The 144,179-nt window shown below is 41.4% G+C and overlaps 2 protein-coding genes across 2 annotated transcripts; one reads left to right on the top strand and one right to left on the bottom strand.

The window, feature by feature from the left end:
- Positions 1 to 40,078: 40,078 nt before the first annotated feature.
- On the top strand, positions 40,079 to 109,186 carry LOC140200376 (matrin-3-like). Its single transcript, XM_072263613.1, has 15 exons — positions 40,079 to 40,152; positions 47,208 to 48,411; positions 70,595 to 70,656; positions 70,976 to 71,014; positions 82,815 to 82,930; positions 86,135 to 86,208; positions 89,231 to 89,368; positions 90,463 to 90,594; positions 92,904 to 93,044; positions 95,081 to 95,212; positions 95,659 to 95,711; positions 97,686 to 98,100; positions 99,734 to 100,064; positions 101,692 to 101,813; positions 106,083 to 109,186. The coding sequence occupies exons 2-15, from the start codon at positions 47,371 to 47,373 to the stop codon at positions 106,146 to 106,148; spliced, it is 2,862 nt and encodes a 953-aa protein (XP_072119714.1). The 5' UTR covers positions 40,079 to 40,152; positions 47,208 to 47,370; the 3' UTR covers positions 106,149 to 109,186.
- Positions 109,187 to 109,647: 461 nt separating this feature from the next.
- On the bottom strand, positions 109,648 to 136,583 carry LOC140200375 (cytochrome P450 26B1-like). The gene is made up of 9 exons (XM_072263612.1): positions 136,346 to 136,583; positions 134,311 to 134,435; positions 133,819 to 133,946; positions 130,839 to 131,063; positions 119,760 to 120,035; positions 117,834 to 117,989; positions 117,412 to 117,681; positions 112,830 to 112,926; positions 109,648 to 112,492 (listed from the first exon to the last, which is right to left on the bottom strand). Exons 1-9 carry the CDS (start codon positions 136,369 to 136,371, stop codon positions 112,479 to 112,481), a joined length of 1,317 nt encoding a protein of 438 aa, XP_072119713.1. The 5' UTR covers positions 136,372 to 136,583; the 3' UTR covers positions 109,648 to 112,478.
- Between the last annotated feature and the right edge of the window lie 7,596 nt (positions 136,584 to 144,179).

The raw sequence follows: 144,179 nt of genomic DNA, 5'->3' as shown, positions 1-144,179 counted from the left end.
ATCAATGTGGGATTCAGTATTTAAACTAACCCAGCTCTCTCACTGTATTTTTTACATTGTCTGCTCTAGAGAAACCCGCACAGTAGGATTGTGGTACTTGGCAATCTGCCTTCATCTGGTTTTTCAGATTTCCATACTGTGAGACTTGGTTCTACTTTTGGAAAAGTACTCAAGTACCTAAAAGTTGGAGAAAAGGTAATATAATAGACTTTTTATATTTTTAAACTAGTTCAAAGAAAGAATTCTGACTGTATTGTGTGACTTGACGTTAGGTAACTGTCAAATTAGATTTGTCCTGACGAAGGGTCTCGGCCCGAAATGTCGACTGTACCGCTTCCTAGAGATGCTGCCTGGCCTGCTGCGTTCACCAGCAACTTTTATGTGTGTTGTCAAATTAGATTATTGACCAATGGAGTACAGATGTGGTTATCTGTCTTGGAACAACAAAATCTAAGGGAAAATGTATGAGAACTGTTTGGATAGAAGAAAAAAATGTTTTAGTAGTTGAAGAGTTTTTAATTAAATAAAATCAATTTTAGGCAATTGCAAAATAGTTGTAATGAAATGAAGGGTTGAAAATGCATTACTTGAGGATATAGGATAAAGGATATCATTTCATTAGGAGCCTTCCAACAAAAAAAAGGGTAAATTCTTGAAAGGTGAAAGGATTGCCAAGATATGGTGAAAGGGCAGATAAGCATGACTAGTTTGGTCTTCAGTATAAGTGGTACAGTCTAGATGTGTTGATTCGTACTTTCCATGCAGTACACATTCTCCAAATGCTTCTAAACTTTTTGTGGCTTGAATTACTGTGTCAGAAGATCCTATTACTTTCTCTTTATTTGCTACTTTATTTGTTCTATCTCCATGCTGTTTCCACGGTGTGCTTGTTGTAGCTCATTTGAATGATCTTTTCTTAATTCCCACCTTCAGCTTCACAAGCTATTGGTCATTTTTTCACTGTTTATATTGCTGTACTGGAAATGTATCTTTTGGATGCCAGCTATCATACAAAGAGGATGATAAAAGTTTTAGCCTCTAATTCATTGACTAAAATTGCAGATTAGTTGTGAGTCTCTATCATCTCCAGCCTCTCCTCTGGTGGGAATTATCAGTTAGCTTAGTGTCAATTGTGTAGAAAACCAGGAGTTTGTTTTTGACATTAGAGGAACACAAATCCTCTTGTGGACCAGCAGGCATGAGAGAAAAGATAATAACCTTGCTAAACCCAGCTTGCACAATAGCAGCTCACTAAATACTGGGCACGCTCTATGATGTAATGTGTATGGTGCTACCGTATTGTAAAATTGATTAAGCTTCCATAAGTATTGGGTCATTGTTCCTAACATTTAGCTATGTGGTGTGAAAAGTATACTTGGTAAACTCGGAGTTTGATATGAAACATACCTTCTAATGTCTTGCTGTTTGTGATAAATATTTGCAGTTCACTTGTGATTGTTTTGTTGCTATAAATTTACAGGCTTTCTTGAAAATGGATTCAGAGATGGCCTGCAATAACGTAATCGAACACTTCAAGAAGAAACCTTTGTTCTACGGTAGATTACTGACTGTAGATATATCCTCTTCTCAAATTCAACCGCTGTTAAAGGTGTGTATCTATGACTGTATCCATGTCTAATTTTCTGAATGTTCTAATATCATATTTTCATTGCATTTTGTTAATTGAAAGAGACAAGATATTGGAAAGTACTCCTCACTGAGTCAATAGAGAAACAGGCCTTTTGGCCCATCACATTCGTGCCTATCTTTATGCCAACTACAATAATCCCTTTCGCCTGCGTTGGGTCCATATTGTTCCATGCCTTATCTATTCAAGTGCCTGTCTAAATAGCATGGCAGCCAGAACTAAATACAATATTCTATCTGAGACCTAACCAGTGCTTGTAAAGTTGCATCTCAACTTTTATATTCTTTGTTCCAAACTATGAAGGCCTTCTTCACTACCCTATCTGCCTGTATTGCACTACAGTGAACTTTGGATTGAGCCCCAAGATCTCTCTGTTCATCAATATTCTTTAGCACCTTGTCATTTACTGTATACATCCTACCCCTATTTGACTTCCTAAAAAGCATGACCTCGTACTTGTTGGGATTATATTCCAGCTGCCAATGTTCCACCCGATTTTTTTTTAATATCAGATCTATCTCCTGCTGTAGTCTTAGATAACCTTCCTCACCATTCACAACACCACAAACCTTTGTATCATCCATGGATTTACTGATCACACATTAAAATAGTTAATATACATCATTAACAGTAAGGGTTCCAGCACCAATCTCTGCAGAACATCACTGGGCACAGACTTGCAATTGGAAAAGCACCCTTCCACCACAACCCCTGCCCTCTTAACACCCAGCCAGTTTTGCCTTGGAAATGTATAACTTTAAGATGAAAAATAGATGGATTTCAAAATTTTCTATGTACATCATAAACTTCACGGCTGACGCTTTTTTTCCAGAAACCATCTGCAAAGATTGAAGAACTGTTGAATAAAGTAAATCAGGCAGAGATGAGGTAAATATAATGGTTCTGTGTTTTGTAGCCTGGGGAAAAGTACGCGCTCAGGACAACAAAGGCTTTTTTGGGTTTTAATTCCTTTATCTGTTTTAGATGTTTAAGTGCCAGAAGAGGGTCGCAAAACAAAACGAACGAATTTACAACCAGTTCTTGCTGTTACAATCTCAGTTTAATTTTCGATTCACACCCTTGTGTATGGACAGAATTGCGTATGCAGTGTAAAAATACCAGAACTAATACAGTACTAATACGGTACAAATATGGTAGTGGCAATCCTACTTGGATGGTGAAGAACTTGGTATAAGCCACGCTACCCAGCGTTGATTTCTTCACTCGTGGAAATCTTTCCTCACCATGCCCAGCCTCAGGAGGAACCAAATCCCAACACCTTACCACATCTTCAGCAGAAAGTAAAATGGTCTCCCCACTATCCCGCGCGTGCACAATGACGTCACTGTCTCCCTTAAAGGCACAGACAATTATTCTAGCATTACCCGGATGGCTGCCTAAGCACACTTTTAACGATACTGAATAAGATCCGATGGTCACACGGTTACATGTATTTATTCAGACTTACATTATGTATTTGCTGGGACATAACTAAAAGAATTGTAAGTAATTGCCATTGAACTAATATAGTAAATACAAAGTTAATTTTTTTTTCAGTAAGGTGTACAGTACTGCAAATTTTTCACTTCCTTCCTTTGCCTGATTAAGCATAACATGCAGGTAATCCAAGCCTAACCATTAATCTTAACCATTAACTGTTATCCAGATCCTAATGTGGTGTGGTTATTACCTGAACAGCCTGCGCATACACATTGTACAAAGGACAAAACATGACTTGAGAGAATTAGTGAAGGACAGTGTGTACTCTTAAACACCAAAAATTAATTTACATAAAAAATAATGGGCTGGATCATGTTCAGTTCAGTCCTGTCTATGGATCTCACTAGCTCGCACGTGGTCACGTTTCTGGCTTCCATATCTGATAACTGTGAGGTTAGACACAACAAGGTCTCAACACTGTGGTCCTGAGGTATTGTTCCCAGAAATCGTTGACGTGAGGCAAAGTTAGGGCAAAGATTTCTCTTGATTCAAAACCCGCGTTGCTTGCTTTAGTTTTTAAATGCTTCTTGATTTAGAAACAACTTAATGTTATGTTCAAATTATTTACATCACTTCTAATAAGTTGAAAAAGATAAAGCTCATTAATAAGAATCTTGCTGATCAATAGCAACAAAAATATTGAACTAAAGAGAAACGCATATCTTTGCCATTCAAAACTGAGAATTCCCCTTGAAATGAATAGCGTTTCTAATCTTGGTGCAGGATCGGAAAAACTGATTCCTGAGTGAAATGCTGGAAAAGTCCACCAAGAATGGCACCCACTGAATGAGAAATATGCTGGCTTCTATCATTCAGTAATTGCAGGACTTAGAGAGTTTGTATAAGTCTGTGGTTTACTTGTTTGGGAGCAGCTGAATGGCTGCACACTATGGAAATGTCAGTCACAGTTTGCATGGCTTAGCCTGTAAGTTCTTCATGCAAAGATGGAGCAAACAATTGTGAAAGCAAATCTTTTATTGTTCTCTCTTGAGTCAAATGTGAAGTTGCACTGACTAATTGGGTGTATTTGGGAAATGATGACAAAAGTGTTTCTTTGGATAGGCAATTGATAACAAATAAAAATCTAAAAACCACGGTGCTACTTTGGGAGCAAAAGTTTTGTTTTCACTTTCAGTACGAAAGAATGTTTCCTTGGCCCTATCTTGAAGGATAAACCTGATAATTTGAAGAAGCATCTGATGTCTGAAAGAGAGATTAAGAGCTCTGAAAGTAGTGAGAGGGAAGAGTCCCACAGCTCTGATGAAACCAGTGAAGCAACAGATTGGAAAAGCACAAGGGCAGAGGAGATAATGCAGCAAAGAAACCGTGAAAGTCATGGGCTAAGTCATGAAATAATGGAGCACCAAAGTCACACGAGAAGATTGCAGAGTGGTGATCCTGCAAGAGTGATGTGGAGGGATGATATTGCAAGAAGTGAGTGGTGGGAGGGTTATGAGAGAGAGTGCAGAACTAGCAATGGAAGAGCACAGCAAAGAGGTAATGTTGAGAGAGATGAATGGAGAAGCAGTAGTGAAAAAGGAGACTGGGAGGACAGTGGTGAGATTTGGGAATGGAGAGCCAGTATTGAGAGTGACAGTAGAGTTCATGGAGGCAGCAGTGAGAGAGCCATGAGGGGACTTAGCAAGAGAGTAGAGGATGCATGGGGAGTTAACAGTGAGAGGGAGGCATGGGGAGTTAGCAGTGAGAGGGAGGCATGGGGAGTTAGCGAGAGAGTAGAGGATGCATGGGGAGTTAACAGTGAGCGGGGGGCATGGGGAGTTAACAGTGAGAGGGGGGATGGGGAGTTAGCAGTGAGAGGGGGGATGGGGAGTTAGCAGTGAGGGGGGGGATGGGGAGTTAGCAGTGAGGGGGGGCATGGGGAGTTAACAGTGAGAGGGGGGATGGGGAGTTAACAGTGAGGGGGGGATGGGGAGTTAACAGTGAGAGGGGGGATGGGGAGTTAGCAGTGAGAGGGGGGCATGGGGAGTTAACAGTGAGAGGGGGGATGGGGAGTTAACAGTGAGAGGGGGGATGGGGAGTTAGCAGTGAGAGGGGGGCATGGGGAGTTAACAGTGAGAGGGGGGATGGGGAGTTAACAGTGAGAGGGGGGATGGGGAGTTAGCAGTGAGGGGGGGATGGGGAGTTAACAGTGAGCGGGGGGCATGGGGAGTTAGCGAGAGAGTAGAGGATGCATGGGGAGTTAACAGTGAGCGGGGTGCATGGGGAGTTAACAGTGAGGGGGGGCATGGGGAGTTAACAGTGAGGGGGGGCATGGGGAGTTAACAGTGAGGGGGTGCATGGGGAGTTAACAGTGAGGGGGTGCATGGGGAGTTAACAGTGAGAGGGGGGATGGGGAGTTAGCAGTGAGCGGGGGGATGGGGAGTTAACAGTGAGAGGGGGGATGGGGAGTTAACAGTGAGTGGGGGGCATGGGGAGTTAGCAGTGAGAGGGGGGATGGGGAGTTAACAGTGAGAGGGGGGATGGGGAGTTAGCAGTGAGGGGGGGATGGGGAGTTAACAGTGAGGGGGGGATGGGGAGTTAGCAGTGAGAGGGGGGATGGGGAGTTAACAGTGAGAGGGGGCATGGAAAGTTAGCAGTGAGAGGGGGGCATGGGGAGTTAGCAGTGAGCGGGGGGATGGGGAGTTAACAGTGAGAGGGGGGATGGGGAGTTAACAGTGAGTGGGGGGCATGGGGAGTTAGCAGTGAGAGGGGGGATGGGGAGTTAACAGTGAGAGGGGGGATGGGGAGTTAGCAGTGAGGGGGGGGATGGGGAGTTAACAGTGAGGGGGGGATGGGGAGTTAGCAGTGAGAGGGGGGATGGGGAGTTAACAGTGAGAGGGGGCATGGAAAGTTAGCAGTGAGAGGGGGGCATGGGGAGTTAACAGTGAGAGGGGGGATGGGGAGAGCAGTGAGAGGGGGGCATGGGGAATTAACAGTGAGAGGGGGGCATGGGGAGTAAACAGTGAGGGTGCATGGGGAGTTAACAGTGAGAGGGGGGGATGGGGAGTTAGCAGTGAGGGGGGGATGGGGAGTTAGCAGTGAGAGGGGGGCATGGGGAGTTAACAGTGAGAGGGGGATGGGGAGTTAGCAGTGAGGGGGGGGATGGGGAGTTAGCAGTGAGAGGGGGGGATGGGGAGTTAACAGTGAGGGGGGCATGGGGAGTTAACAGTGAGAGGGGGGATGGGGAGTTAGCAGTGAGAGGGAGGCATGGGGAGTTAGCAGTGAGGGGGGGATGGGGAGTTAGCAGTGAGAGGGGGGATGGGGAGTTAGCAGTGAGAGGGAGGCATGGGGAGTTAGCAGTGAGGGGGGGATGGGGAGTTAGCAGTGAGAGGGGGGGATGGGGAGTTAACAGTCAGCTGGGGGCATGGGGAGTTAACAGTGAGAGGGGGGATGGGGAGTTAACAGTGAGGGGGGGATGGGGAGTTAACAGTGAGAGGGGGCATGGGGAGTTAACAGTGAGCGGGGGGCATGGGGAGTTAACAGTGAGAGGGGGGATGGGGAGTAAACAGTGAGGGGGGGATGGGGAGTTAACAGTGAGGGGGGGCATGGGGAGTTAACAGTGAGGGGGGGATGGGGAGTTAACAGTGAGGGGGGGCATGGGGAGTTAACAGTGAGGGGGGGCATGAGGAGTTAACAGTGAGAAGGGGGGATGGGGAGTTAGCAGTGAGGGGGGGATGGGGAGTTAGCAGTGAGGGGGGGGATGGGGAGTTAACAGTGAGAGGGGGGGATGGGGAGTTAGCAGTGAGGGGGGGATGGGGAGTTAGCAGTGAGAGGGGGGATGGGGAGTTAACAGTGAGAGGGAGGCATGGGGAGTTAGCGAGAGAGTAGAGGGTGCATGGGGAGTTAACAGTGAGCGGGGGGCATGGGGAGTTAGCAGTGGGGGGGGATGGGGAGTTAGCAGTGAGAGGGGGGGATGGGGAGTTAACAGTGAGAGGGGTGGATGGGGAGTTAGCAGTGAGGGGGGGGATGGGGAGTTAGCAGTGAGAGGGGGGGATGGGGAGTTAACAGTGAGAGGGGGGGATGGGGAGTTAGCAGTGAGAGTGGGGCGTGGGGAGTTAGCAGTGAGAGGGGGGCGTGGGGAGTTAGCAGTGAGAGGGGGGGATGGGGAGTTAACAGTGAGAGGGGGGGATGGGGAGTTAGCAGTGAGAATGGGGCATGGGAAGTCAGCACAGAGAGAGAGGAGTGGAGAGGGAGCAGTGAGACAAGAGAGTGGAGTGGTGGCAGTGAGAGGGGTGAGTGGAGAAGTGGGGTTGAGAGGGGTGAATGGGGGAACAACAGTGATAGAAGGGAGTGGGTAAGCACTAGTGAGAGGGGTGAATGGGGAGGCAGCAGTAAGAGAAGGGAGTGGAGAAGTGGCATTGAGAAGGGGGATGGAGAAGGATCTGAGATCAGAGAATGGGAAACTGATGATACTATAGAGAGTGCAGAATGGGAAAACTACAAACGCTATATCTCCAAGGACATAAAGGATGCTGAACTGAAGAGTGATGGAGAAAAGAAATCAGAGAAGGTTCAAGAGGAAACTCCTATTCCATTTTTGGAGAGTGACTTGGAATTGGAAGATCTAATGGAAAAGTATGAATCAGATGATGGTGAGGCTGAATTAGAGGATACGCAGTATGAAGCCAAGCGTGCAACAAAAGGAACTGAAAATCAAACTGTTGCAGAAATGGATCTACAGCAGCCAATATCTTTGAAGGTAGTAGACGCTGGCTTATTTTCTTACTCACTTTTTGGGCTTCATAAAACAATGCAACTGGATTTAATATTTTACTGTAGTTCTACATGGTTATTACTGTATTGTTGGAAATGAAAGATTGAATAGAATGTACTCTATCGTTGAAAACTAGGTGTTTAGATATCTGTCTATAAGTCATCAGAATTAGCCTAAAAAGCGTGTGTCATCATGACCAGAAAATACAAGATCACATGGTCCCATTCACTATTTCATCTGAGGAGATTTTGGAGAGTTAACATCAGAAATAATGATTTGAACGTTCACCAGAATAAAACTAGTTTCAAATCTGCTCCTGGAGAATTATCCATAAGCAGAGTGTACATACTATAACTGAATGCTGCATGTTAACAAGGGACATAACTGTTCAATGTGTAAAACTGCTGATCAGAAGATACTGAAGAGTAGAAATTTCTATAGAATCTCTCCAATGATATTGTGAACAGGGAAGTGTTGATTCTATAGAATCAATAGAATTCTATCAGTAGATTCTATATAATCTATCCAATGATATTGTGAACAGGGAAGTGTTGCATTCAAAGTTCAAAGTACATTTTATCAGCATATGTATATGTCACCTTGAGATTCATTTTCCTGTGGGCATATTCAGCAAATCTATAGAATAGTAATTACAACAGGGTCAATGAAAGATCAACCAGAGTACAGAAGACAAAGAACTGTGTAAATGCAAATATAAATATATAACAATAAAGAACAAGAACAGAATTAACAAGATAAAGAGTCCTTAAAGTGAGATAATTGGTTGTGGGATCATCTCAATAGAAAGGCAAGCGAGTGTAGTTATCCCCTTTTGTTAAGAGCCTAATAGTTGAGGGGTAGTAAATAAAAGACCATAAGACATAGGAGCAGAATTAGGCCATTTGGCCTGTCAACTCAGCTCCGCCATTCAATTATGGCTTATCCTTTTCTTTCCCTCCATAGCCCCACTCTCCGGCCTTCTCCTTGTAACCTTTGATGCCATGGCCAATCAAGAACCTATCCAACTCTGCTTTAAATACAACCAGTGACCTGGCCTCCAGAGCTGTCTGTGGTAATAAATTCCACAAATTCTAAAGACTAAAGAAATTTCTCCACATCTCTGTTTTAAATGGACGCCCCTCTATCCTGAGGCTTTGCCCTCTTGTGGTAGACTCCCCCACCATGGAGAGCATCCTTTCCACATCTACTCTGTCTTGGCCTTTCAACATTCAAAAGGTTTCAATGAGATCCACCCTCATCCTTCTAAATTCCAGGGAGTACAGACCCAGAGCTATCAAACATTCCTTGTATGATAACCCTTTCATTCCCGAAATCATCCTTGTGAACCTCCTCTGAACCCTCTCCAATGCTAGCACATCTTTTCTTAGATGAGGAGACCAAAATTGTTCACAACACTCAAGGTGAGGCCTCACCAGTGCCTTATAAAGCCTCAGCACCACATCCCTGCTCTTAAGTACTAGACCTTTTGAAATGAATGCCAATATTGCACTTGCATTCCTCACCACTGACTCTGCCTGCAAGATAACCTATAGGTTGTTCTGCACAAGGATTCCCAAGCCTCTTTGCATCTCAGATTTTTAGATTTCTCCTTGTTTAGAAAATAGTCTGCACATGTATTTCTACTAACAAAGTGCATGACTCTGCATTTTCCAACATTGTATTTCATTTGCCACTCTCTTGCCCATTCTCTTAATCTGTGTAAGTCCTTCTGCAGCCTTCTTGTTTCCTCGAACACTTTCTGCCCCCCACCAATCTTTGTATCATCTGCAAACTTGGCGACAAAGCCATCTGTTCCATCATCTAAATCATTGATATACAGCATAAAAAGAAGGCGTCCCAGCACCGACCCCTGTGGAATACCACTACTCAGTGGCAGCCACCAGAAAAGGATCCTTTTATTCCCACTCACTGCCTCCTACCAGTCAGTCAATGTTCTAACATGCCAGCAACCCTCCTTTAATACCATGGGCTCTTAACTTGGTAAGCAGCCTCATGTGTGGCACCTTGTCAAAGGCCTTCTGAAAGTCCAGATATGCAACATCCACTGCATCCCCTTTATCCATCCTACATATAATCTCCTCAAAGAATTCTAACGGGTTCGTCAGGCAAGATTTTCCCTGAAGGATACCATGCTGACTTTATTCTATCTTGTCCTGTGTCTCCAATACTTTATAACCTCATCCTTAGCAATTGACTCCAGCATCTTTCCAACCACTGAGGTCAGGCAATTGGTCTATAATTTCCTTTCTGCTACCTTCTTCCTTTCTTAAAGAGAGGAGTGACATCTGCAATCTTCCAGTCCTCTGGCGCCATGGCAGAGTCCAATGATATTTGAAAGATCATTACTAATGCCTCCACAATCTCCACCATTACCTCTTTCAGAACCCTAGGGTGCAGTTCATCTGGTCCGGGTGACTTATGTACCCTTAGGTCTTTCAGCTTTTTGAGCACCTTCTCCCTTGTAATCGTAACTGCACTCACTTCTCTTCTGTCACAGCCTTCAACATCTGGCGCACTGCTGGTATATTCCACAGTAAGGACTGATGCAAAGTACACATTTAGTTCATCTGCCATCTGCTTGGTCCTCATTATTATTGCTCTGGCCTCATTTTCTAGTGGTCCTATATCTACTTACATCTCTTATTTTTTTACATACTTGAAAAAGATTTTGCTATTCATTTTGATATTGTTTGCTAGCTTGCTTTCATATTTCATCTTTACCCAATCCTCTGTCTTCCCATTAATTTTTGCTTTGTTGTATCCCTTTTTTTTAACTTTTACATTAGCTTTGACTTCACTTGTCAGCCACGGTTGTACTATTTTGCTATTTGTGTATTTCTTTATTTTTGGAATACATCTATCCTGTACCTTCCTCATTTTTCCCAGAAACTCATGCCATTGCTGCTCTGCTGTCATCCCTGCCAGCATCTCCTTCCAATTTACTTTGGCCAACTCCTCTCTCATCCCACTTTAATTTCCTTTACTACACTGAAATACTGCTATGTCAGACTTTACTTTCTCTCTATCACATTTCAAGTTGAACTCAATCATGTTGTGATCACTGCCTCCCAAGGGTTCTTTTACCTTAAGCTCCCTAATCACGTCTGGTTCATTACATAACACCCAATCCGGTATAGCTAATCCCCAGTAGACTCAATGACAAACTGCTCTAAAATGCTATCTCATAGGCATTCAACAAGTTCACTCTCTTGAGATCCATTTCCAACCTGATTTTCCCCATCGACCTGTATGTTGAAATCTTCCATGGCTATCATAACATTGTCCTTTTGAGGGACCTTTTCTATTTCCTGTTGTAATCTGTGATCTACATCTCAGCTACTGTTGGGAGGCCTGTAACTGCCGTCAGGGTCCCTTTACCCTTGCAGTTTCTTAAACCAACCCACAAGAATTTAATGTCTTCTGGTTCTATGTCACATCTTTCTAACAATTTGATGCCATTCTTTACCAGCAGAGCCACACCACCTTCTCTGCCTACCTTCCTATCCCTCGGACAGGTAACCTTGAACATTTATCTCTCAACTGCAACCATCCTCCAGCCACAATTCAGTGGTGCCCATAACATCACACCTGACAATCTATTAGTGCAACAAGATCATCCACCTTATTTCTTATACTCTGTGCATTGAGATATAACAGTGCTGTATTTGCTACCTTTCTTGATCTGCATCCCTAATGCACTGATACTCACCCTGCTGGCTACAATTTTGTCCTATCATCTGCCTGCCCTTCCTGACAGTCTGACTGCATGCTATCTGTGATTTTTTACCATCTGTCCTGTCCTGAGTCCCTTGACTCCAGTTCCCGTCCCCCTACCAAATTAGTTTATAACCTACCCTACAGCTCTAACAAACCTGTCCGCAAGAATATTTGTCCCCCTCGGGTTCAGGTGCAACCTTTCACTTTTGAACAGATCATACCTCCCGCAGGAGAGATCCCAATGATTGAAGAATCTGAAGCACTCATCCTGTTTCTACCCTCACTGGCACATGGCACAGGCAGCAAACCAGAAATTACTACCTGGGAGGTCCTACTTCTCAGCTTTCTACCTAGCTCTGTAAATTCTCTCTTCAGGACCTCTTTGCTTTTCCTTCCTATGTCATTGGTACCAATATGTACCACGATATCTGGCTGCTCTTCCTCCCTCTCCAAAATGTTGCGGATGCGATCCAAGACATCCTGACCCTGGCACCTAGGAGGCAACATACCATCTGGGTGTCCCATTCACGTCCACAAAATCTGCTGTCTGTTCCCCTGACTATTGCGTCCCCTATCACTACTGCTCCCCTCTTCTCCCTCTGCACCACGGACCTGGTCTTGAACCTTGTGGTGTGAGTCCTGAGGCTCTTGTGCCTTCTACCTGATGGCAGCGGCAAAAACTGAGCATGACCTGGGTGGTGAGGATTTTGATGCGGTTTTCCTATGGCAGCTATACTTGTGGTTAACCCCTCCTGATGGTTGAGAGGTAGTAACTGTTCTTGAACCTGATAATGTGAGTCCTGAGGCTCTTATACCTTCTACCTGATAGCTGCAGTGAGAAGAGAGCATGACCTGGGTGGTGGGGATCTCCGAAGATGGATGCTGCTCTCCTACGACAGCATTTCATATAGATGTGCTCAATGGTTGGGAGGGCTTTACCCGTTTTGTACAGGGCAGAATCCACTACCTTTTGTACGATTTTCTGTTGGAAGGCATTGGTGTTCTCATACCCGGCTGTGATGCAGCCAGTCAATACACTCTTCACTACACACCTGTAGAAGTTTGTCAAAGTTTTTGATGTCATGTTGAATCTCTGCAGACCCCTAAGGAAGTAGAGGGCTGTCATGCTTTCTTTGCAATTACATTTGATCACATTTTGATAACACCAAAATACAATTACTGTGGAGTATGAAAAACCTTAATTCAAATACATTGTATGTGCTAATCAAACCATATTAGCCTCAAATCCTGAACCTTGAACTTTTAAATATTTTGTTAATTTTATTTTCACAAATGTACAATAGCACGATTGCCAGAACATGCAACACCTCTGCTGTTTTCCTGCTGCATATCAGTATCTGTTGCATGTAAGTTGCTTGGAACAGGGCCATGATTAATTTTGGAATAGTGCAACTAAAACTACAGAAGAGTGCCCTCTACTGAATATGCACGTGAAAGAACCTGAACAGTTTTTAAAACAGGCAAAGCAGAAATTGGAACATAATTCTGTCTATTCTAATATGCTTTCTTGATCTTTCTATTAAGAAACAGAAGGAGAATTGGATATTACTTGACAACCAGTCTCCTAGAGATTTGAATGATGCTACTGTTGAAAAATTTGATACTAAATTTGGGCATTGTATGGGGCCGAGGCATGTGAATCAAGTATAGTAAAAATGATTATTCCTCAGTTGATGAGTAACAGGGCGAGGTTGCAATACTGTAGTTCCACAAGGGAAACATTATGAGTGATCCTTCGATAAGATATTGGTGGCATCTGCTGCCTCCCCCAGGAACAAAAGACACAAATGATATGAATAATATTGCTCTCTGTTTAAATTCTATATTCAATTAAATGTATGACAACTAGAATTATACACAGTGCTCCAAATGTAGCTTAAGCAATGTTCTGAATAACTTTAATGTGATATTCTGAAGCCCTCCCTGCTGCACCAGCTGTTTAGTCATGCATTCATCTGTCTTCCTTTTCTTATACTTGCTAGTTCAATGTGAATGACAGAACAGGCCTAAGAGACAGAATGGCCTGTCCCAATGTTTCTCTGCATCAAGTTATTATGTGAGATGGACATAACTTACATCATTTGGCCTGATATAAATTACAGTGAATTCCAGTTTATTAGGACACATTGGGACCAGTATACTTTGGCTTAACTAAGTGGCTGTCCCAATTAGCCAAAGTTTTATGGAAATAGTTAAAGAGCATGACAAAGACAAACTACCATTTAACTGAATAACAAATTGAAATGAAATACAGAACAAATAGGAAAACTGCTAATACTACTACAGTATTGTGAAACTGTATATTAGTTCTTAATAGATATCGACAGAGGAATTAATCCAGTGTATGCTGTCATGTTCTTTTGATAGACTGTAAATGAACAAAATCATTTGAATGTATATGTGAATCTAATTTGTTTACTTTGTGTTCCTGTCTATAGCAGTTGTTATGATATTGGAATTTTGCACATTAACTTCAGTGGAGAGTTAGAAGAAGGGGTCTTGGATGGACTCTTTTTGGCCGAGTAGTAGACTTGATTAAACATTCTGCATTTTCAAATTAGACCTACTTTATATCATCTTGACTTTCATCTTTGTACGTTGAGCTACAGAATACTCTTAGCTTTTGGAATTACCTAATTGAATTGTATTGTTTATCATAATATGATGTGATAAAATATTATGGCTATAACATCATTATTCAGCCAATGGTTTCCTGAACTATTTAACAGTATTTCCCTCTAAACAGGGAAATTAATTGTTTAAAAGATAACTAGCTTTTAATGCAAAGTATGTACAGGTGGCGGGTATTCTCTGCAGACTGCCTTAGTTGAGAATTCATGGCCTCTGAAGTGAAGTGTGCATTTGTGTTAATGCAAGGCAGTTGCTATTCATTTTGCTGGGTCAAGACATCAAAAATCGTCATTAAGATATATCTTATTTTGTCAAATGTACTCACGATACAATCCACATTGATGTGTATGGGAGAATGAATGAAATCACTGACATACTTAGATCTTTAGCACACTGTCACCCGCCCCCTCCCACCCTATTAGTCACCTGTGGAACTTTATCATGTTTTCAATAATACAAGAAATATTTTATGATAGTATCAATGTTTCTGTTGCTGCAAGTATAATACAATAATGTGAAAAAGGCACAAAAGTGACAACATAAGTCCTCACATTATATATTTGTTAAAAAAAACAAATTTCCTTTCGATAAATGTGATCCATTATTTATGTGCCTAGTGAACTATTAAAAATAACATTTTATAAGTTCCCCTAACTGTATGTCTCAGCACCTGTAAAGTAGTGGACAGGATTGGGATGGGCGGGTGGTAAAATGCATGGTTAACTGCAAAGATGTTATATACTGGTAAGATTCAAGCATAAAGTCGTTAACTGAAAATTTCTGAGATGGTATTTAAGTATAAAAAGTATCAATGAATGCTAATTTTTAAAGTATATTGTCCTTACGTAATGCAGTGTGGACTGAACTATAGAACTGACCTTTAATGCAGTGTGAGTACTGTACTGTATGTGGTGAATATTGCACAGATTCAGTAGAGCATGCATTATTACAAGTATCATTCTGACTGAGCATTTGTTTTGCTCCCAGGATAAAACTGGAGAACCTGGATGTGTGGTCTATGTTGGTGACTTGGTACCAGGCCGATGTACGAATGGTGATTTAATACATCTAGCTAAACTCTTTGGGAAGATCAGTAATATTTTGCTAATCAAAGGAAAGGGTGAGGTAAGCACAAGGCTTGACTAAACTGGAATTAAATCCCTATTGTATCACTGCATAAAAGCACAGTGTCCATTTTTTCAGTGTACACTCCTGAAACTAAGGTTTTGTTTACAGCGAAACATAGTGCAGAAATGCAGTTTAGAAATTTAGATAGAATAGTAAGCTGGAAGTTTACCATCTGATATCTAGCTAATTGAAGATACATGAGTCAAAAAAATCAACCGTTGTAGATTTACATTGTAAATTATGTAACTTATGTAACTTGGTTGATTTAAATCAAGCTTTACGATTGTGGTTTAGACTATTAAGTGCTAATGAATTTTATTTCAAATAGTTTCACTGTAACAAAGGCTACAACAGACTTGCTATAATGTCTGGAATGCTCTCCTAAACTTAGAAAAGGGGAAACTCTGCATCAAGTGTCATCTATTGCATACGGTTACACTGTGGTATATTGCTGAATGTTACAGAGAGGCTTGCACAATCAGTCAGGGAAATAAGATCAAATCTACCCTTAGCAGCTGGGTAATTAGGTTTGCTTAATTTAATGTGGAATTGCAAGTGGTGGTGGCTGTGAAACAACAAGATTGCTGTAAAAACTGTTCGAGTTTACTGATGACCTTTTGGGAAGGAAATCTGCCACTGTTACTCAGTCTGTTTGACATTCACTTCCAGACCACCACAATATGCTGCATCTCTGAAGTGGTCCAGCAAGCCACTCAGTTTAAGGGATAACTCAGTACAGGTTTCCCCTGCCATCCGAAGGTAGAGCGTTCTTATGAAACAGTTTGTAAGCGGAAATGTTGTAAAGCGAAGAAGCAATTACCATTTATTTATACGGAAAATTTTGTGAGCGTTCGCAGACCCAAAAATAACCTACCAAATCTTGCCAAATAACACATAAAACCTAAAATAACAGTAACATATAGTAAAAGCAGGAATGATATGATAAATACACAGCCTATATAAAGTAGAAATACTTCTTTACAACGATTGCCTGCACAAATCTCCGGAAAATCTCACGCAAGCGCTCTTGGCAGAAAATCTCACACAAGCGCTGTTGGCATAAACGCGCTCTCCAGTAACCTTTAAACTATGAAGCTGCCAAATCTACCAAATAACACGTAAAAATACACAGCCTATATGAAGTAGAAATAATGTATGTACAGTGTAGTATCACTTAGCGGAATTGGGAAAACAGTGCTGAGCACACTGATGATGGTGTGTTAGACTGAGTCGTCGCAGGCTGTGTAGTGCAGTGGCCCCCACCCTCTGGCCTGCTGACCTGATACATTGCCGCGAAAAACGCAGTGGTAGCCAGGAGGCACCCAGCACATCTTTAAGAAAAAAACCGAAATAAACATGCTAATTAATTAGGTGCTGCCCGGCACGTAAATGTCGGTGCAGATCAGAGGCAATTGCCGATTGCATCGCCTCTGATCTGGGCCGACAATTACGTGCTCGGCGGCACCTAATTAATTAGCATGTTTATTTCGGCTTTTTTCTTAAAGATGTGCTGTGTGCCTCCCGGCTACCGCTGCGTTCTTCGCGAATCGGTACAGTATCTGTCCGGGGCCCGGGTGTTGGGGTGGTGGGACATGGGGGTGTCATCTCATCGTCGATCAGGGCAAGCAGCTCATCTTCTCCTATGACTGCCCGCCTCGATGTCGAAGGTCGAGGTTCATCGTCTGCTGTGGCTGATGTGGAAGACTTGCTTGACTGCTGAGCCTCGCGCATTTTTCTATCATACAATTGTTTGTAAGCACTCAAACCATCCTGCAAATATCCCCAAAACCTACGTACCCTTTCAAAATTAAAGTCGTACTTTATCATTGCAGCGAAAATCTCACGCAGTTGCTTCACTTTCTGCATTCGGTTTCGATTGTTATCCTTTCCTCTTCCAATTGCATCAGCTCTTCATCTATCAGTTCTTGGTCATGGGATGCCAAAACCTCTTCAACATCATCTTCGTCAACTTCCACAAGCCAAACTCACTTTGTCCTTGCTTCGTTCACCACGATCGAAGCGCTTAATTATGTCTAGTTTTACGCTAAGTGTAACACCCTTACTCTTTCAGGTTTTTCCGACACCCTAGAACTCACCTTGCTAACGGCTGCTCAATGCAACGTGTTAAAGCAATGCCGTTCCGAATCCGGGGGAGAGCGGCTGCTCGGGGCGCGCGCTGCCTTTCTTCGTAACAATGAAAACACCTTCTGAAAGCGAAAACAGGGTACTAATGTAGGTCTTTCGCAACAGTGAGGTTTCGTAAAGCGAACGTTCGAAAAGCGGGGGACACCTGTATGTGCAGTAAGTGTTGGCCTTGTGGTGACAAGAAATTATTTTCAAAATTAAGGCACAACAATGGCATTCTGCAGTACCCCCTATGTCTCCCTCTCACTCTTGCATAGTTATAGAAGGATTAGTAAATTAGTGAAAGTTTATCACAGATTTGTGTTCAAACTCATTTAAAGGTTTGTTGAAGGACAAAGACCAGCACACATCCACAAGAAAAGATGACTTTTAGGTTTAGCAGCTGAAATAATCTAATGCTGTGATTATGCAAATCCTTTTCATTGCCTACAATTTGTCCACATGTGCCTAGAAGAGAGCAGCTCCATTGTAATAACAGCATCCAGGATAAAGCAGCCTGGCCAACCTGTGCATTCTACATCCACCAGTCCCTCCTGACTGCATTGTGCACCAACTATAAATAGCAAAGGAAAAGTGAGTTCCATAGTACCTCCAATGTGTGTGAGAGTAGCAAGGTAATCAGCAGTAAATTCTCCATAGGTTATACTTCTTTCTGACTTGAAAATGTATAACTGTATCTTCTTTATCACAGAGACTAAATCCTGCAACTCTCCACTCAGTAACACTCCATCACAAGAACTGCATTCCTTCAAGAAGGCAGCATATCACATTCTAAAGATAGGGAATAAATGTAGATTTGCTTGTGGTGTGCCCATCACATGAGTAAATAAAAAAGAGATAATTGTGGCAAGACATTTTGACTCTAATCCAGAATGGCTGTGAATCCAATAGAATAAATTGAGCACAAAATTTTGCTTAAATAATTAAATTTTATTTGTCATTATAAACATTATATATAAATATTTCTAGCTTGAACCAAGTTGTGTCATCCTAAAGCTATCTGTTTTAGGAAATAGATTAATCTTCATACTTGTATTGGAGCTTACTTTGATCATATTACCTTAATTTGGTGCTTCAATTTTTGGTAAGGGAGATGTGGCTTTGCTTAATGATGGCAACATCTTGACATCTTGAGCAGGTGACTAAAGGAGAAAATAATTCATTGACACTGTAATGTTACACATTGAAAACTATCATAAAAGAAGTGAAAGTAATGATAATCAAAATCGTGTCCTATGACAATGACTCTTGAAATGAACCTGTCTAAGTATCATTTATTTCCCCATCGTGTTATTAAACCACTCAGTCGGAGTATCTCACATTGTGATTTTTGCACCCTACAGAGTTTATTTTTCTGAAGAAATGTGATATGATCACTAAATGATATTACAGTTGCCTCCTTGGTCCTTGACAGCCATTTCTTTTCGTGTCACCTGTTAGTTTTCAATTGCAATATGTCTGGAGGGCCATCTGATGTACAGCCACCTTGATATACCATTGTGATAATGTCCTCCGCTCTGAACTTCAAAGAAAATTGTCGATTTGGACTGTGTTGTTTTTTTAAAAGTTTAGTTCTTGCTCCTTCATCAGATGGTAACATTCCAACAAAAGAAATAGACATCTTGAAATTTTGGAGGTGGCCTTTTCTGCCTTGAGTCTGCTAGTTTTGGAAATGGCTGTAGGCTCCAGTGTTGATTCAATCCGAAGTAATAAGTTAGCATGGTTTAGAATTTCCACACTGGTCATTTGGTTTAGAAGCTTGAAATAAATTGGCCATGCAAATGTAACATACTTCTTCCATCATCATCATTTGGTGTCAATGCCACGGCTCATAAGCCTACTGTCTAAAAGTAGTCAGTCATACAGCATGGTGTGACATTCATTACTTGAGTTACATTTGTTATTGTTGCTTGTATTTGGAGATGTAAAATGATAAAAAAAAACTCAGATATTATCTCCATATCAAACATTTTCCTGATATTTACCTGAGTGTATTGTGCATCTGCTTTAAGGGATTTGTGGAGATGTACAACAGTGCAGACGCTCAAGCCATGGTGAGGTGTTATAAAGCAAAACCACCTGTTATTCAAGGCAACATCATCAAAGTGGAATTGAGCCAGAAATATAAGAAGCTGCATTTGAAGGTATTTTAAACACAAACTGTACCATTGAGTCTGTGATAATTATACCATAAGACATAGGAGCAGAATTAGTCTATTTGGCCCATCGAGTCTGCTCTGCCATTTAATCATGGCTGATCCCTTTCTCCCATCCTCAGCCCCACTGCCCAGCCTTTGCACAGTAACCTTTGATGCCGTGGCCAATCAAGAACCTATCAATCTCTGCCTTAAATACACCCAACGACCTGGCCTCCAGAGCTGCCTGTGGTAACTAAGTTCCACAAGTTCACCACCCTCTGGCTAAAGAAATTTCTCTGTATCTCTGTTTTAAGTGGACGCCCCTCTATCCTGAGGCTGTGCCCTCTTGTCCTAGATTCCCTTATCTTGGAAAAATCTTTTCCACATCCATTCTGTCTAAGCCTTTCAACATTCATGAGATCCCACCCCCATCCTTCTCAATTCCTTTGAGTACAGGCCCAGAGCCATCAAATGTTCCTCATATGATAACTCTTTCATTCCGGGAATCATCCTTGTGAACCTCCTCTGAACCCTCTCTGAAGCCAGCACACCTTTTCTTAGATGAGGAGCCCAAAACTGTTCACAATACTCAAGGCGAGACCTCACCAGTGCCTTATAAAGCCTCAGCATCACATCCCTGCTCTTATATACTAGACCTCTTGAAATGAATGCTAATATTGCATTTGCATTCCTCACCATGGACTCCAGCTGCAAGTTAACCTTTAGGTTATTCTGCACAAGGGCTCCCAAGCCTCTTTGCACCTTAGATTTTCTCCTTGTTTAGAAAATAGTCTGCACATTTATTTCTACTAACAAAGTGCATGACCATGCATTTTCCAACAATCTATTTCATTTGCCACTTTCTTGCCAATTCTCCTAATCTGTCTAAGTCCTTCTACAGCCTTCCTGTTTCCTCAACACTACCTGCCCCTCCACCAATCATCATATCACCTGCAAACTTGGCAACAAAGCCATCTATTCCATCATCTAAATCATTGATATACACCATAAAAAGAAGCGGTGCCAAACAACGACCTTTGCGGAACACCACTAGTCACTGGCTACTAACCAGAAAAGGATCCTTTTATTCCCACTCGCTGCCTCCTACCAATCGGCTAATACTCTAACCATGCCAGCAACTTTCCTGTAATACCATGCAGCCTCTGTGGCACCTTGTCAAAGGCTTTCTGAAAGTTCAAATATGTACCATCCACTGCATCCCCTTTACCTATCCTACCTGTAATCACCTCAAAGAATTCCAACAGGTTCGTCAGGCAAGATTTTCCCTCAAGGAAACCATACTGACTTTGTCTTATCTTGTCCCATGTCAACAAGTTCTCCATAACCTCATCCTTAATAATTGACTCCAACATCTTCCCAACCACTAAGGTCAGGCTAACTAATCTGTAATTTCCTTTCTGCTGCCTCCCTCCTTGCACTACACTGACATACTGCTACATCAGACTTTACTTTCTCCCTATCAAATTTCAAGTTGAACTCAATCATATTGTTATCATTGTCTCCCAAGGGTTCCTTTACCTTAAGCTCCCTAATCACCTCCAGTTCATTACATAACACCCAATTCAGTATAGCTGATCCCTTAGTAGGCTCAACGACAAACTGCTCTAAAAAGCCATCTTGTTGGCATTCAACAAGTGCACTCTCTTGAAATCCATTATCACCCTGATTTTCCCAATCTACCTATATGTTAAAATCTCTCACGATTATCATAACATTGCCCTTTTGACACTTCTTTCCTATTTCCTGTTGTATTGTGTAGTCCACATGCCAACTAATATTTAGAGGCCTCTGTGTGTGTGTGTGTGTGTGATGATTTGATGCCACTCTTTACCAACAGAGCCATGCCACCCCCTCTGCCTACCTTCCTATCCCTCCGATACAATGTGTTACCTTGGACGTTCAGCTCCCAACTTCAACCATGCTTCAACCACATTTCAGTGATGGCCACAACATCATACCTGACAATCTGTAAAAGTGCAACAAGATCATCCACCTTATTTCTTATACTCTGTGCATTGAGAAAACACTGAGTACTATATTTGCTACCCTCCTTGATTCTGCATCCCTAATACATTGATATTCACCCTGCTGGCTGCGATTTTGTCCTATCATCTGCCTGCCTTCCTGGCAGTCTGACTGCATGCTATCTTTGCTTTTTTACCATCCGTCCTATCCTGAGTCCCTTCATTCCAGTTCCCATCCCCCTGCCAAATTAGTTTATAGCCTCCTCAACAGCTCTAACAAACCTGCCTGTGAGAATATTGTTAGTCCTGACGAAGGGTCTCGGCCTGAAATGTCGACTGCACCTCTTCCTAGAGATGCTGCCTGGCCTGCTGCGTTCACCAGCAACTTTTATGTGTGTTGCTTGAATTTCCAGCATCTGCAGAATTCCTGTTGTTTGTGAGAATATTGGTTCCCCTTGGGTTTAGGTGCAACCAGTCACTTTTGTGTAGTCATACCTCCCCAATGATCCAAGAGCCTGAAGCCCTGCCCCTTGCACCAGCTTCTCAGCCACGCATTTATCTTTCAAATCATCCTGTTTCTACCCTCACTGGCGTGTGGCACAGGTATCAATCCAGAAATTACTATCTAGAAGTTCCTGCTTCTCAGCTTTCTGCCTGGCTCTTTATCTCTTCAGGACCTCTTTGATTTTCCTGCCTGTGTCATTGGTACCAATATGTAACAAGACCTCTGGCTGCTCCCTCTCCCCCTCCCCCTCCAAAATGCTGTGGACGTGATCTGAGACATCCCTGACCCTGGCACATGGGAGGCAACGTACCATGCTGGCGTCCTGTTTATGTCCACAGAATCTCCTGTCTGTTCCTCTGACTATTGAACCCCCTATCACTACCGCTCCCCTCTTTCCCTTCTGCGCCACAGACCCCTGCTCAGTGCCAGTAACTTGGTCTCCGTGGCATTCCCCGGGAGGTCATCCCCCACAACAGTATCCAAAACAGTATACTTACTATTGAGGGGAGTGGCCACAGGGGTGCTCTGCACTAACTGCCTATTCACTGTCCCATTCCTTCAGCTGACAGTCACCCAGCTACCCACCCCCTGCAAATTAGGGGTGGCTACTTCCCTGTAACTCCATCATTGATTTTCTCACTCTCCCATAAAAGCTGAAGATCATCCAGCTGCTACTCCAGATCCCTAACACGGTCTTCAAGGAGCTGCAGCCGGATGCACTTCATGCAGATGTAGTTCTCTGGGAGATTCTGGGTCTCCCAGGACTCCAGCATTTGGCATGAAGAACAGACAACAGCCATTTAAACCACACTAAGTATCCCTGACACAGTAAGAAAAAAGGGAAACTTAGCAGAAACTTACCCAGAGACAATGCCTCTTCTGAGCCGAAGCTTCCTTTGAGCCAAAGCCTGATGGGCCTTCTCTCAGCTCTGGCCAACTCCTAACAAAGGCCACTCTGCTTGACCCTTCTGTACTTTATTTACTCCTCTCTGCTCTGCTCCTGCCATTGATTGGGCACCTGAATGACACGGAGCGTCTGCAAAGCTCTCCTTTTAACCGAGCACTGCCGACCTGCGAGAAGCCTCCTCTTTGTGTTGCCCCCGCTGCTGATTGGGATGCCAGACTGACACTCTTAGTGTCACAGGCAACAGGGACTGTTGCGAAATATCCAGAATAGCCCTTTATACCCAAAATCAATGTTATGCGATTGTTAAAAGCAAGAGAATGCAATGCTCATTTCTGATGTTCTGCATGTCTTGTAATGGATATGTTCACAACAACCATGTGAAAGTCTGGGGTGGGGTTAATATGTTACAAAATCAATCCACTGTTATGCATTGGGCATTCACAATTGATACTACCAGTGAGGCCTGCTTCAAAGGAGAAGCCAGCCAAAATAAAGGCAAAGGTAACTTGAAAAAACTACCTTGCAACCAGGAGAAGCAAAGTGCATCTCCATACATCACAAAGAAACTACAAGTTTTCCTCCTCTAATTTCCGTCATTCTTGGAATTTAATTCCCAATCCCAGGAATTAACCTGTTGAAATTCTGTCTGCAAGATTTATGTAATTGGTTGACATTTCCATTATTTAAGTAATGAGGAGAGAGAGACTAAGGTTCTTTTTTTATCAAAGGCATAATGAATCATGCCTTTAGCATTGCCTTTTTCAGACAGAACAATGGAATTTTAGCTGTCTGGTGGTGTAATGGTATACACACCGGACTTCGAGATCGAGTGGTCGCAGGTTCGAATCTGGACAGCTCCCTGCACACTTTCCATTAGTGCTGGGTTGAACATTGAGTTAGCTAATCGATCTTGTAAAAAACCAGACAAAAATGCTAAAGAAAGGGCAAGGTTGCAGCCTGATGCACCACAATGCACGGGAAGGAGCAGCAATGGACTTTTGGCATGCACCTTGTAGCAGAAGCTTGAACATTACTACAATCCTACAGAATGTTTTGGTTGACAAAGAATTTAACAAGGTGGGGATTTGATGTGCTGTTGAAACAACCATTCCTTGTTATGTTTGGAAGTATGAGAAATCAAATGAAAAGACAGTGCATCACAGTGAACGATTGATGATCATTTTTTATATTCATTTTCTTTTGCAGTTTCCTGGGACAAAACCAACTGGTGGTTTTACGTCTTCCTTTGGAGCATCTCAGCAAAAGCATTTTGGTGCCCCTCAAGGTAAACCTGGGCCTGAAGAAGAAAGACATCTTAGCACCAACAAGCACAGCAACTTTAGCTGAGCTCAGAGCTAAATATTCAACACAACTTCTGAGGTGGGCCAATGTACCAATTGAGGGGAACATGCCGACTAAAGATAAGAGGTGGAATCCACAGACTTATGAAGGGAAAGAACTGGGCTGCTTCAGATTCTTACCATATGCTTTCAAAATCCCAATGTTAGAAACTCATGAACAATATCTACGAAGTTTTACTGGGACTCCTGATATGTTTGAGCTAGACACACCAAAGATAGATGAAGCATTTCTTCAACTCCTGATGGGTAAGAAAGTTGTAAGTTCACGTGAGCATCTGGAGTTACTGCTCGGTGAACCAGAGAGAGTGTTATGTAAGGCACAGTCAAAAGTAGCAGAAATTGTAGGCCCACTTATGTTTGCCATACAGAAACATGAATTAGATGATTTGTCTGGAGAATTAGATACTTTAACTTCTGAACAATTAATAGAGAGACTGCAGTCAACAATAATTTCGTGTCATCAGTCGATTGTATGTGCTGGACAGACTCACTGCTGGTTGACTGGCCTTCAGACTGAGAATTTGTTGCAGTTATTCAAATTTGGCAAGAATTCTGTACAACCACAAGACTATCCAAATATGACATCATCTGACCTACTGGGTGCTGAACTTGTGGAATAAGTACAAAAGAAAGCTGAAGTTTTGAAGCGTGTGACTACCCTACCACCAGTGACAAAAATACCACCCATCAACGTATAAAAGAAGAAGAAAGTTTTCCAGAAACAGCAGAGGTGGCAACAACCCTATTATCGTAATTCGAAATCATTCAGAGGCCGTGGTAAGTCAATTTTGTTTACAGAAGGTCAAAAAGGAGGAAATCAACTAGTGGGGAATACAGACATCCCACCCGGCAAAAACTCATTTCAGGGAGGTAGCACCATCAATTTCTGGGAGAGGTGGGATGTCTGCAATAGAGTAGCTCCTGAGCAGCTAGCCAGCTAGTTTAAATAACGTTAGCTATGCTAATGAACGAATGACACCTGTTAAACTCACCTCAACATGTCTTTTACAGTCTTAACCCACCATGGGCAATAGAAAAGTCACTGTTGCAAACAGTGCAGTGAGCAACACTGTCATTATTTTTGACCCCTATTAGGCAGGGGTACACTTTAGTGTAGTCTGGGGTGACGTACGTTTTATATTTTCTTTTTTTGGAACACTCTGCCATGGCGCGCTCTCGTTCTCTTTCTCGCGCGTGCTTTCTCTCTCTCCCGCACTCGCTCTCTCTCTCCCATGCTCTCTCTTTCTCTCTGTCTCATGGTCGCTCTCCCTCTCTCTCTCTTGCTCTCTTTCGCACTCACTCGCTCTCTCTTTCTCTCTCACTCTCGCGCTCTCTCTCGCACTCTCTCCCGCGCTCTCTCTTTCTCTCCCTATTGCGTGCACGCTTTCTCTCACGCTCGCTGTCTCTCGTGGTTGCTCTCTCTCTCTCTTGCTCTCTCTCACGCTCACTCGCTCTCTCTTTCTCTCACGCGCGCTCTCACTTGCACTCTCTCTCTCGTGGTCGCTCTCTCTCTCTCTCCCTCCTTCCCTCCCTCTCGTTCGCTCTCAAAGAAATTGATTTCCGGGATATTGTACATAATTTGCGGGCATAAGGGAGCCACTATTAATATGCGGGAGAATCCCGGAACTTCCGGGAGAGGTGGGATGTCTGGGAATAAAAGCATTTTCAGACTGCAAATCAGTGTGGATTCATGCAGTAACCTGATCAGCCAGCCTGCATATCTATTGGAGTTGATAGATATGTAGACTGGCTCCAATGGCAGTACAGCATCCCAATTTCTAATTGTTGCAACTTTTGTGACTGAGTCCCATAGTATTCAGTCTTCTCCCTGACCTTACCCAAGAATGCACTAAATCTTTTCAGAGCTCCAATTTCCAAAGAAGGAAATCGATCCAATGCTGTCATTTGTAATTGCACACATGGTGTGAATATAATAGATTAAACAGTTTTTACTCAAGGAGCTTTTTATCTGGAGGTTAAAAGTGTCTTATATACTTGATAGTAGAAACACTATAGATGAGATGCATCAGCCATTGGTTTTAGTAATGAAAGCTGATTATTTAAGGCATCAGCTGAAAATTCAGCTCCTTTAACAGTGTAGTTTACATGTTATAGGATAATTTAAAACAAGTATTTTGGATAAGTGATTTTTAATTGTTGAACTGTGAAGAAAATTACAAGATCATAGTTAAATCATTAAAGATTATTGAAAAATATTAAGTATAAATATGCAGTATATTTACATTTAAAAAGTATTGTATTTTTATATAAAATTAGGTGTAAATATTACCATTTTGGAGTTGTGGAAGTATAGATTTTTAGTTAATATAATTTATTACAATTTAGTGATTTTTGAACACAGGGTTAAAATTAACCCTTAGCTATAACAGAAATGCAAGCTGGCATATCAGATTACTGCATGAACAGCACTGATCTGCTGCCAGCACTGCAGTTTCAATCACCTCATTCTAGCCTGTCTTGACTTTATATTACTGTAGATGGAAGGAGCAGCACCCAAGGACTCCTCATGAGATGATTTTAAAGGATTATTAATGACTTGCAAATTCTTTCTTGGGTAATTTATACTGGTTACAAGTCTAGAGTGAATGGTGTTGAAACTGCTGACTGTAAGGCTTCACACTGACAAGTTCTTCCCAGATACTCAGTAAATTCCTTTAGGAATCAAGCATATGCACTGCAAGGCGAACTCTAAGTAGAAGAGAGAATAGAAATGTAAAGAAACAGTACACTGTTAATAGCAAGACCCTTAATAGTGTCGATGAGCGGAGGGACGTTGGGGTCCAAGTTTATATCTCCTTGTAAGTGGTTACACAGGTTGTTAGAGTGGTAAAGAAGGCTTATGGCATGCTTGTCTTTATTAGTCAAGGAAATAAGTTCAAGATTTGGAAGTCATGCTGCAGCTTTATAAAACTCTATTTCAACCACATCTGGAGTATTGCATTCAGTTCTGGTGGTGCCATAGTAGGAAGCATGTAGAAGCTTTGGAAAGGGTGCAGAACAGGTTTGCCAGGATGTGCAAAAAGTAGAGCTTGGATAAACTGGGGGTGTTTTTTTTTGTCTAAAGTGATGGAAGCTGATTAAGAGAGGTACAGATAGGATAGACAACCAGTATTTTTTTTCCGTGGTTGAAATGTCTAATACCAAAGGGCATACACTTAAAATGAGAAGGGGGTAAGTTCAGGGGAGATGTTCAGGGCGTTGTGTATGCAGACCGGTGAGTGCCTGGGGTGGCGGTAGAAGTAAACACGACAGGGGAATTCAAAATGCTCTTAGACAAGCACGTGAATGTGCATGACCATAAGACCATAACACATAGGAGCTGAATTAGGCCATTCAGTTTATCAAGTCTGTTTCACCACTGGATCATGGCTGATTTATTTTCTCTCTCAACTCCATTCCCCTGCCTTTTTCCCGTAACCATTGACACCCTTATTAATCAAGAACTTATCAGAATGGGTTTTAAGTATATCCAATGACCTGGCCTCCAAAATCATCTGTAGCAATTAATTCCACAGATTCACCACCCTCTGGCTAACAAAATTCATCCTCTTCTCTGCTTTAAAGGGACATACTTCTTTTCTGAAGCTGTGTCCTTTAGTCTTACCCTCCCAATATTGGAAACATCCTCTCCATGTTCATCTACGCAGGCTTTTCAATATTCAGTAGGTTTCAGTGAGATTCCGTTCTTCAGTGAGCACAAGCCCAGGGTCATCAAATGCTCCTTATATGCTAACTATTTCATTCCCAGGATCTCTCTTGTAAACCTGCTCTGGACCTTCTAATGCCAGCATATCCTTCCTTAGATATGGGGACCAAAACTGCTTACAATACTCCAAATGTTGTCAGACCAATGTCATATCAAGTCTTAGCATTACATTCTTGCTTTGATATTCTGGTCCTCTTGAAGTGAATGCTAACTTTGCATTTGCCTTCCTTACTACTAACTCAACCTGCAAGTTAACCTTCAGGGAATCCTACACCAGGACTCCCAAGTCTCTTTGCACCTCCAATTTCCCCAGTTTCTGAATTCACTCCCGTTTAGAAATTTGTCTATGTCTTTGTATCTTCTACCAAAAAGCATGACCATATAGTTGCCTGCACTGTATTCCATCTACCACTTCTTAACACATTCTCCTAATCTGCCCAAATCCTCCTGCAGACTCCTTGTTTGCTCAACATTTCCTGCCCCTCTACTTATTTTTGTTTCAACTACAAACTTGGCCACAAAGCCATAAATTCCACCATTCAGATCATTAACATATAACATGTAAAGCAGCGGACCAAACACCATCCCCTGAATAACATGATTAGTCACCAGCAGCCAACTAGAAAAGGCCCTGTTTATTCCCATTCTTTGCCCCTGCCTGTCAGCCAAACTTCTAAACATGTTAGCATCTTTTTTGTAATACCATGGGCTTTTGTTTAATAACCTCATGTGCTGGATATTGTCAAAGGCCTTCTGAGTATCCAAATGAACAACATCTACTGACTCTCCTTCATCTATCATGTCTCTTACTTTCTCAAAAAAATTCCAACAGATTTGTCAGGTGAAATTTCCCCTTTAGAAAACCATGATGATTTTATCATGTATCTCCAAGTACTCCGAAGCCTTATCCTTAATGCTGGATTCCAACATCTTACCAACCACTGAGGTCAGTAATTCTTTTGCCTCCTTCCCTCCCTTGTTAAAGAGTGGAGTGACATTTGTGATTTTTTTGGGCCTCCTGAACCATTCCAGAATCTAGTGATTCTAGAAGGATATGAAAAAACTAATGCCTTCAGAAGCTCTTCAGCTACTTCTTTCAGATCCCTCAGGTGTAGCTCATCTGGTCGAGGTGACATCAGACCTTTCAGCCCCCCAAGCACCTTCTTAGTAATAGCCACTACACTCCTTGAGTTTCCCACTAACTTTTGCTATACTGTATGCCCCCTCTTTTCAAAGTTCGAAAAGTTTTAAGTTAAATTTATTGTCAGAGTACATACAATCATCACATACAACCCTGAAATTCTTTTTCTGCAGGCATTTTCATCAAATCTATAGAACAGTAACTTTAAACAATGGACAACAAACTGCAAATGCAGATATAAATAAATAGCAATAAATAATGAGCATGAAATAACAAGATAGGGGTCCTTAATGAGTGTAGTTATCCCCTTTTGTTCAAGAGCCTAATGGTTGAGGAGTAGTAATTGTTCTTGAACCTGGTGGTGCGAGTCCTGAGGCTCCTGTACCTTCTACCTGATGGTAGCAGCTAGAAAAAGCATGGCCTGGGTGGTGGGGAACCCTGATGATGGATGCTACTTTTCTACGGCAATGTTTCATGTAGACGCGCCCAATGGTTGGGACGGTTTTACTCATGATTTACTGGGCAGAATCTACTACCTTTTGTAGAATTTTCAACTCAAAGGCATTGGTGTTCCCATAGCAGGCTGCAATGCAGCCAGTCAGCATACTTTCTACCACACATCTGTAGACGTTTGCCAAGGTTTTTTATGACATGCCGAAGTTCCGCCATCTCTTGAAGTAGAGGTGCTGTCGTGCGATTCTTTGCGATTATATTCATATGATGAGTCCAGGACAGGTCCTCTAGGTGGTGGCACCCTAGAATTTAAAGTTACTGACACTCTTCAGTTCTGATCCTCTGATGATTACTGGCTCATGGACCTCTGGTTTCCCTCTCCTGAAGTCTACTATCAATTCCTTGGTCTTATTGACATTGAGTGAGAGGTTCTTGTTATTACACCACTCAGCCAAATTTTCAAACTCCCTCCCGTATGCTGATTCATCACCACCTTTGATACAGCCCACTACAGTGGTTTAATTAGCAAACTTATGTATGGTGTTGGAGCTGTACGTAGCCGCACAGTCATAGGTCTAAAGCGAGTAGAGCGGGGGGCTGTGTACACATCCCTGCGGTGCTGCTGTGCTGGTGGAGATTGTGGAGGAGACGTTTTTGCCAATCTGAACTGACTGGGGTCTATAAGTGAAGAAATCTAGGATCCAATTGCACAAGAGGGTCTTGAGGCCCAGGTCTTGGAGTTTACTGATGAGTTTAGAGGGGATGATAGTGTTAACTGCCAAGTTATAATTGATAAAAAGCATTCTGATGTATGCATCTTTGTTGTCCAGATGTTCCAGGGTTGTACGAAGCACCAATGAGATGGCATCTGCTGTAGATCTGTTGCTTCATTGGGCGAATTGGAACAGATCCAAATCACCATTCAGACAGGAGCTGATATGCTTCAACACCATCCACAGAAAACATTTCATCACTGAGGGTGTAAGTGCCACTGGGTGATAGTCATTTAGACAGGTAACCACACTCTTCTTGGGTACCAGTATGATTGGAGCCTGCTTGAAGCAGGTGGGTACCACACACTGCTGGAGCAAGAGGTTGAAGATATCCGTGAACACACCAGCCAGTTGGTCAGCACAGGTCTTCAGCACTCAGCCAGGTACTCCGTCTGGACCAGATGCTTTCCTTGGATTCACTCTCTTGAAGACGGCTCTCACGTTAGCTACAGATACCAAGACCAAAGGATCATCGGGAGAGGGTGTGTGATGGTTCCTCCCTGTTCTGGTGATCAAAACATGCATAGAACGTATTGAGCTCATCTGGAAATGAAGCTCTGCTGTCTCCAATGTTGCAAGATTTAACTTTGTAGGAGGTTATGGCATTGGACAGGCTAGATGCAGGAAGATTGTTCCCGATGTTGGGGAAGTCCAGAACGAGGGGTCACAGTTTGAGGATAAGGGGGAAGCCTTTTAGGACTGAGATTAGGAAAAACTTCTTCACACAGAGAGTGGTGAATCTGTGGAATTCTCTACCACGGGAAACAGTTGAGGCCAGTTCATTGGCTATATTTAAGAGAGAGTTAGATATGGCCCTTGTGGCTACGGGGATCGGGGGTATGGAGGGAAGGCTGGGGCAGGGTTCTGAGTTGGATGATCAGCCATGATCATAATAAATGGCAGTGTGGGCTCGAAGGGCCGAATGGCCTACTCCTGCACCTATTTTCTATGTTTCTATGTTTCTATGTTTCAAACCCTGCCACAGCTGTTGAGCATCCCTCGTTGATTCCAGTCTACTCTGGAATCTTCATTACGCCTGAGAGATGTCTCAGGCCTACTGTTGCCTCGTCTTTCCTTTAGAATCTTCTACTTTGATATGAATTAATCCATCATCTTCCGAATTACTCTCAGAAACTCCAGCCATTGCTGATGTACTGTCCTCCCTCCTTCCAAACAACTTTGGCCAGTTCCTCTCTCATGCCTCTTTAGTTACATTTACTCAACTGTGATATCGATACATCTGAGTTTAGCTTCTCCCTCTGAAACTCCAGGATTTTTTCCTATCACATTATGATCACTGCCTCCTTTATCTTAAGCTCAGTAATAAAATCCGGTTCATGGCCACAAACTCTTCTAAAAACCCATCATATAGGCATTTTTTACAAATTTCTTCTGCTGAGATCAAATCCCTCCATGACCATCGTAACATTGCCCTTTTTACGTGCCTGTTCTATCTCCATTTCCATAAAATGGAAGGATATGGACATTGTGTAGGTAGAAGGGGTTATTTATTTATTTATACAATGCAGAGTAGGCTTATCAAGCCTAGCTGCCCCAGCATCCCCACAACCCCTATTAACCCTAACCTAATCACGGGACAATGACCAATTAACCTTCTTGGTACATCTTTGGACCGTGGGGGGAAATTGGAGCACCCAGGGAAAACTCTCGCATTCAATGGTGTTATAAGGATTGCTCCTTAGTGATAATGATCAGTTAGTCACAGAGAATTTGTATTCACTGACAACTACCTTTATTGGCTCAGTTCATAAGCACATGAATTTACACAACCAAGTACCTGTGTGCACACCTAGTAAGTTTCCCTGATCTCCCATGAACAGTCAAAGAATAGAAAAAAGTAATAGCTGGGAAAGGAGTCTACACAAGCCAGGTACTCCTCGTGCTCCCGATGTAATCTCCACATGTCCGACATGAAGGTCCTCCACGTCTGTGATGGTTGGTTTCCGGAGGGTTGTCACTCCCTTGCATTTGAAGTCCTTACTTTTAAAAACTTCTTATCAGTTCAAATGTTGCATTTCCATCTTATTGGCTGTGGTCCAGAGCTACAACCAATATTGTTTTATGGCCTTTGCCCTCAGCCTCGTGCCTTTTGTTCTTTTCAATTCTGACTGGCTTAAACCAAACAAACCAGGTGACTCCGACACTGAGTCTCCTCCTGCAAGCCTGCCACCTTACATAATAAATAGCTACTTGTCTCAGAATGTTCTCAGGTTTGGCAAGTCACATTCCATTGCTTTGATTAAATTATTCAAAAGCGAGAAATTAGTTCAAACGGTTCACAAAATGGGGGCTGCAAGGACAGTCTCACAAAATGGCCGCCTCCATTCCTGTTCACTGATTGTCATTCTTCCTGGCCAACAACAGCGAGGATGCACAGAGACACCTTATATAACAGTATCCAAATTGAATTCCGGAACGCCCTGAGCTGTAATAGTGTTGTGCTAATCGCTATGCTACAGTGGCACCCTTTAGTGGGCATTTGATTATTAATTTCATTAGTTCGGTACTAATATTGCGGACCGAAGATCTTGTTGCTATGCTGTACTCTCCCATGTTCTAGAAGAGGGGGGAATTGGCAGAAGAACCTTGGAAATTGTTCTTACGTATTCAGGGTATTCAAGTAACAACCGTTCTATGTGAAGCACTGTAGTGAGGTAATTCCAGGTTATCTAAGTTGTCAAACTGCTTGAGATCTTTGTCACAGACTTTGAAATATGGTCAGAGACTGTTTTAATCATGTAATTAATAATAATTAAAATTATAATTTTTATTAAATTAAAGAAGTGAAAAAACCAAAAAGAACTTAAACATATGAGGGTGCTCTGCTATTCAGGGAGAATAATTAAATCTAGTACCTTGTCTGCCCTCCTGTCAAATCCCCATATCCCATAATTCTCCCGTTACTAGCAACCTATTGGTCTCAGCCTTGACTACATGTACTGACTCAGCACCCACAATCTAGGCTATTGAATTTACAAAGATTTACAAACTCACTGAACAAAGAAATTTCTCCACATTTCTGTCCTAAGTACCCGGAGGCTTTAGACCCCGCCCCCCCCCCCCCCGCCACTCTAAACTTTCCTGATGGCGAGTGTACGGTCTCTGGAAAATAAAATTGTAGATCTCAGAGCAAGAATGCAGTTCCAGATGGACATCATGGACTGCTGTGTGCTTTAATTCACAGAAATGAGACTAACCTCCACCATTTTGAACACAGTGCTGCTGCCCAATGGCTTCACCATTCTCCACAAAGACAGGACAGCTCAGTCTTTCAAAGGTAGAGGAGGTAAAATATGCTTTCTGATTAACTCATTGTGGTGCAGAGACATGGAGATTCTGTCTCAATCCTGCTCACCCGACCTGTCAAATGTCGCCCATGTTATATACCAAGGGAGTTTTCTGCCATCATCCTACTAGCAGTGTACATTCCACCTCAGGCCAACGTCAAGCAGGCACTGGAAGAACTGAGTACTGTAATCAGCAGTCACAAGACAGCGCACCCTGTGCCTTTCCTATCAACGTGGGGGATTTCAACCAGGCCAGCTTGAAGAAGCCTCTGAAAAACTACCACCAACATATCACCTGTGGAACGAGAGGAGCCAACACACTTCACCACTGTTATACCACCATCAAAAATTCTTACCGTACCATCTGACACTTTGAAAAATCCGATCATCTAGCTATACTTCTATTCCAGCATATAGGCAGAGACTAAAGACCGCAGCACCAGTGGTGGGGACCAAGAAGGTATGGTCAAGGGAGGCAGAGAAGTGCTTACAGGACTGCTTTGAATCAGTGGAGTGGATATTGTTCAGGGACTCATCTTTGAATCTAAATGAATATGATTTATTGTCACCGACTTCATCAGGACCTGTGAGGATGAATGTGTGCCTTTGAGAACATACCGGACATAGCCAAACCAAAAGGTGAACCAGGAGATTTGTAGTCTGCTGAGGGATAGCTCTTCTAAGAGTGTAAAAACAATTCCGATTGAAGTTGGAGATGGAATCGGATGTATGTCAGCTCTGGCAGGGTTTGCAGCCCATTAGTTCCCACAAAACGAAACCTAATGTCATGAATTGCTCTGATGCTTCACTCCCAATGCCTTTTATGCATGCTTTGAAAGGGAGAATAAACTACATTACCTGTGTGAATCCCTGTAGCATCTGGTGACCTTGTGATCTCAGTCTCAGAGGCCGACGTCAGAACATCTTTCAAGAGGGTGAACCCTTGCAAGGTGTCAGGCCCTGATGGTGTACCTGATAAGGCACTAAAAACCTGTGCCAACCAACTGGCAGGAGTGTTCAGACACCTTTATCTCTCACTGCTGCAGTCGGAGATTCCCACCTGTTTCAAAAGAGCAACAATCATACCAGTGCCCAGAAGAGTAGGATGAGCTGCTTCAATGTCTTTTGTCCAGTTGCACTCACATCTTTGTACTTTATACTTTATTGTCGCCAAACAATTGATACTAGAACGTACAATCATCACAGTGATATTTGATTTTGCGCTTCCCACTCCCTGGATTACAAATATTAAATATTAAAAATAGTAAAAATTGGTAAATATAAAAATTTAAATTATAGATCATGAATACAAAATAGAGAAACGGAAAATAAGGTAGTGCAAAAAAACCGAGAGGCAGATCCGGATATTTGGAGGGTACAGCCCAGATCCGGGTCAGGATCTGTTCAGCAGTCTTATCACAATTGGAAAGAAGCTGTTCCCAAATCTGGCCATATGAGTCTTCAAGCTCCTGAGCCTTCTCCTGGAGGGAAGAGGGACGAAAAGTGTGTTGGCTGGGTGGGTCGTGTCCTTGATTATCCTGGCAGCACTGCTCCGACAGCGTGCGGTGTAAAGTGAGTCCAAGGACGGAAGATTGGTTTGTGATGAAGTGCTTTGAGAGGTTGGTCTTGGCCTGAATCAACTCCTGTCTAAGCAAGGACATGGACCTGTTGCAATTTGCCTATTGCCATAGTAGGTCTACAGTGGATGTATTGTCACTGGTCCTCCACTCTGCCTTAGATCACCTTCACAATGGCAATACTGACATCACGCTGCTGTTTGTTGATTACAGCTCAGTGTTCAACACCATCATACCCTCAGCTCTAATCAACAAGCTCCAAAACCTGGGCCTGTGTACCTCCCTCTGCAATTGGATTCTTGAATTTCCAGTCTGTGCAGATCAGAAATAACACTTCCTCCTCATGACAATCAGGGATGCATGCTTAGCCCACTGCTCTGCTCTGCTCTGTCTACACCCACAGCTGTGCGGCTCGGCACAGCTCGAACACCATCTATAAATATGCCGATGACATATCTGTTGTTGGCAGAATTTCAGATGTTGATGAGGAAACGTACAGGAGTGAGATAGATCAGCTGGATTGAGTGTTGTTGCAATACTCAATGTCAGTAAGACCAAGGAATTGATTGTGGATTTTGGGAAGGGGAAGTTGAGGGAATACACACATCCTTATCTGGGGAATCAGCAGTAGTTTCCAGTTCTTGGGTGTCAACATCTCTGAATACTTATCGTTGGCCCAACATATTGACGCAATGACAAAGATGGCACAACAACAGCTATATTTCATTCGGAGTTTGGGGAGGCTTGGAATGCTACCAAACACTCTTGCAAATTTCTACAGATGTACCATGGAGAGCATTCTAACTGGTATGGAAGGGTCACCGCACAGGATTGGAAAAAGCTGAAGAACGTTGTAAACTCAGCCAACACCATCATGGGCGCAGCCTCCTCAGCAATGAGGCGTCCAGCATTAAGGACCCGATCATCCAGGACACGCCCTGTTCTCATTGCTTCCATCAAGGAGAAGGTACAGGAGCCTGAAGACACTTACAACATTTCAGAAATAACTTTTCCCCTGCCATCAGATTTCTGAATAGACAATGAACTTATGAACACTACCTCCCCAAATTTTTGCTTTCTTTTTGCATTACTTATTTAATTTATTTTTAATACTTACTGTATTTTATAGTTTTTTTTACTGTTGTAAAACAACATATAGTAGAGATATTAAACCTGACTGTGATTCGAACAACATTGCCAACGGCTCCTCCGTCTTTTCCCTCGCTTCCCATATTAACCTGGTGGGGGGGGGGCATCCTGTCTAGCCCTGAGGACTTATCTATATTAATGTTGTTCAAGAGTTGCAATATTGCTCCTTTCTTAATCTCGACATGTTCTAGCACATCAGCCTCTTCTATGCTAACCTTGTATTTGTCAAGGTCTCTCTCACTGCTGATTTCTGAAGGATAGTATTCATTATGGACCACCTCTTACCCCAGGCACCTTTTCCCTCTTTTATCACTGATTGGTTGTACCCTCACTTTAGTCATCATCCTCTTCTTTACATATGTATAGAGCACTTTAGCGTTTTCCCTGATGGTAATTAGTCCTCCCCCAGTTAAGTACTTTTCTATGCCATCTGTTCCTATCCTCGTCCTAGACTATGCTGAGAGTCAGGGAGTTGTAGTCACTTTCTCCAAAATATTCATCCACGCAGAGATCTGTAACCTGACCGGGTGTATTGTCTAGTATTCGATGTAGTATAGCCTTTCCTCTAGTTCGCTTGCCCACATACTGTACTCTGGACATATATAACAATTTCTGCCCTATCAAAACCTCTTGTACTATTATGGTGCCAGTCGATATTAAGGAAGTAGAAGTCACCCATGACAATAACCCTGTTATTTTTGCACCTTCCAAAACCTACTTAATGATCTGCTTCTCGGTGTCCCTGTTGTTATAGAAGTGGGGGTAGGGGGATGACGGCTCCCAATAGAGTGATTGTTCCCTTCTTGTTTCTGATTTACACCCACACTAACTCAGTAGATGTCCTCCCTTTCTGCGTCTGTGATATTATCCCTGATTAGTAACACCACTCCCCCACTCTTTTACCTTCTTATATGTGCCTTTTGAAACATCTATCCATCCCTGCTGTTGTGTCAGCCATGTCGCTGTATTGGCCATAACATTGTAGTTCCAAGTACTGTTCCATACTCTTTAAGTTCATCACCCTTGCTCCTGATTTTTCTCACAATAAACACATTTCAACTCACCCAGTTGACTGCATTTCTTTGCTACCCACTGCATTATCCTTCATGATTTGTTCCATTATTTGACCTATCTGTTTGGTTCCCATCCCCATCTAGCCTAACTGAAACCCTTTCCACAGCTGCATCAAACTTGCTCACAATGACGTTGGTCCTTCTCAAGTTCAGGTGTACCCCATCCCTTTTGTACAGGTCATACCTTTCCAGAAGAGATCCCAATGATCTATAAACCTGAAACCCTGTACCAATTCTTAAGGCATTCATCTGCCATATCATCTTTGTCTTAGCCTGACTGGTAGTAATCCTGAGATTACTACCTTTGAGTTCATGTTTTTTTAGCTTCCTTCCTATTTCTCTGTTCAAGACCTCATCTCTTTTTCTAGCTATGTTGTTGGTACCAATATGTACTGATACATACCATGACTTCTGGCTGCTCTCCCTCCCCTTTCAGAATGCTGCAGGCTCGATCCGAGACATCCCTGTCCCTGGAATCTGGGAGGCAACGTACCATTTGGGAGTCCCTTTCACTGCACAGAATCTTCTGCCTGTTCTCCTAGCTACTGAATCCCCTATCACCACCGCTCCCCTCTTCTCTCCTTTCCCACCTGAGACACAGAGCCAGAGACCTGGTGGCTTTGGCTTTCCCCTGGTAAGTTATGGTGAGAGCTGGTATTCTTTGGTAAAATAATGTAAGTTCTTATGATGCCAAACAACTCCACACCTTCTGCCCTCCTCACGTATAAAGGGTAACCAGGTGAATCTGTATTGATCCTCATGTGGATGAAAGCTTTAACCAACTAACCTGAGACATCTTTCTACCCGTGATACAAACATTACAGGGAGGCTACATTGCTAGAAAATGGTATTCATTGCAGCTTTTTGTAAAGTGAAGCTGCATCATCTGTGCATGCATCAAGGAAAATAGGTTGAAAACAAATTTACTGTTTTCATATAAATATCATATGATTTGTGAATGCTTTCAGAATGAATTTCCATAAACAGCTGTTGCCTGTGTATAATTGTATTGAAGCACAACTTTGGCCAAGTATTAAAATTGTTTTGGCTTAAGTATGTTTATAATAGCTTTAATTGTTTCATTGCAGGAAGATCTTTTAGTGGACATTTTCGAGGACACACTACCTTTTAGGACAGATACAGTACATTTCTTAAAAAAAAGAACTAGATGAAATCCAGTGCTTTATAGCAAAAGCATATCGCCCCCTTCTGTGAGTGTTTTCAGTCAGTTTTGTCAGATGAATAAACTTCAAAATAAATAAAAGTTTTTTCTTGTATTTGTTGTTCAGAAGTAAGGATTTCAAATTTACCATTCTTACATTGTTCTTCATTCAAGTTGATGTTAGTTCAGTGCATGTATTTTGTTTGAGATAATTTGTGGCTTCTGTTCTCTGAAGCAAATTTAAAATCTTCAAGAGTAATTTTTCTTGGCTCTTGGGAACTCCTCCCAGCGACGTGAGTGAGATCGTTTACTTTGACCCTGATATTTAAGACTCTGTCTTATCAGTGAGACCCAACTCAATGATGTTTCCGTACTGAATTTTGTTTCTCACCATTGTGTTGTGATGTGATCAAAATAAATGCTCAATGTGATGAACTTAAACACGTCTGTAATGAGGAGAGGGGAAGGGGAGCTGGTGAGTGAAGGGGCTGGGGTAAAGGGGAGGGAGATAGAGAGGGGGAAGGGAAAATAGAAAGGGGGAGGGGAGGATAAGGTGGGGAGGGGAGGATAAGGTGGGGAGAGGAGGGTAAGGTAAGGTGGGGTGGGGTGGGGAGGAAGGGGAAAGGGGGAGGGGAAGGGAAAAGGGGAGGGGAAGGGGAAGGGGGAGGGGGAAGGGGAAAGGGGGAGGGGGAGGGGAAGGGGAAAGGGGGAGGGGAACGGAGTGAGGGGTAGGGAAGGTGGGGGAGGGAGGGAAAGGGAAGGTGGGGTGGGGAGGGAGGGAAAGGGAAGGTGTGGTGGGGAGGGAGGGGAAGGGAAGGTGGGGAGGGAGGGAAAGGGAAGGTGGGGAGGGAGGGAAAGGGAAGGTGGGGTGGGGAGGGAGGGAAAGGGAAGGTGTGGTGGGGAGGGAGGGGAAGGGAAGGTGGGGTGGGGAGGGAGGGAAAGGGAAGGTGTGGTGGGGAGGGAGGGGAAGGGAAGGTGGGGAGGGAGGGAAAGGGAAGGTGGGGTGGGGAGGGAGGGAAAGGGAAGGTGGGGTGGGGAGGGAAAGGGAAGGTGGGTTGGGGAGGGAGGGAAAGGGAAGGTGTGGTAGGGAGGGGAAGGGAAGGTGGGGCGGTGAGGGGAAGGTGTGGGTAGGGAGGGGAAGGTGTGGGTAGGGAGGGGAAGGGGGGGTGGGGTGGGGTGGGGAGGGGAAGGTGGGGTAGGGAGGGAGGGGAAGGGAATAGGGGAGGTGAAGGAGAGCTGCTGCTCGCGGGGTACTGTGGGAGTCCTGGCATAGTCGCGCGGCGCACCACGGGATTCCTGGTTGGCCGGGGCGCAGAGCATGGTGGGAGTTTGTGAGGCCCTTTCTACTCGCTGGAGCGGCGGCTGGAGGTAAGAAAGCGTTCCTAAGGGGAGGTGGGGGGACGAAGAGATGAAAACCTTTCCTTGTTCAGTATTATACTTCGAGTGGAGTACGATGAAAAAGAGGACGAGGCTGTGTGTGCGTTTGGGAAGCCCGATCTTTATCAGGGAACGAGGCAGTGTGTCGTTGGTAATGGCCGTTTGTCGTTGGGGGCAGAAGCTGCCGCCATTTTGTATCAAAGGGAAAACCGCAGCAGAAGCGCAGGGAAAGACTGAGGTGTAGTGAACAGCGTCGGGAAACAGTTGTAGGGAACAGTGGTGGGTCTGTGGGAGGGCAGGGACACATTGAGGCGTAGGGTGCAGTCGTGGGATTTACTGGGAAGGCAGTGAATCGGTGAAGTGTAGGCAGGAGTGCGTCTGTGTGAGGTAGGGGCAATACTTCCAAAGGGCGAACTGAACCTTCAGGACCAAAGGATGGTGTTAAACTAAGATAAAGCCAATCAACAAATGACGGTGACGTTGTCCCTTGGAATCAAGCTTAAATACTATAAAGCTGTAAATACCTTGCATGGAATCACAAAAAAAGCTTGAGAGCTAGCAATGTAAATACATTGTCAGAGAGCAAACTGGCGCGATAATCAGCCAAAGGAATGCCATGTAGATGTCGGGGAAGCCTAATCCACCTCTTAGCTTTAAATATACCGAGCCAGAAAATAAGCCACTGGGAACAGATTTGATCTCTAGAGATATATAATATGAATATTTCTGAAAAATAAGCAAAATCAGTCGAAAGATAAAAGGTTAAACTACAGCAAAATAAAATTAAATTGCAGAAAAAATATGAAAAGCAAGGACTTGGAAAAGTCTGCTTGTCCAATAGACCTGTCTTGTTATGTAATATTTTGTCATCTCATATTTTATGCATTGAGATAATACCTTGGATAATTTTTGGAAGAATTGGAAATCATCTTCCCGAAGGTAGTTTTAGTGAATCTTATTCAATAGTATTCCACTTGCAATACATAAAAGTTTTCTGCATATGAAAACTTTAATGACTAATTGTGTTAAGCACCATATGGTGGGACCAATATTAAAGATGAAAGTTTTTGCAAGGGCAGTATGTTATAATTTTTCACCATGTCCAACTTGGTAATCTTGGACCAAAGATTTACATTGGGCAACAAACACTTTGTAAATGAAAGTACTGACAAAGAATCAGGTTTTTTTTGAGCAAAGTATCTATAGAGCAATAAAAATATTTTAGAGAACAACAGATAAATTTTGGACAAAACAATTAGCAAATCCTGCAAATGAACCAATCTTATTGATTAATTTGGAAGTTTTATTAACAAAATGAAGAATACTTATGAGATATTTAAGCATGGAGCCTGGTTTTCATGAATGTTTGAGATGTTAATTCTAAGGAGTGAGCTAAGTAAAAAATGTGGAGGAAAAATGGTGTAGCAATAGTAAGATCTTATCATCAAACAAAAGTTCGGAGGGATACAATAATCTTATTGAAATTGGATTGCAAGAACAACTTGCAATTATATACATCTTTAATGTAGAAAAATTTTCCACTGTGCTTCAGAGGCATAGACAAAGTGGTATCAAAGCAGATATTAGAAACCATAAAAACATTGGCCCAGGAGTTTTCATTAGGGTTGGAAATGAGGACAAAGAGATTGAGGGAATTGGGAAGCAATTTGAGTGTGCAGGATCTCAGCAATTGAAATAGTGCCCAGTGACAATGCAAGGAAAACATGAGACTGTAGAGAATGCCAGTGGCTAACAAACATGACATCCCCAGGCACTGCCTTTCTCAAATGCTTGTGTACAGCCTGTCATGCATACTACTGAAATGGCTTGGGATCTTGGTAGACATCCATGCTGATGATGGTTCTCATGAGGTAAAATACAAATAAATCTTCCTGATACTTTAATATTGTTAATGAGAAATCACTTTAGGTGGTTCTTTAAGTGGTATTGCTGGTAAAATTGTTTTGGACTTACAATCTTCCATAGCTGTAAATATTCCAGAGACCATTCTTCCTCCTTTCTGAGGGAGTGGTTTTGTAGTATCAGTTGTTATTATATGCACATTGTGGCAAATACAGTCTTACCCCATTCCAGCAGATGAGAGGTGAAAATCTGTAGATTGGAATGGATCAAAAACAAAAGCTGGCAGAAAAGCAGGTGACTAAAATGCAATCTTTAAAATATGCATTTCTGATGGTGCTGTAAAGTAAGTCAATTGGAAGTAAGGTCATCCATCAGTAAACTCCAAAAGTTTGTTAATTCTCTGATAAACACAAATGTAATGACAAGAATCACTGTTATAAGCTGCTGCATAAAGTCTAATTACTAAATGCATAGATTTTCATTCAATTGGTGAGAGGGGTGATAGTGAAATTCTTCTTGCACCGTCACCATTAATGTAACTTGCATATTGCTCAGAATTTGATTGTTTGAATTAGTTGAAGACAGCATTAATCCATTTAGATCATTGCCTCTAATTCTGCCACACCTTGTCTTACCAAATTTTTTAGCAATATATATAGGATGCAGCTCAGGTGGTTATTATATCATAATAAAAAGTGATTTCCATTAGCAGATTAATTCAAGTGCAGTTTTGTTCATGTACACGTGTTGTCACAGGTGGAGATCGTTTTTCAATGCTTTTTGAAGAGATGCTGTTTCCTTTTCCTTGCATTCATGATAATTTTGTCCTCTGATATTTTGACGTACTTTTCAGCCCCTATCATATTCAGTGTGAAATATGATCATTGTGTGGATTCCTTTATCAAAATGCCTGTAGGGATCCTTCATATATTGCAGCCCAGCGAGTCCTCATCCACCACCTCCCATGTGGCAGAACATTTTCTTAGTTACTTCCAGATAAAAGATATAGTTGTGGGATTGGCATGTTTAGCTCTGTTTGTAAGTTGTGCTGAAACTCTTTTCAGGCCCATTACTGGATCTCCTTTTCATTATGGTGATGACTGGCTCATTGTTGTTTCTTGCTCTCTCTTTGATCGTGAGGATATTATTCACTTATTTCCAATTTCTGAAGGCCCCTCATTTTCATGGTCCACCTCTTACATAATTTCTATCTTTACTGGACCTTATCTGTGGCAGTGAGCTTTCCCTAAATGTGTATCGCAGCCACACCCACTCCCACAACTATGTGGAATCTGATGCTTTCTGTCTTGCCTTCTGTAAACATTCCATCTCTCTCTGTTTCAGTTATATCTACTTTGGCAATTCCTATTAAAGTAAACAATCCCTTCTGCACTGGATAGTTCCATTCTGTGTTCTTCTGCTTCCAGTTCTGTCACGACTAAGTGACAGTCACTAATGCTCAAACTTTTACCCTAAAAGTCTTTGAATTTTCCAGCATATCATCATTATTTCTGTCACTCACGACATAGAAGTATAATTTTATGACACGGATAAAAGCCAATTTGGTGAGTTCTTGTTTCTTTATATAGGTCTTGCACGAAATCCATTTCCTGTCTCTGCTTTCCAGGCAGTACTAGTACCCCTGGAAATTTTCCGCCTTCGCCCCTGCCTTTTTATCATTTTCCATATTGTTGATCATGGCCCCTTGCACTCCTTATGTTTTAGGTATTATGACATTCAGGATAGTATTTGTCCTTTCACATTGGGCAAGCAAATGCCATTTCCATTTGACCTCTTACCGGCTTATGTCCTTGTGCAAAAATATATTTGGGAAAATTGTTTCATTCTAGTCTCTGGTCTGAACAATGATTTCATTATCTTAAGGTGTTATTCATATTCTGATTGTCAGACCGATTGTAATTTATATCTGCCTTCTGAGTTTTACAAATCTTCCATTTTCTTGCACTTCCCTCTCACTTCCATTGCATTTACATGTATTTCTCTATTTTTTTGTAGTTTAGCCTATACTTGACATAAGCTAGAAATATCATTCCATTCTGCTTCCTCTCTGTATTTATGTTATTTTATATATTTATATTCTTCCCCTTCGATCACCATATTAATATTCCTGTCAATCTTCTTTTTCAGTTCAGAAGAAGGTACAGACCTGAAATGTATCTGTTATCTCCATGGATGAGATTGACCTGCTGTATGTTTCAGTTTTCTTTCAGACATCAGTACATGGAGTATTCTGCTTTTTTAAAAAATCTTGTTAGGTGTTACTTAATTCAAACTGAGAATCATGAATTGAATGGATTTACTCTTTTTTTTGCTAGACCCCTAGTTCTTTCAAGCTTTGATTTGATCATAACATCTTTTGAAGTTTTTAAGTAATTTATTGAGTATTGTTTCCATTATACTGGGTTGAATGTGACTCCAACTTTTATTCCACTGAAGCAATTGCTGTTCAAAATTGCAAAAATCTGCGCTTGTCAGGCGAGAGACGCAAATCACTTTAAATCACATTGTGAATGCAAAATCCTTGCAAGTCACTGACTACTTTTTTTTATCTTCTGTCCTTTCATGTTGGGTTAAGAAAACCCAAATAAAGTCACTTTATTCTACAGTTGGTAAATGGGGATCACTGAGTTCAAGGCCCGTTTTAAACTCTTCAGAGTTAGAAGTAGTAAATAATTTGTAATTAATTTTCTCAGAACCTCTGCTACCAAAAAAAACAAATCCAAACCTTATATCAAAAGCCAGGTTGAATAAATTTAACTTCAACAACTATTCTACTTCTGTTTTTATATGTTGCAGATTTTGTTTGCTATGCAATTACTGGAATATGGCATGTATTTTCATGTCAGTTATAAAAAATGGAAACTATTGAAAGAGATGTGGTGTTGCATTAAAAATATTTTAACTCTTTATAATATAGCAGGCCATTCTTCCCGTTTGGTCCAGTCGGCAATTCCTCTGGTCCTATTTCCCCTCGTATTTTCTTGTAACCTTGCAACTTAATCTCTTTCCCATTTTGGAGGAGAAACTAACATGGTCACATGGATAATATGTAAACTCAACATTGAACCTGAGGTCAGGATCCTAGCCATGTCACAGAGGCTGTATTTGCCAGGCTGTCTCAATAGATTGCTGGTATAACTTCAGATATTTGAACACAGAAACTTTCGGACAAAACCCAACCAAATTGTTAGCAAGGTAGCATGGGAGGTATCAAATTTTCTATTGGAAGGTCCTCTCAAGTGAAAGTAAAGATCTCTACTGTTCTTTTCCAAAGAATGGTAAGTCATAGCATATATTTACATTTCAAACTAAGTAAAAAAACATCTATTCAATAGACTTTGCATTTCGGAGGATCATGGAAAATTGAAATTATCTCTTCAATTACTCTGCATTTTCAAGGGTTGTTCAATCAAAGTCCCTTGGGTTTCCTTAATATTATCAGTGACCACTCTTCGGAAGTTCTTGGTTAATAGCTGATTTAGAAAGTCCAGAGCTTGTGAAAATTATACAATTTTTTTCTTTTTTTTTCCCCTTCAGTTTGTCCTAGATATTATTAAACACAACTAATTGACAGCCTTTGAAGGTACCATCACATGGAATACGGTTCACTATGAAAAACTTTTTCCACTGGTCAGGCACCATAATTTTGTCTTGCATTGCTGGAGATTTTTGTCATAATGCCATTGAACTTTGGAACGTAGGCTTGCAGAGCAACCTTGCATGCTGTTCTTCCTTTGTCACCAAAACATCCCAGTGCAAAAGAGCTTTTAACAGTACATCAATGATTATGTAAAATTAAAAGGCATGGAACAGTAGGAATACATAACATTTATTACTTACATTGTCGCTGGCAAATTAATTTCTGGAAATAGATTTTCTTCATTTCCAGACATGGCGAGTAAAAGGTTTAATCTCCAGTTTTCTGACCATTGGTCACTATTTATGGTCGTATTTGCATAACATCTATGCATTTGAGGAAATGCTATATGCATGTTTCTTTTAAAAGAAATGTTATTTCTCTAAGAATCTGTGTCCTAAAATTAACCTTATTACAATATACCAATGTCCCTTTGAATGTAAAGTTGCCAAACTTGTGCAAAATATTTTTCAAATTTGCACTAGTTATGTAAATTTTACACAGACTCTCCTCTATCATGAACACTATTCAACCTTTCGATCCTTTGGGCATTTTCATGCTCGAGTGCTATTTCTGTCATGTTTCCACAACATTAGTAAAATTTTGTTTCTGAACCAAACTAAATCTCTTTCACTCTTGCTTGTCACCTGTTTTGGTCAAGTTACACACCAGTTAATTTTTGGATCAAAATTCAGCTGGTTTTATAGCTGGTCTTACGTGGGGATTTCACTTTTTTGGAGGTTGCAACAATCTGTTTACATATTATATACACCTTTTCTCTTTAACAAGTTATGTTATCTACCTTTCCCTTTGAAAACCAGATCAAAACCAGCAAGAGCTGAATGTTGGACATTTTGAACTTTTTTCTGAACAGCTTAGGCTTACACATTTTATAATGATTATTCTGTAGGGGCATCAAAATTTGTTTACATTGTATGTGCTTTTGAGATCTTTTATTGTGCTTATTCATGTTTTTAATCAGCTCCAATTTGACAGTGTTGAGGGCAAACCCTCCTACACCAAATATTGACTCCAGTGATTTTTATGTATTTCAAATACTTGATGACCAGCTTTATAGGTCAAGAGTGATAGCTTTCAGAAGATTGTTTCTTCTATGGTTAATGTGATTCAAAAAAAAAGCATCAAAATATAAAATTCTGTCAACTTCATTCATCTGAGCTGCCATTTTTGAAGCTTTAATTTCTACTGGTAGAAATAGAGAATGGCATTTAATGTATTAATGGTGCTTATAACCATTTATTAAATGCACATTTTAAAACTTTGTTCATACTGCTCTGTCCTTGAAAACTTTTATAGGATTTTTTTTGAGGTAAGTTTTATAGAGTTATTTTTAGAGTTTGGGTTGCACATACTTTTCATCCAACTGCTAAGTATATATAACTCTGAATCCTATTTTAAGCTACATTCTACATTTTTGAATTTCAGAATCTGAATCTGATTCTAATCTCTTTCCTTGCGATTCTTTCATAATTCTTGGGTCTAATGTTTTTCTTTTAACTTTCAGCCTGACACAAAATTCTTGGAGAAATTACATCCCTGTAGTTTATGAAATCGGCCAACTTTTAAACCAAGTTAGAGAGTGAAACAACTCTTTAGAGCTTCCACTAACCAAGAAAGAACTTAGCCTGCTTTTATCGTAATTGGAATATACACTTTCTTGTGCCAAAATGGCAAGTTTTGGCAGGGGCCAGAGCAATCAGATGCGTGCTAAGAGGAAGAGTCGTTTTCATGATGCAGATGCTGGAGGTCAAGCTGCAGGTCCGCCTCTGAATATCCAAGCAGCTTTTGGGACATTGTGTCAGAATCCACACTTGGCTGGCTTAATAAATTCTGGACAGGGTCAGAGTTATGGCCTACATGGTACAGGACAGGGTCAGAATTATGGCCCGCAGAGTGTGGGACCAGGTCAGAACTTTGGTCCACAAGGTGTGGGACAGGGTCAGAATTATGGCCCTCAAGGTGTGGGACAAAGAGCTAAAAGTTTGATGTCTTCAGCTGGTGGGCCATCACGATACAACGATACTGCTAGCAATAGTTTGCCCTCTTTGTTTGGAGTTAGAAATCAGAATCAACAATCTCACGCTGTTCAGAAACAAATTGATGCAGACAGGGCAAGTAATATTTTAGCTGCATTTGGCCTTTCATCCAGGGATTTGGATGAATTGAGCCACTATCCTGAAGATAAACTTACACCTGAATCCTTGCCAGAAATTCTTATGGAAATTAAAAGAAGAAGAGCTGCTGAAGGAACATCTTCAAAATACAGCAGAGGTGATGGTTCTCTACGACATGACCGTCCCTACAGAGCCTCTCACGATGACTGGGAGGACGAAAGACATTTTAGGAAACATAATTATGGAAGTCGTGATTCCAGTCTTGACTCAGTGGTTGAATATAGCCACGGTCATTCTCGAGAGTCAAGTTCTAGATACGACCGGAAGGATTATGAACGTGAACGATTAAGAGGCAGTGATGACTTTTCCAGAGAGGAAATGCACCTCTCTGAGTCCTCGCACAATTTCAATAAATTTGATTCTGATTATGGAAGAGCTGCTCGTCTTCCTTCTCCTCGTACTCATGAAAGGTCTCTTTTTGAGAGAAAACGAGGATCTCCTTCATTGAACAACATAAATGATTACCATGGTTTTTTGCCAGCAGTCTTCCCCTACTTGTGCTCGCTGTGTGATCTAACTGTACATTCTATGCAGGTGAGTGACCTCTAAATTCTTTAAGAGTTACATTAGAAAAGAAATATAACTTTATAACAGCTGCAGCTCTTCTTGGACTTGGAAAACATCATTTGGTTTTAAGGTCTCAGATGACTTTCTGGTAACCTTTGCTTCTGATCTATTGTTAGCCATTTTCAAAAAGTGTAATACAATTGAATCTACTTTTCTACACATTCTTTTCTTTGAGTGGAGAGGTATTCATTCGAATAAGTCCTTATTTTGAAGTGGTTATTGTGTTTTAGCTGTGTTTAGCCTCTGCACTCTCCTGGCTACATACTTGAACTTCACTTAGTTTTAAATTCAAATCATTTACTTCAGGTTAGAAATTCAAAAAGCCATATGAAGTTTTCTAAGTCTATACTTTTGATCTATTTTAAGATTTGATTTTGCTTTTGTTGAGTGGATTTTTTTTTACCAGATTTACTGAATGACTTTATTTCCATCAAACAAAGGGTCATGGCAGAGTACATTAAAATCTTTTTCTCTTTTTCTGTCTCTAACATGTGGCAGCAGAAATTGTTTTCCAAACCAACAACATTTGAAATTTGCCATAGAAATAAAAATCTAATATTATATTTAACTCCTAATAGTATTTTTCTGTTCATTCTCTTTCTCCTACAGTGGCATGCAGAAGTTTGGGCACCCCTGGTGAAAATTTCTGTTACTGTGAATAGCTAAGCGAGTAAAAGATGACCTGATTTCCAAAAGGCATAAAGTTAAAGATGACATATTTCTTTAATATTTTAAGCAAGATTACTTTTTTATTTCCATCTTTTTAGAGTTTCAAAATAACAAACAAGGGAAAGGGGCCGAAGCAAAAGTTTGGGCACCCTGCATGGTCAGTACTTAGTAACACCCCCTTTGGCAAGTATCACAGCTCGTAAACGCTTTCTGTAGCCAGCTAAGAGTCTTTCAATTCTTATTTGGGGGATTTTCACCCATTCCTCCTTACAAAGTTCTTGTAGTTCTGTGAGATTCTTGGGCCGTTTTGCATGCACTGCTCTTTTGAGGTCTATTCACAGATTTTCGATGATGTTTAGGTCAGGGGACTGTGAGAGCCATGGCAAAACCTTCAGCTTTCGCCTCTTGAGGTGGTCCATTGTGGATTTTGAGGTGTGTTTATGATCATTATCCTGTTGTAGAAGCCATCCTCTTTTCATCTTCAGCTTTTTTACAGACGGTGTGATATTTGCTTCCAGAATTTGCTGGTATTTAATTGAATTTACTCTTCCCTCTATCAGTGAAATGTTCCCCGTGCCACTGGCTGCAACACAAGCCCAAAGCATGATCGATTCACCCCCGTGCTTAACTGTTGGAGAAGTGTTTTTTTCATGAAATTCTGTATCCTTTTTTCTCCAAACATACCTTTGTTCATTGCAGCCAAAAAGTTCTATTTTAACTTCATCAGTCCACAGGACTTGTTTCCAAAATGCATCAGGCTTGTTTAGCTGTTCCTTTGCAAACTACTGACACTGAATTTTGTGGTGAGGACGCAGGAAAGGTTTTCTTCTGATGACTCTTCCATGAAGGTCGTATTTGTGCAGGTGTCGCTGCACAGTAGAACAGTGCACCACTACTCCAGAGTCTACTAAATCTTCCTGAAGGTCTTTTGCAATCAAACGGGGGTTTCGATTTGCTTTTCTAGCAATCCTATGAGCAGTTCTCTTGGAAAGTTTTCTTGGTCTTCCACACCTCAACTTGACCTCCACTGTTCCTGTTAACTGCCTTTTCTTAATTACATTACAAACTGAGGAAACGGCTACCTGAAAACGCTTTGCTATCTTCTTATAGCCTTCTCCTGCTTTGTGGGCATCATTTATTGTAATTTCAGAGTTCTAGGCAGCTGCTTAGAGGAGTCCATGGCTGCTGGTTGTTGGGACAAGGTTTGAGGAGTCAGGGTATTTATAAAGCTTTGAAATTTGCATCACCTGGCCTTTCCTAACGATGACTGTGAACAAGCCATAGCCCTAACAAGCTAATTAAGGTCTGAGACCTTGGTAAAAGTTATCTGAGAGCTCAGATCTCTTGGGGTGCCCAAACTTTTGCATGGTGCTCCTTTCCTTTTTTTCACTCTAAAATTGTACAAAACAAAAATAATACACTATTCTTGCTTAAAATGTTGAAAAGAATATTTCATCTTTAACTTTGACTTTTGGAGATAAATTCCTCTTCTACTCGCTTAACTATTCACAGTAACAGAAATTTTGACCAGGGGGTGCCCAAACTTTTGCATGCCATTGTATTTTCTATCTTTAATTCCCATCAATCTTCCATCTCCTGTGATGGTGTTTCCTCCCTGTGCTCCTTAGCATAGGTGTAGTTTCTTGCTAAGTATTTTAGTTTCAGCTCCACAAAACTGTGTGTGACGTTTTCATTTTATCCAGCAAATTCATAAAAAAAACTGGGGTATATGTTATTTATAAATTTAAACAATGTAATTTTGCATTTGTGGTTTCAATATATGATTCCTATTTTCACATTGATATTTTTAACATGGACAATATAAATTCAGCTAAATTTTCACTTGAAATTTTAAGTATATTTTGTGAGCCTTTGACTTCTAATATTAAATGTTAAGCACCAAATGCTATAGATTGGAGAGGAGCCAGTAATAATGACAGCCATTTAATACACTTGTTCATTAAAAAAATGGTAGAACTGAACCTATCAATGAAGGTGAGTGATTATAGTGTTCACTTAAAAATAATATAAACAACATGCATTGTACTAAGCTGTAAATCTTTTTGCCAAAGCTACATTCTACTAATTGAACAATCCATAACAATATTGATGTCTGTTCAAAATTTATCGTGTGTTTTAATGTGCCAGTGATCTAGGGCAATACAGTCACACAATCAGGAAAAGACTGCTGTTTATAAGTGGTCAAAATTTCTGCAAGGATCAGATGTTGATGCTAGTTCAGCAGCTGTAGTAAGTATAATGTAGTAAGTAAGTAGTACAATAAGCGGTTAGGAAATCAATTGATATTTTAGTCCTTATTACAAGTGTGTTGAAATACAATAGCTCAAAAGTTGCTAAGACTATATGATTTTGATGTGATGGATATAAATAGCTTGGGAGTTAGTGAAACATACATTTACTCAGTTGATTGTTGGGATGAGGGGAATTTTCTGTGTCAAGGAATTATGACTGCTGTACACTTTGGCAGAATGAGACGTGTCAGATTCAGAGAAGAACTTTAAGAATTGCTTCTTCAGACTGGAGGGTTTTGAATTGAGGCCACAATATAGAGATAATGCAAAGATGCACAGGATTTTGTTTATGAGAAGCCAGATTCACAGTCTGAATTATTTCTGAGAAACCAGTTTTACACAGAATTTTGGAATCTTCTGAGTGGTCCTATTAGAAGTAACAGAAATCTCTGCATTATTCTCTGCATCTCTGTTAATATTTTTGTATTCATTCAAGGGGTGTTGACTTCACAGGCTGAGCTAGCACTTGATTTTCTTTCTCTAATTGTCATTGCTAAAATGGTGGTGTGCTCCCTCTTTGAATGATTGTAGCCCTTGAGGTTTGGGTATATCTACACCTCTGTTAGGGAGAAAGTGACAGTATTTTTACTCAGGCTGCGTCCACACTAGACTGGATGATTTTAAAAACGCCGGTTTCACATAAAAACGATAGGCATCCACACCAGGTGTTTTTGAAAATATCTCCGTCCACATTAAAACGGTTATTTGAGCGAATCTCCTCCTATTGGGGATGCGCAGGACACACAGAAAACAAGGGAAGGGGAAGCGGTATACTTGGTGCGCGTTTGTCCAGTTACAGACTAGAAAAACTTCAAAGGAATTGCCAAATGAAAGACTTGGTGCAAGTTTGTCCAGAAACATTTCCTACAGCCATAGTCTCTTCACCGATGAAAGGGATGACAACTACAACTAAATGCAGTAAGGTTTGTTACTGGGCAAGAGTGAAATTTGCTGTTACCTCATTTGTTTGCCTTTACTTTTGCCATGTCTTTGTGGATTATTTTGCTGTATTTAACATGTGTAATAAAACGAGTTACTGGGCAGAAGTGACAATTGCATCTATTGAATGTTTGCACAAGCAATACATTAATAAAGCACCTTGTTAAATGTATAAAACATGTCTGCATCAGTGTTATCTTGTATTTCCATACAATGTTACATTAGGCTGTTACACATCTATTGTCAGATATTGTTGTGGTGTTAGAGGCTGCGTTCAAGAAAACAGTGAAGTGCCACGCTGCCGCCACCATTTGTTCCGGCACGTCATGACAGCGGTTTTAAAAATAGCCGGTTACCCCGTACACACTATGCTGGATATTAAGCATTTTCAGATTTATTCACTCTGGAGAGCATTTCTGAAAAGCTCCATTTTCGGGGGAGAAAAATGCCATTTCAATGTGGACAGAGGGTCAAAATGAAGAGGAAAAGCTTCGGTTACGGATTTATCCAGTCTGGTGTGGACGTAGCCTCAGTAATGTTGAAAAAATGGCAATACAGTGAATTCCAGTACATTATGGCCGAAGTTTCATGGAAATTATGTACTTAAATACAGAACAAAGTGGAACACTGCCACAGTACTATAAAACTGTATTAGTTTCCAACAGTTAATGGAGTAATTCATTCAGTGTATGCCGCTGTGTTGTTTTGATTGTAATTGAAGAAAGTCAACACAGACACCTGCCTAGTGCAGATAATGAACTGCCTGTATTCAAGGCTTTGGATGATTGCATCCTCCAAATCTTCATCTTCATTCAACATTCAAAATGATCGTTGCTACCTTCAAATTCTTCATAGTTCCTACATGTCGTGAAATCATTCCATTTTCACCCCCAGAAATTTCTGACATCTCCAAGCCTGAATGCTTGAAGGTGCAGTGAGCAAAACAGTTCTGAATTGTCTTGCTGCTTATTTCTAACCAACAATCAGTGACAAATATCACTGCTTTTTTAACACAAACGCATGCAACTGACGATATTTAAAAACTGTTTGCTCTCAAGTACAATGTTATGTTTAACGGCCTCATGAGTCTAAGGCTAGTTAGAAACTGTTTGGTAACAGTCTCCTGCCTCAATAAAGCAGTACAGTGTCCCAAATATATGAAGGAAACCTCAGCAATTTATTCGATTAGTTTTTGTTCTTTAAGAGTTGCCCCAAATAAGTGGCCCAATTGAGTGGAATCCACTGAATGCGTATTTCCAGGTCAAGATGGTGTGTAACTTAGAGGGCAACTTCAAGGTTGTGGTCTTCCCATGTCCTTAAATTCATTGTAGTATAAACTGCTACTGTATAGAGTGAGTGAATGGTTGTAGGTTAGGTGCCTATCATGCTGGCTGCTCTGTCCATTCAATATATGCCTCTTTACACCTCTGTCAAGTCATCTAAAGAGAAAAGCCTTAGCTCGCTCAACCTGTCCACATGACATGCTCTCTAATCGAGGCAGCATCCTGGCAAATGGCCTCTGCACCCTCTCTGAACCTCCACATCCTTCATATAATGAAGCGACCAGAACTAAACACAATATTCCAAGTGTGGTCTAACCATGGTTTTGTAGTGCTGCAACATTACGTTGAGCTCAGTCTCCTGACTAAAGAAGGCCAACACACCATACATCATCTTAACCACCCTGAGAACTTGCACCGCAATTTTGAGAGGTCTGTGGATACGGACCCCAAGATCCCTCTGTTCCTGTCATTAGCCATGTACTTTGCTTTCAGGTTCAAACTTCCGCAGTATATCACTTCATGCTTTTCCAGATTGAACTTCATCTGCCACTTCTCAACATAGCTCTGCATCCTATCAATGTCCTGTTTTAACCTACAACAACTTACCACACCAGTGCATCACAAAGTGGCCAATATCAACACACACACACACACACACCCACCCACCCACCCTGCCGCCGCTGGGAGTTTCTAAAGGGGTGATAAAGGTAAATGGGGTGGTGCAATCGCTTGGTAGGAAGGGAACAGCTGAGGGATTACTGACTTAATTTAAGAAATGAATTGCTTATTATAAACATTTGATCCTCAGTGCTTCATAATTGATTACAATGATCACTTAATCACCTTATCTCTTGCTAACCCACCGTTCTCTTAGACTTTGCTCGAAGCATGTTATAGTTGCTGAAAAGCAATGTGACACTTACGTATTTGGCATATCGTGAGGAATCGGAACTGAAGAAATTGTGTTATTTCTGGGCCTGGTCTGCATATTATTATTGTATTATAGTGTTAGCTAATACAATTCTCATACTCTAATCACGCAATGATGTAATTCTCTGACACAATTCCAGTGAATTAGTACTATATGGCGTTCAATCTACCCTTTTGAATGGTCTTGACTACATTTGAAGAAAATACACTGATAAGGCAAACAGGGACTCGGCTTATTTTCAGTCACTTCATTAAAACTTTCAGAAATGGAAAACACTTTAAAGCATGTTTGCTAGCACTTCACAATAAAACAGTGATGGCTTGTGTGCTTCATACAACATTTCATTGCTTATTACTGTTTCCAAATATCTACAACACCACCAACCTTTATTGGTAATCCCCAGGGTATTGCCGGTGGAGAATTTAGTGATGGTAATGCCATTGAATGTAAGGCGGTGATTGCTGGATTTTCTCTCAAATATTGACATTGCCTGGCAATTGTGTTGCACAAATGCTACTTGCCACCTGTTAGCCCAAGCCTGGCTTTTGTCCAGATCTTGCTGTATTTAGAGTCACAAAACTACAGATGCTAGAAGCTGGAGCAACACAGTTTCTTAGAGGGTCAAACAGCAGCATCCTTTGGGTGAATGGGGAATTGTCGACATTTTGTGTTGGAACCCTGCATCAGGACTCCAGCAGATTGGTGGTTTTACTATACTTGAATAGGGACTGCTTCATCATCCGAAGAGTTGCAAATGATGCTGAACCTTCCTACTTGGTGAACATTCCTACTTCTGATCTTGGAACTGAAGGAATGTTGTTGCCGAAGATGGTTGTGCATAGGACGTGGGCTTAATGATCCTGTGGCTGAGCTAATTGACCTCCACTCACCACAATCATCTTCCCTTGTGCTAGCTATGATTCCAATCACTGGAGGGTTTTTCTCTGATTTCCATTGACTCCAGTTTAGACAATGTCTCCTTGGTGTCATATTTGATCAGATGCTGCTTTGATGCAAGGACAGTTGCTCTCACTCTAGTTAAGATCTCACCCACATTAGCAATCTGAGTGGAGCACATATCTGTATTCCATTCACACATTGCCCCTCCAGTTCCTATTAAGCTCTACTAATTCCCTGCTTACCCTCATGCTTGGTTATAAACTATCCCCAAATTGTTCACCCAGTAACACTTAACTTGCCCAGCTGCATTCCACATTCAGCTCATTCCGGTTAATACTGTAGCTCTTGAAGTGACTGTAAGATATCAATTGTACCTTTATTCAAGAAGAGCAGCCAGAATGAATTTAGTAATTATAAATCTAACATAAGAACATAAGAAATAGGAGCAGGAGTAAGGCTTTTGACCCGTCGAGCTTGCTCCGCCATTCAATAAGATCATGGCTGATCTGGCCATGGACACATCCAACTACCTGCGTTTTCCCTATAACCCTTAATTCCCCTACTGTGCAAAAGTCTATCCAACCGTGTCTTAAATGTATTTACTGAGGTTCCCTCCACTGCTTCATTGGGCAGAGAATTCCACAGATTCACCACCCTCTGGGAAAAGCAGTTCCTCCTCATCTCCATCCAAAATCTACTCCCCTGATCTTTAGACTATGTCCCCTAGTTCTAGTAACATCAGTGATAGGGACATTATTGCAAAATGTTTTGAGAGATTGGATTAACCGACATCTGGAAAGGCAGAGCTTGATCAGGGTTTTGATGATGGGAGGTATTGTCTGAGTTTTATTTTCATGAATGTAAGACTCTTGGCAGTGTGGAGGATCAGCAAGATCTTGAGATCCATGTCCGTAGGACACTCAAAGCTGCTGTGCAGGTTAACAATGTTGTTAAGAAGGCATATGGTCAACTGTGGGATTGAATTCAAGAGTCGTGAGGTAATGTTACAGCTATGTAAGACCTTAGTTAGACCCCACTTGTTCAGTTCTGGTCACCTCATTACATGAAGGATGTGGATACTATAGAGAGAGTGCAGAGGAGATTTACAAGGATGTTGCCTGGATTAGAGAGTACGCCTTAGGAGAATAGGTTGAGTGAACTTGGCCTTTTCTCCCTGGAGCGACAGAGGATGAGAGGTGACCTGATAGAGGTGTATAAGATGATGAGAGGCATTGATTGTGTGGATACCCAGAGACTTTTTCCCAGAGCTGAAATGGCTAACATGAGGGGATATAGTTTTAAGGTGCTTGAAAGTAGGTACAAGGGGGATGTCAGAGGTAAGTTTTTCACACTGAGTTATGGGTGCATAGAATGCATTGGCAGTGAAGATGGTAGAGGTGGGTACAAATAGGGTCTTTTAAGAGACGCTTAGGTACATGGAGTTTAGAAATATAGAGGGCTATGCAGTAGGGAAATTCTAGGCAGTTTCTAGAATAGGTTACATGGTTAACATAACATTGTGGACCAAAGGGGCTGTAATATGCTGTAGGTTTTCTGTGTAACAGACTGCTGATGAGGGCAGTACACACCAGTAAGGGCTTTGACAAGGTACCATTTGAGAGTCATGGTCCGGTATTTGAGCCAGTGGGAATGAAGGGAAAATGGCAATTGTCTTGATAATCAACCCTCTTGAGACTAAGGATGATGGTGAAGGGTTGCTTTTAAGATTGGAACTCTGTGACCAGGGCTGCATTGCAAGCATCAGGGCTGTATTAGTGATTTGGATATGAAATTCGGAGATATGATTAGCAAGTTTACAGATAACATGAAAATTGGTAGCGGTGTTGATAGCAGAAGGGTAATCTGGATCATCTGATAAATTGGGCGCAGTTATGGCAGACAGAATTTATAAAGGCCTCTAATGTATATGCCTCTACCACCTTACCAGGCAGTGCATTCCAGGTATCCATGACTGAGTAAAAAAAAACCTTACCCTCATATCACTCTTGACCCTACACCCCTCTCACCTTCAATGTATGACACTTGGTTTTCGACATTTCAACCTTGGGAAACAGATACATTCTGTCTACACCTCTCATACTTTTATAAGCTTCTATCCTCAGATTTTGGTGCTCCAGAGAAAATGACCCAAGTTTATCCAGCCTTTCATGATAGCACATGCCCTCTAAACCAGGCAGCATCCTGGTAAACCTCATCTGCACCCTCTCCAAAGCCTTAACATCCTTCCTATACTGCGGTGACCAAAACTCCAGATGAGGCCTAACCAGAGTTTTATGAAGTTGCAAGATAACTTCTTGACTTTTGAATAGTGCTTTGACTAATAAAAACAAGCATTTCATAAGCCTTCTTTACCACCTTATCAACCTGTGTAGCCACTTTCAAGGAGCTATGAAATTGGACCCCAAGATCTGTCTGCTGAGAACACTGTTAAAGATCTTGCCCTTAACAGTGTACTGTGTCCTTGCATTTGCCTGCCAAGGTGCAACATCTCACATTTATCTGGATTAAACTCCACTTGCCATTTCTCTGCAACTCTATCGATCTTGCCCCAACATATTTATACACTCAGCACTGATCTACTGGTCCTCCATATCTTTTGTTTAGATTTAGATTATGAAGACAGGTAGTCCTCTTTTATTGTCATTTAGTAATGCATGCATTAAGAAATGATACAATATTTCCTCCGGTGTGATATCACAAAACACAGGACAGACCAACAGTGAAAAAACTCACAAAACCACATAATTATATCATATAGTTACAACAGTGCAACAATACCACAACTTGATGAAGAAGTCCATGAGCACAGTAAAAAGTTCAAAGTCTCTCAAATGTCCCACATCTCACGCAGACGGGAGAAGGAAGAAAAACTCTCCCTGCCATTCCTGACCACAGTCCGACTCTGAATCATCCGAAAAGTTCGAGCCTCCGATCAGCTCTCCGACACCGAGTACTGAGCGCCATCGCTGTCCGAACAACTCGACCTCAATCTCGGTCGCCAATAGCAGGCAAAGCCGGGGATTTTGAGGCCTACCCTCGGAAAGATTCCCGACCACACAGTAACGACAGCAGCAAACGAGCGTTTCAGAAATTTCTCCAGATGTTCCTCTGTGCTCTTGTGTTTATTCGTAAATTCTGAAGCAAAGACTCATTAAGTACCTTACTTACATTCTCTGCATCTAAACAATTGTTCTCCCTTTGGCTTTCCTATTTCCTTTCTTTAGTTTTTTTCTGGCTTCCTTAAACTCCTTGAGGTTTGTTTGATTCAGAAGCTTTGCATACTTCCCCTTCTTGACTAAATTCATCACCTCTCTGGACATCTAATGTTCTCTTTATTTTTCCATCCCCATCCTTCCTTCCAACAGGAGCATGCATTTACTGTACTCTGTGCAATTGATCTTTAAGCACCCTCCACATATTTGATGTGGACTTGCTAGAGAAAAGGTGCTCTCAATTAACACGTCCTAGTTTCTGCCAAATGTCCTCATATTTCACCCTACTCCAATTTAAAGCTCTCCCACAAGAACCATACCTATCCTTATCTGTAGCTATCCTGAAAGTTGAGAAGATGTGGTCACTGGACAAAGTAGGACAAAGAAACTTGATTTTCTTTCTCCTACTTTGTATATGCTTGCTGGGAACATAAAGGCAAATTACAAAATCTTTTAAAGATGTTTGAAAATGAAAAGATGAGTGCAGGTCTTGTACAATCAGAAGCAGGAGAATTTATAATGAGGAATACAAAGCAATTAAATCACTACTTTAGTCTGTTTTCGCAGAGAGCACAGAAGTAAACTGCAAGCAGCGTTGTGGAATTGAAGGTGAGGAAGTAAAAGGGTATTTTAGAATGGAAATGGTGCTGGAGAAATTCATGACACTCTAAGTTGATAAATCCCTATAGCTATCTTAGTACTGGAGGGCAAGCTGTGGAAATAATGAAGGCACTAAAACTTAAAAATGTTTAAAAAAAATTTGGATGTTGTGGACTGCTAGACCAGCACTCAACACATTTATGGGTGTTCATCCACCTCACTGCCTTGATCCTGCCTTTTCCTCATATCATTTGACCATTGTGAAATATCCTTGTTGAATGTATTTTAATAATTTAACCTCTGCTGCCTTCTCCAGTCCTCAGAATTCCTCAGCTTCACCACCACCTGGGTGAAGACACAGCTTCTGATCTTGGTACCCTGTATCTTAGGTTGTAGTCCCTCCAGCTATTGTGAGCATAATTTTTGTACTTAAAAATAAAATGAAAAATGCTTGAAAATTGCCACAGATCAAGTAACATTTCTGGAAAGAAAAACATCAGAGCTCGTAGCTGAGTTTTTCCATCATTTTTTGTTGTTATTTCAGATTTACAGCATTTGCAGTTTTTTTTGGTCCATTTTTCACTTCCTGTACTTGGTATGTCTAGATTTGTTGGAATCTTAAAGTCCTGTTAATGAGATCCCTTTGCGTTCTTGTGTGCTCCAGTGAATATAAGTCTAAAGAATCCAGTCTTTATCAAATGTCATCCCTAGTATCAGATCATTAATCATTTTTCCACTTCTCTATTTCCTATTAAGAATTGATTGCTGGAATTTTGTAGATTGTGAATTATTTTTAGTACTTTAAATAGTAATACATATAACTCCAACATTTAAGAATGGGAGGACAGAAGTACAGACCAATTAGCTTATCATTACTTGTAGGGAAAATGCTAGAGGCGTAATAAACAATGAGATAACAGGACACTTCAGAAATATCAGTGGGATGAGATAAATTCAACACAGATTCTAAATGGAGGACTGTGTATTTCACAATTTTACTAGGATGTACAGTGGAATGAGTAGATGTTGTGCTCCTGAATTTTTAGAAACATTTTGACAAAAGTGCCACATAAAGTTAAAGCATGCCATTGGCAGTATTGGCATGGGTTGAATGTTGTTTAATATACTGAAAACAAGGTAAGAATAACTGGTGGCAGGAATTAGTTGGATGGTACATGGATTCATGGCTGGGCCTCAGCTAATCATAATAAATTCCAGTGAATTAGTAGCATTTGGAAGTTTGCCATTGACAGAATTGGCTGGAGGAAGTAGGCCTCAGGTAATTTAGACAAGATTTAGGGAGTGGGTGAAACATCAGATGCAGTAACATTATGTGACATTATCCGCTTTAGTTGGTAAAACAGAACAGGAACATTTAACATTTAAATTGTGTTTGGTTAGTAGGTATTAATGTACAAGTAGTCATGGGTCTCCTTGTGTACTAGACACCAAAAGCAAACATACAGGTACAATAGGCAATAAGGCTGCAAATGTTACATTGGTACATTGGCCAGAACAGCAAGAATTGAGTTCAGGAGCAAGGTGTCTTCATACAATTTAACAGGGCCTTGGTGAAACCACATGGAGTATTATGTCCATAAGCATAAGAGATTTTACAGATGCTGGAAACCCAGAGCCTGTAAGAAGTTTGAATGTTCTTCCGGTGACCATGTGGGTTTACTCCAAACTCTCCAGTTTCCTCCCACGGTCCAAAGACGTACTGGTTGATAAGTTAGTTGGTCATTGTAAATTATCCCGTGATTAGGCTACGATTAAATCGGGGGATTGCTGGCGGTGTGGCTCAAAGGGCCAGAAGTGCCTATTCTGTGCTGAATCACAATAAATAAATAAATAAACCGACAGACAGTGCAGGGGGAACTCGGCAGGGTAGGCAGCATGTATGGAGATGTGTAAGCAGTCGGTCACAGTTTCAAGGGAGGAGAGAAGGGGTAAGGGGGGGAGCCAGAATGGGGAATGGAAAAAAGAGAAGGGGGGGAAATTACTGGAAGTTAGAGAAATCTGTGTTCATACCATCGAGTTGGAGGCTGCCCAGATGAATATGAGGTGTTGATCCTCCAATCTGTGAGTAGCCTCATGATAGTAGAGCAGGCCATGTAGGAATGGGAACTTGAATTGAAATGTACATGAAACCCACCATTTATGGCAAATAGCCTACCCTTTCTCCTCACCTGTCCATCACCTCTGTCTGCCCTTTCTTCCCTTTCTCCCATGATCCACTGTCCTCTCCTATCAGATTCCTTCTTCTTCAGCTCTTCTTCCACCTATCACCTCCTAACTTCTTAGTTCATCTTTTCCTCCCTCCCAGTTACCCACCTTCCCCAGATCTGGTTTCATCTATCACCTGCCAGCTTGTAGTTCTTCCTCTTTCCCCCCAACACGTTATCCTAGCTTCTTACTCATTCCTTTCCAATCCTGATGAAGGGTCTCGGCTCGAAATATGGACTGTTTATTCCCGTACATTGATGCTGTTGGAACTCTTGAGTTCCTCCAGCAGTTTGTATGTGTTGCCTTCTTGCCTAAGAACAAACACAATGAATACTTTGGAGAGATTGCAGTGAAGGTTCAGCAGACTGATGCATTGAATGGTATGGCTACTGTATAAGGGGAGATTAAACCAATCAGAATTCTGGACTGTGGTTAATGTGGGGTGGATGTTTCTCTTAGCTGGGGTATCTGGAGCAAGAACTTACAGGGTGAGAGATTTTGGACTTAGGTCATAAATTTCTTCACAGTTTAATTTACTGCAATAAAGTGCAATGGGGGCCAAGCTGCTGAGAATGCTTAAGGAGCTGGATAAATTTTTTAACATGAAACATTAAGGAGATTGGAGAGCAGAGATGTGGTATTAAGTTAGCTGGTTAGCAATGATTGTGTTAAACGGCAAACTTGAAGGGCCAAGTAGCCTCTCCTCTTCAAGGCCAGACTAACATAGATGATGGAAAATGTATAGGGGAACGAAATCCAAACAGCAGCATGAATCACTGTTCAAAGAGTACTGGTTAATTAAGGATAACCAGTTTGATTTGTAAATGAAGGCTGTGTCCTACAGGATTTAATTTTGAGGTCTGTGTTTGAGGACTTCATTTGATATTGTCTACATAATCATGGCAGTTTGAACAAGAAATTAACTCAGATCCAAAAGAAAGTAGCAAATTAGGTTTGATAATATACCCTTGTTATTGTCTTCTCCGGTTTTCAGAAATAAGTATCTGTTAGGGTGATCCACCCACAATCTGGTTCTTCTATGTTTTCTTCGAATGCTTAACTCTATACGTTGGGTGGCCGCTTCCTGGAATGGCTTGCCCATATGTTGGTAAGATGCTGAGAGGAACTGAGGGACACAAATCTTTGGAGTTTGTTTGCAGCCCCTGTAAGCAACAAGGTTAATGTGGTGATGAAGGTAAAAAGAATACCTGATTTACCTGGGGGGAATAGAGTACATGAGTAGGGAAATTGTTGCTAGAATTGTATAAATTGCTAGTTAGGTTACAGCACAAGTATAATACTACACGAAAATAAAGTCAAAGAAAATCCTAAAATGTTTTAGGAAGGATTGATCATATCTATGAACCTTTTTTCAAGCAATGTTTTGAGATCTTTTAAGCTTTTAACAGTTGCTTCCAATCCTTAAGAAACACAAAAAGTAAATTTTGAAATATAACAAAAAAAAACATTGACCAGATTCATTGCTAGACAGTTTCAACAAATTGGCCTCTTGGTTTCTTGCATTCTGTCATTTTTTGTTTGAATGAAGGGTTCCGTTTGCTATTTTTCAATCAAAGAGGGGAATGTCGACTCAGACCATGAGAGTCCTGCGTCGGGCATTTTCATGCCTTACAAGGCGCAGATTGGAAGTCTGTGTGGGGCGCCACTCCTCGCACAGACACTAGAGCAATGTGTGGTTAAGTGCCTTGCTCAAGGACACAAACACACTGCCACGGCTGAGGCAGAACTAGTGACCTTGAAACCACTAGACGAACGCCTTAACCGCTTGGCCACATGCCCAACACAATCAAGGAAGAACCTATTAAAACCTCTGAATCTAGATAATTTTGAAAGTTAAAACCCAGTACATCAACTTTACAATAGCATTGGAGAGAGATAGGGGCAGACAAGTTAGAAAAGCGTTTAATTGGAGTAAGGGGAATTATGAGGCTATCAGGCAGGAAATTGGAAACAGATGTTCTCAGGGAAATGTACGGAAGAAAAGTGGCAAATGTTCAGGGGATATTTGTGTGGAGATCTGCATAGGTATGTTCCAATGAGACAGGGAAGTTATGGCAGGGTACAGGAAGCGTGGCGTACAAAGGCTGTAATAAATCTAGTCAAGAAGGATAAAAAAGCTTACAAAAGATTCAGAGAGCTAGGTAATGTTAGAGATCCAGAAGATTATAAGGCTGATAGGAAGGAGCTTAAGAAGGAAATTAGGAGAGCCAGAAGGGGCCATGAGAAGGCCTTGGCGGACAGGATTAAGGAAAACCCCAAGGCATTCAACAAGTATGTGAAGAGCAAGAGGATAAGACGTGAACGAATAGGACCTATCAAGTGTGACAGTGGGAAGGTATGTATGGAATCGGAGGAAGTAGCAGAGGTACTTAATGAATACTTTATTTCAGTATTCACTATGGAAAAGGATCTTGGCGATTGTAGTGATGACTTGCAACACTGTAAAGCTTGAGCATGTAGATATTAAGAAAGTGGATGTGCTGGAGTTTTTGGAAAGCATCAAGTTGGATAAGTTGCCGGGACCGGTGGAGATTGCTGAGCCTCTGGCGATGATATTTGCATCATCAATGGGAACAGGAGAGGTTCTGGAGGATTGTGGATGTTGTTCCTTTATTCAAGAAAAGGAGTAGAGATAGCCCAGGAAATTATAGACCAGTGAGTCTTACCTCAGTGGTTGGTAAGTTGATGGAGAAGATCCTGAGAGGCAGGATTTATGAACGTTTGGAGAGGTATAATATGATTAGGAATAGTCAGCATGGCTTTGTCAAGGGCAGGTCATGCCTTACGAGCGTGATTGAATTTTTTGAGGATGTGACTAAACGCATTGATGTAGTGTATGTGGCTTTCAGCAAGGCATTTGATTAGGTACCCCATGCCAGGCTTATTGAGAAAGTAAGAAGGCATGTGATCCAAGGGGACATTGCTCTGTGGATCCAGAACTGGCTTGCCCACAGAAAGCAAAGAGTGGTTGTAGACGGGTCATATTCTGCATGGAGGTCAAGTCACCAGTGGAGTGCCTCAGGGTTCTGTTCTGAGACCCTTACTCTTCATGATTTTTATAAATGACCTGGATGAGGAAGTGGAGGGATGGGTTAGTAAGTTTGCGAATGACACAAAGGCCGAAGGTGGATAGTGTGGAGGGCTGTCAGAGGTTACAGCAGGACATTGATAGGATGCAAAACTGGGCTGAGAAGTGGCAGATGGAGTTCAACCCAGATAAGTGTGAAGTGGTTCATTTTGGTAGGTCAAATATGATGGCAGAATATAGTATTAATGATAAGACTCTAGGCAGTGTGGAGGATCAGAGGGATCTTGGGGTCTGAGTCCATATGACGCTCAAAGCAGCTGCGCAGGTTGATTCTGTGGTTATGAAGACGTACAGTGTATTAGCCTTCATCAATCTTGGAATTGAATTTAGGAGCCAAGAGGTAATGTTGTAGCTATATAGGACCCTGGTCAGACCCCAGTTGGAGTGCTGTGCTCAATACTGTAGCCTCACTACAGGAAGAACGTGGAAGCCATAGAAAGGGTGCAGAGGAAATTTACAAGGATGTTGCCTGGATTGGGGAGCATGCCTTATGAGAATAGGTTGAGTGAACTTGACCTTTTCTCCTTGGAGCGATGGAGGATGAGAGGTGACCTGATAGAGGTGTATAAGATGATGAGAGGCATTGACTGTGTGGATAGTCAGAGGCTTTTTCCCCAGGGCTGAAATGGTTGCCACAAGAGGACACAGGTTTAAGGTGCTGGGGAGTAGGTACAGAGGAAATGTCAGGGGTAAGTTTTTTTACTCAGAGAGTGGTGAGTGCGTGAAATGGGCTGCTGGCAACGGTGGTGGTGGCGGATACTAGGGTCTTTTAAGAGACTTTTGAATAGGTACATGGAGCTTAGAAAAATTGAGGACTTTAGGTAAGCCTAGTAATTTCTAAGGTAGGGACATGTTTGGCACAACTTTGTGGGCTGAAAGGCCTGTATTGTGCTGTAGGTTTTCTATGTTTCTATGTAACTGTCACAACAGCCATAAGAATGACGTTTTGAACTAAATCTGACTGCACCTGGAAACTTGTCAATCCATAGTTCCAACGGTGTCCTTAGTATAATGCATAATGATTGGAACTTCCCTGACTTTCTTGATCCAGTTCTTGGTCTACAGCTATTTTGAGATATTATTTATATCAGATGCAAAATACCCATTCAATTCCTCTGTCACGTCCTTGTTTTCCTTCACCAATTCACCAGACTTGTACACCGTAGAAACAGCTCTTACTAACTTTAACTCTTGATGAATATCAACAGAGAATCTTACTATTTGTTTTATATTTCCGGCTAGCCTGATCTCATCTTAATTAAGCTTTTCTCTATCGCTTTGCCTATTCACACCAAATTCATAATGCTGTTTCTTGCCCATCCTCTTCCTCTGATAATGCCTTTCACGGAGGAAAGAAATCTCTTCCTATTTTTATGAGAAACACTGTAGATTTTGTAGATGATATGGCACTCAAACTGTAAGTGACAATTTCTATGTTTGTATCAAGCTACCTTAAACTCATTTTCTCTCAACTGAGCTCCTGCATGAAGAGTTTTGTGCAACAGGCATGTCCTCTTTGGAAGGTGGATGATGCTTGGTTTCTTGGGCTCTTCATTTCCTGGTAGGAGTGGAGAAACCGTGAATTGCTATGACTTAAAGAAGGAATAAAGAATGTTTAAAATCTGTACTCAACCTTTTAATGTGGAGTCTACAGCCTTCTTCCACAGATGCAGCATGGGCAGCTGAGTGCTTCCATTGCTTTCTGTCTTTCAGATTTCTTGTATTATAGATTATGAAGACACGCAGTCCTCTTTTATTGTCATTTAGTAATGCATGCATTAAGAAATGATACAATATTTCCTCCGGTGTGATATCACAAAACACAGGACAGACCAACAGTGAAAAAACTCTCAAAACCACATAATTATAACATATAGTTACAACAGTGCAACAATACCACAACTTGATGAAGAAGTCCATGAGCACAGTAAAAAGTTCAAAGTCTCTCAAATGTCCCACATCTCACGCAGACGGGAGAAGGAAGAAAAACTCTCCCTGCCATTCCTGACCACAGTCCGACTCTGAATCATCCGAAAAGTTCGAGCCTCCGATCAGCTCTCCGACACCGAGTACTGAGCGCCATCTCTGTCCGAACAATTCGACCTCAATCTCGGTTGCCAACAGCAGGCAAAGCTGGGGATTTTGAGGCCTTCCCTCTGGAAGATTCCGGACCGCGCAGTAACAACAGCAGTGAACTGGCATTTCAGAAATTTCTCCAGATGTTCCTCTGTGCTTTCACGTCTATCCATCAAATCAGAATTGTCCACGGCCCCTATTTAATGGATACGATATAATTTTTTCACCGGAGGGCTGTGCACACGCGGCGCGCTGCTCTCTCCTCCCGCCTATCTGCAACTCTTTTTAATTGCTACTCAGTGGCAGCAGATGGTAAGAGAGAAGGCCATGGTGCCACTCGGACAAGCCCATTATTTAATTGATGTAGTGCTTGAAATGGGATAACTCAGGGCATGTGCTTCTGGTTACACTAAGCACTCTTGCAATACATACTGTGCACATAATATCCCACAGGTAGTTTAATTTGGACATTGGGCAATAGCCCCAGTATCGTGCAAATGTTTAATCACCTGAGGAAACAAGCATTTGTGTGTTTGGAGGATCGATATATCACCATGAGATTTTTACCTTATAGCTATTAGGCATCAGATTGCCAAAAAAATGAAGAGCTAGCAGGCTCACTGTTATCTTTTTTTATTAAAGAGGAATGGGGACCAGAAATTTACACTCTGAAGTGAACTGTGATAAAGAATGCGTAAATAAATATGTACACAATATGCTAGCCAGCAGCTCCTAACTCCTTATAAGGAGCATTGGAGGATATTATTGAGAGTACAGGAAACCTAACAACGAGAAGACACCTGTCTTTACTGCCGTCTTCCCTATATTTCCATGGTTTCTGGAAGGATCACCAGGATTCTGAAGAAATATTGGGTTAATACCATCTACAAACCTGTAAAGAAGCACAAATCACAGCTTAAACACAAGGAATTCTGCAGAGGTTGGAAATTCAAGCAACACACATCAAAGTTGCTGGTGAATGCAGCAGGCCAGGCAGCATCTCTAGGAAGAGGTACAGTCGACGTTATGGGCCGAGACCCTTCGTCAGGACTAACTGAAGGAAAAGCTAATAAGAGATTTGAAAGGGGGAGGGGGAGATCCAAAATGATAGGAGAAGACAGGAGGGGGAGGGATGGAGCCAAGAGCTGGACAGGTGATTGGCAAAAGGGATATGAAAGGATCATGGGACAGGACGCCCAGGGAGAAGGAAAAGGGGGAGGGCAGGAAAAACCCCAGAGGGTGGGCAAGGGGTATAGTCAGCGGGAGAAAAAGGAGAGAGAGAGAAAGAATGTGTGTATATAAATAAATAATGGATGGGGTACGAGGGAGAGGTGGGGCATTAGCGGAAGTTTGAGAAGTCAATGTTCATGCCATCAGGTTGGAGGCTATCCAGACGAAATATAAGGTGTTGTTCCTCCAACCTGAGTGTGGCTTCATCTTTACAGTAGAGGAGGCCATGGATAGACATATCAGAATGGGAATGGGATGTGAAATTAAAATGGTGTGGCCACTGGGAGATCCTGCTTTCTCTGGCGGACAGAGCGTAGGTGTGCAGCAAAACGATCTCCCAGTCTGCGTCGGGTCTCTCCAATATATAGAAGGCCACATCGGGAGCACTGGACGCAGTACATCACCCCAGCCGACTCACAGGCGAAGTGTCGCCTCGCCTGGAAGGACTGTCTGGGGCCCTGAATGATGGTGAGGGAGGAAGTGTAAGGGCATGTGTAGCACTTGTTCGGCTTACAAGGATAAGTGCCAGGTGGGGTGGGGAGGACGAATGGACAAGGGAGTCGCGTAGGGAGCGATCCTTGCGGAAAGCAGGAAAGATGTGCTTAGTGGTGGGATCCCGTTGGAAGTGGTGGAAGTTACGGAGAATATGTTGGACCCGGAGGCTGGTGGGGTTGTAGGTGAGGACCAGGGGAACCCTATTCCTAATGGGGTGACGGGAGGAAGGAGTGAGAGCAGATGTGCGTGAAATGGGGGAGATGTGTTTGGCTCCATCCCTCCCCCTTCTGTCTTCTCCTATCATTTTGTATCTCTCCCCCCCCCCCACTTCCAAATCTCTTACTAGCTCTTCCTTCAGTTAGTCCTGATGAAGGGTCTCGGCCTGAAACGTGGACTGTACCTCTTCCTAGAGATGCTGCCTGGCCTGCTGCGTTCACCAGCAACTTTGATGTGTGTTGCTACAAATCACAGCTTACAGGTTATCACAGCTTAATGATGATTTGGGACTCAGGACTGCTGGTGTTTACAGGATTCCCTGTAAATGTGGTATATCGGGGCATGTGGCGGCTATCCGCATCAAGGAGCACAAGAGATATATCCGGTTTGGTTACCTGGAGAAATTGGTGATAGCAGAACATCGCATTCATGATGACCATAGGATTGACTTCAACAGTACAAGACTGCTGTGCCAGTGGCTTTTGGGACCGTGTGGTGAAGGAAGCCATTGAAATAAAACTAGAGAAAAAGAATTTTAACAAAGGCAAAGGTCCTGCTCTAAGAAAGAACTGGAATTTGATTGTAAACAAGGTTGCACAGCGAAAACCTGATTGGATGAGGACTAGGCATGCCCAGGCATCATGCCTGGTGAAGATGGCAGAGTTTGTAATCGAAATATCGGTTAAAATCGATGCCTGCACCCAGCTGGAAGCCCGAAGAGGAGTTTATTTGTCATATACTTTGGGGAAGCACTAGATCCTTTTTCACAAGCTTTGTTTACATCTTAGAATGTGCATACCTCACAGTGTGGTATGTGCTGCCTAGGAATAGATATAAGATTTTAATGCTTGTTCTGTTATATAACGTAAACCTGAGTGGTGTTAGGTAACACACATAAAAGTTGCTGGTGAACGCAGCAGGCCAGGCAGCATCTCTAGGAAGAGGTACAGTTGACGTTTCAGGCCGAGACCCTTCGTCAGGACCAACTGAAAGAAGAGGTGCTCCTTGGCCTGCTGCGTTCACCAGCAACTTTTATGTGTGTTGCTTGAAATTCCAGCATCTGCAGATTTCAGCGTGTTTGTGGTCTTAGGTAATGTGGCTTTTAAGTCATGTTGATACTCTAATGTTAAATGATCTAACACAAGTGTACCAGACGGTTCAAGAAAGTTTTTAAACATTGTTTTTCAAGGGAGCTTGTGCCACCTATCTCCATGACCTTTTACAGCAACTTTCCTTACAAGCCCACACAGCCTCCATCCAACACAATCTATTATATATATGCATGCCAGCATTTACAAAGTTAAAAATTTGTGGCAGTCAATTAAATTCTGATATGCCTTTGCTCTTAATTTTTAGATCCACAAATATTATCACAGAATATTAAATGCAAATAACATATGAAGTATGGTTTTAGTCAACAAGTTTATATGTAGTGACACCTGTAGGAGTTAAGAAAATAGATGCTGTTTTAGTTTCTGTCTTTATGTTGTCTTTCAGGTCTACTCTGTATGGCACAGCGTGCATTATTGAAATACCTTCTTCCGGACATTGGTGAAAATATTGAAAAATCCCAAAAATAGAATTTGAAGTATTCAGTGGCGACTTAAATCTTTGTTTTATCTTGTTCTGATAGTCAAAGTATAATTGTAACCAGCAGTCCTGATAGGAGATAGGAAATTTGATTTGAGTAAGAAATACAATTTATTTGTAACTAGATTGCTCTCTTTGACCTCACTACTGTGAAGTATAATCATATATGAATTGGAAGGAATATAGCTGGTGAGGAAAAAACAATTTACTATTTTTAATATCTTGTAATTATGCATTTCATTTAGCTAGTAGCCCTTACTGTTGAGCTGATAAATTAGTATTCCACATAGAATTTTTAATTTTAATAGTATGTTTATTCATGTTATCTTTTCTCCTTTTAGGATTGGAACCAGCACATCAATAGTTCAACACACAGACGGCTTTGTGATCTACTTGTGGAAATGTATGGAGTTTTTTTTTCAGATTGTTACTGATGCTATACATTATGTTTATTAAATTATGTATTTATTCACATAACTGTTTCACTCGATGATTAGTAAATAAGAAACCATGTATGATTTAAATTGTAAAAATGTAAAATGAAGTGGAAGTTACACAGTTGAAGGCGTTGTTTTATATTTGCATTATCTGTTTATGATATTTCAGTGTTCAAGGTTGGTTGCACGTCATCTATTTAAGTATCAGCTCTGCATATTTGGTTAAGTATTTTATTTACATTAATAATTGAGGGTCTTGTTCTGTGATTATGTCCTCATTTCTAGATACCCAGAATGGAATCCAGATGCTTTCCAACCTCAATTGTAAGTATTTGTTCCTTGTACTCGCAGGCATTACTTAGTATGAGTTCAGCCCAGTTATTCTGTGGTTTTGAAAGTATTGAGTGAAGAGTAATTTCTAATCTATCATGGATTATAATCCTTCTATAATTTTTTTTTCTATTGGTGAACTTAATGATATGAGCATTTCCTACGTTATCTGGGGTTCAGAATGATTGGGATAAGCTGCCTTTACAAAGCATGCCTATTGGGATAATTTCTGTTGCAGGGCACTGTTGTTCTCGAGCAGTGGTCTGTCAGCAGAGGATGTTTAACCTTCCATGTTAAAAATGGTTTTAAACTGCAGGTGCTCATTATCTGGCATTCTCAGCATAATATCACTGCCAAGACTTACATTTTCATCCTTTGAGCATTCTGCAATTCCTGTTTGCTGAGTTGCACTAGAAGATCTTCCCCGCAATATACACTATTGCTTTTGTGCCAGTGATAGGCAGGTCCTAACTCATGGTTTAAAAAAAAGGTCTATTTTACATATAGGATTCTTACAGTGTAAACCAAGCAAGTTTGGGAAAATCCTTGTTAAAGAAAGATGCAGAAAAACTAACAAAAACATTGTATATCTAATGTGGTGGTCTGTGTAGTGGATTGAAGATTTACTCACATCATTGATTTATTACTTCGTATTGTATGTGCAGGATTTGTAGTTAAAAGCTGAATATGAAAAGTAACCTTTGTTTTGCACATGCATTCACTTCTTCATGGGTTAAGATGTGGAAGATTTTAAGGATCATAAGCTAACTTATTATAAAAATATACATTATTGTGCTTTTTGAAGTGAGCATGCCCAAAGGGCCAGGCACTTGGCATGATGAGTGTTATTTGAATGATTATTACTTTTTGGAGACCAACAAATAAAAATGCTTGATAGGTACCATAATCTACTCTTTTGAAATGGAACATTGTAACATGATACAGACCCATCAGGCCACGAAGTTGTGACAGTCTTTTAACTTGCTCCAAGATCAACACAGGGCTGCAACATTACTTCGTGGCTCTTCAACTGAATCCCCGAACAAATGAAGGCCTTTTTAACAATTCTATCAATTTGTGTGGCAACTTTGAGTAACTCCCAAGATCCCTCTGTTCCTCCACACGAAAAGAATCCTGCCCTTAACCCTGTGTTCTGCTTTCAAATTCAACCTTCCAAAATGAACCATTTCACAGGTTGAATTCCATCTGCTGCTTCTCTGCTCAGCTCTGTATCTTAACAATGTAACCCTTCACCACCTACATCAGGGGTCCCCAACCTTTTTTGCACCGCGGACAGGTTTAATATTGATAATATTCTTGCGGACCGGCCGACTGGAGTGGGTGTTCAAGTAGGTTAAACTCACCTCAACATGTCTTTTACAGTTAGGGTTGCCAACTTTCTCACTCCCAAATAAGGGACAAAAGTAGCAGTCAAATCATGGGCCACTTTACCCCGGGAAAAGACTACCATGACCATGAAGCCTTGCGCGGGCACCTGTGTGCGCATGTGTGATGTGCGCATGTGCGTACATGCTGATTTTTTTTTTCCCCCACAAATCGGTTTTCCCTTCATCCTCCCGACTATACATACATTATTTCTACTTTATATAGGCTGTGTATTTATCATATCATTCCTGCTTTTACTATATGTTAGTGTTATTTTAGGTTTTATGTATTATTAGGTATGATTTGTTTGGTTTTTTTTGGGTCTGGGAATGCTGAAAAAATTTTCCCATATAAATTAATGGTAATTGCTTCTGTGCTTCACGCCATTTCGGCACGAAAGGTTTCATAGAACGTTCAACATTAGTGGGGGAAATATGGGAGAAGGGCGATCCCGTATGGGACAAACCAATTTAACCCAATATACGGAATGTCCTGGTAAATACGATACAGTTGGTAACCCTATGTTCAAGTTCAACAGTGTGTGACGGAATGAGGAAAGGTGATAAACTGAGAGCTTGGATACATACATGGAATTATGATGTAGTGGCCATTACAGAGACTTGGCTGGCACCAGGGTAGGAATGGATTCTCAATATTCCTGGATTTCAGTGCTTTAAAAGGGATAGAGAGGGTGGAAAAAGGGGAGGAGGGGTGGCATTACTGGTCAGGGATACTATTACAGCTACAGAAAGGGTGGGTAATGTAGCAAGATTCTCTTTTGAGTCAATATGGGTGGAAGTCAGGAACAGGAAGGGAGCAGTTACTCTACTGGGGGTATTCTGTAGGCCCCCTGGTAGCAGCAGAGATACAGAGGAGCAGATTGGGAGGCAGATTTTGGAAAGGTGCAAAAATAACAGGGTTGTCATCATGGGTGACTTTAACTTCCCTAATATTGATTGGCACCTGATTAGTTCCAAGGGTTCAGATGGGGCAGAATTTGTTAAGTGTGTCCAGGATGGATTCCTGTCACAGTATGTGGACAGGCCGACCAGGGGGAATGCCATACTAGATCTAGTACTAGGTAATGAACCGGGTCAGGTCACAGATCTCTCAGTAGATGAGCATCTGGGGGACAGTGACCTCCGTTCCCTGGCCTTTATGATTATCATGGAAAAGGATAGAATCAAAGAGGACAGGAAAATTTTTAATTGGGGAAAGGCAAATTATGAGGCTATAAGGCTAGAACTTGCGGATGATGTTCTTGCAGGGAAATGTACTATGGACATGTGGTCGATGTTTAGAGATCTCTTGTGGGATGTAAGGGATAAATTTGTTCCGGTGAGGAAGATAAAGAATGGTAGGGTGAAGGAACCATGGGTGACAAGTGAGGTGGAAAATCTAGTCAGGTGGAAGAAGGCAGCGTACATGAGGTTTAGGAAGCAAGGATCAGATGGGCCTATTGAGGAATATAGGGAAGCAAGAAAGGAGCTTAAGAAGGGGCTGAGAAGAGCAAGAAGGGGGCATGAGAAGGCCTTGGCGAGTAGGGTAAAGGAAAACCCCAAGGCATTCTTCAATTATGTGAAGAAAAAAAGGACGACAGGAGTGAAAGTAGGACCGATTAGAGATAAAGGTGGGAAGATGTGCCTGGAGGCTGTGGAAGTGAGCGAGGTCCTCAATGAATACTTCTCTTCGATATTCACCAATGGGAGGGAACTTGATGACGCTGAGGACAATATGAGTGAGGTTGATGTTCTGGAGCATGTTGATATTAAGGGAGAGGAGGTGTTGGAGTTGTTAAAATACATTAGGACAGATAAGTCCCCGGGGCCTGACGGAATATTCCCCAGGCTGCTCCACGAGGCGAGAGAAGAGATTGCTGAGCCTCTGGCTAGGATCTTTATGTCCTCGTTGTCCACGGGAATGGTACCGGAGGATTGGAGGGAGGCAAATGTTCCCTTGTTCAAAAAAGGTAGTAAGGATAGTCCGGGTAGTTATAGACTAGTGAGCCTTACGTCTGTGGCGGGAAAGCTGTTGGAAAAGATTCTTAGAGATAGGATCTGTAGGCATTTAGAGAATCGTGGTCTGATCAGGGACAGTCAGCATGGCTTTGTGAAGGGCAGATCGTGTCTAACAAGCCTGATAGAGTTCTTTGAGGAGGTGACATACATATACATAGAAAACATACATAGAAAATAGGTGCAGGAGTAGGCCATTCGGCCCTTCGAGCCTGCATCGCCATTTATTATGATCATAGCTGATCATCCAACTCAGAACCCCGCCCCAGCCTTCCCTCCATACCCCTTGACCCCCGTAGCCACAAGGGCCATATCTAATTCCCTCTTAAATATAGCCAATGAACTGACCTCAACTATTTTTGTGGCAGAGAATTCCACAGATTCACCACTCTCTGTGTGAAGAAGTTTTTCCTAATCTCGGTCCTAAAAGGCTTCCCCTCTATCCTCAAACTGTGGCCCCTCGTTCTGGACTTCCCCAACATCGGGAACAATCTTCCTGCATCTAGCCTGTCCAATCCCTTTAGGATCTTATACGTTTCAATCAGATCCCCCCTCAATCTTCTAAATTCCAGCGAGTACAAGCCCAGTTCATCCAGTCTTTCTTCATATGAAAGTCCTGCCATCCCAGGAATCAATCTGGTGAACCTTCTTTGTACTCCCTCTATGGCAAGGATGTCTTTCCTCAGATTAGGGGACCAAAACTGCACACAATACTCCAGGTGTGGTCTCACCAAGGCCTTGTACAACTGCAGTAGTACCTCCCTGCTCCTGTACTCGAATCCTCTCGCTATAAATGCCAGCGTACCATTCGCCTTTTTCACCGCCTGCTGTACCTGCATGCCCACTTTCAATGACTGGTGTATAATGACACCCAGGTCTCGTTGCACCTCCCCTTTTCCTAATCGGCCACCATTCAGATAATAATCTGTTTTCCTATTTTTGCCACCAAAGTGGATAACTTCACATTTATCCACATTAAATTGCATCTGCCATGAATTTGCCCACTCACCTAACCTATCCAAGTCACCCTGCATCCTCTTAGCATCCTCCTCACAGCTAACACTGCCACCCAGCTTTGTGTCATCCGCAAACTTGGAGATGCTGCATTTAATTCCCTCATCCAAGTCATTAATATATATTGTAAACAACTGAGGTCCCAGCACTGAGCCTTGCGGTACCCCACTAGTCACCGCCTGCCATTCTGAAAAGGTCCCGTTTATTCCCACTCTTTGCTTCCTGTCTGCTAGCCAACTCTCCACCCACACCAATACCTTACCCGCAATACCGTGTGCTTTAAGTTTGCACACTAATCTCCTGTGTGGGACCTTGTCAAAAGCCTTCTGAAAATCCAAATATACCACATCCACTGGTTCTCTCCTATCCACTCTACAAGTTACATCCTCAAAAAATTCTATGAGATTCGTCAGACATGATTTTCCTTTCACAAATCCATGCTGACTTTGTCCGATCATTTCACCGCTTTCCAAATGTGCTGTTATCACATCCTTGATAACTGACTCCAGCAGTTTCCCCACCACCGATGTTAGGCTAACCGGTCTATAATTCCCCGGTTTCTCTCTCCCTCCTTTTTTAAAAAGTGGAGTTACATTAGCCACCCTCCAATCCTCAGGAACTAGTCCAGAATCTAACGAGTTTTGAAAAATTATCACTAATGCATCCACTATTTCTTGGGCTACTTCCTTAAGCACCCTGGGATGCAGACCATCTGGCCCTGGGGATTTATCTGCCTTCAATCCCTTCAATTTACCTAACACCACTTCCCTACTAACATGTATTTCGCTCAGTTCCTCCAACTCACTGGACCCTCTGTCCCCTACTATTTCTGGAAGATTATTTACGTCCTCCTTAGTGAAGACAGAACCAAAGTAATTATTCAATTGGTCTGCCATGTCCTTGCTCCCCATAATCAATTCACCTGTTTCTGTCTGCAGGGGACCTACATTTGTCTTTACCAGTCTTTTCCTTTTCACATATCTATAAAAGCTTTTACAGTCCGTTTTTATGTTTCCTGCCAGTTTTCTCTCATAATCTTTTTTCCCCTTCCTAATTAAGCCCTTTGTCCTCCTCTGCTGAACTCTGAATTTCTCCCAGTCCTCAGGTGATCCACTTTCTCTGGCTAATTTGTATGCTTCTTCTTTGGAATTGATACTATCCCTAATTTCTCTTGTCAGCCACAGGTGCCCTACCTTCCTTGATTTATTCTTTTGCCAAACTGGGATGAACAATTGTTGTAGTTCATCCATGCAACGTTTAAATGCTTGCCATTGCATATCCACCGTCAATCCTTTAAGTGTCATTTGCCAGTCTATCTTAGCTAATTCACGTCTCATACCTTCAAAGTTACCCCTCTTTAAGTTCAGAACCTTTGTTTCTGAATTAACTATGTCACTCTCCATCTTAATGAAGAATTCCACCATATTATGGTCACTCTTACCCAAGGGGCCTCTCACGACAAGATCGCTAATTAACCCTTCCTCATTGCTCAAAACCCAGTCCAGAATAGCCTGCTCTCTAGTTGGTTCCTGGACATGTTGGTTCAAAAAACCATCCCGCATACATTCCAAGAAATCCTCTTCCTCAGCACCTTTACCAATTTGGTTCACCCAATCTACATGTAGATTGAAGTCACCCATTATAACTGCTGTTCCTTTATTGCACACATTTCTAATTTCCTGTTTAATACCATCTCTGACCTCACTACTACTGTTAGGTGGCCTGTACACAACTCCCACCAGCGTCTTCTGCCCCTTAGTGTTACGCAGCTCTACCCATATCGATTCCACATCTTCCCGGCTTATGTCCTTCCTTTCTATTGCGTTAATCTCTTCTTTAACCAGCAACGCCACCCCACCTCCCCTTCCTTCATGTCTATCCCTCCTGAATATTGAATATCCCTGAACGTTGAGCTCCCATCCCTGGTCACCCTGGAGCCATGTCTCTGTGATCCCAACTATATCATAATCATTAATAACAATCTGCACCTTCAATTCATCCACCTTATTACGAATGCTCCTTGCATTGACACACAAAGCCTTCAGGCGCTCTTTTACAACTCTCTTAGTCCTTTTACAATTATGCTGAAAAATGGCCCTCTTTAATGCTTGCCCTGGATTTGTCGGCCTGCCACTTTTACTTTTCTCCATAGTACTTTTTGTTTCTACCCTCACTTTACACCCCTCTGTCTCTCTGCACTGGTTCCCATCCCCCTGTAGTGAACTAACCTCCTCACGCCTAGCCTCTTTAATTTGATTCCCACCCCACCAACCATTCTAGTTTAAAGTCACCTCAGTAGCCCCCGCTAATCTCCCTGCCAGGGTATTGGTCCCCCTAGGATTCAGGTGCAACCCGTCCTTTTTGTACAGGTCACGCCTGCGCCAAAAGAGGTCCCAATGATCCAAAAACTTGAATCCCTGCCCCCTGCTCCAATCCCTCAGCCACGCATTTATCCTCCACCTCATCGCATTCCTACTCTCACTGTCGCGTGGCACAGGCAGTAATCCCGAGATTACTACCTTTGCGGTCCTTTTTCTCAACTCCCTTCCTAGCTCCCTATATTCTCCTTTCAGGACCTCATCCCTTTTCCTACCTATGTCATTGGTACCTATATGTACCACGACCTCTGGCTCCTCACCCTCCCACTTCAGGATATCTTGGACACGATCAGAAATATCCCGGACCCTGGCACCAGGGAGGCAAACTGCCATCCGGGTCTCTGGACTGCGTCCACAGAATCGCCTATCTGACCCCCTTACTATCGAGTCCCCTATCACAACTGCCCTCCTCTTCCTTGCCCTACCCTTCTGAGCTACAGGGCCGGACTATGTGCCGGAGGCACGGCCACTGTCGCTTCCCCCGGGTAAGCTGTCCCCCCCAACAGTACTCAAACAGGAGTACCTGTTGTTAAGGGGCACAGCCACCGGGGTACTCCCTATTACCTGACCTTTCCCCTTCCCCCTCCTAACCGTGACCCACTTGTCTGCCTCCCGTGGCCCCGGCGTGACCACCTGCCTGCAACTCCTCTCTATCACCTCCTCACTCTCCCTGACCAGACGAAGGTCATCGAGCTGCAGCTCCAGTTCCATAACGCGGTCCCTTAGGAGCTGCATCTCGATGCACTTGGCGCAGATGTAGACGTCCGGGAGGCTTGGAGACTCCAGGGCCTCCCACATCCGACACCGAGAACAGCAAACTGCCCTCACACTCATACTGCCCCTCTCCTCAAATAACAAAAGAAAATGAATGCCAAACCTTCCTCGCCTGTTTCCGCCTAAGCCTGTTGAGCCGAAGCCCTTAAGTCTTCACTCTGCTCCCGGCTCACTCCGCCGCCCGCAGACTACGCTGCCCACTGTATGAGGCTCTGTTCCTTTTAAATCTGCCGCGCTGCACAGCCCGACGTCACATGCCTGCGCAGTCCCGCCTCTCAGAATGCCATTGGAGGAAAAAAAAATAACGAAAATTTCAAAAATGTCTTTCTCGGCACTCCCACTCAGACTCTCAGACTCCTTCTTCGAATCAAACCTGAAGCAGGATGTCTGCCCTTTTAAATCTGCCGCGCTGCACTGCCCGACGTCACACGCCTGCGCAGTCCCGCCTCTCAGAACGCCGTTGGAGAAAAAAAAATAACGAAAATTTCAAAAATGTCTTTCTTGGCACTCCCACTCAGACTCTCAGACTCCAGGCATATAGATGAGGGTAGTGCGGTGGATGTGATCTATATGGATTTTAGTAAGGCATTTGACAAGGTTCCACATGGTAGGCTTATTCAGAAAGTTAGAAGGCATGGGATCCAAGGAAGTTCGGCCAGGTGGATTCAGAATTGGCTTGCCTGCAGAAGGCAGAGGGTGGTGGTGGAGTGAGTACATTCAGATTGGAGGATTGTGACTAGTGGTGTCCCACAAGGACCTGTTCTGGGACCTCTACTTTTCATGATTTTTATTAACGACCTGGATGTGGGGGTAGAAGGGTGGGTTGGCAAGTTTGCAGACGACACAAAGGTTGGTGGTGTTGTAGATAGTGTAGAGGATTCTCAAAGATTGCAGAGAGACATTGATAGGATGCAGAAGTGGGCTGAGAAGTGGCAGATGGAGTTCAACCCGGAGAAGTGTGAGGTGGTACACTTTGGAAGGACAAATTCCAAGGCAGAGTACAAAGTAGATGGCAGGATACTTGGTAGTGTGGAGGAACAGAGGGATCTCGGGGTACATGTCCACAGATCCCTGAAAGTTGCCTCACAGGTGGATAGGGTAGTTAAGAAAGCTTATGGAGTGTTAGCTTTCATAAGTCGAGGGATAGAGTTTAAGAGTCGCGATGTAATGATGCAGCTCTATAAAACTCTGGTCAGGCCACACTTGGAGTACTGTGTCCAGTTCTGGTCACCTCACTATAGGAAGGATGTGGAAGCATTGGAAAGGGTACAGAGGAGATTTACCAGGATGCTGCCTGGTTTAGAATGTATGCATTATGATCAGAGATTAAGGGAGCTAGAGCTTTACTTTTTGGAGAGAAGGAGGATGAGAGGAGACATGATAGCGGTGTACAAGATAATAAGAGGAATAGATAGAGTGGATAGCCAGCACCTCTTCCCCAGGGCACCACTGCTCAATACAAGAGGACATGGCTTTAAGGTAAGGGGTGGGAAGTTCAAGGGGGATATTAGAGGAAGGTTTTTTACTCAGAGAGTGGTTCGTGCTTGGAATGCACTGCCTGAGTCAGTGGTGAAGGCAGATACTCTAGTGAAGTTTAAGAGACTACTAGACAGGTATATGGAGGAATCTAAGGTGGGGGCTTACATGGGAGGCAGGGTTTGAGGGTCGGCACAACATTGTGGGCCGAAGGGCCTGTGCTGTGCTGTACTATTCTATGTTCTATATTGTTGCCTCACGGCCCGGTAGCACCTGGTTTGCGGCCCGGTGGTTGGGGACAGCTGTTCTACATTGTCCACAACAATATCAACCTGTTGTAATATACCAAATAGTTGCTAATTTTTGAATAGCCAGTACTAATTCAGAATAATTAGATTCAAGTGGTTTTTGTAATAGTGCATTTTGCATGAGCTAGTATTGTTTATGAACAGTATATTTAAAAAGGAATTTAAAATAGTATGCATTTAATACTTATCAGTCATTTGTGAAATTGGTTTTAAACCTGTTTGCAGAATTATCAAGCAGTAAATTTATTTTGCAGCTAAATCTGAGATGAGGTGAGGGCCTCCATTGGTCAGAGTTGACATAGAAACATAGAAAATAGGTGCAGGAGTAGGCCATTCAGCCCTTCGAGCCTGCACCGCCATTCAGTATGACCATGGGTGATCATCCAACTCAGAACCCTGTACCAGCCTTCCCTCCATTCCCCCTGATCCCTTTAGCCACAAGGGCCTTATCTAACTCCCTCTTAAATACAGCCAATGAACTGGCCTCAACTGTTTCCTGTGGCAGAGAATTCCACAGATTCACCACTCTCTGTGTGGAGAAGTTTTTCCTCATCTTGGTCCTAAAAGGCTTCCCCTTTATCCTTAAACTGTGACCCCTTGTTCTGGACTTCCCCAACATCGGGAACAAACTTCCTGCATCTAGCCTGTCCAATCCCTTTAGAATTTTATACGTTTCAATAAGATCTCCCCTCAGTCTTCTAAATTCCAGCGAGTATAAGCCTAGTTGATCCAGTCTTTCATCATATGAATGTCCTGCCATCCCAGGAATCAATCTGGTGAACCTTTGTACTCCCTCTATGGCAAGAATGTCTTTCCTCAGATTAGGGGACCAAAACTGCACACAATACTCCAGGTGTCTCACCAAGGCCTTGTACAACTGCAGTAGTACTTCCCTGCTCCTGTACTGGAATCCTGTTGCTATGAATGCCAGCATACCATTTGCCTTTTTCACCGCCTGCTGTACCTGCATGCCCACTTTCAATGACTGGTGTACAGTGACACCCAGGTCTCGTTGCACATCCCCTTTTCCTAATCGGCCACCATTCAGATAATAATCTGTTTTCCTATTTTTGCCACCAAAGTGGATAACCTCACATTTATCTACTTTAAATTGACCATGGATCTTGTGTCCTAGCTGTCTAGATAAGCAAGCCTGGGCAGTATGATATGGAGAGCAAGCTGTTGCCCATGTGGAAAGCTCCCCCTCTCTACCCATCTGATGAACGGTGATAAAGTATATAAAAGGGTTAACATTTTGTTAAACAATAGCAGCCTGTTTTTCTGAAAGAAACCGCTGATGATCAACAGATGTGCTAAGCCATACTGAGCCATATTTCTTCTTGAAGGTAGCTAGCTAGGGTTTCAGGATGCTTATCTCCTTGTGCATTCATACGTAGAAATAGGACCACTCCAGCCTGTTTCAAAATATTCTGTCCATTATGCCTATTTTGTAATTTGTCTTTCAGGGCTGTCATGTAGTGGATAACTTTGACTCCAGCCTGTCTTGTGTGGGAGATACCTTAACAAATATATCTGTGTTGTAAGGGGACTTGTTATTTAGTTGGTGGATCGGGCAGGAACAGTCACAGACAGACTGTTCCTGTTTGAGCGACTAACTGAGTAGGCTCCGGGTGCTTTGAATAAAGAGTTTGTACTTATACGGTCTCTCAGTGACTTTATCTGGATTCGACTTGCACTACGGCAGAGACCGATACAGTTTGGTACCAGCAGCGTTGCAGGAGTTGCCAATCAACATTGAACTCAATGTAGGACTGCCATAGGGACTCCTGCTCCAGATTTTACCCTTAGGGTTACTCCTGAAGCCTCCCTCATGAGTGGGTATAGCTGCAAGGCAGTGGAGGTTTGAGATCAGAGTTTTCCTTCTCCTAGATGAGCTGCTCACCACGGCTTACAAGTCCCATTTACCCGAAGCAACTGATTTTAAGGCGCCAGTAACTTGCTTTTGCCTCTTCTCCTGTCAGTAGAAACAGTTCTGCTGGACTTAGTAACTAAGCCACACATGAAGGCCAGGAGGTGGACTTGGTTCTCAGAGACCACTTGAGGCATACGTCATTGGGCGCATTGCCTCCATTACCACCCCTGGCTATACCTTAAGGAGCCAGCTAAATCTGAATGTTTCTGGCATTTACATTGTTTTGTTGACTGAAGTATGTTTGGAGCTAATGCTTTTTTCCATTTAAAACATAGGGTTGCAAATCTAGGTGAATTTTTAATTAATATCTGTCTTAACCAACCACTAGTCCCATTTCATTTTTTCTATACACCCAGTTTTAAAAGCTCAGACATTGTATTGTGTAAAGTAAATTTTTTTTTTCATTATAACGACTTGTTTTAGTATTTGAATATTGGGATGTCTTTTTAGTTGAAATTTCTTCCTGATTTTTGTGTGAACTTTGTGTAAAGCCTTCCGTATTGCTTCTAGGGGCGATCCACTTGTTCTGCAGTCAACAAATCTGGCTCCTGGTATTTTGGGGCCTCCACCATCTGGATCCTTACTTGCATCCAACAGAGGGCTGGGAGGAATGGAATCACATGGGGGTAATGATCTTTGGCTCTTAAAATATATTTCATTGGTTTAATTTTTTAATATCATATGCTTTGCTGGAAACTTGTCCTCTGTTATATCCAGTTTTTAAAAGTATATTACCACAACTGTGGAATATTAGCTTCATTTGTAGAAAAATAAATGGAAATTTAGAAACAGAGAAAGGGAAAATGAATACGAATACCAGGATTTTGTCTTGATAAAATTCAGCTAGATAAGCAATTGCAAATTAACCAGTCTAGGAATTTATTTAATTGATGGACCCATTACTATAGGATTTTATTGCTCTTGTGGAGGAGAATACTGGTTGTTCAGAATCTGCCACTGCTTCTAGGTAAATTTAACTTCCTATTAACTTCATAACAAATTAATGTGAAGTTACATAATAAAGAAAACCAGTTTTCAGTTGGCAGAAAGTAGTTGCAATTTTTGGATGCTTTTTGAGGAACCAATACATTTGCCTTTCATTTGCTAAATCTCTTCGTATCAATCCCAAACTCAGTTTGGTTTTATTAGTCTTGCTACAGTGTTGCTGTTTATTTAAATATATAAAAGGAGACCCTTTCTTCATTTTTATGTTTGACCCTCCTGTATATTAATTTTATTATATACAGCTTGTCTGACTTGCAAGGAAAATAGCTTATCCTGGAACATAGACATCTCTGCCCCATGACGTCCATAAGACGTAGGAGCAGAATTAGGCCGTTCAGCCCATCGAGTTTCTGCCATTCCATCGTGACCTATCACGGATCACACTCAACCCCATGCACCTGCCTTTTCAACATATCCTTCGATGCCCTGACCGATCCAGGAAACAATCAACTTCTGCTTTAAATATACCAACAGACATGTCCTCCACAGCAGTCCGTTGCAGAGCATTCACTACTCACAGGCTGCCCCTCAGTTTTGAGGCTGTACCCTCTAGTTCTGGATACCCCCACCATAGGAAACATCATCTCCACATCCACCTTATCTAGTCCTTTCAACATTCGGTAGGTTTCAGTGAGATTCCCCAGTATTTTCTAAATTCCAGTGAGTACAGGCCCAAAGCTACCAAACACTCCTCATGTGTTAACCCTTTCATTTCTGCAGTTATCCTCGTGAACCTCCTTTGGACTCTTCCCAATGACAACACATCCTTTCTGAGTATGGGGTCCAAATCTGCTGACAATACTTCAAGTGCAGCCTGACTAGTGTCTTGTAAAAGCTCAGCATTATCTCCTTGCTTTTATTTTCTATTCCCCTGGAAATAAATGGTAGCATTGCGTTTGCCTTCTTTACCACAGACTCACCCTGTAAATTAACCTGCAAGTCTTACACAAGGACTTTTAAGTCCCTCTTTACCTCTGATATTTGAACCTTCTCCCCATTTAGATCATAGTCTGCACTATTGTTCTTTTCCCCAAAATGTATTATCATACATTTCCTAACACTGCATTCCATCTGCCCTGTTTTTGCCCATTCTTCCAATTTGTCTGAAGTTCTGCTGCAATCGCATTGCTTCCTCATCACTACCTACCCCTCCACCTATTTTCATATCATTCGCAAACTTTGCCACAAAGCCATCAATTCCACTATTTAAACCATCGGTGGACAATGTGAAAAGTAGTGGTCCCAACACTGACCCCCGAGTATTACCGCTAGTCTCTGGCAGCTAACCAGAAAAGACCCCTTTTATTCCCACTTGCTGCCTCCTGCCTGTCAGCCATTCCTCTGTCCATGTCAATGTCTTTCCTGTAACACCATAGGATTTTACCTTGTTAAGCAGTCTCATGTGTGGTACCTTATCAAATGCATTCTGGAAATCCAAGTAAGTGACGTCCACTGCCTCTCCTTTGCCCTTCTGCTTATTACTTCCTTGAAGAGCTCTAACAGATTTGTTAGGCAAGGTTTCCCTTTACAGAAACCATGCTGACTTAGACTTATCATTAGCTTCCAAGTATCCCAAAACCTCATCCTTAATAATGGACTCCAACACTTTGCCAACCACTGAGGTTAGGCTAACTGGCCTATAATTTACTTTCTTTTGCCTTCCTCCCTTCTTAACAAGTGGAGTTTCATTTGCAATCTTCCAGTCCTCTGGGACCATGCCAGAATCAAGTGATTCTTGAAAGATCATGACCAATGCATCTGTTATCTCTTCAGCAATCTCTCTCAGGACTCTGGGATGTAGTCCGCCTGGTCCAGGTGACTTAACCACCTTAAGTTTGCCTAGCACTTTTTTCTCTGTAATAGCAATGGCACTCATGGACCTTTGGCACACTGCTAGTGTCTTCCACAGTGAAGATGGATGCAAAGTACTCATCAAGTTAATCTACCATTTCTTTGTCCCTCCTTACTACCTCACCAGCATCATTTTCCAGTGATCCAATGTCAACTCTCATCTCCCTTTTACTCTTTCATATAATGGAAAAAACTTGGTATCCTGCTTTACATTAATTGGCTAGTTTGCCCTCATATTTTGTTTTTTGCCTTCTTACTGCTTTTTTTTAGTTGCCTTTTGATGGATTTCCCAATCATATAACTTCCCACTCACTTTTGCTACCTGATATGCCCTTTCCTTAGTCTTTATGCAGTCTTTAACTTCCCTTTTCAGCCACAGTTGCCTACCCCTGCCATTTGAGAACTACTTCTGCGGGACATGTCTCTCTTGCACCTTCTGAACTGTTTCCAGAAACTTCAGCCACCTCTGCTCTGTCGGTATTATAGAACTGGGATGACCTAGAGCCATTTGTTGTAATCAAAATTAATCAGTTCTCTTTTCTTTATTATGTGGTCAACTATGTGAATTGCGTAGTGTTCAGATCTATTTGCAATGGCTGAGATAATGCCGACACACTGGAATTCATTCCAGTTTGGTCTGATCAATACCAAGTCAGATCTATGCCACACAGCTGCCAGGGGAAAGCAAAATATATAATCTCTCTAGAGCACTTAATGACATGTTTTATCTCCTGCCATCAATATTCTGGTTTTACCAATCATCAAAACTAACTGGAACTGTTGCATAAATGTTCAAACTATGCAGTTATTGTTATTTATTTCTGTCATTTGAAATGTGATGACTGACATACTTTTTCATCGAAGCCTTCTACATTTACATTATTTCAAGAGTTAAAATATTACAGATGAAAAATATTTTTAAAATTGAGTGATAAATAGAGGAGCTGTCTATTACATGATTCTTTCTGTTTCAGTATCCAATAGGAAAGGTCCTATGGATAACAAGCAAGGGAACAACATTCAGAGAATAAAGAAGCCCCTCCGAATGGTTAGTGTTTCATATTCTTGTCAACCTGTTTTAAGATTATAACATTTAATTTTCCAGAGGCCTGAACTAATCATATAATAGATAAGTAAGATTGCAATCTTTTTACTATCTGTAGCAGTGTTGCATGGAGTTCGACAAAGTTGGTGTAAATAAAATATCTGCTGTTATCAGCAATATTGACTTGCATTTATGTAGATAAATGATAAGATGTCCAAAGGTACTTCACCCAAGATGTTGCATAGGCATAAGAAGTTACTAGGAAAGATGTCCAAAAACTTAAAGTGATTTATTGCTGAAGTAGTGAAGCAGGAGGGTTTAGATAGGGATTCTAGAGATAAGGATGTGGTGCCTGGTGTTGAAACATTTTAAAAATTCAGCCTATATGAGCAGTCAGGATTGAATGAATACATGTTTTTAAGGTTGCAGTGGGTTAGAGGTGGATACAGGTTCTGCTGTAGGGACACACTGTTTGCTGATACAATGTTATAAAATATGAACTCTAGAGTAATGGTCAAGCTAATCTAATGTTAACAATGTTTTGAATAAGCTTAAGTTTATTGGGAGTTTAAGAAGAGTACCTGTATTGGAGTGGTCAAAAAAGTAACAGATGCATGGAAGGATTTAATAGTGTATGGCAGCGGTCCCCAACCACTGGGCCGCAGAGCATGCGCTACCGGGCCGCGAGGAAACGATATGATTTGGCGATATGAGTCAGCTGCACCTTTCCTCATTCCCTGTCACGCCCACTGTTGAGCCATTACCCGCGCATCGTCCATGTCAGCGCGGGAAGGAGATCAACTCCTTGAGTTTGCAAATGACGGCGGGCTGAAAAGTCTGTTTGACATAACGTCTCTGCCGGCATTCTGGATCAAAGTCAAGGCTCAATATCCTGAGATAGCCACTGAAGCACCGAAAACGTTGCTTCCGTTTCCAACATATCTGCGATGAATATAACAAAAACTAAATTGCGGATTAGACTGGACATAAGGATCCCCATTCGAGTATCGCTGTCCCCCATCACCACTCGATAGGACTGTCTTGTTGCAGGAAAGCAAGCCCAGGGCTCCCACTGATTCAGCGATATTGGTGCGTTGCAATGGTTTTATAAGTTCATACGGGGGAAGTATGCGCTGTGTTTAATATCCAAACGTTATTTAAAATGTTATGATGCTATTGACTTATATAACCATATAACAATTACAGCAGGAAACAGGCCATCTCTGCCCTTCTAGTCCGTGCGGAACGCTACTCTCACCTCGTCCCACCGACCTGCACTCAGCCCATAACCCTCCATTTACTTTCCTGTCCATATACCTATCCAATTTTTCTTTAAATGATAATATCGAACCTGCCTCTACCATTTCTACTGAAAGTTCGTTCAACACTTAGCTCCCCTGTCCTCCCCTGATAATTGACTTATCGCTATATTCATGCGAGGAAAATGTGCTGTGTGTTTAATATTAAATTCGTTAGATAAAGCCTTTTAGAAACGAAATTGAGTGTATTAGCCACTTACCACCGATATTCCGGTCGTGATTAACACCCCCCTCCGAACAGAATCGCCAAACACGATTTGTGGAAAAATAATCGGCAGGTGCACGCATGTGCACTGGTGCCCGCGCAAGGCTTCATGGTCATTGTAGTCTTTCTTTGGGTAAACGCAACGTATTTGACTGCTACTCTTGTCCGTTGGCAACCATTCCCCCCCCCCCCCGCAAGAATATTGTCAACATGAAACTGGTCCGCACTGCAAGAAAAGTTGGGGACCCCTGGTGTATGGGATGAAACATGGGCAATGTTGAGCAGCTTTACTGCTGTGGAAATGAGTGGATTAGTGATGACACTGACATATGTTTTGAAGTTTTCCACAACACGTAACATGCTATCAAGCTGTCTGCTTGAGTTTCACCCTTGCTAGGAAGTAGAGTTAGTCAGATGGGGATGGGATGGGGAGAATGGCTGCAAAGCTGAAAGCTCATCATTGTAACTAATTGGAAGAAATTTTGCTTCTCTGGTGCTGGTTGTCTAGCTGCTTGAGAAGTGGAAGAATCAAAAGATCTGGTAGTTAATTTTCACCACAGCATTCATGGCATATAGATACAGAATATGTTGGAGTTGCCATAGACCTGGGTTAAGCCTTCGATACTGGGGAAAAAAAATGTAGTGAGGCCTTTGAGCAGAAGATTGGGATGAAGGAAGATTAGAGGTTAGTAGTCAAGCTACTGACAAGTACTTATTTATGGATATTTATAGGATCATCTGAGCAACAGTTGTCACACTTTGGTCCTGAACTGTCTCCTCCATGCAGTTGTGCATTCTGACTGAAAGAATATTAAGAAGTGGAAAGTTAGGGTACTGCCACCTTCACTGCATTCTTCATTTTTGACAGTGGACACATTTTGCAGGAAGATTATAAACTCTTTCCAAACATGTAAAGCTTAATGTCTATTTCACGCTAGTCAATCCATATGTGTAATAAGGTTCTGGAAACAGTATTAGTATGCCTGTTCATTTTGTTAAATTTGTAGGTAAAGTATTCTATATATACTTTACAAACTCAGGTAATTTAGTTGAAAGCTTTTAAAATGTCCTTCTGAACAACAGCAAGAAGCCAGTGGATTACAGTGTTCCATTTATTATCAATGTTAAGAGGTCTAGGAAAGTAAGAAAAATTAATTTATTTAATAGCTAATAGCTCAGGTGGTCAGGATTATCTCCAAGGATATTTAAAACTTGCAATATAAAGAGGCTTTTAACTACAGATTTTGTATTCTTGTAAAAGTGAATAAATTCAAATTTTATTAAAATCTAGGTCTAGAAACTAGAATTACATTTTGACAATCAATATTGAACTGACTAGTTTCAAATTTAAGAGAAAGGGTCACAGTTGTGTGTACTAATTGAAAATGTACTTACTGTCTTTATCAGTGATAGTTTGCACATTTAGTGCAAGATTAAAGCACATTGCCTAAGATGTACTTTGTGCTTAATGTGTTTTGCTGGTTTTTTTTTACCTTCTTAGAATGTAAATGATGAGCCTGGGCGAGTGGTTCACATTAGTGAGTTGCAGCGAGGTAGATGTATGAATCGTGACTTAATCAAACTGGCTGAACCATTTGGAAAGGTTACCAACTATTTGTTGATAAAGTCAAAGGGTGAGGTGAGTACAAATTGTGAGTATGTTATTTTACTTGCATTATACAGGTTGAATACCCCTTATCTAAAATGCTTGGGACTTGAAGTGTTTCAGATTTTTTTTTTGATTTTGGAATATATAATCAGATAGCTTGGGATTGCTATAATTTCCTATTCTGAATTTTATGTGCCACCAGTAAACAGTCTTTGTGTTACTCTTGCTCATCACACATATATACTGATGCAGCTGCTCAGCTTGTTAGATTTTCATCAGCGATGATCTTTGCTAGCACATCAGTGGATTTATTTGCTGCATCATGATCAGCTTTATCACCACATCTTTAAAAATTTAATGTTCTGCTTTTTCTTAAATTCCTACAACCAGCCTTCTGAATATTCATGATTACCTTCAATTTTCAGTTTGTCGTGATAGATATTTGCTTGTTTCATGATCTGCATGCTGTTAGATGGCATATGTTGACTCCACTGATCAAGATCTTCATTTTTTGCTTTATGCAGTGTTTCTCTATTTTTCATTAACTTCTGTTCATTACATATATGAGGTCATTTCTCAGAACTGTCTGGTGTGCTGAGACCTGCACATCGCCTGGGAACCTTTCCAGAGTCTTGTGGAATTTTCCATTTGTGATGTCATCTCAGCACGGATTTTGGATAAGGGGTACTCAACCTGTATTACATTTAACAAGAATGTAATAATTATTCCACATTCATGTGTATTAAATTCATATTACAAGCTAAGTGAAGAGAGCAATTCATCTTAAGAAATTTGACTAATAAGACCCAGTGTAATTATAAATTGGGGAGAAAAAGCTTTTCAGCTCGTCAAAACTTGGACCTCTCACCCTCAGCATAACTTCAATGATTCTCTCAACAGTTCTGGTAGGAATATTATTTTGTGTATAAAATTGTTTCTCCAAATTGTGTGAGCATTACAATCTCTTTCAGAAACACCTGTGCTAATTCCAGTCCACTGATTGTGATTTCCCGTTTTTCCTCTTTACATGATACTTCGTCATTAAATTTGACTTAGTCATACTAAAAAAATAAAGATGATTATGAGCATTGATGTGCCATCATTGTTTATGCTTTTAATTTCAGGGATTTGTGGAGTTGGCCTATCCTGAAGCAGCTCAAGCCATGGTGAAGTTTTACCAGATGAAACCTACCTTTGTAGATGGCAATGTCATTAGAGCAGAACTGTCTCAGAAATATAAAAAGTTGACATTTAAGGTATTTTATGGACAAAAAAAGTTATCAGTTTCATCAACATTTGCACAGGTTTCCTTTACTCTGAATATACTTTTATTTGATAGAATTTAGAACGTCAGTAAGAAATAGAGAAATAAAGAAATAGGCTGCACTTCAATAGCTTGGGAAGGAAAACGATAGTGTAATAAAACAGCCTGTGGGTTGCAAACTACTAATGTAAAACCTCGGTATTTTTCATGACATTGTAATTGCAGTGTGCTGCTTTAAGATTCTGCAAATTGTCTTGTAATTGAATTATATTTTTATTGACAGTTGAAAATAAGCTTTTACTATTTATTGATTGATGCATAATATATCAAGTTTATTCATTGCCCTTGTTCTTGGATAGTTGAGGTCATATTTTGGGAAGTGCTGTCAGGATAATATAGGCAAGTAATTGTGTATTTTGTGGTTGTGGACTCTGCTTGGTGTGCCAGTGGCCGAGGGAGTGAATGTTTAAAATGGTGGATAATACCAGTCAAGCAGGCTGCTCAGTTTTACGTGGTGTCAGATTTCCTGTGTTGTGTGTGATAGTGGAGTTCTGCATGTGGAATGTGCTCCAGACTTCTGCAATGAGGATGCTGGAAAGACTTTGGCATGACAGGAGTTGAGTCATCTGCTGCAGGATACTCAGCTTCTAAATTGGTCTTGCAATATATTTATATGCTTGGAACAAAAATATTGCAGCTTTTGGAAATCTGAAACAAACAGAAAATGCCAGCAGAATGCAGGAAATCAGGCAGCATCTGTTGAAAGAGATTCAGAGTTAATGATTTTAGGTGAAATACCTTTGTCAGAACTGGAAAAGTGAGAAAACGGTCTGATTTAGATTGCAAAAAGGATAAAGTGATTGTAGAAAACAGAGAGGATGTCTGATAGGATACAACCCAAAGTTGTCATGGCAAATGTTACTCTAAATATTGACATGTTAGAGACAAATAAAAGAAATAAAAAGGAATAATTCAGCAAAATAAAAGTCTGGTCATCAGAATGCATTGATAGAAACTAGACTCTTAGGGGTGCAAAAATTGGCAAATCTGTAAACTTTTTGTACTTCAATTAATAGTAAACAGCCAAGGTGTTTAAAAATGTTCCCTTCATTCTTACAGGCATAATTTATTATTTAAGTCAAGTCTTTTGAATGTCTTGTGTCATTTTTGGGAAGTAGAATATCTGCAGTGAAATGTGAAATAATTCTACAAAGTTCTTTGACAGGTCTGAAGACAAATACTTAGGATATCTGTGGAACAACATTCGAATGCATAATCAGAAATTAGAACTTGGTGACAAAGGTCTCCTAGCATTTGTTCAATGCCATATTCAGCCTATGTACGGCTTCAAAGATTTAATGAATACAGGCAAAATTCATGTGTCACTTGGTGGCATGTGATCGAATTTGGCTAATTATTTTGGTGCTTTCGTGTGGCAGAAGATCCATAGAGTAAGAATGTTGACATTTTTATGAAAGTATTGGTCCATTTCAAGGCTCTGCTTCAATGAATTAAGATTCACTCAATTTCAAGGGGAACGTATACTTGCAGCAGCTAGATATCTGAGCAGAGCTAGGTTCAGGAGATATCTCTCATTTTCAACAGAACAAGCTGATTGTCTTGAAAGTGTCCCAAAGGAAGCTTGAGATGCGTTTTAACAATAACACAAAACCGAAGTTAATGAATGAATTCAAGGTTTCTGGCATTTTTAGGTAAAGGCTTAATTTTGGAGTGTACGGGAATGTTACAGACAAAACACTTATAATTCGTAGACAACAAAAAGGATTTCTTGTTGTGGTGATTTCTTCCCTTGAAGTTAATTCTTTCTGTCCCTCTGAACATTAGTCTCTTTTTAGTCTGTAATGTAGCTGCCTGAAATAGTATAAAGGATGCAAATACATCACTAACTGGAAAACATATTTCAATCAGTCAGCTATTTTTGTGTCAACAAATTCTGAACATTACAGAACTTCAAAAGGAGTTTTAAAAACGGAGTTTTAAAATATTGCTATATGATTGAAGCCTGCTCCTTAAATATTCCCACTTAGAAATTTATCACTGGCAATGTGTCAAATGCTAGTGGGATATTTGTCTTGTAACATAATTTGTAGTGATAGTGTTCAACATCACAGATTACATTTTTAATTCTTAAACTTGAATGTTTGATCAACCACTCATTTATGATACAATATTTTAAATAATAAAAATGGAATGCTTTTGTGTTAACTTCGACTTGAATTTCCCACAACTTACATATTGGGGATCAGGTGATTTATATATTTTTCCTTCATTTACTTGTAGGGCAAAGAAAGTGAAGAACGCAGCCGAGTGGTTCACATCAGTAACTTGCCTTCTGTTGGCTACTCTGACTCAGAAATTGTGCGCCTTGGTACACCCTTTGGCAAAGTGACCAACTACCTACTGATGAGAGTTAAAAATCAGGTACTGAAGTATTTCACCAACAGGTAGTTTCATGGTGCAGCATATTGATGCATTTTCTAGGATTGAGTTCAGTTCGAAATATTAACATACAAAGAAATATCTGAATTTCACCAGCTGGCATAAGTGAGAGTAAATTTATATTTCCATACTGTGATGTAGTTTCCACAAGAAACTTAAAATGCTTTCTCTTACGAACTCCGTGCAAAAGAGCATTTGCCATGTTGTATATTTCTTGGTTTTGCTGCTTCATTTTGTTAACATTGATTAGGTTTGAATCATTCAGATGGCAGTTTTTCTATTTACAATGACATTTAGTTTCATTCAATATTTAATTGCTATTTCAGGTCTTTAGCTGAAATGACTTATTATTTACAGGGTGCATTTTAATTGCAAATTTGCTGTCCACTGCTCTTGGCTGTCATTTAAGAGATTATTTTGTTTCATTTTTGGAAATAGTCAATACCTGCAAAGTTGACTTCCGTTGCCTTTCAGGTGATGGTGGCTGCCACCTCGAAGAATTGCAGTTTATGAAGTTGTAACAACAATAAGTCAAAATAACGCACACACAAAATGCTGGAGGAACTCAGCAGGCCAGGCAGCAGGAGTGCGGAAGGGTTTTGGCCCAAAATATCGACTCTGCTTTTTCCATAGATGCTGCCTGGCCTGCTGAGTTCCTCCAGCATTTTGTGTGTGTGTGTGTGTTGCTTGGATTTCCAGCATCTGCAGATTTTCTCGTTTGAGATAAGTCAAAATAAGTTGAAATTTGAAAAGAGAATTAGATGAGATATTCTTATAGATCTCACTATTTAGAAAGAAGATGCTGCAGAGAAAGCCATCAAATAGCTAAATAATAAATGACTGTTAAGTGATCTGTATATTTTTACACCTCATTTTTGTTAGGATGGTCTAGACTTTTATAATGGATTGTTTTTGTTTTCTTGCCAATATCAAGAATGTCTATAAAGTATACTTTGTTTTATTTTTCATATCACACAACTCAGCTGGTCAAGCAGCATCTATGGAAGGAAATAAACAGTTGATGTTATGGGCTGAGATCATTCATCAGGACTTAAAAAAGGAAGGGACCAAAAGCCAGAATTAAAGGGTGGGGGGTCGGGCAAGGAATACTAACCAGCTGGTGATAGTTGAATGCAGGTGACTGGAAGAGTAGGTTGATGGAGGGAGGAAATAAAAGTGACAGGAGCTGATAGGTGGTAGGGATAGAGTGCTGAAGAAGGAATTTGATAGGAGTGGACAATAGACCGTGGAATGGAAGAAAGACAGTGAGGAACCAGGAGGTGGTGACAGTCATGCGGGCAAGAAAGAGAAAAAAGGGACGAGAGGGGCACCAGAATGAGAGAAAATGGGGGGGGGGGGGGCGGGATTTGATAATGAGTAAAAACATCATCCTCTGATTACATAGGGCCTTGATGAGGCTGCATGTGGAGAATTGTGCATAGTTTTTGCTCTCCATTGGAAATAATGATGCACTCTGTGGAGGGAGAATAGCAAAGACTGGTTCCTGAGATGGCAGATCTCTCATATCAGGAGACGTTAAGTAGGTTGTCTCCATTCTACAGAATTGAACAGATTGAGAGTTAATCTCGTTAACATGTAAAAAGAATGCTTGACTGTGGATACAGGGTCGATGGCTAAAATCTGACTAAAGCCAGGGCTAAAAATTTAGAAATTGGATGATGTCTCAAAATACCTTTTTAAAACTGGGAAGTGAATATTTTTGTTCAGTTTAATGAATCTTTGGAATTCTCTGTTGTAGAGGCTTGGTCATTGTTTGCAGTTAACACAGGTTTCTGAATAATAAGCTAACATATAGGTATAATACAGAATAATGCTATTTAGTGGAAAATCAGCTCTGATATTGTGCTGTGATAGAGCAGGCATGAGAAGCTGAGTGTCTGGTCCTGTTTATGCTTTTCTTTAATAGCTTGTTATTCTTGTACCTTTTTGGATTTCTGGTGTGGTGAAGAACTCACTAATTGAATTGGTCATAATTATGATCCTTGTATCAATTACAGGCTTTCCTAGAAATGGAAACACACCATATAGCGATGACCATGATTGAGAAGTTTAAGAAAGTGCCTCTAATGTTCCATGGCAGAGAACTGAAAGTATATTTGTCGCAAAAGTACAAGAATCTTGTGTTGAGAGTAAGTAATGTGATTAACGTTAAGTAGTCATAAGAAGACAACCCAGACAATACTTACTCTGCGCTTGGACATCTAAAAATAAGTTTTAATTTGTGTAGTTATTCTGACATTATTCTCTTCACCAAAAAGTATTTAGCTGCACCCTGAATAGAATTAGTATTGTTCCACGAGAAGCTGATAAAGTACTGAATGGTAATTTAGCTGAATGGTTTTGGCTATATTTACAAAATGTTTTGTACAGTTAGTGCATGCACTTTGACTAGTTCTTGCCTTTTGTCAAAAAAAAGAAATCGACTGTCATGTTTGATGTGGGATGTTATTCTCTTGACGAGCAAATAACTTGAACTGTGTGTCGAGGATGTTCCCATTTAAATATGAATTATGTATTAACTACGAATTAATTTGTATGCTTCAAAAAGGAACTTAATGATTTTGATTCCTTTCAGAAACAAAGTCGGGGTGTTGACGAACTGCTTGGAACCAGAGAGCGAGAAAACCGGTAAGTTGTGCACTTAAAATCGTAAAAACTGAAAGCTGTTCAGTTGATGGAGATCTACTTTTTATTAGAAGATGCAGCAACAAGGCTGCAATTTCAGATAAAGTTTTAGACAAAAATAGCCATTTAGAAATGTAAGCAGTGGCATCATATCTACAGTTGATTTGTGTTGTGGCTTTTTGAAATATCAATTTAGTTTAGTGTGTTAGTGCAGGCAGTTAACCAGCACCTTTTTAATTTTTTCAAGAAACATATAAAAGAAGGACAAATTTGCAATCATATGGTGCTTTTCATAACATTGCAGCCATTTAAGTTATTTTAAAGTACAATAAAAAAAATATAGAAGCCAGTGTGAGCGCAGCAAACTCACAAATTGCTCCAGATTCTTAGTGTAGGATAAGTATCAGACTGGACATTGGAAATAGATCCCCTCCTTCAATTTGAAATATTCACTTGGGAGGAAAGTTTATTGCTTTAAAATGTCATTTAAAACAGATAGAAATGCACCCTTCTCTTGTCAGTTTCCAGTTGTTTTGCTTGAATCTGATCTTGAATCAAGGTGGCTCTACCAAGGTCAGAGTTGTTAGATTTGTTTTTGTTCTTGCTTTCTGCTATCTTTTTAAAAGACTTGCAAATACAGTACTTACAGTACAGCTTTTTGCAGCATGTGCAGAGAGGTAGAATTAGTAAGGATAAACACATTGCCTCTTTTCTGTTAAAAGTATTACTTTAGGATTTATAACCTTTAATGGAATTCCATTTGAATAATTATGTAAGAAAGAAGAATAAACCATTCAGTTCCTTGATCCTCCTCCGTCATGCAGTAATACCAAGGCTGATCCAGTCATAGCCTCAGCACAGCCATCCAATGTGCTCCTCATATTCCTCAACTCCTTGTCGGTCACCACCTTGAATAACTCTGCTTCCACAGCTGCCCAGGGTAGAGTGTTTCAAAGTTTTACATTATTCTGAAAAGTAGTTATCTCAGTCTGAAATAGGCAGCTCTTTACTCTGAAATCCTGCTCCCTGGTCTAGATAACCCTACCAGAGGAAAAATCCTACCATCCCTCCCATATGTTTCAATGCAACAATACTTTTTCCTAAATTCAAATAAATGTGGGCCCAGCTTGCTTGATCTTTTGTTGTAAGTTAACCACCTGGTCCCAAGAATCAGTTATGAATCTTCTCTGCAAAGCCCATTAATACAAGCACATTGGTCCTGAATGTGAAGACCAAAACTATATACAGTGTTCCAGGTAACATCTTGTAAACATATCAACATTTCTCTATTTGATATCTTTTGCAATAAATATTGACATTTCATTAGCCTCCCTAATTGTTTCCTGTATGTCCATGGTAACTTATTATGTATCATGTACTGGGGCCCCAAGTTCTTTTGTACTGAAATGTTTCATAGTTCACTCTATTTAAGTTATGCTTTGATTTTCATTCTTCCTTTCAATGTGGCTAATCTCCATTTTCCTATTTTATACTCCTTTGCCAGCTTATCCAATCTTTAAACCTATCCGTATCTTTGCAGGCTTTTTGTTACCATACCTTGCTTACCCACCTAATTTTGTATATTCATCTTTTTTTTAAATCAACTCTAATAGTTGTTACACTGTAATAGAGTAATAGACAATGTTAATTAACAATGAACTATTTAACCATTCTCTTTAATGTTAGTTATTACCTATTAGCACTAATTTTATTCTCAATCCTTTGCACTCTTCTACAGTGTCCCTTTATGTGGCACATTATCAAATGTCTTCCAGAATGTTTGCTGAGTCTCTCCATTCTAGACCCTAAAATCATATTTCTGTGATTGAAAGCTACCACTGTTGAAAGCAAACGTTATACTGTTCTGGAGTTCATTGTGTTAGAGCTCTGATCTTTTTCTTTAAGAATGCACAAATGGTATAGAATGCCTATAAATATCCAAAAAAAATTTTACTTTTTTTTCTGGTTTTATTTCAGAAAAAGGGGTCGTTCTCACAGTCCTCCTTCTAAAAGAGCACGGTCTCCTAGCATTAAGAGAAAAGCTCAAGAAAAATTGAAAAATTCTCAGACATCGGATCATGACAATTCACAGACGGGTTCTCCTTCAGTTGAAGAAGGGATAGATCAAAAGCAGGTGGAAGGAGTGAATGTTGCAAAAATAAAATCACTAGGTGGCCCTTCCACAGACACGGAGAACTGTGAGGAACCTGATGGGTCAGCAGACATTCTGTTGCCCTATCACGAGTCAATGAACACTGAATCTGAACTTAGCGGTAGAGAGGGTGATATGGAGGTGGAATTGGAAGGAGAAATAGAAATTGGGCATTTCAATGAAGACGAAGCTAGTGATGCAGAATCAAGCTTTCAGACTGCAACACAATTATCTGAAAAGGTAGGCATTCAAAGTTTGAAAGGGTTGGATTCTTGTCATTTTAGCAAAAATTGCAGCAACTATTAAAAATAACTCATTTGTAATTCACTATCATAAGAAATATATAAAAATGAGTGGTTTATGAATTCATGATCTTTTTTCTTAATTTCATTGCTTTTGGTTTCTAGTCTATAGGTATTGTTAGTAAAATGTTGGGAATATTTTGTAATGGGTACAGATGTTCAAGTTGCTACCTACACTCAGTGCTTGTGGTGCCTACCTTGTATTGATGTGATCCAGAAACAAAGCCTAAAGTCATCTTCGTGAATAGAAGTGTGTTGCAAACAGCAACTAGATCTTGGGCAATGAATCTGGAGATCATGCTTCTGAATTTAAAGTTGAATTGGATAGGTATATGAACAGGAAAGGAATGGAGGATTATGGACTGAGTGCAGGTCGGTGGGACTAAGTGAGAGTAGCGTTCGGCACGGACTAGAAAGGCCGAGATGGCCTGTTTCCGTGCTGTATTTGTTATATGGTTATATGAATTGAGACTGCTTGGTATTCTCATTTCTCTGATATTGGAGAGGTTTAAAAACACTAAGTAGGCTTGAATACTCTTTTTAAAACTAGTTTTTAAAAAATCATTTAAGCCCAGGAGATTAATGAACCCACAATGAGATAAAATAATTACAAAAATATGATCGTGATCCCATTTAAATCAATATACTGTGCTATACATAACATCTACTACTAGCATCAAGGCCCTCTGTCCAGTACATCAATGCACCGCTGGTGAATTTTTTCTGAGTCCTGCGGATGGAGAAGGTCATCGCATGCAATGAATGTGACCTCAAGCCTTCTCTGATTTGCATGATGAAATGTACATTTGGAAGAGAAACAAGTGGAAATCTGGTCTTCCTATAGTAGGAAATTATCCAGAGACATTTTACATGAAATAAACCTGTTAAAGGCTTTTTTATGTTGTATGACACTATGCCTCTAAATCTCTTTATTTTAAAAAAAAAGTTCAGCTCTTCACCCTCTTTCACAGTGCTACTGGCAGCTGAAGATTCTTGAATGAACAGCTGCTCCCAAGCTCCTTAGGGAAGCACAACTGATGTTGAAATCACTGAATCTTTTTCATAATAATGCTTCATCTTCTGGAGGATGATACAATGAGCCTTTTCTGTTCAGGAAGATTATTCTTTATGGTCACTGTTTTGTATCAGGTACCCTAGGGAGAAATAATTTATTTCCTCTTTTAGAAAGACTGAAATCTAATTCCACCAAATAATTATGTGCAGAAACTATAGACAATTGCATCTTTATAGGTTACCTTTAGGTTATTACTTTTGATGGCTGGGTTCAATCTGAAATACAGTTATACCCAAAAGCTTCTCTCCCAGTTTCTCAGTGACCATCAGTTTCAAGCTTTTCTGGAATATGCAGTATATAACTATAGTTAAGCAAGCTCTAAATTTTATTCAACCCTCCCACCTGACAGGAGATCATACCTTAATTACCTGCATTATTACATCTATTATTTTGTTGTCTTAGTTTTTAAAATGGCTACATATCTATAACTGTAACTTCTACCTTATATTATGAAATGTTAAGATTTCATGAACAGTCTTGTGATTATTTCCTTCAGAGACCAGAAGGCATTAATTGCCCGGAATATGTGGAGGAATTCTGTGCCCTGAATGAGATGGATGATTCAAGTGCTGTTCTTCTGAAGAAAGTGAGATCTGTGCCAGGAGACAAAGTAGATGCTAATTTTATCAAAGATGAACAAGATGCCAAAGGTCAAAGTTATGATGCAAGATACAGCATGGATAAAAACACTGAAGTTGATGCTCAAGGTGATGATGGACTGATGAACAATCCCACAAATGCAGAACCATCAACTGAACAGATTAAAACACTCTCTCCTGTACCAGATGAATACAGGCTTGGGCCATATAAGCCCAACAATCCTGTAGGTAAGATGATAAAACATTTCTAAAAAGATTTCTGAAGTTTCATTCTGACTCATCTGCATTGTAATTCTATCCATGCCAAATGCCATTTTGTGGGTTTCCTCAGATTAGGTTTAATTTAGTTTAGCAGACTATAATGTTTTCGATCTTCTGACAACAAAAGAGATTGGTCATTTAATGTTACAAGCCTGTTCCACTGGCGCTAACCAAGAAGAGATTTTAACAAAATGAAGCAAGAATTGCTGTTTGTGGAAGGGAACTTCAGACTTAAACTACATGTGTAGACGGTTCTAATTTCACACCTGAAAGGTTTAGGTCTCGTTTTTAAGCACTGTCCAAGTAGTAGGTTCCTCAACCAACAGAAGTACTTCCTCTCTGTCTACTCTAATAGTTTCCCTCATTCTTTGTAAACTGGTTGAAGCATTTCAAAATGTTCTATCTTTGAAGGAATAAAATGCTTTCTCCCTTGTAGTATTTGTTAAATCTATTTTCTCCTTTAAGGCTGTATATTCTTCCTGACGTTGGGTATTCTGACTGACTTAAAATTGCTTGGTACTCCAGGTGTTGTGTAAACCAGGACTTTAGATCTGCAGCATCAGTTTGTGTTTGGCCCACCAGATATTAAGGTTTTGTTCAGGTTATTAAGGTTCCTAAATGTTTTATTTTTCTATACCTTTAGATACATTGATGATCAATGTTGATGGACCACAATTTTTTATTTGGACTTAACTGCATCATTTAGTCCAAGATAGCTTACCTTAGATTTGCCTATATTGAACTTTGTTTACCACAGTTTTGCTCTTAATCTATTAACTTTCTAATTTAATATTCCATTAGTACTGGCAATTTTGGATAAGTGCTTTGTGTGCAGTGATACATAACTTTCTATATTTCTCATCTTATGAATACGGTGAATATTTTTGCCCACCATGTGCGAGACAAAATAATTGTGATTGGATAGACCCCATAAATTCTTTAATTTTACATATTCTTTTCTTACAATGCACCAAATATTTAATTTAAAGGTTTTGTACTCCTTGTTGGATGGTGGGATGAAGATACATCTATACCAAAGAAGGTGTAATTCCCTGAATTAGCCAAAAGGTCAACCTTTGACAAGGTGTAGCACCTGTTTAGCCCCAATAAGGGTTACGTGAAGCAATGGGAGGAGGTGGTGGATGGTCATATGAGCAGCTGATGCATATCATAAATCCTGCTTATACAACCACTGATGCCGGGCAGACAATCTGAGGAGTATTGATAATGGCTGCGGTCACCCATCTTGTAAAGACACTGCCCAGAAGGCAATGACAAACCACTTCTGCAGAAAAAATTGCCAAAAGCAATCATGGTCATGGGACCATGATCGCCCATATCATACAACACAGCACCTTATGCCTTATCTATATGATTAGCACCTTGCATTCTTATTTCATTGTATTGGTCTCAATACCTTCCAGTGCCTGCAAGTACTTAGTTTAAATGTTTTTGATGAATTCTGAATGATTGTAGGTTCTATTTGGTAAATGTGATGCATCAGCTATGTGCTCCACCATCACCTTTACAGGTTTTGTACTATACAAAGGAAACTGCAGGATCAAGAAGACTGACGTACTTTGCTTTCTTTCAGGATTAGATTATGTGGTTCCAAAAACAGGCTTCTACTGCAAACTCTGCTGTCTCTTCTACACCAGCGAGGAAACAGCAAAACAAACTCATTGTGGCACTATTGAACATTATCAGAGACTTAAGGTAAGTTTGATTTTGTTTTAGGTGAGCAGTTTTTGCTACCATTCTACACTTCTGTCACTTTTTCAAAAAATAGTGTTACGTATTCACACTGGGATGTGCATATGAAGCATAGAATACTAACCACTTTGTGTTCGCAGTCATGTAACTGAATGAGGAGTAAGATTTAGTTACCTCAGGATATGAAGCACTGCCTCCTTTGATCCTACTGATGTTCTTGAGAGTCTCACTGAGTTAACCCTGTCAGTCAGCATAAGTAGGTAACTGCAGAAAAAGGCCAGTCAAACTTCACCAAAAATCAGACACAACTTTTGTATGTGAAGGATGATATCGTTTGAAAACAAAGTGCCACTTAGTTGCTGGTCATTGTTCAATATTGTTTTAGAACCTACACTGCTACTTGAGTTATTCCATTTATACTCACCAAGGGATAAATTGACTGCTTGAAATTATCAGTCCTTATCCTGTGCTGTGAAAAAAGATTTGATTCATTTGTTATCTCATTGTGTCATTGAAACATCTTGCGTGACACAAAATGCTTGATTTTATGCAATCTGAATAGAATTCAGGAGACCATTCTGTTTATCACATCCATGTCAACAGCGAGGAATGAAATCCAATCAGCCCCATTTCTCTGCTGCTTCCTGTAGCCTTGTAAATGACTTGCTCTCAAGTTCTTTTTCTTTTAAAAGTCTTGCTCCTACCATAGGCATTGAGTTCCATAGCTTCACCAATATCTGCATAAAAATGGACTTTTTAAAACAAAAAGCAATATTTCATTGCTTGCACTTAAAATTGTGTTCAGATTATCTAAAATGTTACCAAATTATGTGTCCTTAGGCCATTTGGCCCATTAAGTCTGCTCTGCTGTTCCATCATGGCTCACTTATTATCCCTCTCAACCCCATCCTCCTGCCTTTCCCCATAACCTCTGACACCCTTACTAATAAAGAACCTATCAACCTTAGTTTTAAATATACCGAATTACTTGGTCCCAACTGCCGTCTGTGACACTGAATTCCACGGATTCACTCATTAGCCTCTGGCTAAGAAATTGCTCCTCATCTCTGTGTAAATGAACACCCCTCTATTATAAGGCTCTGCCCTCTGATCCTAGCCTCCCCCACTATTGGAAACATCCTATCTAAGCCTTTCAATATTCTATAGGTTTGATGAGATTTCTCTTCCCCCCCCCCCCCCCCCCCCATTCTTCTGAATTCCCAACAAGCACAGGCCCAGAGTCATCAAATGTTCATTGTGCATTAACCTTTTCATTCCTGGAATCATTTTTGTGAGTCTCCTCTGGACCCTCTCCAGTGCTAGTACATCCTTTCATAAATAATGGGCCCAAAACTGCTCACAATACTCCCAAGTGCCATCTGACCAATGTCGTATAAAGTCTCAGCATTACATCCTTGCCTTTATTTTCAGACGTCTTGAAATGAATGCTAACATTGTATTTGTATTCTTTACCACCAGTTCAATCTGCAAGTTAACTTAGGGAATTCTACGAGGACTTCAAAGTCCCTTTGCACCTGATTTCTGAATTCCTCCCCTCCCCACCCCCTCATTTAGAAAATAGTCTACACTTTTATTCCTTCTACCAAAGTGCATAAGCATACACTATTCTATCTGCCACTTCTTTTTGCCCATTCTCCAAATCTGCCTAGGTCCTTCTTCAGATTCCCTGCTTCCTCCACACCTCTGATTCTCCCACCTATCTTTGTATTGTTCGTAAAATTGGCCACAAAGTCATCAGTGTCATCTTCAAAATCATTAATATATCGTATAGCCTGAAAAGAAATGGTCCTAACACTGACCCTTGTGGAACACCACTAGTGACCAGCAGTCAACCAGAAAAGGTTCCTTTATTCCTGCTCTTTATCTCCTGCAAATCAACTAATCTATTCACGCTAGTATCTTTCCAGTTTACCATGAGCTTTTATCTTGTTTAGCAGCGTCATGTGTGGCTCCTTGTCAAAGACCTTCTGAAAATCCATATGAACAGCATCCACTAACTCTCCTTTGTCTATTCTACTATTTTCTCAGAATTCCAACAGATTTGCTGAGTAAGATTTTCCCTTAAGGAATCCATGCTGACTTTGGCCTACTTTTTTCATCTGCCTGCAAGTACCTCGAAACCTCATGCTTAATATAGGGCTCCAACATTTCTCTCACCACTCAAGTCAGGCTACTCTAACTTCCTGTCATTTGCAAGCCCCCCCCCCCCCCAAATAAGAGTGGAATGACATTTGCAATTTTCCAGTCCTAGGGAACTATTCCAGAATATAGTGATTCTTGAAAGATAACTCCTAATGTCTCCACAATCTCTTAAGCTTCCTACTTTTGAAACCTGAGGTCTATCTAGTCCAGGAGACTTGCAGTGCTTTGAAAAGTGACTATTACAACTAGGGATTTTGAAATTTAATTTAAGTTTTATCTGTGAATCATTTGCTCCTTTTTCACAGTACAGGCCAAGAAAAAGGGGAAAATTGTAAAGCATGAAAATCTAAAAATCCAAAAACTGAAATGTCAGTAGTTCAAAAGTATTCATTCCCCTTGCTCAGCATTTAGTTGAACCACCTCTCGCAGCTATTATAGTCTGTAGTCTTTTATTAAGTCTCTATTAGCTTTCCACAGCATGATAGAGCAAGATTTGCCCAATTCTCCTTGCTAAATTGCTCAAGCTGTGCCAGGTTATTTGGGGAGTGGTGGTGGACAGCAGTCTTGAGGTCTTGCCAGAGATGTTCGATCAGGTTATGGTCAGGACTGGGCCACTCCAGGACATCAGTTTTCTTCATTTGAAGCCATTCTGTAGTTGTTTTGGTTGCGTGCTTTGGGCTCTTGTCCTGCTGAAAGATGAACTTCCTGCCTGGTTTAAGCTTTCTGGCAGAGGCATTCCCATCAATCCTGACCAGATTTCCAGACCCTGCTGCTGAAAAGCATCCCCATAGCATGATGCTACCTCCACCATACTTCATAGTAGGGATGGTGTCACCTGACTGATAGGCAATATTAGATTCACGCCATGTGTACTGCTTAGTGTTGAGGCCAAAAAGTTCCACTTTAGTCTCATCCATTCACAAGGCTTTCTTCCACATCTATACAGTATCTTCTAATTGATGCTTTGTGGGCAAGGATATGCTTTTATTTTTCAGCTGCTTCTTGCCTCTCTTCCATAAACACCCTTTTTATGCAAGGCCTGAGAACTTATGGAGTCATGAACTTCATTTCCAGTTGCAGCCACTGACTTCTGCAGCTCCCTCAGAGTGACTGTTTGTGTCACTCTCTTACATGTGCCATTCTTCTCTGGCAGCTAAGTATAGAGAGGCAGCCTGACCTAGGCAGTACAGCTATAGTGTCATATTTTTCCCACTTTTTCATGATGGACTGCACTGGTATCTTCAGTGACTTTGAGATGGTCTTGTACTATTCCCTAGATTTGTGCTTCTCCATTATCATTTCCCTGTTTTGACTTGAATGCTGTTTTGTCTTCATTTGGATTTGGTCTGTTGAAAATCTACCTTACAGAGAGGGGGTATTTACAGCGTACTTATAGTCACTGAGGAAACAGCACATATTACAAAAAAGTTACAAAGGGGATGAATACTTTTTCAGCCTCTCAATTTTGGTTTTTAATTCTTTTTGTATATTGTTGACAGGTTTTAGAACTTTTCTTTTGATTTGACATACACAATGATTTGTAGATTAGCTCAAAAACATGTTTAAAATTTAGAAAATGGACAGTAAAGTTGTGGGATCTGTATAGTACTTCACGGTACTGTATCTTCCTTCATATCCTTTCAGCTTTCCAAGCACCTTCTCCTTAGTAATAGCAACTACACTCACCTCTGCCCCCTAACACTCAAATTTTGGCATATTGCTAGTGTCTTCCACAAAGAAGACTGATGCAAAGTACTTATTAAATTTGTCCACCGTTTTATTGTCCCCCATTACTATCTCTCCAGCATAATTTTCCAGCAGTCCAGTATCCACTCTTGCCTCTCTTTTACTCTTTATATATCTGGGAAAAAAAACTTGTTTCTCCATTTTTACATTATTGCTACCTTACCTTCATATTTCATCTTTCCTTTTATTGCTTTTTTGGTTGCCTTCTGTTTTGTTTTAAAGCATCCCAATCCTCCCACTTCCCACTGACACTATTTGTCATTGCAGAGTTAGTCTGCTTTTGGTGCCACTCAGAAAAAATTGACTTTTTTTGTGGCAAAGGCCACTTTACTGTTAACACGTATTTACTTTGCATTTTTAAAGAAAGTACTGGACAAGCAAGCTATGGAATACTGGAAAGGAAAACAGCAGCAAATCATTCCAGAGTGACAGCAAGAACCTTCCAACCAATGAGAAACATATTTCCAGTATTACTGAAGATATTGAACCTTAACCCTGAGGACATGATCTTTTACTAATTTAAAACTGGAAATGTTTAAATGAGTCTAACGTTAAAAAACTTAAAGCTACAAAAACATTTTGAAACATTAATGATATGTCAATTTTTTCATGTTCATTTTTAGTTTTAAAGCTTTATTAAATGTATCCCTACTTGCAGCAGGCTATCTATTCTGAAATCCAGTTACCAGTAGCTCTTTCCCATCTTTTATTAGTATTTTGAACGTATTTTTTTTACTGAGTTCTGTTTCTCATCAGTAAACTTACACACTAAAGTAATGATGATGCATTCAATGGTAGTAATATAAAAGTTCAAAATCTTTTTGAAGTCTGGACTTAACCATGAAAATAGCCTGGTCCATCAAAATTTTGACGCATTGATCCTGTTTAAACCACTGAAATTTGTGAGGAGAGGAACATTTTAACTACTCATCACTGGTCATGTTTTATCAAACTAATTGTAACTGATAGTGATGGAGTAAAGGAAATCCATTTCAAAAAGTGAAATTAAAATTAATGAAGGGTTTAAAGAAAATAAATCTTGTCCATCGTTGTCCCTTGCTGGTTAAAATTGAAATTGGAGTTCTGTTAGTTATGTTTCAAATATAAGTAGAGATTTCATAATTTGGATCTGTGATACACTGGACCAACACTTCAATCCATCCATCTCAATCCAAACTAAGTACATTTTATTAAAAAGAATGTCCTTAAGTGTGTCTATATTTGAAAAAGGCACCTGATAATTGTTTTCTTAAAATGTTTGTCTATAAATAGCAAATATTGTCACCCTTAAATGTACGCCATCATAGATACTGACTGTTCAAGAGGTGCATTTGAATTTGGTGATTTCACCACCCCACTTGAATCATCCTTCCTACCATTGATGAGCGTGGATTCTTGTGAAAATCTATTTTTCCCCTCAAAAAAAGTTTTTACTATTCTGTTTTTGTAAGAATGTTGAAAAACCTCATTCATGTATATTAGGTTACAGATTACACTCAAGAACTGCGGTGATAGTTTTCCAAATATTACTTGTTATATTACTTATTACTTGGGAGTTTCTTTAAACCGGAAAATGCGTATTTCTTACCGAGTACTGTCACATAGAGTTTCATTAGGACCAAGTGATCATTTAATATGATGGTTAAATGTTATGGAAAAAAACATAATTATAGAGGTTTTAATTAGTGGAATAGCTTTCTTTTTAAGATTACAGTTGTGTTAATTTTAAACTGTATGTGAGGTGTTGCAGTTTCTGCCAAGTCCTAAAATAACATGGAGAGCTCAGTGAATCTGGATGAACCAACAAACTAGTTCTCAATACAAGAATAAAAAGATGTGTACTTTGAAAGTCCCCAATACTGTCATTTATATTTCTAGACTGTAGACTTGGAATATTGTTCACAACCTCTGGTATGGTCAATCTATTTGGCTTCTCATAATATAATTTGCTCATATATTGAAGCAAAATATTTCATGAGTGCCTGGTGAAACTGGGACTTCTATAAAATATAACTGCCTTCACGAATTTAGCTATTGGGATCATACCTGCATGAAAGCCTGCAAGATCTGGAATGAAGTGATAGGGTTACCTTGCTAAATTTACTCCCACTGTTGTCTGTGCTCTATCCATTTTGAGTAAAAGCTGTCAAAATGAATAGTTAAGAGGCACGAATTACAATGATTGCTTCAGATCTTGCACATTATCTGACAGCCTATATAATGCAACCAAAGTTTAGATACTTGTGTTAATTATGCATCAGAAATGTCATGCATGGCCTTAAAGTTACTATGTAAATTCTTGAACATATTTAAGGCTACTTGAGATACTTTTGGCATTAATAAGGAAAAAATATTTCATGAAAACTTAAACAGCTCAAAATAACAGTTTCACAGCATTGGACTATTAAAAATCCCTCAAACATTTTTTTTTCTTTCATTAATTGCACCACTTTCTAAATACTATATGGAGTATTTAGAAAGTGCATATAAAATTAACACACAAATATTTTTCTTTCTATGTGGAACATAACAGCTAAAATGAACATTTCAAAGTACTGCTCCAAAAGCTATGGATTATTGTGTTTTGTAGCTGATATGGTGTCAAGGATGAGAGATTTCTGTCTTGCTGTCCTGAATTTATATGAAGTGACATGTTAGTTTCAATTTGTCCCAGAGTCAAAACCAGGTTTTTGTTTTCATCAGCACTTGAACTCAAATTCTTGCTTTTGCATTTCTTAAAGCAAGCATGCTTCTAGAACTAAGAGTGTACTTGTAGACTTCTGAGATGGTGTTGGTATATTAAAGTATTCAGACGTATTAAATCATTGCCAATTACAACTGTGATGTATTCTTGTTTAAATCTGTGGTCTTTAGTACAGATATTGTTTTGTATTCAAACCTTAAACATAGTTCCTTGGTTTTGATCTATTATGAACCAAATGCAATACAAAGAAGCCTTGGTAGATCACTTGCCTTCCAAACAAGGGTTCAGAATTAATGTGCATGTTTACCATGCCTGTTACTAGAATCAGTCTGCTTTAGCGGGAACATTCTCACATCTTGTGCAGCATGTGGTGAGATAAAATTTCTGCTTGGGAATGACTGATAGCTCATCTAGCTTAAATGGACTTCCCAGGTAGAAAAAGCCCAAGTAAATGCTGTACTAAGCAGAAATCCTTCCTTGGACAGCAAGTTACTCATTGAAAAATGGGCAGTGAAAGAAGTGGACTGGCTTCCTTTGATTTCATATCTAATTGTTGTGTTGTTTAAAATTGTTTGCTTTAAACCATTTATTCAACCTTGATGTGTCTAGGATTAATTGGAAAACATGCTTTAAATGATAAAATGTGAAATTGTTGGTTTATTTTGTTTGTTTAAAATTGTGCTGTTGAGAGGGTTGGCTGGGATGAAGAGCCTGTTATACCTGAACACTACACAATAAAAACTTTTATATAGTTATTGTGAAAGATGCTATTAAAAGAATCATCTTGATTTGTTTTAAAACTGCTAATATATCAAAGTGTCAGAACCTGAACTGCTGACAAATAGAGCAGTAAGAATGTGGGCAATGTTTTATGTAGGGTAAAAGCGTAAAAAAAAATCCTGCTATACTAGGTTGGTTCCACTGTTCTGTACTGAATTTGAATGCCACATAGAATCCAAGTGAGTAATCCATTCTAAAGCAACAGGAATTCTGCAGATGCTGGAAATTCAAGCAACACACATCAAAGTTGCTGGTGAACGCAGCAGGCCAGGCAGCATCTCTAGGAAGAGGTACAGTCAACGTTTCAGGCCGAGACCCTTCGTCAGGACTGACTGAAGGATTTGAAATCTTTCAAATCTCTTACTAACTCTTCCTTCAGTTAGTCCTGACCAAGGGTCTCGGCCCGAAACGTGAACTGTACCTCTTCCTAGAGATGCTGCCTGACCTGCTGCGTTCACCAGCAACTTTGATGTGTGTTGCTTGAGTAATCCATTGTGTTATTTTGATGTAGTACTGAGTGATTGCTATGTTATTAAAGCTGCCATTTTTCCAGAGAATGCAACACATTGAGGCTCATCCACTTATTAATCTGGGCTCTTAGGGTTGTTAAGAGTCTTGCAAATGTTTGGCCAGAGTTACTTCCTTAATTGGGAGGTTATGTCTGACAGATTTTTTGGAGTTTTTCAAAGAAGTATCTATAGGGATATAGAGCTTCACCCTTTTCAGGAAGATCATCCAAAAGCTGTGTCATCAATGTTCCATTTTGCTCCAGGCACTATATGTGAAAATAAACAAATAAATGTCTAGCAAATTTCCTTTAAACTTTTCCCCTTTCACCTTAAAGCTATGCCCTCTAGTATTTGACATTTCCACCCTGGAGAAAGACTATTGATTACCTGCTCTTTCTATTCCTTTCATAATTTTATAAACTTGTGTCAGGTTGCCCTTGGGTCTCAAACTCTGTCGAGTTTGTCCAATCTCCTTACAGCTCATACCTTCCAAATTAGACAGTGTCCTGGTGAACCTCTTCTGCACCTTCTCTGAAGCCTCCAAAGCCTGGCTTATAATGTGGCAACCCAAACTGTAACAATATTCCAATGTGACCTCGTCAAAGTTTTCTACAACCACAACATGACTTCTTGACTTTTATGCTCGAAGCCCTGCCCAATTGTAGCTTCTCTGTCAGGGAGCTACAATTTTGCAACCCTAGAACCTTGTGCACTTAAAGGACCTGTATTTTATTGTATATCTTCCTTCTCTGTTTGACTTCCCAAAATGTATCACTTACAAGTTAAAGTGAAAACATTTTACAGAAAAAGTCTGACAATGCTGTTTGAAGATCAGAAGACATCTTCCCATTGGTTTAACCACCATTCATCCTAAGGCAATTTGAAACAAATTTTTTCATTACCACATTGCTGTACAGCAAGGTCCCATGTACAGCCATAAGGTAAACAGTACCACATGGCCTGACTCTTAATGAGGCTGTACAACAGGCTGACTGGTTTCTCTATGGATTTGGAACACTGGGATCATTTTCAGAGCTATTGTTAATTATACTTTGACAACAACTTTACATGGTATTCTATTTATCATTTTTGCTTTATAATATCTAGATTTTGCTACACTAACAAGTTAATTGATAGGGGTGAAGAGGTTGACACCAACACAGGAAAGATTAAAATGGGCCAAAGAGATTTAACACCTGGTGACAAAGGGAAAATGAGCACCACGGGGAAAATTCATTACTTTTTCACATTTCTTTTAAGGGCTGTGGGGTACTTACTGAAAAGCATATAATGGCTTTAATAGAAACATCAAAATTATTAAAAGGTAGTTTTCATAATCAATGGATAGTACTTGTATAAGTGAATGTTTACTAAAGCTGATGACAAATGAAATACACAGTTAAAGCTGCAGAGTTTTCTGTTTGTGATATAAAGTAAATCACATACAAAAATATTCACGTGTTCAAAAGAAATACATGCAACTACCATAGTGCAATGTCAGAATTTGGTATGTGAGTTGAAGCAAAGTTTTAATAACTCTTGTACAACTCAATTCATTTGAATTGATTGGAACATTGTACTGTGGTAAAATGCTTGTAGGGAGGGCATTAAACATTTCTTCAAAAAGATTATAATGGCTTAGATAGCTTAATAGGTGGGTACCACTGAACTAATTGTATGGATACTTAAATTTATTGGCTTCTAGCTGCTGATGTGAAATCAGTTTGAAATGGCTCAAGCCAGTATCACGGTCCACAGCAGGGGGGTTTTGCTCTGTATGCACTAACTGAGCAATTCAAATGCATAAAAGTTATTGATCAGAAAAGTCTGAAAATCACACTATACAATCTTCAGAAGGAGCTTCTACTAATGTTAGGCTAAGTGCAGTCAAAATTCTACCCTGTTTCTTACTAGAGCCTTTTTTACCTGCATCTATTTAATGTGGACACTGGGTCTGAACACCCCCTTGCATTGCAGAATAGTGTTTAATGTTCTTCTAGCGTGGGGATGTTAATGGATTTACTTGAACAGTACACTATCAATTCAAGTTCAATTGTCATTCAACCATATACGAATACAGCCAAACAAAACAGTGTTACTCTGGGGCCAACAGTACCAACAGTCATACACAGCACAAGGCACAAATATGATAGCAGTAAAATACAGTCACACAAAACAAAAGTCCAAGTCCCTGAGTCCATGAATGTTGTAACAGTTTGCAGTGGAACACAATATGTCCTGTCTTCTGCCGAGCGAACACTGGGGAGAGGGGGAAACAACACAGACTCCAGCAGAGAGGGCATGCCACACTGCTTCTGGCACTCTGGTGGAATGCCTGACTCCAATGCTTCTCCCCCAGGCAGCTGCAAACAAACGACACCAGAGCTTGAGGCCTAGTTCTTACTACAACTGAGGCCACGCAGCTCCCCTGCCATTTGCCAATAAACCAATGGATTGGATTGGCAGCATTCCTCTTCACCGTTGTCCAACAGCTTCTAGCGATCACAAGAAAAGCATCTAAGACTTTGCCTTTGGAGTGCTCAATGACTCTGGTGCAGGAAGCAGCGCGATCCCCACCAAGTCCAATTCCTTCAATGTCTCTGCCAATGGGCAACTTGGTGATAGAGTAGAACTGCAGTTCTTAATGTCCAGCAGGATCTCGCAATCATTTAAAAAAAAAAGCTCCTTTGGTTGACCCCGTAGAAGCCTCTACATCTGAGTCTGTGCTGCCATACTTCAGAAGTCGATTTTGAGTTCTCTTTAATGTTATGCCCTGTAACCTGGAATTGAAAACAAATCAAACTGCCAGCATGTAATGAGTTCTTAAACATTCAATCACATTGCAAGTGTTTCCTCCAGAAACCTAGCTCCTGTTGGAAAGCTGAGAGGAAAACCACACTTTCAATCCATCAGCTGGGTGCATAATTGGTACCAACAGCATCTTGGGGAATGTCTTGGTGGCTAACTCCCAATGACTAACACTAGTCAACTCAATAGCGAACGCTTTCAGGATTAGTTTTGCAAGCTCTTTGCCAAGGCAGCGTCTAACACCTCCACCAAAAGGCAGATAATGGAAGCGGATGTTCTTGCCTTCCATTTGATTTTTGGCAAATCTACCTGGATTGAATATTTCAGGATCCTGGAATATGGGAGCAGTGTAATGTGTGTCCTGAATGCTGTACAACACATTCCATCCTTTGGGAATCTGGAAACCCTGTCAAAGAAATAAAGTATGACTTGTTTACATATTCATTTTATTATCTCTCAGAAACAGCAATGATTACATTTTTATGCAACCCTTTTAAAAGAGAACAACGTATTTAAAAATGTTTACAATGCCCTATAAAAGGTATTCACCCCCACCCCCTTCTTCCTAGAAGTTTGCATGTTGTATTGTTTTACAGCATTGAATCTCACTGGATTTAATTTGACTTTTTTTACACTGATCAACAGAAAAAAAAGACTCATGTCAAAGTGAAAACAGATCTCTACATAGAGATCTAAATATTTACAGATATAAAATACAAAATAATTGTGTAAGTATTTACTGCCCCCCCCCCCCACCCCATATGACACATCAAATCATCACTGGTGCAGTCAATTGGTTTTAGAAGTCATGTAATTAGCTAAATGGAGATCTGCTTTTTGGAGACCTGTGTGCAGTCAAGGTGTTTCAATTGATTGTAATAAAAATAAACCTGTATCTGGAAAATCCAACTGCTGGTGAGTCAGTACCCAGGTAAAAACTACACCATGAAGACAAAAGAACACTCTAAGCAACTCTGCAAAAAGGTTGTTGAAAAGCACAAATCAGGAGATGGATTCAAGAAAAAGTCCAAGTCAAAGAATATCCCTTGGAGTACAGTTAAATCAATCAACAAAAAATGGAAAGAATATGGCAAACTGTAAATCTGCCTAAAGCAGGCCGTCCTCAAAAACTGAGTGATTGTGCAAAAAGGGGACTGAGTTAACAAATTTTACGACACATGCCAGTGATAATAAACCTGATTCTGATTCTAGTGGGGGAGGTCACCGAGAGACCGATGATAACTCTGAAGGAGTTACAAGCTCCTATATAACAACTTGCCCAGGTGCTTCACCAGTCACAGCTTTAAGGGAGTGGCAAAGAGAAAGTTACTATTGGATAAAAAAACTCATGAAATCTTGGCTAGAGTTTGCCGGAAGGCAAATGGGAGATCTTGAAGTCATCTGAAGGAAAGTGCTATGGTCTGATGAAACCAAAATTGAGCTTTTTGGCCATCAGACTAAACACTATGTCGTAAGCCAAACACCACACATCATCATATCAAAAACACACCATCCTATCGTGAAGCATGGTGGTGGCTGCATCATGCTGTGGGGATTGAAGATAAAATGAATGCAGCAAAATACAGAGAAATCCTGGACGAAAACCTGATGCCATCTGCAAGAGAACTGCAACTTGGGAGAAGATTTGTTTTCCAGCAAGATAATGACCCCAAGTATAAAGCCAAAGCTACACAAGAATGGCTTAAAAATAACAAAGTTAATGTCCTGGAGTGGCCAAGTAGAGTCCAGGCCTCAATCCAATTGAGAATTTATGGCTGAACTTGAAAAGGGCTGTTCACTCACGATCCCATGCAATCTGACAGAGCTTGAATAGTTTTGTAAAGAATGCTGGCGAAAAATTGCAGTGTCCAGATGAGCAAAGCTGATAGAGACCTACCCACACAGACTCAAGGCTGTAATTGCTGCCAAAGGTGCATCTACTAAATACTGACTTGAAGGGGGTGAATACTTAAAAATCAATTATTTTGATTTATATTTGTAAATAATTTCAATCACTTTGTATGGATCTGTTTTCACTTTGACACAAGTCTTTTTCTGTGTATCAGTGTCAATGATAGCTGAATTAAATCCATTGTGGTTCAATGCTGTAAAACAATAAAACATGAAAACTTCCAAGGGGGGGTGAATACCTTTTATAGGTACTGTAAGTATTATGGAATAGCTGAAATAGAGATGTCAGGATTCCCTGGTGATTATGTCATGAAAGTCTAGTCTCATGATGCTACATGGAAGTTCAATGGTGGCTAATTGAGAAAGGTCTTGGGCTTAGTTGTGAAAAGATAGGGCAGATCATGATTACGGTCTGCAATTTCTTAACCACAATCAGCTACAGAGATGTTGCTCATCTACTGATTAAGCTTATTATGGTGCCAACTTCCTTGCCTAATCTGTCCACATACCCACAGGCAGAGCCTGCCAGGTGTGAATTCCATCACAAGCCTCACCAACAGTCATATAAACTGAGCCCTAATATGATTAGCCCAGTATTAAATTATCTTCCATCAACAGGAATTTTCTCTTACTCCCAGTTAACATAGATAATGGGGGATAATCCCCGGGAGCGTGAGTTCTGATCATTACAGACAATTTATTTTAGTAACTGATACAAAACTGGAGGAACTCAGCAGGTGAGGCAGCATTTATGGAATGACGTTTCAGACTGTGAACCTTCTTCAGTGATATATTTTAATACATAGTACAGCACAGGAACAATGTTGTGCCGAACCAGCTAAAAAGTAAATCAAAAACGAATCCTTCCTACCTACACAGTGTCCATATCTCTCTATTTTCCTCACACTCGTGTGCCTATCTAAACCTCCCTTAAAAGCCACTAACAAGAGAAAGTCCGTGAATGCTGGACATCAAATTAATACACACAAAATGCTGGAGGAACTCAGCAGGCCAGGCAACATCTGTGAAAAAAGTAAACAGTTGACGTTTCAGGCCAAGATACTCTAATGTATTTGCCTCTACCTCAATAGCAGGCAGCATATTCCAGGCATCCACCACTTTGAGTTTAAAAAAAAAATGTAACCCTCACATCCTCATTGAACCTACCTCCTCTCACCTTCAAAGCGTGCCTTCTGGTATTAGCCATCTCTATCCTGGGAAGCAGATACCCCTGGTCTACTCTATCTCTGTCTCTCGTAATCTTATAAACCTCTATCAGATCTCCCTTCAGCCTCCACTGCTCCAAAGAAAACAACCCAAGTTGGTCCTGCCTCTTGTGATAGCACATGACCTCTACATCAGGCAGCATCCTGGTAAACCTCTTCTACACCCTCTACAAAGTCTCAACATCCTTCCTATAGTGGGCAACCAGACTTGTATGCAAGAATCCAGATGTGGCTTAGCCAGAGTTAGACCATAAGACATAGGAGCAGAATTTGGCCATTTGACCCATCAAGTCTGCTCTACCATTTCATCATGACTGATCCAATTTTCCTCTCAGTCCCAATCTTCTGCCTTCTCCCCATATCTTCCTTCATGCCCTGACCAATCAAGAATATATCAACAGCTTTAAATATACATACAGACTTGGCCTTCAGAGCTGCCTGGGGCAACAAATTGCACTGAATCAACACTCTCTGGTTAAAGAAATACCTCCTCACTCAGTTCTAAAAGAATGCCCCTCTATTCTGAAGCTGTATCCTCCAGTCTTTGACTCCCCCATCATAGGAAACATCCTCTCCATCTATTTTATCAAGGCCTTCCACCATTCAATAGGTTTCAATGAATTCAGTCCTCATTCTGAATTCCAGGGAATACAGGCCCAGAGCCATCAATTGTTCTTCAGATGACAAGCCATTCAAATCTGGAATCATTTTTGTGAACCTCCTTTGAAAGCTCTCCAGTTTTAGCACATCCTTTCTAAGGTAAGGGGCCCAAAACTGCTCACAGTACTCTAAGAGAGGCCTCAGCAGTGCTTTATAAAGTCTCAACATTACATCCTTGCTTTTATATTCTAGTCCTATAAAGTTGCAACACAACCTCTTGACTTTTGGACTCAATGCCTCGACTAATAAAAGCACGCATTCCATAAGCCTTCTTAACCACCTTATGATAGTAATGTATTTCTCTTGGAGAGAAATTTGCCTCTAGACCAGTACCAAGAGCACAGGAGGTACCAGCTACCCCCACTGCACACTCAACCTTTCCTGCTGTATGTGAGGGGCGAGGATGGCCTGCAGCTAATGCTTGTGTGTTTTCTGGTGTCAGGTGATATTCCCTCTACAAATTGGATATATTTTTAAGAGATTGACAGAAAAAAAATCCTTGTGTGCTAAATGTAATTAATACCACTTCAGGTCAGCTCACAAACTCCACACAAATTGCTTTTGATCTGGCAGTGGAAGAGATGCGGTAAGGGATGGGAAAAAGGCAAAGTAAGGGCTTGCGTGACATTACAGCACTGCCACCTCACAGACTCACGGACTGCTGCCCGTGAGAGATTCGTACATTTCTCATCACAACCATGTGCACGTCCTCGCACATCCCAAACAGAAGCTGCTAAGTTAATGTAAATTACCTTTGAGTGGGAGAATCAAGGGGGAAGCTAAGAGGCATGTGTAAGAGAGATTAAGTTGTGGGGTTACAGGGACATAAGGACAGAGTTAACAGGACTGCTGTGACTGGGATGATTGTGTCATTGTAAGTAAAGGATAAGATGTAACAGTTTGTCTTAATCGCTGCGAAGAAGTAATGCACATGGTTCTGAATGTTTTAAATGTTTTAAATCCTCTTTAGATTAAGTTATCCCACAAGAGTAACAGCATCAAATATACTTAGAAACACTTCAAGCTTTTCCACAAGAACAGAAACATGTAGATCAGTGCAGTCACGGAGAGATGTCAGGAGGAAGAAAACTCACAGCCAGCTCGAAAGTCTGCTGGGCCACTCGATAGCCCCCCGACACAGGTGGGAGCACCCTCAGCACCTCTTTCACCACACAGTCCAGGTAGTGCAGGTGGGTGATAGCAGCGTGATGTAAAGTGTCCTCCCTGCCAGTGATTCCCCTAGTCTGGAGATCTCCTTTCAGCTTGACAAAGACAGCTGGGTTCTTCAGCAGCTGAAGGATGAGAGAGGTGCAGGCACTGGCTGTGGTGGCATAGGCAGCAAACATCAGCTCCACTGCTGCTTCCTGCAATCAAATAGCAACACTTCACCATCAGAGGAGAGCATTTCTGACATTGCAATACAAGCTTCCTTTTTGCAATGTTGATATGTGATGCCAGTAGATGACCTGTCACCAAGTTGAACAGGTCGACTAGCTCACTGGCTGAACAATCTTACCTTCAATTCCTGTGTGCTCATCTCCACGCTGTGGTCTTTGCTGCTCTTTATCAGGATGCTCAGGGCACCGGGGTTTTCCTCACAGGCACTGGACTCGCGTATATTCTCTATGGCCTTTTCAAAGTACAGATGGAGCTTGTCCCGAGCTTGAATACCCTGGAATAAGAGGGCAAAGCGTGACTTTTCCGTCTATTTTTTCATCTCCCTGATTTTTTTTATATAGACCACACTGCAACCTTATTAAAATATATAAGATCTTTCGGGGTATACCGGGGTAGATGCTGAAATGTTTCCATTAGAGAGAGAATCTCAAAGCAGGGGATAGTTGCCAGGTCAGGGGCTGTTACTTAAGACTATGGTGAATAGGAACTTTTTTCTCACTGATGTTGGCAAATCTCTGGAATTCTCTACTCTGGACAGTTGTGAGGGCTGGATCACTAAGGATATTCAAAGAAGAAATGAATAAATAGTTGACAGGTAAAGGAATTGAGGGTGTTTGTGACCTGGACAAAATCAAAGATGAAACCTGGGGCAGATTTACTATGATCATATTGAATGATGAGGCAAGTTAGAGGGGCTGAGCAGCCTATTCCAATTGTTTTCTTCTGCTCTTATGTCAACAGATAGCTTACTTTCCACAATATAAAATCTCATGTTATATTCAGTTTTCTGTTAATAAGGGCGACATTGAAGTTTAAACCCAGATTTCACTCTCCAAGGGTTCATTGCTGGAATATTAGAGACAGACAGGACTTTAATGCTGTTTTAAAGTATGCTTTTTAAAAAGAACCATATGCTTGTCTGGTAGTAATAAACACACAAAATTCTGCAGATGCTGCAATCCAGAGCAACACGAAATACTGGAGGAACTAAAAAGGTCAGGCAGCATCTGTGGAGAGGAATAAACAGTTGATGTTCTGGGCCGAGACTATTTGTCAGCACTGGGAAAGGGGAACAAAACCAGAATAAGAAGGTGAGGTGGGGGCAGGGGGAGAAGTACAAGCTAGCAATTTGGAGCAAGATTCACCAATCATTTACACATAGGCTCAAACAGCACTGACAAGTCAGGTAAGTGTGGGAAAGAATCAGGGAATATTTAAAAAAGTGGATATAAGTAAATTTTAGTTGTCAATAACTGCACTTGAACTTACAGAGCACCATAACTGTAATAAAGTTGCTTTAGAGAAGTATTGAGAAATAACTTTGATGCTGGCTTCTTAACAAAATATTAAAAGACCCAAATTTTGATTGGTGAGAGTGTAAGGACTGTTTAACAGAAGGTAAGAGGCTTAGAAATCTTGGGAAGTCCTGAAAGCTTGGATAGTTTGGTTTCCACATACTGGTTTTTGAAAACAAAATCCAGCAGACAAAATCATCATCCTCTGTGAGCAAACACTGTGGCTGATGTCTGTACTAAAATCAACCACAGAAAGGAGAGTGATGTTTTTGCACCAAGATCCAGATGAATCTGGACCAGCAGTCAACCAGAAGATGGAGTAACAGAGTGTCTTTATCTTAGTGACATTGGCACTTTGTCAGACAATATTTGGCACTAAGTCAGACAAAGCCAAGAGTAGGACAAAGTTGGTCAAAGGAGAGGGTTTTAAGAAGAGTCTCAAAGGAGGAAAGTGACAGGTTGGAAGGTGGAGATTAAGGAAGGGAAGTTCAGATTTAAGCCTTACAGAGTTCGAGTGACAGAGCGAGTTATAGTTCCAACTGACCATACAGCAGAAGGGTAATATTTACAGAGAGTTCCAAGGGAGGTGCCAATTAGCCTAACATTACCCTGCAATAAAGAAGACATGGTAGGCTTGTTCCTGCAAAGATCCACTCGAGCACCAGTTTCGTTGTAACCATGACCCCAGAAAGCTGACCCAAGTTATTAGATCTGGTTCTGAGAGAGTTAGAAGCACGATTTAAGCATACCTTTCTGTAGCCACTGCCTGCAATGTCAAAGGGCAGTGAGAAGATATTCCTGGTGAGTTGCTCGAAAGTGCTGAACAGATCGGTTAATTCCTCCTTGCCCGGCAAGGATCCGAGTAGAACTGCCACAGCTATTCGGAATGTGAGCTGTTTGGTTTCAGGATACACTGTGACGGGCTGATGCCTGGTACACCAGTCATTTACTGTCTCACCCACCAGACTCCTAATTCGTGGCAAGTAACTCTCTAAAGCAGAATGGCTGAAAATTCTTGCGTAGACCTGTAGCAAAATAGAATAATGTCATGGAGATAGGTTTGAAGTGTAAAGAAAATTCAGGAGGGTGGCGAGTAATATTTATTATAAAATCGAATAACAAGATACTAATTCAGAAGTCCAATTTCTTTAACATTTAAAGTGCTGTAGAATGAGACATTTTCACATTAGCAACCAATTATGCAGAGTTTGAATTTTCTCCCCCGTCACATGGATAAATATTCTTCGGAATATCAGATGTTTGAGAGGGAAAGAAAAGGGAATAAATATTTTTTCTGGCAATATCAGTATCCATGCATGAGAAGCATGTTGTTCAACAGGTAATCCCTCCCTGAACAAGATCATTCTCCAATCTGTATTGGTCTTCGCATTGTTTCAATGTGCACAAGGAAATAAAGCTAGTTAGTAGTTTGTAAAAAAACCCAATACTGTGTGTGAACATCACTGCAATAGGCAAAATAACCTCCTGCTATAAGAAAATATCAAAACATAGATTTATTAATCATATTTATAAACATCTTCTCATAAATATTATTATATAACTATTATAAATATAAATATATGAATATCTACTCATAGATATTATTATATAATGATTATAAATATATGACTATCTCATAAATATTGAACAAGATCAATCTCCAGCATTTTTATTTCGATAAAGTGGTTTAGTTAGCTTTGCTTGAGAAAATCAGAATCAAAATTGGTGAGGGTGGGCAATCAGTAAGATTCATTCTAGTTCAGTTTTGATGTTGCTCCTTTTCTCGTTTTCAGGCATTTTGATTAATGGTTTTCAATGTCCCCCTCTCCCTGACTCAGCTGTACACAGTTGGGTTGTCATGAAATAATTGGAATAATAAGTCAAGAGATATGATAACATGCCCAAGGTGCAAGATACTAAGAGTCAGCAAACAAGTTCCACTCTCCGCATTTTGTTCAGCCAATCTTGCTAGGGAGTTAGGTTTACATTCTTAAGAAGACCTTGAGGTAAGCAGGAGATTCAGATTCTACTCCCATATTTCAAATGTATTTCAGGTTCAAAGGTTCAAAGGTACAATTTAATGTCAGAGAAATGTATACAATATACATCCTGAAATGTATTTTCTTCGCAAAACATCCAGGGAAACAGAGGAGTGCCCCAAAGAATGAATGAAAGTAAATGTTAAAACCCCAAGCTCCCCCCTCCTGCGCGTTAGTGACAGCAAGTAACAATCCACCGTCCCCCCACCAGCAAAAAAAAACAAGCATTGGTACCACCACTGAGCACTCTAGCAAAGACACAGACTTGCAGTTACCCCAAAGACTTGGCGTTGCACCTGGCATTCGACATACTGCAGGTTCTCTCTTTCCCTATAAGGGAGAAAGAGATGCCTTCATTTTCCCAGCGAGTGGGGAGACAGAACAAACAACTCGCTGGCTTACGATGTTAAAAGTCTGTTATGTCGCTTTTTTCGAGCTCTGTGCCTGAAGATTGCAAAGATCCTGGTTCTCCAGGCACACAGCAGATATCCCGACTCCCCTGACGACACACAGGTCTCCCTGTCATGACACTGACCCTTGATCCACCCGTCTCCAGAGCCCCGACATCCTAGGCTTCCGAATTTGAGCTGGACTCTTAGGCCGAACCTTTGGCGTGTTGAACAACCGTCAGTTATGGAACCCCGAGAGTGGGTCCCATTCCCGCAAAGAGCCGTAATCAGCGTGTAACTCCAGGTCAGGGTCTTCAAAAGAACCGTGAAAGGGAAAAGTAGAGATGTTAAAGATGGAAATAGAGCTGTTTCCAAAGATGCAAGCAAAAGAGTATTTGTGGGGTGTGGACTTGCTGGCAGTGTCCTGCCATACTAATTGTCCTTGGGAAGAAGGTGGTTGATATCAGCTTGAGTTAATGAAGTCCTCCTGCTGAAGATGCTGTTGAGGGAGTTCCAGGATTTAGACACAGCATCAACAAAGCAACATCTTTCTCTGTGACCAGGAGGAGAAACCATGGGTGTTGGTACTATCACGTGCCTGCTGGTCACGTCCTTCAAGATGATAAAGATGGTGGAATTGTTGAGTTGATTCGCAGGTTGCGTGCGCTGCAAATATGATGCCAGGCAGACTGAGGCAGTGGGTATCTGGAGTGGTGGAAGAGACGCCCATCAAGCAGACTGCTTCCTCTCGGATAATGACAAGTGTTACTGGAACTGCTCTCATCTGGGCAAGTGCAAGGGATCCATCACACTTCTGAGGTATCACTTCCAGATGGTGGAGGGGCTTTCTGAACTCAGAGGGAAACCCTGCCCCTTTTGCAGTCTTGTTTTGCAATTGATCCCGGTAATTTTTTTGTCCAATGATAAAACCCAGGATGTTGCTAGTAAAGGGTAATGGTGAACATAATACATAAATCCAAACATATGGATTAGGAGCAGCATTTCAAGCCAGTACCGATTGTAACCTCATTTTCATGTTGCTATCTGTCGCCCAGTATATCATCCCCTTGCTGTCTACCTCTGCCTAAAGAAGTATCCAGACTTTCTTTCCCACTGGCCCTTGGGAAAAAGAAATACAAAGATCTGGGGGAAGAAAAGGTTCAAAAGTATTTGCAGAAGCATTAACAGTCACCTCAGGAAAGAGTGAAAGCAACCCTTGGGGGAGTGAAGCTTTAGGAAATGTATTAAGGAGAGGGAGGCAGAAGGAAAATGATTGAACTTAGAATCTAAGCGTGCAACATCCTGTGATGGTGAAAAACTGAAAGAACAAAAGAAGGAAAACAGGAGAAAGGATACGAAGCTGGCACAGTGGCACTTCACGGCTGCCGTGACCTGGCTTCAATCATCACCAGTGGTGCTCTCTGTGGGAGTTTGTACACCCTCACTGTGACTGTACTACAGTTTCTTCCCATATCCCAAACACCTGATTAATTTGTCCCTATAGGAGGTGCCTGGTAGAATCTGGTGAATCAAAGGGACTGTGAGGGGCATAAATGGGACTGGTGCCAATGGGTCCTTATTGATCATCGCTGACTTGGTGGGCTGAATAAATCTATAAATTTGCTGACGATACAATCATTGTTGGTAGAATCTCAGGTGGTGACAAGAGGGCGTACAGGAGTGAGATATGCCAACTAGTGGAGTGGTGTCGCAGCAACAACCTGGCACTCAATCTCAGTAAGACGAAAGAACTGATTGTGGGCTTCAGGATGGGTAAGACGAAGGAACACATACCAATCCTCATAGAGGGATCAGAAGTGGAGAGAGTGAGCAGCTTTAAGTTCCGGGGTGTCAAGATCTCTGAGGATCTAACCTGGTCCCAACATATTGATATAGTCGTAAAGAAGGCAAGACAGCGGCTATACTTTATTAGGAGTTTGAAGAGATTTGGCATGTCAACAAATACACTCAAAAATTTCTATAGTTGTACCATAGAGAGCATTCTGACAGGCTGCATCACTGTCTGATATGGAGGGGCTGTTCTCTTGGCTTCCTTGTAGTCTAACTTATGTTACGTACCCCGTAACTGGGTTGCCAAACCAGCAGAAATGGATCACTCAGTTGGAGTCTGTATTCCTAGAACTAAGAAAGTTTTATTAAAGAAACAAGCAACACAATAATCGAAAGGATAATAAATGCAACAGTTCAGCAATGATAAACACACATGTGCACAGAATTAAGATAACAGCATCAATCAAGCTCTATCGTTGTCTAGGGGTAAATGACCAATTTCAAAGTGACACAAAGTTCAGTCCAATTTAGTTCAGTTCGCAGTAATCATTGCCATGGCGATGGACAACGTGGGGGGAGGGAGAGAGAGAACGAGAACGACTGATCATTCAGAACGGCTTCCACTCACAGACCGGCGATATTGCTCACAAGCAGCTTTCCGGGCGGGTCCTTTGTGATGTCACCTGAGGTCACCGACTGTGACCCCTCCTCCAGATGCGGTCGATCCTCTGCAGTGATCCCGGCACCCAAGCGAGGGTGGACACACACCGGGTTCCCGCTGATCGTACCTTTCCACCCTGTGCGTTTAAGGTCTGGTACGTGCCACTGACTCGTGAGAGGTGCACCGCTTCCAGGGTCTCGTTACCTCGGGTGTCCTGTGTCCTGCCTTAGCGAACCTGTCCCTTTTTATCCCCCTGCTGGGGTATCGCCTGTCCATCACTTCAAACAGTTCAGGGTTCAAAGGGGGAGCCGCTCTAGACAGCTCTCTCTCCCGTCCCTTCATTACACATCTCCAGATCGCCTGTCCATCACTTCAAACAGTTCGGGGTTCAAAGGGGGAGCCGCTCTAGACAATACCCAGACTGATGGCTCCTTCATTAACACCTCCAAATGCTGCTTCATTGTTCCTTATCTCTCCTTCCCCCTGAGGACAGGTGGCAGACCAACTGCTGATGCCACTGTTGCTAGCCCAGGCCAGCAAAAATCTTAATTTATGTGTATTCTCGTCACACTAAACATCTGTCTGTTTCTGCCTTAAATATTTTCAATGACTTCTCCACAGAACTTGAATTTCAAAGATTCACCACCATCTGAGAGAAGAAATTCTTCTTCAAGCCCACTTAATGTGGTCTCTTACTCTGAAACTTTTTGCCTGAGTCCTAGATAGCTCGACTAGAGGAAACGTGTTCTCAGCATCTGTCCTGTCAATGCCCTCAGGATCTTATATGTTTCAATAGATCACCTTTCATTCTTCCAAACTGCAAAGGCCCAATCTACTCAACCTTTTTTATATGTCAACCCCTCCATTCATGGAATCAAACAACGATCCTTCTCTACACTGCATCCAATAACAAAACAGCTTTCGTTAAAGATAGAGACCTCAACTGTAGGCAGTAGTCTGGGTACTGTCTCACTAATGTCCGGTAAAATGACATTAAAGCTTCATCGGTTTTGTACGTCATACCCTGTGCAATAAAGACCAACATTTCTTAACTGCTTGTACCTGTGTGCCAATGTATTAGATCCTCCAAATCAATGTGCGGTGCCATTTCACAGGTCAAGGGTGGGGGTGGGGGGGGGGTTAGACTCTCCCTCGTTGGAAGTGGTCTTTGTCTGACACTTCTGTTGTGTGAATGTTAGCAGCCACTTGCTTATTACTGTTGCCCAGGCCTTGCTGTGAACAGACAGATCTGCTTCATTGTCTGAGGAGTTGCAACTTGAAATGAACATTGTTCAGTCATTAATGACCTTCCCCACTTCAGACCTCGTGGTAGAAGGAAGGTCAATGATGAAGCAACTGAAGATAGTTTATTTATTTATTGAGATACAGCATGGAATCGGCCCTTATTCGAACAGAGAAGCAATCCCTCGATTTTATCCTAGCCTAATCACTGGACAATTTACAATGACCAACTAACCTACCAACAGGTATGCCTTTGGACTGTGGGAGGAAACCAGAGCACCTGGAGAAAACTCTGTGGCCACAGGGAGAACGTACAAACTCCTTGCAGGCAGCAGTGGGGATTGAACCTGTACTGTAAAGCGTTGTGGTAACCACAACACTACCGTGCCACCTTGGGCCTTGGACACTGCCCTGAGGAACACCTGTACTGATGTCCTGCAACTGGTATCCGGGCCATGTTGTTCTCCTTGTGCACAAGTAAAATCAATTATGCTTGAGTCATAAGAGTTGTGTGTTCTGAGCCCAGTTATTTAGATATTTTATTGACTGACCTCCAACAAGCACACCACCTTGCTCTGTGTGAGGCATGAATCTGCTGATAGAGACTTTTCTATTAAATTCTGTTTTACCAGTTCGCCCTGTTGCTATGTGATGCTGCTCTGTTGTCGTGGGTCACTTTGGCTCTGGAATTGAATTATGTCTTTCTGTTCACACCAGAGTTGTGATTGCACCTTGAGCAGGGTGATCTTGGAGAAACCCAAACTTGGCATTCATAAGCAGTTTATTGGTGAATATGTGTTGTGTGACAAAACTGTTGATAGCATCTTACATCATTCAGCTGATGACTGAGAGTGAACTAATTGAGTGGTAACTGGTTGGATTGGATTTGTCTTGCTTTTTGTGGATGGGACATTTCCTGGGAGAAAGTCTCCTCAGTGTCAGGTAGGAGTGTGGTATTGTTACAGTTAGACTGGAAATGTGGCTTATTCTAAAGCACAGGTTTTCGTTATAGTGGCTGGGATGTTACTGGTCTCAAAGACTTCATCACACCCAGTGATCTCAACTGTTTCACATGGATTGAATTGAACTGCCTGAAGAGCATCTCATGTGACGGAGAAAGACAGCATGGCTCATCGGGGCGGAGCTATGATGGCGCTCGACAATGACTTCTTCGAGCTCATCTGTGGAAACATCTTAATTTCTACCTTTAATGTCTCTCTTTTCCCTTTTCAAGGTGGATGGGGATCTGTCGAAGACCCTGATATTTAAACTTTGGTTCTTTGCAGCAGTGGGACTCACGACCGGACGTGAGAGAAGACGAGTGTGCCTTTGGGGTTCTGAGGTTTTGCGGCCCTGGGATGAACTGATTCTGTGCCAGTGCCGGTAACTGAAGCACTGCGGGAGAAAGTGGAACATTGGTAACAGCAGATCGGCCTTCGGGGGCTCAGTACTCTCTCTCTCTCTCTCTCTCTCTGGTTGGTGGGGGAGAATTTGTTGCTGATTCTCGAGTTGGAGAATTGAAAAAAAAGCGACACGGCAGACTTTAATATCAGCCAGATGTTTGTTTTTGTTGGTCGTCCGTGTCACTGTGAAAGCGAGCCACCTCTCTGTCCCTGTATTAGGGGGAGAGAGAGAGAGTTTGTGGTACATCAAATTGTCGGGTGAACGATTACTTTTTGCTGTACTGTAGGCTGTTGCCTCTCTGGGGGCTTTGCGATTGCTTGCTTGGTGGGAGGAGGGTACTGATGCTCTTCTTGTGGGAGTAAGTGGGAGAGGGGAGGGTCATTGCTTTGCTGCTGATTGTGCATGGGGGAATGGGGGGTTGGGGTTCTAACGTTTTTACTGTCACTCATTCTTTGCCGCGTTCTCCTGTTTTCATGGATGTCTGCGAAGAAGAAGAATTTCAGGATGTATAATGTATACATCCTCTGATATTAAGTTGAACTCTTGAACGACTGAACTGCACAGCACTTCCGGCTGGACATGGTTTCTAAATGACTCATTTTTGCCTTTGTTCAAGAGGACTGGACGCAGGAATCTGATTCTATTTCCATTCCCCTCATGATAGTGATCAAGAGCAAAAGCCATCAGCTGATTGTCCCTGAGGCAAATTGCATCACTTCCTATTCTGCCCTTCTGTATACAACTGGAGGAATCTGGGATTTTCCTGGTCTCATTAATTTGTCACAACCTGTGCTTTCCTCACACATGAGGAGTCTGGAATATGTTAGTAACATATATCTTCAGGGATTAATTCATGGATCTATCACCAAAAGCAGCAGATGTCTGGTGATTGGCTGAATGGTGAAAGCAGATACCCTGCTGGACTTCAATAAGGAATGAATACAGTGCTTAACCGACAAAATGATGAAAGTTGTAGGATACTGAGAAGGTAGTAGAACTAGCAGCAATACTCTTGCAACACTGTCAACCTGCGCAGCAGCTTTGAGTGTCCTATCAACACGGATTCAAGATCTCTCAGATCCTCCACACTGCCTAGAGCCTTACCGGTTGTATTATATTCTGTCTTCAAATTGGACCTACCAAAATGAACCACTTCACACTTATCTGGGTTGAACTCCATCTGCCACTCCTCAGCTAGTTCTGCATCCTATTGATGTCCCACTGTAGCCTCTGACAACCCTCCAGACTATCTACAACAGCCCCAACCTTACTAACCCATCCTTCTCCTTCTTTACCAGGTCATTTACAACAATCACAAAGAGGAGGGGTCCCAGAACAGATCCCTGAGGCACACCACTGGTCACCGAACTCCGTGCTGAATATGAACCTTCTACAACCACTCTTTGCCTTCTTTGGGCAAGCCAATTCTGGATCCACAAAGCAAAGTCTCCTTGGATCCCATGCCTCCTTACTTTCTGAAGGAGCTTGGCATGGGGAACCTTATCAAATGCCTTACTGAAATCCATATACACTACATCCACAGCTCTACCTTCATCAATGTGTTTTGTTACATTCTCAAAGAATTCAATCAGGCTCGTAAAGCACAACCTGCCTTTGACAAAGCCATGCTGACTATCCCTAATCAGATTATGTCTCTCCAAATGCTCATAAATCCTGCCTCACGGGATCTTCTCCAACAACTTGCCCATCTCTGAAGTCGGGCTCACTGGTCTATAATTTCCTGGGTTATCTCTACTCACTTTCTTGAACAAGGGAACAACATTTGCAACCTCCAATCATCTGGTACTTCTCCCATCCCCATTGATGATGCAAAGATCATCACAAAAAGCTCAGCAATCTCCTCCCTTGCTTCCCACAGTAGCCTGGGGTATATCTCATCCGGTCCCAGTGACTTATCCAACTTAATGCTTTTCGAAAGCTCCAGCACATCCTCTTTCTTAATGTCTATATGCTCAAGCATTTCAGTCCACTGTAAGTCACCCCCACAATTGCCAAGGTCTTTTTCCCTGGTGAATACTGAAGCAAAGTGTTTATTAAGTACCCCCGCTACCTCCTCCGACTCTATGCACATATTTCCACTATCACATTTTTCCACTATTTTTCACATTTCCACTATTCATTTTGGAAGGTTGAAGTTGAAGTCAGAATACTGGGTTAATGGTAGAATTAGCGATGTGGAGGAGCAGAGGGATCTTGGGGTCCACATCTATAAATCCCTTGAAGTGGCCCTGCAAGTTGATAGGGTTTTAAAGAACGTGTTTGGAGTGTTGTCTTTCATTAGTCGGGGGATGGAGTTCAAAAGCTACAAGGCAATGTTGCAGCTCTCTGGTCAGACCACTCAGACTATCGTCTTCAGTTCTGGTTGCCTCATTATAGGAAAGATGTGGAAGCTTTAGAGAGAGTGCAGAGGAGATTCTGACTAGTCTAGAAGGCATGTCATATTAAGATAGTTTAAGCAAGCTAAGGCTTTTCTCTTTGGAGCGGAAGAGGGGGAGAGGTGACTTGATAGGGATGTACAAGATGATATGAGGCATACTCTGAGTGGCCTGTATTGTGCTTTAATGGTCTTGTTTTATTATGTTGCACTTGTACAAGTCATTGGTGAGCACCTGAAATACTGTATACAATTTTGGTCATCCTCTTACAGGCAAGATGTGAATAATCTGGAAAGAGTGTAGAAAAGCCAAATGAGGATGTTTCCAGGACCAGAGGACCTGAATTATAGGGAGAGGTTGGCCAGGGAGATCTTTATTCTTTGGAACATAGGAGAATGAGGGGTAGCCTTATAGAAATGTTTAAGTCTATGGAGGGCACAGATTAGGTGGACGCTGGTCGATGATGTAGTGGCTGGACTTTGAACTGGGTAGTCCCGGGTTCGGACCTGGCCGGCTCCTTGCATGCTTTCCATCCGTGCTGGGTTGAGCATCGAGCTAACTCTGTCTCATAAAGAAAGCAGACAAAATTGCCAAAGAATCTCCAGGGTTGCTGCCTGATGTGCCACAGGGCTCGGAAAGGAACAACCAACAGCAGTAAGACAAGGTGGGTGGTAATATTCTTCTCCCCCAGGGTAGGAGAGTCCAAAACCAGGCTGTAAAGGGTTAGGGTGAGAGGGGAAAGATTTAAAAGAGACCTGAGCAGCAACTTTTTCACACAGAGGGTGGTGAGTGTATGGAACGAGCTGCCAGAGGAAGTGGTTGAGGCAGTACAATATTTTCATTTAAGGTTGGATAGGTATGTGGAAGGTAGGAAGCTGGGTGGATATGGGTCGAACACTGGAAATTGGGATGAGCTAGGTGGAAAATGTTGTCAGCATGGACTCAGCGGCTGAACACCTGTCTTCATATTGTGTTGCTCCATAACTCTATGAAGAGACTTGTTTCTTGTTACAGCTGTTCTGAGTTAATGACATCCCTGGTCTCACAGTTGTAGAATTAATGCTGGGATTACCATCCTTCTGCGTGTCAATATCTCTGAGGGTCTATCCTCGACCCAACAGATCAAATCAGTCATGAAGGAGGCATGACAGTGGCTATATTTCATTAGGAGCTTGAGGAAACTTGGTATGTCACCAAAGACACAGGCAAGTTTCTACAGATGTACCATGGATAGCGTTCTAACTGGCTGCATTACCGTGGGGTGCCACTGCACAGGATCAAAATAAGCTGCAGAGAGTTGTAAACCTAGTCAGCCCCATCATGAGCACTAGCCCCCATAGTATCCAGGACATCTTCAAGGAGCGATGCCTCGAAAAAGTGGCGTCCATCATTAAGGACCCCGATCATTCAGGACATGGTCTCTTCTCATCGCTACCATCAGGAGGGAGGTACAGAAGCCTGAAGGCACACACTCATTGATTCAGGACTAGCTTCTTCCCCTCTGAATGGACATTGAACCCACGAACACTACCTCACTACTTTTTAATATCTATTTTTGCACTACTTATTTAATTTATCTATTTAATATATACTTACTGCAATTCACATTTTTTTCTCTATTATCATATATTGCATTGTTCTGCTGCTGCAGAGTCAACAAATTTCACAACACATGCTAGTGATAGTAAACCTGATTCTGAACCTCATTCAATTCTGAATTCTTGTGAGTGTTAAGGTAGAGACAGTTAAAGGTTCTATTACACATCATTTGACTTTGGAGTATGAATTCAATTGGGTTCAAGACCTCTTTGCCAATTTAAATCTTAGCCTCCAAGCATCATTTGCACCTTGCTGCCCGCGGTAAGGAACCAGTTTCAGGTTTGGCGTTCCCTAGCAGGGTGGGTACCTTGCGTCGGTGGATGTGGGTTTCTCCGATGGAGTTTGCCAAGCTACTGGGCCCCAGCATGTCTTGGGCACTGCGAGGCCAGCTGACACCAACCAAATTATGCTCTTCCATCAGCAGAGGGCGTAGATATTCGGCACCTGTCACACGCACCACGGGTCGTCCAAGCAAGTGCGTTTTGAACACATTTCCATATCGCTTCCTTCTGGAGGCGTGGAACTTGGAGCCCTGTAAAAAGTGGAGGTCAGGCTCAAACTGTGCATTAAAAAGTACACAATGTGGAGGTGCTTTGCTTTTCTTTCTAACTCACAGTTCTATTTTCCTATACAATATTTACAGTTAGAAAAATAAAAATTGCCATGTCAGGAAATTCTCCTAGAAATGGCAATTAGTTAGTAAATCAATTTTGCACTTTAATTCACACATACACAAAATCATAAGCCTTCTCATCCACAGTTACCATTCAAATCCTCACTGCCCACTCCCTCCAAGAACCACCTTGCCTCAACGTGACTATACTGTCCCTCACAGCACTTGTCCTGGCCCTGCCTAATGTGGTTTTGAAGAAAAGCAGACAAAGTCAATATGAATGTTCTCTGACCTCCAATGTTCATCTGATAACCCCCTGCCATCCCTACTGTCTTTCCTGGGACTCAAATTTCAGCTTCTGAAGATTCGCTCTTGCTGTGGAAATCATGAAGGAAAAGACTTACACTTGGAAGTAATCCAGACCGGAGTCACGATAGGGAAGAGGATCATCTAGTGAACTGAGGGGAAGGTAGAGAAACATAGAACAAGAAAGAGGGAAAGAGATAGAAAGGTGAAGCACTCTGTGAAATGGGGAGAGATTACAGACCCATTGAACAGATCTTCCAGAGATCTTCAAACTGAAGCTGTGCAAAACATCTACCTGCAGCCATGCCTAAATCTTCACCAGATGTCCTCACCAGAAAGGTATTGGTTTGAAACTGAGAGAGGCTCTGCACGCACAAGCCCATCTTTCCTATTTGCGTGCTCTAGATGATTTTTGCTGTTGCTCAAGCTCTTCTTCCACACCAAAAAGAACCCTGGACAATTGAAACCATGAAGCATCTGCCTGTCATACTGGAGTCTGTGTGTCCATTGTGACAATACATCATCTGCTGTCTTAGCAGGAGTAGTTATCCATGTCGGTACAGGTTGGTGGGTTAACTGGTCACGTGGGTGTAACTGGTCACATGGGTTAACTGGTCATGTGGGTGTAACTGGTCACGTGGGTGTAACTGGGTAGCACGGCTTCGTTGGGCCAGAGGGCCTGTTACTGTGCTGTACTGCAAAATAAATAAATGAAAATAAAGTATGAAGGTCTCCACCAATCCCCCCCCCCCCCCCCCCCGCCGAGACTCGAACCCAGGATCTGAGCTGCTGTTCCAGTCTTGCACCAAGCTAGTGCTTGTGCTTTGAGATGTTGGGTTGGAAATTTGTCTTCAGGTACTTTTACAAGGAGGTTAGATACTTTTACGCCAAGGTTTGGAAAAGGTTTACAGTGATCAGTCACTACTCTATACACTCGCCAGTGCTGATGAGGTTCTCTTTGTCGCACCAAGTTGACGAAAAGTCCCTTAGTAATATTTGGAAGAGCAGCAGGAGTTATTTAGATTTGTCTACTTTTTAATTTATTGAGATATAGCACGGAGTAGGCTCTTCCGGCCCTTCCAGCCTCACTGCCCAGCAAACCCCGATTTAATCCTAGCCTGATCACAGGGCAATTTACAATTCCGGTACATTTTTGGACTGTGGGAGGAAACCGGAGCACCCAGAGGAAACCCACGTGGTCATGGGGAGAACGTATAAACTCCTCACAGGCGGCGATGGGAATTGAACCTGAGTCGCTGGTACGGTAAAGCGCTGTGTTAACCACTACACTACCGCACTTGTCTCACTGTATGTTGGGAACTTGCATATAAGTCAGCTGTCATATTTTTACTTACAAAAATGAGCATGATTAGTTGGCCGGAAAGCATGTTAAATATTCTGAATTTGGAAAATGCACTAAAGTCTTGCAAAGACAGGAGCACAAAATTAAAACCGGCACTCTCCTTCAGCACTACAGTGCATTGCCTTTCAGATAAAGTGTTACAGTAAGTCAACATCTGTCTGCCCTCTCAGATGCACTTAAATGGTTTGACTAGTTCAAAGAAGAAAGGCACAAGAGTAATCCCCAAATCTTTAGGCTAAATTTCTCCTCTCAATCAGCATCACATCTAGTTATTATCAAATGTTATTTGTGGAGCCTGCTGTGAGCACAGTGACTGCCAGGTTTTCCATCTTACAGCAATGATTGCAAAACACTTCAAGAAATCCAAGGGTTGATTAATGTCATGCATAAGCAATTTTTTTTTAACATAAAAGCTATGGAACTCATGGGGAACATTGAAACTTATCAAATATTGAAAGGCTTAGATAGAGTGGACGTGGAGAGGATGTTTCCTATAATGGGGGAGTCAAGGATCAGAGGACAGAGCCTCAGAGTAGAAGTGTGTCCTTTTAGAACGAGATGAGGAGGAATTTCTTTAGGCAGGGGTGGTGAATCTGTGTAATTCATTGCCACAGGCAGCTGTGGAGGCCAAGTATTTGAGTATATTTAAAACAGAGATTGATAGGTTCTTTATTAGTACTGGTGTCAAAGGTTACGGGGAGAAGGAAGGTGAGGAGGGTTGAGAGGAATAATAAATCAGCTATGATGGAATGGTGGAGCAGAATTGATGGGTGAATGGCCTAATCCCACTCCTTAAGTCTCATGGTCTCCAGAATACTGTAAATTGTCTCTTTCGGATGTTTCTACACAGAATTCCGATATACAAGTTTTCCAGGAGTTTATAGCAAGGGTAACATGACACAAGTGGAAACAAGGTCAAAATGTCAAAAGTGATATAAACACTAACCTACCACCTACCAGTTTACTTTCCCACCACATCACTGTACAGTCACCAGTCAGACATACCTGTAGGAACCAGTGGAAGGTTTCTCCAACAAATGGAAGTCCCATAGATCCTGGGGGCAGAGAGAGCTTCCAATCCCTGTCTCGTCTCAGATTCCACTGAAGCTGCCACAAATAGATGCAGGCAGCCACTAGAAGGATGACAGGAGCCACAGGAGCAAAGAGGTTGACCAGAAATGACAATGCTGCCATCTGAGCCATTCTCAGAAGCTTTAACTAAACAAAAGCCTTTGGAAAAGTAGCCTTGTACTCTCCACTCCCAACAAAACTGGACCAAAATTATTTTCTTGTAGTTTCAAGAGCCCTGTAGTCCATCAGCGGACCAATTGCAATTATCTGAATTAGAAATACTACATAGCCTGTATATATAGAGGCTCCAATATACACTCAGCTGTTTGGTATTTCACTGGAGAGGAGCCAAGCATCAACCTTTACACTCACCCTCCCCCACCCACCATTCGCCTCTTCTCTCAGCCACTTTCTCCATCTCCTTACCTGCTCTAGGTACAGCAACTTGACGATCAGATCCTCTTCCAGTTATCTGAGGCAAGCCAGGGTAGATAATTCCGATTGTTAAGTGAATCCCTGCGATCTTGTATATCTGCTGAGCATCTGGAGATCTACCGAAAGAGTTAAACAAAAAAGATTGCTGTGTTGCAGTACTGACACATTTGGACAGATTATTTCATACAAGGAGCTTAGAATTAAATGTGACATCTGCTGTATTGAGAGAGAGAGAGAGAGAGATAGTAAATAAAAAATTAGTCAGGAGAAAACGTAAGAGCTGAGATAAATGACTAACATGCAATAGAATATACAAAGATACCAGAACATTTTGTACTCATCTTTACTGTTATTGAATGATGGGACATTATTCAGAAATGTTTTTGGAATTCATTTCCATTCCACAAACATTGGGGTGGCAGAGATTTCAACTTATTTTCTTCAGCTGGAGAATACACTTACAGCTTCTCTCTGAACAAATGGTCACTTACTATCAATTCAGCTCTAGTCTCCCCCCAGTTCAGCAACACCATTAAAAAAGTAGTTTAGTAATGACTAGAATCCGTGACCCCCATTGACTACAGTTTGGCTGTGACTCAACATCTGCAGGCTTATTTTAGAAAGACACTGGCAATTATATAGTAATGCTTTATATAACCTTCATAATACATTTCACACAAGTTACTATTTATCAATCCAATAACTGGCTTAGCATGTGAGGAATTTGGAAAAGATAACTATCTGGAATCCAAATAAAACTCATTAGCATTGAGAAACTGCCTTCTTGTGTATTTTATTTCCAAAATCTCTGTTACTTCTAGGAATGTGTTGCAGAAAGAAGGGGAGCTTAAAATATTAGCTTGACTGATGCCAAACTGGTTTTTAAGGGGATGCCAGTTTATACTTTGGAAGTAAAAGGCAATTTCAACAGCAAATAATAAGATTTTATGTTGAAACTGCAACATCTCTTTGTTTTTGAATAAATTAAAAAATGGTGGGATTGGGTAATATCCATATTAATCCAATTATGAGTAAAATATTTACATTTCACTCATGACATTATTTGTTATATAATGTGACACATTCTTTCCTCTGAGCTATCCCCAGACCCAAGCCAGTTATGTCAGAGTGATAGAAATAAAACATGGGAACTACTAGAAATCTGAAAAAAGAACCATTGAAATTATAAACACAAGAAATTCTGCAGACGCTGGAAATCCAAAACAACACACACAAACTGCTGGAGGATCTCAGCAAGCCAGGCAGCATTAATGAAAATGAATAAACAGTCGATGTTTCAGGTCGGGACCCTTCTCCAGGACTGGAATGGAAGGGTTAAGATGGCAGAATAAAAAAGATGTGGGGAGGGGAAGGAAGAAGGCTAGAAGGTAAAAAGTGAAGCAGGTGGGTAGGAAAGATAAAGGGCTGGATTGGAAGGAATCTGACAGGAGAGGAGAGTGGACCATAGGAGAAAGGGAAGGAGAAGGGGACCCGTGAGGAGATACCAGGCAGAGGTAAGACACCAGGATGGGGATTAGAAAAAGAAGGGAGGGATAGGGGAAAATGCTGAGATTACCCAGAATGTTCACAATCTGAAGGGAGTATCGATAGGTTACTGCTGCAGGTAATCTCTTCATTAAACCATCTCTCGCTTGCTAACAGGTTTTTATCTGGAACAAGGTTCTTTCTTCTTGTATTTTTTGATGAATCTAATGCGTATGTGGAGTGTGGTCTGAATAGATATCAGCTGTGTCACCACGTTTCCAAGTGCAGAAAATATTCTTCGATAATAACATTCTGCTGTAAAACCTTTCTTATGAACTTCCTAGTTTAATTGTTGTTTTTGTGCCTTATTTAAATGGCATACGTATGTACATCACAGGAAGTGGCTTCTGTGGTGCTTTACTAATAATTCCGGGGTGAATGGGGTGTCAGAGAGGGGTAGCACCTCTGGTGGGGGAACATGTCGCGTCCTTTTCAAGGCAGTTAGCCCACCTTTGGTCCCCACCTGGCACTCAGTTCTCACCTGTGGCTCCCCGTAGCTGTTTGCATGCGACAAGCCGGCTAAACCAGGTGAGGGTAGCCGACGGGTCTCAAACCCTCGGTGAGGTAGGGAGTTGTCTATCCCAGCATGTGAAGACAGACTCCGGCGGATTGAACGGACGAGACCGATAGAAGGTCCAACGGTCAAGAAGGCGGTCTCTGCAAGCGTTGTGGAACGTGTAGAGCAGGACAAGACACAGAAGACGTCCTGATCATCCACTGCGCCTAATCCCGTCTCCAGCTGTCTCGACTCTTGTCTTGCCACTGGATCCAGATGGGAATTGGGAAGAGAGAGTGAGGCTGACACTGCGCAACTCTCCCTCACTTAAATCCAAATCACGCGCTAGTCTCGACAGCATTTGGTGTCGAAGTCCTCATCAACGTTGACGATGGACGAACATACTAATAATTCCAGTTGTGCTCTTCGCCTAGTCTCTACGTCCAAAATGCAGGGTAGAGTTGAAAGGCATGGGAAAAAACATGCTCTGAGACCCCACTGCTATTTGACCAGATGCAGGATGTGGTTACGTTTTGTGTTGGTACCTCATTTTAATCTTTTCAGCATTCACACTGTGCTACCTCAATACCCTCCAATGGGGCTGAGTATCATAAGTACACAATAAAGATAACTGACATTGACTGAACCCAGTGCCTGCATGTCAGAGCAAGGTGTATACATTATCTGCCACTGGTGGTGGTGGAAGTCACTCCAGAGGTTTTGGACATTTGGCAAAATTATGGAAGAATACTGAGAGCATCCAGCCGATGTTTGTTTTTCTTTCTGAGGCAGCATGGGTGAATGACCTAGAGAGGAATTCCACCCACAACCTCCCAGGAAGCTCGCTCGAGAGAAAGCTAAGCAACAATCAGTGGTTGACATCAAGAGTTATGACCCAAGGATACAGATGCAGTGACACAAGATGCTTAGTGACTTTAACTTGAAGTCCTCAAGCAGTCCCTTTCTGAACAAATCTAAAAGCCTAATAAACTTGTGCAATGTAGCATGTCATAGTCACAGTCATACTTTATTGATCCCGGAGGGAATTGGTTTTCATTACAGTTGCACCATAAATAATAAATAGTAATAAAACCATAAATAGTGAAATAGTAATATGTAAATTATGCCAGGAAATAAGTCCAGGACCAGCCTATTGGCTCAGCGTGTCTGACCCTCCAAGGGAGGAGTTGTAAAGTTTGATGGCCATAGGCAGGAATGACTTCCTATGACGCTCTGTGTTGCATCTCAGTGGAATGAGTCTCTGGCTGAATGTACTCCTGTGCCCAACCAGTACATTATGTAGCGGATGGGAGACATTGTCCAAGACGGCATGCAACTTGGACAGCATTCTCTTTTCAGACACCACCGTCAGAGAGTCCAGTTCCATCCCCAAAACATCACTGGCCTTACGAATGAGTTTGTTGATTCTGTTGGTGTCTGCTACCCTCAGCCTGCTGCCCCAGCACACAACATCAAATATGATAGCACTGGCCACCACAGACTCATAGAACATCCTCAGCATTGTCCGGCAGATGTTAAAGGACCTCAGTCTCCTCAGGAAATAGAGACGGCTCTGACCCTTCTTGTAGACAGCCTCAGTGTTCTTTGACCAGTCCAGTTTATTGTCAATTTGTATCCCCAGGTATTTGTAATCCTCCACCATGTCCACCCTGACCCCCTGGATGGAAACAGGGGTCACCGGTACCTTAGCTCTCCTCAGGCCAACCACCAGCTCCTTGGTCTTTTTCACATTAAGCTGCAGATAATTCTGCTCACACCATGTGACAAAGTTTCCTACCGTAGCCCTGTACTCAGCCTCATCTCCCTTGCTGATGCATCCAACTATGGCAGAGTCATCAGAAAACTTCTGAAGATGACAAGACTCTGTGCAGTAGTTGAAGTCCGAGGTGTAAATGGTGAAGAGAAAGGGAGACAAGACAGTCCCCTGTGGAGCCCCAGTGCTGCTGATCACTCTGTCGGACACACAGTGTTGCAAGCACACGTACTGTGGTCTGCCAGTCAGGGAATCAAGAATCCATGACACCAGGAAAGCATCCACCTGCATCGTTGTTGCTCACAGTTCCACGTTCAAACTTATTATCAAAGTGCTATATGTTACCATATACTACCATGAGATTTGTTTTCTTACAGGCACTTAGAGGGAAAAGAAGGAAATACAATAGAATTTAATGAAAAAAAGACAAACAGTGCAAATAAAAAAATGTAAACCTGAGAACGAGTTGTAAAGAGTCCTTGAAATTGAGTCTTCAGGCCATAGAATCAACTTGGAGTAGAGGCAATTGAATTATACACAGTGGTTCAGGTAATAACTGTTCCTGACCATGGTAGTATGGGACCTAAGGCTTCAGTACCTCCTGCCTACTGGCAGTAGCGATAAGAGAGCATGGCCTGGATGGTGACGGTCTTTGATGATGGGTGTTGCTTTCCTGTGGCAGTGCTCCATGCAAGCGTACTCAGTGATGGGGACGGCTTTGCCTGTGATGGACAGGGCTGCATCTACCACTTTCCGTAGCCTTTCCATTCCTGAGCACTGGTGCTTGCACACCAGGCCGTGATGTAGCCACCGAGGATACTCTCCACTGTGCATCTATGTAAGTTTGTCAAAGTTTTTGGTTGCATGCTGAATCTATCCAAACTTCCAAGAAATCCATCCTGACTCCTATGTGGGTACAGATTTCCATTACACCCAGGACTCTATAACTGACTGACGCACTTTACAAATACCAGATCATGCGGGCATGTATCATAGGTATGGCACCAGAACTCATTGACATTCTGTCTCTTGCAGACCAGTTACCATCAGCAACAGACTGGAGTGGCCAAACCCATTGCTACCATTACATCGGCTGGAAGCCCATCCTTCCCAGCGTGAAAATGGTGGCCTTAAAGCTCGACTATCTTTCAGCGTCCAGTGACTGGTATTTCTGCATCCACTGATCCACTGTTGATGAAAGACTGGTGGTGTGCTACCTGCTCTGGAGGATAAATGGTTTGAGGGAAAACCACTACTTGCACCTGCTTCCAGGAGCAGTGATTGCAGGATCAGGAGATGTTGCAAAAAAAATAATTTCATCTCACAACCATGCATTTTCTAGGTGGCATTTGCTGTGCTGGTGACAGTGGGAGGGTACACTTAATTTGGTGGGTGGGATCAAGCTAAATGGACGGCTTTGCCTGGAAAGTTTTGTGTGATTTTGGACCTGCCCTGTCAGTAAAGTGCAGGGTACTCCATCTTATTTCTGACTTGTGGCTTGTAAATGGGGGAAGAGCTTTGGGGAACCAGGAAGTGAGTCCTGCAGCCTCCCTGAACCTGTCCTTCTAATTAAATGGGACTGGTCTGGTTGAGTTTCTGGGCAATGGTAATCCTCAGGATGTTAATAGTGTGGGACTTGGTGATGGTAATGTCATTGTTTGACTCGCTCTTGGTGAAGATAGCTAATGCTTGCAGTAAGAGCTCTCCTCATATTTCTAAGCCACAAGGCTCCACCTTTCCTCAGATAGGAAACTCTTTTATCTCAAGAATCATCCTGAACAGTATCCAATTGCCTTTCTCCTTTCAGTAGCATATTCATCTTTCCATTATAAGTGAGGATATTCAGTTAGGATTGCACGGTGTTTGATTAATCAGAAAATGAAGACAATATTCAGGCATGGAATGATATGTGGCAGGTAAAAGTGATAACTTATAAAAATCTGGTCAATTTGTAAGTGAGTACCTACAGAAAAGGATCTTGGCGATTGTAGGGATGACTTGCAGCGGACTGAAAAACTTGAGCATGTAGATATTAAGGAAAAGGATGTGCTGTAGACTTTGGATATCATCAAGTTAGATAAGTCACCAGGACCCGATGGGATGTATCCCAGGCTACTTTGGGAAGCAGGGGAGGAGCCTCTGGCGATGATCTTTGCATCATCAATGAGGACGAGAGAGGTTCCGGAGGATTGGAGGGTTGTGGATGTTGTTCCCTTATTCAAGAACGGGAGTAAGGATAGCCTAGGAAATTATAGACCAGTGAGTCTTACTTGAGTGGTTGGTAAGTTGACAGAGAAGATCCTGAGAGGCAGGATTTATGAACATTTGGAGAGCCATAATATGATTAGGAATAGTCAGCATGGCTTTGTCAAAGGCCTTATGAGCCTGATTGAATTTTTTTAGGATGTGACTAAACACATTGATGAAGGAAGAGCTGTAGGTGTAGTGTATATGGATTTTAGCAAGGCACTTGATAAGGTACCCCACGGAAGGCCTGTTGAGAAAGTAAGAAGTCATGAAATCCAAGGGGACATTGCTTTGTGGATCCAGAACTCGCTTGCCCACAGAAGGCAAAGAGTGGTTACAGACTGGGCATATTCTGCATGGAGGTCGGTGACCAGTGGTGTGCCTCAGGGATCTGTCCTACTCTGTGATTTTTATAAATGACCTGAATTAGGAAGTGGAGGGATGGGTTAGTAAATTTTCTGATGACACAAAGGTTGGGAGTGTTGTGGATAGTGTGGAGGGCTGTCAGAGGTTACAACGGGACATTGATAGGATGCAAAAACTGGCCTGAGAAATGGCAGATGAAGTTCAACCCAGACAAACTCTGGTTAGGACACACTTGGGAGTACTGTGTCCAGTTCTGGTTGCCTCACTATAGGAAGGATGTGGGAGCATTGGAAAGGGTACAGAAGAGATTTACCAGGATGCTGTCTGGTTTAGAGAGTATGGATTATGATCAGAGATTAAGGGAGCTAGGGCTTTACTCTTTGGAGAGAAGGAGGATGAGAGGAGACATGATAGAGGTATACAAGATATTAAGAGGAATAGATAGGGTGGACAGCCAGCGTCTCTTCCCCAGGGCACTACTGCTCAGTACAAGAGGACATGGCTTTAAGGTAAGGGGTGGGAAGTTCAAGGGGGATATTAGAGGAAGGTTTTTTACTCATAGAGTGGTTGGTGCGTGGAATGCACTGACTGAGTCAGTGGTGGCGGCAGATAAACTAACGAAATTTAAGAGACCGCTAGACAAGTATATGGAGGAATTTAAGGTGGGGGGTGATATGGGAGGTAGGGTTTAATGGTCGGCACAACATTGTGGACCGAAGGGCCTGTACTGTGTTGTACTATTCTATGTTCTAAGTGTGAGGTGGTTCATTTTGGTAGGTTAAATATGATGGCAGAATATAGCATTAATGGCAAGACTCTTAGCAGTGTGGAGGATCAGAGGGATCTTGGGGTCCAAGTCCATAGGACACTTAAAGCCGCTATGCAGGTTGACTCTGTGGTGAAGAAGGCATATGGTGCATTGGCCTTCATCAAACGTGGGATTGAGTTTAAGAGCCAAGAGGAAATGTTGCAGCTATACAGGACCATGGTCACACCCCACTTGGAGTACTGTGCTCAATTCTGGTCGCCTCACTACAGGAAGGATGTGGAAACCATAGAAAGGGTGCAGAGGAGATTTACAAGGATGTTGCCTGGATGCCTTATGAGAATAGGTTGAGTGAACTCAGCCTTTTCTCCTTGGAGCGATGGAGGATGGGAGGTGACATTATAGAGGTATACAAGGTAATGAGAGGCATTGATTGTGTGGATAGTCAAAGGCTTTTTCCCAGGGCTGAAATGGCAAGCACGAGAGGGCATAGTTAAGATGCTTGGAAGCAGGTATGGAGGAGATGTCAGGGCTAAGTTTTTTTACACAGGGAGTGGTGAATATGTGGAATGGGCTTCCGGTGGTGGTGGTGGAGGCGGAAATGATAGGGTCTTTTAAGAGACTCCTGGATGGATACATGGAGCTTAGAAAACTAGAGGGCTATGGATATAAGGACATGTTCAGCACAGCTTTGTGGGCCGAAGGGCCCGTATTATGCTGTAGGTTTTCTATGTTTCTATGAATAAGATATGTAATGGAATCAACTGTGAATAACTGTGACTACAAGGACAAATGAGATATTTGACATCTTATGCCTACAATCCATTTCCTAACTCAACAAAGTCTTGGCATAAAGCCCAGGTCAGGTGTTCGATGAAATGCTCTCCATTTGCTTCAGCAACTTTCACCAGCCCATCCACTGCATCATACATTCATTCTCTCCATCACACAACAGCCACAGTGTGTCTTCTCTACGACATATGCTCCAGTTATTCATTAAAGTTTCCTTGACAGCACTCTCAGTCCTGTAGGGGCAAGCAACTTCATTCCAGTCATGTACTATCCCAACTTGGAAGTGTTTAGCGATTTCTTTCTCATTGTTGCTGCACTTAAATCTTGGGGTCTTCTACCCAGCAGTGGGAGTATCACTCCACAAATGGTTCAAGAATATGGCTCCTCACCACCTTTTCAAAGGCAGTTAGTGATTGACGACAAATTAGTGGACAGCATTGCCTTTTATGCAAGGCAACTCTTCCAGTCCCATCTTTAAATGCAGGACCATTTCCAAAGGGCATCCCAGCACTCCGAAATTCAATGGTTGATGTAATTCATCTGAGCCTATAAAAATGGTGCAGTGCGATCTGAAAATGAGATCTGATGTTAGGCATGCGCGATCTAACACAAGCTGTTTCCCAGTTGGGAAATGCATGGATGAACATAGCAATCACATCATCTGCTGTCAGAGATTTCAGCGTGTCCTCACGTGGCGTGTAACAGCGAGTGGCTGTAGAAGATCTCAGTGCGTTCTCATGTGGAGTGTAGTTGTGAGCCATCGGGGAATTGTGTAACGGCAATAGGAGGTGCTTGAGAAATGTACGTAAGTTGAGAGTGTAATGACAGCTGGTAGCAGTCTTGATGAATAAGTTCCAGGTAATAAACAAGGAGTCAGATCATTTCCACACAGTGGAAATTCCTCACGGTTCAGTAACTAGATGTATTTATTAACCTTTAAGAAGTGTACCAGCTTTTTAACTGGGTGGGAGAGAGCAAGTCTAACTGGAAAATTCTATACACTTTTGTTAACAGTTTTGATAACTTAAGACAAAGCAGAAGGTTGGTAGAGTACCTCTGGGTCATCAGTTTTACCACTGCCCTCTTGTCCTCCCTCTGAACTCCATCCTACAGCTGAATGTCAAAGTATCCTTTCTGCCCTTCCTGCCACCAGAATCTTCCCTGGCGGACAGCTAATACAGTAAGTGCAATCCAAATCCATAACCCTTCACCAACAGGGAGTGTTTCCTATTATTTCAGTGGTTAGACCTTGATATGGAATTCCCCATCTGCTGAGACAAGCAATGGGAAGAGAAAAATCTTACTTCAGCACCATTTCTCAGAACAAGACGGAAAAATTAAAACTGTCATTGACAGGACTCTGTTCATGAATCAGTTTTATCACTGCTTGGGGGGGGGGTGCATTTCTACATGACACGGAAGTTTTTTCTCACGATATGAAGCTGTTAATAGAAAACAGTTCAGTGATACAATGGCAGTCTGCTCATAATTACAAAAATTATTGCTGTTAACCATTCAAAGCCATTCTTATTTCAGTCAGTACTAAATATTACACTGGCCTGAAAGAATCATAACTGCAATCAAGATCAAAACTCTGATGTTAATCTTTTACTGAGGATATACTAGATTGGAAGGCAATTGGTTCAAGCATTCCTTTGTTGACCAACTTTACAGTATATTACTGAGGTCTGATTATCATTGCACATGTGGAAATCACGTTTTCTGACTATTCACAGAGTCATTAATGTGGCATGCTGTCTTTGTTAGACTGGTGAAGCTGATTAACATGAATGTCAAATCATTTCAAAAAGATCAGAGATGATCTTTTATTACAGTATAAGTTTCTTCCAGAAGATATAAAAATCACAGCTCTT

The sequence above is a fragment of the Mobula birostris genome, chromosome 7, assembly GCF_030028105.1.
Source record: "Mobula birostris isolate sMobBir1 chromosome 7, sMobBir1.hap1, whole genome shotgun sequence".
In the NCBI taxonomy this organism is placed as follows: Eukaryota; Metazoa; Chordata; class Chondrichthyes; order Myliobatiformes; family Myliobatidae; genus Mobula; species Mobula birostris.
The sequence above is the reverse complement of the archived record's forward strand: the minus strand, read 5'-3'. Positions and strand labels throughout refer to the sequence as shown.

Excerpts from the sequence above, each read along its gene's own strand:
- LOC140200376 (XM_072263613.1), top strand. The coding sequence starts at position 47,371 with ATGGCAAGTTTTGGCAGGGGCCAGAGCAATCAGATGCGTGCTAAGAGG. Across the intron at positions 98,101-99,733 it reads CAACACAATTATCTGAAAAG|AGACCAGAAGGCATTAATTG; the intron begins GTAGGCATTCAA and ends TATTTCCTTCAG. Across the intron at positions 101,814-106,082 it reads AACATTATCAGAGACTTAAG|AAAGTACTGGACAAGCAAGC; the intron begins GTAAGTTTGATT and ends GCATTTTTAAAG.
- LOC140200375 (XM_072263612.1), bottom strand. The coding sequence starts at position 136,371 with ATGCAAACAGCTACGGGGAGCCACAG. Across the intron at positions 117,990-119,759 it reads CAGGCAGTGGCTACAGAAAG|GGTATTCAAGCTCGGGACAA; the intron begins GTATGCTTAAAT and ends CTCTTATTCCAG. Across the intron at positions 112,927-117,411 it reads AGCAGACTTTCGAGCTGGCT|GGTTTCCAGATTCCCAAAGG; the intron begins GTGAGTTTTCTT and ends TTTCTTTGACAG.